At 37.7% G+C, this 144,179-nt stretch overlaps 1 protein-coding gene across 2 annotated transcripts; it reads left to right on the forward strand.

Annotated features, from left to right (window-relative positions):
* Positions 1–4,909: 4,909 nt before the first annotated feature.
* On the forward strand, positions 4,910–88,144 carry pasi2 (Protein). 2 transcript variants are annotated; one of them, XR_014441590.1, is made up of 7 exons: positions 4,910–5,041; positions 54,799–55,003; positions 62,153–62,282; positions 72,810–72,904; positions 80,216–80,452; positions 82,764–82,904; positions 86,118–88,144. XR_014441590.1 is itself a non-coding variant. In XM_083120383.1 (6 exons), the coding sequence occupies exons 2-6, from the start codon at positions 54,806–54,808 to the stop codon at positions 82,851–82,853; spliced, it is 750 nt and encodes a 249-aa protein (XP_082976509.1). In that variant the 5' UTR covers positions 4,910–5,041; positions 54,799–54,805; the 3' UTR covers positions 82,854–86,025. The 2 variants fall into 2 exon arrangements, 1 of the variants encoding a protein (XP_082976509.1); XM_083120383.1 differs by lacking the exon at positions 86,118–88,144 and having other exon boundaries at positions 82,764–86,025.
* The last annotated feature ends 56,035 nt before the right edge of the window (positions 88,145–144,179 follow it).

Below are 144,179 nucleotides of genomic sequence, written 5' to 3' on the forward strand. Positions count from 1 at the left end.
TCCACTTACGATATGCTGCGTAGGATGTTACAAAATAAAGAACCTGTGATATCAACCCTTGCACTGGTAAGCAGCGACTTGGACGTCTTGTCTCCACAAGAGTGGGAGGTAGTTGAGAGTGCAACAGCTGTGCTTGAAATATTCTATGAAGTGACAAGGGAAATCAGTTCAGAGCAGTCTGTTTCACTTTCAAAAATCATCCTGTTTTCCAAGGCAATGGGAATTAAAATGCAGAGGTTTCAAAATGATACAAACTTGCAGGCCCAAGTTGTGAAAATGGTTGAGAAATTGAAAGCTGAATTGTTTAAATGGTTTCGGGATCTAGAAGAGAGTGAGCTAATTGCTCAAGCAACTCTTCTGGATCCCCGATTCAAAACACAGGGATTTGCGGATGAGGGGAAATGCAAGGCTGCAAGCGCAGTGCTAAGTAAGAAAGTTTGCGCTTCCCGCCCAACAAGCGAAAGCTCTGCAATTCAGCGTGTGGTGGATGATTCCACTGAAGATGCAATTCCCTCTTCATCTTTATGGGAAAAGTTCGACACGAAGGTGAAGCAGACAAGGAAAGACACCAATCCCACCGCAGCAGGAATCATTGAATTGGACAAATACATGCAAGAACCACTAATAAATAGACGACAGGACCCCCTATTGTGGTGGAATGAAAGAAAATCACTCTATCCGCGAATATTTGAAGTGGTGAAGAAGAGACTGTGCATTGTCGCTACATCTGTTCCTTGTGAAAGAATATTCTCAAAGGCAGGACAAGTTCTGTGTGACAGAAGAAGTAGGTTAGCGCCTGCTAAAGTATCACAGATTTTGTTTCTCAATTCAAATTTAAAGTAGGTGCTTCAGGACATTATGAGGACATAAAAACAATAATGTAAATATAACTTTTACTACACGAACAGTTGTGTGTATGTGTGTATGCGTGTGTCTATGTATATATCTTAGTGCAGTGCTTGAAAAAACTCGCCGAACTTTTGTACTGTACAGGAACACGTTGAGAAGTTCACACACATTGACATCTTTGGTGAGTAATTTTACATTTTATTATGGTGCTCTTTTCTTTATAAGAAAATAATAATTTTATAAGTCATACGACAATATTCACAAGTGCATAACATCATTGAGTATTCCATTATATTTTATTAATTGGTGAATTTTGCTGCTCACGTTCTGTGGCGAGTGCAAAAACTTAGAATAAAAATAAGCTATCAATTGCAAAGTTTTGTTTTTAATGTTAAGTACGAATTTCTTTGAAAATACAAATTTTGAAAAGCAAAAAATTAAGGTCCCTAAGGTCTAAATCAAAATCCCTGAGACCTTCTGTAAACAAACGGATCACCGATTCGATGTATCACTCCGCGTCAGCTGATCCATGACCGCAATCATCTGCTGTTACACTCATAGTTCGCCGCACCTATTCATTTTATATAAGAGCCTCTGAATGTGAGAACCCGTTCTCAAAACATCAGACGAATATGCAGCCGCATATATTGTTACTCTCCCGGTCATTCTCTCTTTCATAACTCTTAAAACTGCAGACACTGACACACCACTGCACTGGGATACCAACTTAACCACTTCATTTACTGGTTTCTCAGGATACTACTGACAGAACGTTACATAAATATTGAGTAGAATCTGTTTCTCACCCCTTTGCAAAGGCTGTCCTTGCTGGTGTTTTGAAAACAAGCTCGGAGTAAACGGAGACTTTCCCTCACGCATAGAACTCGGCATGTTATTTTTCTAAGGCTAAGTCAGGCAATATTACTAAGTTGCACTACTTCCTTGCTGTTCACATGATTATTTTTAGAAAATAACCAATGTTATAAAATATCATTATGCACACAAATCTCTAAGCTCATTGAAAGTTATATTACTACAAAATGTTCACACTTATCTTGCCTTGCGATGTCACCAAGTCATTTTACGAAGTGCACTATATTTGGCGGAACAAAAATCGTTATTAGGATGCTTGTCAAAGTTTCCAACCGCAATAAATTTACGAACTTTTTGTCTTGTTTTGATCATCATCAATATATTTATTCAGTGGCGTACGCAAGGGGGGGGTTACCGGGTTTTAACCCCCCCCCTCTTGAGCTTTTGAAATATTATGGAAAATGCCGTAGAAAAAAATTAAAAATGGCTAATTTATCACAGTCAAAGATATGCGACAGTTATAATAATAATAATACTAATAATAATAATGATTATTGCCATGCAGAATGAAGAAAAACACAACATTCCAAACACAATCTAAGCGGCCACAAAGTTCAATTTTGCAATTTTTTTTTCCAAAAAGTCGCGCAGTGACTCTCGCGAGACTTAAGAAAATTCCTTCCTTCGTCTCAGTGTGCCGACCTTATTGCAAACGTTCTTCCCGGTACTGATTTCACATCCCCTTGTGAACTCTCAAGTGATGCTGAGTCTACATCCACATCATTAAATAATGTTGAAGAAGTGCTTTGTGAATGACCTAGAAGTGATAAATGTGTTGGAATGCCTATAAACTTACTTTTCAACGAACACATAGACTCAGTGGAATTTAGCAACATGTATTCTCGCGCTTCATCATCATCCTTGGTGAGTTCCATAGCTAAAGGTAATGTAAATTTCCCCGTGCATATAGCACCGTGCCATGAAGGCACACGTAGTGGTGTGGTGAGCCCAACACATTCTCGATCTCGGCCATTTTGCAGGTGAAGTGATCAGCACCATGCTCCGGCAGCCTTTATCCCTCAGGGTTGCTCTCAGGTACCCATTATTATGAGGCTGGGTGCGGAGACAAGGCTGGATAAATTCCAACCAATTCCGGGAATCGAACCCGGATCTCCCACGAAGTTGTCACACTAGACCACCGCGGCTCCTTGAATGAGTTTCATATTTCGATTATTTCAATAAATTTAATATATTTGCTTGTTTTTATGGATTTTCTTCACACTTAAAATGTCTCACTTATCATATACAAATAACCGTTGACTAGACAATTATTTTGTAACAAAGAAACAAAAGAAATGTAATTTTGTTCTATTGCTTTCATAAATATATAAATATATTTATGTAGATCTCTACTACTTAATAATAGTAGTGATATAAGTAGTAACAGCAGCTGCATTAGTAGTAATTATTACTAGTAATTAAACCAATTAATTAATTATAAGTATTATTAATTATGATTATTAATTAATTAATTAAAGTATAATAAAACAATGGTAATGTGAAATTGTAGAAAGTTTTCGAAATAACACCCCCCTTGACGAAATCCTGCGTACGCTACTGTATTTATTGGACTTACAGCAATTCATATGGCTGTTTATGCCCATTATATATTTTAGTTACATAAGATACAATTTATTTAAAATGTACAAACAAATTTCAAATACACTCCTATCTATATCATCCTTAGAAATATACATTACCATGTTATATCATTTTGTCTAAACAAATGCAAGTAAAATATATTCAATTCGCATGCAAGAAAGAAGCCAAATTTATGGGAAATGATTACTGGTGCAAAGAGTTAACCATAAAGGTGAAGCAATAAGTAAAAAAAGAAAGAGCATTGGGTTTAAAGTGAGACGTCATTTGCGGCAGCGTATCCCATACTACAAATTGGCCATTGTTTTACCTTACGTAATGAATCCTGTAACAACGCTGGATTTTCGTGTGGATTATTTTACTTGTATGAGTTTGCAATGCTTTCTGCATGCAGGTGGTTTTGTTTACAGAAGGTGTAAGGGTATGTGATTTGACATATAGTTGTATTTACAGAATTTGGGACAAAATGCAGGAATGTACAAATTGTTATTGCATAACAATCGGCAACAATCAAATTCATATATTGTCTTGAAATGCTGTTCCATCCAGTTTTTAATGTTGTGTCCAGTTAATAATGCTGCTTAAACAGAAAGGAAACTGACGTAAATTAAGTAAAACTTCATTTTGCTCAGATTTAATGTATTCCTGTGATATGTACCTATCAATATTTTCGTTCCAAAATTAGAATTCCAAAGTGAATATATATATTACATATATATATCTGCAGCAAGAATAAAATAAATAAATGTCAGGGGTAGCGTCGTCGCCTTGTAATAAAGGGGTCCCGGGTTCGATACCCGGTGGACGCATATAGTGGTTCGGATCCCACGTTTAACTGTAGGTCCAATCCAGATTTATTTTTATTTCTTTGAAGTCCACTTTATGCACATTGATTAGTCTTAATGTGCATAAAGTGGACTTCAAAGAAACAAAAATAAATCTGTGAGATAGTTGAGGCTAGCCTAGCGGGGCGTCTCCACATAATGCACCGCCACCATCCCAACGCCAGGCAGCCTGTCACTACGTGCTAGTGGTCAACTTCCTTTCCTTTGGCTGCATGCTATTTTGTCCGATTTCTGCATGCCACAAGGAGGGTGGGCGAGCCGTCGCCGAGACCCAAGGATCCGGATCCCAAGATTTTCTCCCGGTCGCTTTGAACGAGTTAGCCGTGAAAGAAAACGGGTCTGCCAGACATCTGGGATCCGTGAACGAAAGATCTGCACTGCGCAGTGAATGAGTTTGGTTGATGCGCGGAATTAAAGACTCGAGAGAGTGGTCTTGTGATATTTAGCTTCTCTTCCCTTTCACCCCCCCCCCCCTTTCCGACCTTCTGCTGGCTTTCAACTTCCCTCCAAAAACGCTCCCGTCTGCTTTCTTTTAATTTCGCCCAAGGCTACTTCGACCAATGTTTAACGCCAGTGTAGTGGAGGCAGGGTTGTGGCTGGCTTTGTGTTTGGAGTGACCCGCTTGGGATCCGTGAACGACTTCGCTTGAAAACACTGAACCGGATCTTTTCGTTCACGCGACTGATTCGTTCATTTCGAACGGGTCGTTCACGAACGACACATCTCTAGTACAGCGCCTTAGCAATGGAAACTATATATTCCGTGGCATATTCTGTGCTCTACCTTCGTTACCACAGGTTGTTACCTACAAACTTACTTGAATGAAAAAAAAATATATAAACAAGCTCATAGAAGGGAAAGTTGTTGTCTTAAAGGTAAGCAAATGTTGAAGATTTTGCTTTATTTTCTAGTTTTAAAGGAAAACACAATGTGATGAACCGGCAGAACGTAAGTCAACACAACTTTTAGCAAACAAAAACCGTCTTTGTATCTGTTTTGGGTGTGGTGAACTGGATACAAATATACCAGCTTTGGTGCTATTTTCCCCGGGTCTCATGATTCGACACTGAGTTGGAACCTTATTCCTTGTACGCAACATACGTGTTCTTATTTAAGAAGGTATTTCTTTTTGCGCTGCTTATTCCATTGTATGTGTGTGTAAAAATTAATCACCATTTAGTCCCCTTCGAGAATTATGGATGATTCTTTTTTAATTGATGCAGGTAAATTTCTCGTATCGGACAAACGGCTGAAATTTGCTAGTTCATTTAATTTGAATATTCGTACTTATGTATTCTGCATTGAGAAACATTGCTGAAGGTGGCATCTATTTGGGACATATCGAGTAAGTGGTAAGAATTTACAATATAGAGAAAGTCTCCAATTTCGTTAATTTTCGGTATACTAACTAATTTTGGCCTCCTAATCACGGATCTGTTGTAAAAAACCGGGGGTCACGTCTGGAAATTGTACATTTTGATGAAAAATTGTTCGTTAGCGCCAAAAACCATCCACGGGTAGCCCCACAAACCATTGACGTTAGTCCCAAAAACCAAAACCATAGGCCTGTTAGGTTAGGTTCCGTTAGCACTCATTTCACCCCTAAATTCATCGAAAAAATAGGGATCGTACTAGAATTGAACATCATATTACATTTTTGTTCGTAAAACTACGCATTTCAAATTTTCATACGTGACCCCCGGTTTTTTTCAACAGATTCGTGATTAGGAAGTCAAAATTAGTTAGTATACCGAAAATTAACAAAATTGGAGACTTTCTCTATATTGTAAATTCGCTCCGAGTAAGTTTTATTCGTTTCTTTTTGCCTTCGTTAAAAACGCAATATGTCGGTCACAGTTTCACTACCGTACTCGGCATGCAGTGTTTCCACCCCACTGCACCCAAAAATACCTATGTAGCCCCACAAACCATTGATGCATAGCCCCACGAACCATTTCCGGCAAGGCAAGGTTAGGTTAGGTAGGGTCACGTATAGGTTACAAGTTAAAAATTGGTTTCGCAAAAAAAAAAGCGTAGCCCCACACACCAATGTCGCATTGCCCCACGAACCATTGACACACAGCCCAACAAACCATTGACTTCCTACCACTACCGTGGTCCCGCCTTTATCTATAGAGTCCCTTTTAAAGGCATGTTAGAAATTGGCCGGAGTCACCTGCCCCCAACACTATTTCTCACTGTTTTCCGCATTGACACATGAAGATACCAAAGATGAAGGCTAAAATTCTATGCTTACCTAACCTAACCTTGCCGGAAATGGTTCTTGGGGCTATCGTGAATGGTTTTTGGGGCTATCCGTCAATGGTTCGTGGGGCTATCGTGAATGGTTTTTGAGGCTATTGTGAATGGTTTTTGGGGCTATCCGTCAATGGTTTATGATGACATAATAAACACGAAAGTAGTTATTTTTCGGTTAAGAAGGTTGGAACCCTGCATCGACAAAACACAAGCACGACTGCATGCCATATTATCTGTTACCCAAGCATAACAAGGAAGACAAATAATGACTTGTAATATGAAAAGTTGACACTGTTTTATGGAAAAAGGCATAACTTCACCTTAAAGAATCTTCCGCAATGCAGAATATGTAAGTATCAATGCTAAACTTAAGGAAATAAACGAGTGAGAGGTGTTCAGGCCTTATCAGACAAGTACCTTTGTAAGTCCAAAAATAAAGTAAATCCTACGTTGAAAGTCCTTGTTGTCCTTTTCCACAGAATACCACCCTCCACTCCCTTCCCATCATATAAATAAGAAGTCGCAAATTATCCCATCCCACAAGTCATTTAGAAAAAACAACCCTCCCCTTTATAGCCTGCAGTTGCCAAAAAGAAATAATTAATTCCAATTTCTGAAGTCTCATAAATGAAATCCAATGTCTGAAAAGTCCAATCCGCCAATATATCATACAAATAACATCGCAAATGTTGCACAAGTCAATCATAAGAAGAAAAAGAAAAAAAATCAGACGTGTGCCTGTGACATGAATCCATCATCCGCCATCATAGAAGTTCTGAAAGACCTTTTTGACGTTACGCAAGGAATTTTAATATTATAAAAAACGTAAGTTTCGTAGCACGTAGATCTAAAAAATTAACTTCTGCACTATTTGCAAACACTGTTTGTTATGAGGAACTAAATATTTTCACAAAAATATTTGAGGGGTGTAGAAAGTGGTACCGGAAGCCAAGGGAATTTTGTGGTTGGTTATTTTGGTACCAGTTTCATAGATCAGAGACACATCAAAATCGGATATGTTGTGTTTTGCATGGTTCGTACTTACAAATTGTGTATTGCGGAACATAGTTCAAGTTGCCATTATGCTTTTTACATGAAAACAAACTCAATTTTTCACATTCTGATTGCTTTTTTTTTTATTCCTTTCTTTGGTTCTGGAACACACAATATGGCTGGCACATCGTGACTCACGTTGTGGGTATGCAGTGTTTCAACCTTCTTCACCGAAAAATACATACTATCGTGTTCGTCAATGGTGGAAAGTATACATTATGCACGGGTAACTGACGGATAGCCCCACGAACCATTTCCGATAAGGTTAGGTTAGGTTTGGTTATGTTAAACAAGCATAGTAAAAAAAAGGGGGGTTTGAAACACTGACAGGGGCTTACGTCATCAAACGTATGCAGCATCCGTTGTCGTAGGGCAAGCAAATGAAAGCAATGGCAATTGTGCGTCGGTGAGATATTTCTCACGTCAAATATATTCCACGATGAAAGAAAATACCTCGACGAACGTTGTAAACCTTGGAGAAACTCATTTCCGTAAGTAGTTTCTTGTGTAAAATTGAAGAAATGTGTCTCCGATGTATGAAACTGTTACCGTAAGTTTTCCATAACAGATGGCAGCACCGTTTGCCATGGCAACCGAGGGCCATGTTGCCAGATCTCCGCATCATCAAGGTAGGTACAGGTTGGTCGATTAGGGTACTCCTTGATGGGATATGAAGTCACGTTGGTTAGAAGATTTTATTGAAAAATCTAAGTAGATGTGAGACTTTAGTTGTATGTTCTTATTGAAAAAAAAATATAACAGTTTATCAGCAATGGAAGATAGTAATAGTCGTATTAGTAATATAAAATCCCTTGTATTGTATTATGTATTTCATTTAATATTTCAAAAGCAGAAGAGAACATACAAAGATAACTGTACTTAATTCAAACACTAAATGCATAAAGTAAGGAGAGTAATTGAAATAATTGAAAACATTTTGCAATTACGTTTGAAAGGAATGCTGCGTTGACTGTAGAATTCACTTTATATGACAGTAATTACTTGAACACATTTATATCTTTTATCGGTGACGTTACCAGATTTTCTTCATAAATTTACAGAATTTCAGTGAACATTTTGTAAATATTTATAAATATTAGCGCTCTCTAATGATCCTCAATCTTTTATCCTTAAAGTGAATAAACATGTAATTCTGCACCCTTATTCTTTACAATTTTGAAAGAAAAATGTCAGAAGAATCCTGGATATACAATAGAAGACATATTTGTTATTTTTATAATAGTTAAATATTAAATACAGTTTTGTAGCGCATCTAATTTATTTGCATGTCTTGTCACCACACAATGTCCTGTTTCATAGTTCTTTACGGATTTGGTCTATTCTGGTTTTCAGTTCTGCAGCTCATGTAGAATCTTTGGAAGTATCAGTAACATTTTCAAGTAACAGTAACTGTAAACTACTTAACGTTATGAAATTAGTAATTGTAAATCAGTTATTTTTCCACCTAACTAGTAAGTTGTACAATTACTTTACTGCATGGAAAGAAATATTAACTTGAACCAAATGTTCTCCTCAAAAAATGGGTAAATTGACGATTATTAAAGCCGGCCGCCTTGGCGGAGTGGTTAGCACATCGCGTTACGATGCCAGGGGTCCCGGGTTCGAATCCTGGCCGGGCATGGATGTTCGTAAGTGTCCATTCATCAATTTTATCATATCATCTCTCATCTCCATCATCGTAAATTAGCCAAAAGTGGCACAAAAAGCGAAGTAAAATAAAGCAAATCAATCAATTGATGATTATTAAAATCTTCAGACCATGAGGACAATTTTGTATTTTTTTCGTCAAGAGCCAGGATTTATCCCAAGTTTATTTGTATTAGAACACTTACCATATAAGACTACATACATAATCTCCAACAATTCTCATGGACACAGTAATTTTTTAGTTCAATAAAAATTCTAAAAAATATTTGGTTTGCTCATCAAAATAAAATGAAATGTTAATCCTCAATGCTTTGTAACAGAAGTTTACTGTAAATTTTATTGCCTCAATGTTTGTACATGAGATGTAAGAAATAAGTTATAATTTCATGACACTTAATACTAAGCATTTGATGGTCATCGGTGGTAAAAAGGACATCACGCTTGCAACTCATGTTGCAAACAACGTCTTACGAGATGAAACAAATCTAGAGTAAAGTAACTGTAATAATAACTATGTTAGGTACTTTCTAAAGAACAGTAATAACAGTAATTATATGCAAATTACTTTCTCAAGTGATTAATTTGGACTTACTTTTAAAGAGTAACTATTCAAACACTGCTGATATATCATCGAGTTCAGCAACATATTGGTATGAATTGCGAGGGAAGTTGAGCCTCCCCCTTGGCAAAGTGGTAACGTAATCGCCTTGTAATACAGGAGTCCCAGGTGTGATCGTCAAATAAAAATGGGACAGCTAGATCCTGAAAGTCTCCCTTCTCTGCAATGCATCTTTTGTGATGAGTGAATTGTAATAGTAAATTTTCAATGGCAAGTTCTGTCACTGCCGTTGAGTTAGGCAACACACATAACGCATTGCAGGGATGCAGGTATTTCAGAATATAGGTGTCCCATTTTTATTGCCGGTGACTGTAGGGTATAGACCCCGAATATGATACCTTTTTGGTAGAATTCGATTTACTTGTTAATTAAAGCATAAACGATTTATGTTGGGTTTTTTTTAAATATATTTTGTAGGGAGTCTAATTTATGATACGAGGTATTGGAATATAAAAAAAAAGTAACGATCATAAATTATAAACAAAAAAAATGGAACACAAGTGCTACTGAGCTATTTTTCTATTTTTATAGGGGGTATCTTCTTTGGGTTATATAAATCATTTGAATCTTTGAACTAAATTATTTTTTAACTAAATGAACTAAATTATTTTCTTACCCAACTATAAGTGAAACGAAATTATTTTTACCATGCTAAAAATACAAAACAAAATGTTCCTTCTATGCTATCCTAGAGCTGTCCTGTTGTCACCAAAATTGGTTAACTTCAAATGAAACTGTGAAAGACCATTGTGTTACACATGAAGTAGCTACCTGGTAGAAACAAAGTTCATAATGCCTTTACTTTTGATTTTTGCACATTGGACACACAAATGTGTCATCTGCACTACAATGAGCATGAGCCCACTTGTAACAACGTGCACTTTACCCTACCCACTCTTCACCACATTGATCTTTGGAATACAATGAACCACAAAATACACATTCTGTATTAAATTCATCTTCATCTAATTCTAAACTGTCAGATGATTCTGCTAATGCGATAGATTCTTCCGACTCATCTGTGGATTCTTCACATTTCTTTGATACAACCTTCCTCTTCTTACGTGAAGTAGAATGCAAGTAATCTGATTTCTGCTTTTTCTGGACCTCAGTAGGCTTCCCTGCTGTGAGTGCCTGTAACACCCCTACCAAACAGGTTCTTCTTCACTTCCTTCTTACATTTCTTCGAATTGTCTGCAAGTCTTTTTTTGTATGGTGTTGTTGTTATAACTACTGGTTGATTCACTACGCTAGATTTCCCGGAGTTGGTAAGAGATGGGCTGTCTAGTGTGGGCAGTGGCTCAATGTCTTCTGGTATTACAATGGCATCGTCATCGGGGCTGGTACTGTTTGAAGCCTGCGTAGCCTGAATGGGACTGCTTTCAGGCTCCTGTACCTATTCAAGTTGGCCTAACCTGCTGCAGCTTGGTTGGGGATCCACGTCACTTTTGGGTAGTTCAACTGACTGACCTGTCACATTCCGCTTTTCTTTTTTAGAACTGACAGAGTGTATTGCAAAATCTTCATCACGAAAAATGTATCTATTACAAGGGAATAAACCAGTCTTTCGAAATGCATTAACGGATGTTTCCATAGTAGCAGCTCTGTTGTATGCACCTGACAATATTCTGGCAATTTTAGTTATTTTTAGTGGTTTTCTTGGATTCTGACGCAACCATGTTTCAACTTCTTGCACGTAAAATGTTTTGAAGGGAAACATGAAACCTTATGTCTAGAGGCTGCATTTTATGTGTCGAGTGTGGCGGTAAACAGATAATAGAAACATTGCATTATTTTCCTTTTTCAATCACTGGTATATTTCTTATGTGGGAGTAGTGACAGTCTAAAACCAGAAGCATGGGTTCTTGGGATGAAGGTCGTTTGAATTCCAAGAAATGATCAAACCACTGAGAAAAAACGTCACTTTGAATCCAACCTGAGGGTTGCATGCTGCAATGGATCCTGCTGGTGCACCATTCATTAGGTCATCGTTCATATTCTTGCACGGCCTAATCACTAGAGGGGGAACATAGTTTCCTACTGCGTTCATGCACAATGCAACTGTGACCAATTTACCTCTTTCGAGCGACACTAATGAAGAGACACTCTTCTTTCCTCGGACACTGATTACTTTACTCACTCTGTGCTGTACCACTGATATTCCTGATTCGTCCACATTAAAAAAGTCTGTGTGGTTTGATTTGAATCTTCTCCAGTTGCCCTTCAGAAATTATCAAAGAAGGCACTCACACTATCGGGATTGAATTCTTTAATACGGGCAAATGACGTTTGTTCTGGACTCCGCATAGACAGTTCGGGGTGACGCTTCAGAAAACCTCACAGCCATTTCTTGCCTGCAGCTTTCTTTTTGCCTGAAAATGGATGAGGGAGAGAATTTCTCAGGGCAAGCTGAAAAGCAATTCTTTTTATATAACTTTTTCTGAGTCCATAAAACCGCGCGTCCATTTCTACACAATATTTCACCAACAATTCTTCAAGGGGTCCTGTGTTCGATACCTGATGGAGGCACATAGTGGTTTTGATCCCAGTTTAAACTGTAGGTCCAGTCCCAATTAGCCTTTCTGTGTATAAAGTAGACTTAAAAAACCTATTTCGAGGGAAGATACAATAAAGTAATAAATACCATTAGAATAGAAGTCCAATAGCTTACAAATAATTGTTTACAGGGACTAACACTAGATTTTCGGGATATATAAAATCATATTTACGTTGTTGTTTCAATGCATATTTATTATTTTTCTTTATCGTACCCTGGAAAACATTATTGTGTTCTCTGAGAGCAGTGTTGGCGATTGGGTTCCAAAACTGGGAGAGGCCAAAGACACTTTAATTTCCCTTGGTAGATAAGGTTTTGTATAGTATTGGGGTAAAAGTGGGGACCATCTTCCCCTCCCCCTAATTGCTGCCACTGTCTGAGAGATATGCTTTTTGCAAATCATCATCACATTCAGGAAGAAATTTATTTTCTTAGGATTTTTGAAAATACCTCTCAAAATTTCAACTTGCAAGAATATCAATAAATGCGTGCCAATGCTTGACAGACAAGACAAGTAAGTCACACCCCTCCCACTGTTTTTTTTTTCTCCTGTTTCCCCTAATATACAATTTACAATTGATGACCACTTGCTATCAGATATTATTAAGGCTTGAAACATAATTTCTTGAGCATATTTTGGACTCTTGATTTCTAGTAAATCATAACCATTCAATCACGTGTCTACTCTATCAAGCAAAAATGTATGCACTCTTCCATGTAAAGTTCAAACAGTCCACTTTGTTGATTTATATTCCATAGAAGCTTATACACCAACTGCCATTGTGGGTCAAACCTATTGTCCTTTTGTACAAATTTCAAGAGTGCTCTTTACTATTGGTAAAAGACACTTCGATTAGTTTCTCAAATGCTCATCTGCAAAAGGAACAAATAAAAATAGTTTTCACATGGTGTATGAGACTATAAACTTACAAAACATGTTTAAAAAGATATTGATATTACATTGTTACATTTATTTTCCTGTAGTTTACGGTTATTACAAGCGTAAGAAAACAGTTTTTCTTTGTGACGTTTCAGAACACATGCTCCTTTCTCAGACATTTATTTTCATTTTGACTAAAGATACAGTTATAACAATGGTTAGTAATTTTTTAAACAAAAAGAATCCCTTATATAATGGATGTTGTCAATGTTACATTGTTGTAATATAGCAACTTAACTGTGAAAAGAAGCAGTCTGTTTTATTTTTATTTCAGATTTTTTTAATAATTATGAATCCCAAATATCATCAGGTAATTCAAATTCATCATTGTTTTCACTAAGTCTCTTGATGTTTTCTGTTACATTAAATTTTCAAGATGGTGGCTTACTCCATTTGTGAAAAAGAAAACTCCATACTGGATCTATGTTACCATTTTCATTATTTAATTTATTCCAGTGTTCTTCTGCAATGAATGAAGCTTCCCAGACATTCAACTCTGTGTTTCCCGTTAATCTTTTTAAAACCCTTCTCTTTTTAATCAAATTCTTCTCTTTGATGATATGAGTTGACAAACCTGTTCTTGGGTTTAGATTTATAATGTCCAAATCGTGTTCATATGAGTTGACAAACCTGTTCTTGGGTTTAGATTTATAATGTCCAAATCGTGTTCGTGCCATCTTATTGCCATTTTCCTTGCTGTTTGTCCCACATAATCCTTTGAACATGAACAACTTATATTATATATTCCTGTGGTTTCCACATCTGGTAGAGAGTTTCTCATTTTGAATTCATTAATGATGAAAGGAGCGTGTGTTCTCCTGAAATGTCACAAAGAAAAACTGTTTTCTTATGCTTGTAATAACCGTAAACTACAGGAAAATAATTCTACAATGCAAGCAATGCGTACATACAAGAAAAACTACATTGTTACAACCTTAGAAAAGTTGAGTTAATAATGGAACTTACAGATGTTGTGTAAATGTATTTGAATATAATGGATCTAATCGGCACTATGATGCTTAACGATATTGTCCTGTTATTAAAGGTCTGTTTGGTTCACGATATGAGCTCACTTCAGTGATCTAACTTTATAATGAATGTTAAATGTGATGAGCCTAAAACAGAAATTTGCAAAATAATTGTTAGAAATATTTTCATAGTAGAGTGATGATTGCAACGCTATATGGAGTGAGGTTCCTCCAGGTTCAAATCCTGGTTTCATGTATGTACTGTATTTATATTATTATCTTGGTTCCTATCATCCATTTTATCAAATCATTATTCATCATCATTGCCCCACGGAGCAGAAGTTGGAGGTAAAATAACAGAAATACATTATGAAATGGAAATTCAGTTCGTACTATATTTTTATTTGAATTATTATAGTAGACAAGCCAAGAAGCAAAAAAGCTTAAAAAAAACTTTTATCTGCATGGAATATTAATAATAGGCATCCATGCTAAATCAATCAGTCATGGGTCTGACAGAAAAACTAGGGTGGATGCCACCAAAAATTTCGACCTTATAGGTTATTTCAAGGTCATATTCTGACCATAAAAGGTCAAATTTCAAACTCATTCAAATATGTTCATGTAATATATCAAATGACAAACTGTTTCGTGATATTTTTAGGTCAGAATATCGATGTCAGAAGTAGTATTGTGGGTTATAGTTAATCAGGCTAAATTTGTATACACGGGAGTCCTACATAGTGGACCATCCAAGAAGCAAAAAAAAGCATTTTTAAAACATTTAACTGTATGGAATGATAATATCAGACATCCATGCAAAATCAATCAGTCATAGGTCTGGGAGAAAAACAAGTCAAGCTTCATACTCACTGGTATTCGAAGTAAACTATTTAGTACAAACGGCTACTGAAATTCAATCTGAGGGCCTCCCCCATGGCGCAGTGGTAGCGTCCTTGCCTTGTAATCAAGGGGTCCCGGGTTCGATACCCGGTGGAGGTACAAGTGGTTCGGATCCCACTTTAAACTGTAGGTCCAGTCCCGATTAGCCTTACTGTGCATAAAGTGGACTTAAAACAGCAACTAATTATAAAAAAAAATTCAATCTGATATTGAACCAAATATACGTATGTAAGTTTTCAGTGAAAAATGCAGGCAATCCGTGCCATTGCTCTACCACTGAGCTACCGAGCCGGCCTGGCTTCCCCTACATTTTCGCTGGCGCTGTTTTACCTGTGTGAAATCGTCTCTGCAAGTGCTACTGCAACGGTATCTGTTGCCTTTGAAACACTATAGACGTCGACGTTGCCTGGTTCCTCCCAATCAGGACAAATTATGATTTCTCTGAAGCTCTGTGTCATCCACAATTAAATTATTGCCCTTGTACTTACAAATATGGGAACTAGTATCTCATTTGGAAATTATCAGTAAACATACAGACTTGTGTTCGATAGACGGTAAGACTTTAGTCTCATAACTGTTAGGGTGTACTTTTACACTTTAAATATATACAGCACCAAGTTATTGGACGAAATGCACTCTCATTATGAGCCATCCTAAATTACGAGGGTGGTTCAAGTCAATCGGGAACTTTTTTTTTAAAAAAAGTAGAACAAATTTCAAAGTTTGGTAACTGTATTTCTTTTTTGACATAACCTCCTGCTACAGTTATACACTTATCCCAGCGTTTAACTAATGCCTGGAATGCTTCGGCATAGAATGATTTATCATTACGGCGGAACCATTGTAGGACAGCATTCTTCACTTCATCATCAGTGTTGAAATGTTTTCCTCCAAGGAATTCCTTCAGGGGTCCAAACAGATGAAAATCACTTGGCGCTAAGTCAGGACTATAGGGGGTGTGTGGTAATATCTCCCAGCCGATTTCCTGGAATGTTTGGAATGTGCGTTGAGTGGTATGCGGTGGTCACCAGTGAGAATGGTTGGAGATTAATACAGTACTGTATACAAAATAAAATGCTTGCAAAAAGTACCCAATTCCCCAGGAAAGACATTCATAAAGGCACCTGGAGAGCTCCCGGCGGAACATACACAAACCTGATAGATCATGTTCTGGTGAACAGCAGATATGCCACATCTGTTATAGACGTTAAAACACGCAGAGGGGCCAATTGTGACAGTGATCACTTCCTAGTCAAATCTATAATGGGGCAACGATTCTAATATAGGCAAAATCAAGGGAAAAAGGAGAACTGGTTGGGATATAGAAAAGTTAAAGATAGACAGCGATAAGAGAGCTTTTCAGGAACAAATACACCAACAATTAAGTGATGAGAATGAAAATAATAGCATTGAGGAAATATAGAATGATATGAAGAACACTCTGACTGAAACATCAGAAGAGATATTAGGGCAAAGGAAGAGATCTAACAGAAAAGATTGGTATGATGAAGAGTGTAGAGTACTAATAGGGAAGAAAAATGAGTTACGGAAAAAGATGATTCAAAGAGAAACAAGAGCATCGATGAATGCATATAAAGATGCCAGGAAGGAAGCGACTAAAATCTGTAGGAGGAAAAAGACATATTGGATGGAGGAGCGGGTAAGGAAAATAGAGGAACATCAGACAGAGGGTAATACAAGACAAATGTATAAAGCTGTTAGAAATCTTAGTACTGGATATCAACCAAGGTTAAACGTATGTAAAGACAAAAATGGGAAGCTTATTACGGATCAAGCCAAATGTCTGGAAAGATGGTCAGAATATTTTCAGGAGCTCTATAAATCTAAATTTAATATAACAGATAATGCAGATGAAGACCAAACCCAAGTTACAGAATGTGAGGTACAAAGACCATCGTTTGAAGAAGTAAAGTGTGCAATATTAAAATTAAATAATAATAAAGCACCTGGAGAAGATTTGATCCCTGCGGAAATATTTAAAAAGGGTGGAGAAACACTTTGGAAGAAAGTCCATGAGCTAGTTTGCATAATATGGGATCAAGAGAAAATACCATGTAGTTGGAAATATGGAGTTATCTTCCCCATCCATAAAAAGGGTGATAAAAGGAATTGTGGCAACTACAGGGGAATAACACTATTAAATATTGGATACAAAATATTTTCCAATATCCTCTATATGAGAGCATCTAAACAGGCAGAAGAAATCCTAGGGGAATATCAATGTGGATTCCGTCCAAATAGATCTACCATAGATCACATCTTCACTATATCTCAAATTATGGAAAAATTCTATGAGCAAAATATAGATTTACACTTTTTATTTATAGACTATCAACGAGCATTTGATAGCTTACACGGAGCAGGGATCATGAAAGTATTCAAGAAAGTAGGATTTCCAGATAAATTAATAAGATTGATAAAGGTAACCTTGGAAAATACAACAGCGGGAGTCATGGTGCAGGGAGAAGACTCACCAACTATTAACATAGAAACAGGAGTGAGACAAGGGGATGCTCTGTCCACCCTAATTTTCATTATTGTACTACATGATATTATCAGTCCATTGCAAAAAAGGGGGAGTATATTCTACAAAACAACACAGATACTTGTTTATGCTGACGATATTGTGATAATATCAAGGACACTTGCAGATCTTAAAAGCACTTTTTTAAAGATAGATAGTAAATCCAGAGAAATAGGACTATTAATTAATTAAACTAAAACAAGATATATGAGAATGTCCAGATCGCCAGCCAGACGAAACTCTCTGGCTTTGAATGTAGGTACATATCACTTTGAAGGAGTACCCACTTTTACTTACCTTGGAGCTCTTCTACATAACAACATAGAAGAAGAAGAGATTGTTAACCAAAGGATACAGGCTGGAAATAGACAGTATTATGCACATATAGAATTATTTAAGTCAAAAAACCTCTCTAGGAACACAAAATTAAGACTGTATAGGACACTTATTAGACCAGTTATAGCATATGGTGCAGAATCTTGGAAACTTACATCTAGAGCAGAAAGCAAGGTAATGTGTTTTGATAGGAAGATATTACGTAAGATATTTGGCCCCGTTAGGAATGAAGATAGGTCCTATAGAATTAGGAATAATATGGAGTTAGAAGGATTGATTCAATATGAACATGTGGTGAGATATATAAAATCTCAACGCTTAAGATGGGCAGGACATCTGATGAGAATGAAAGAGGATAGGCTACCACGCCTGGTATTCAATCAGAAATTGTGGGGAACAAGACCAAAAGGAAGACCGAGGGGAAGATGGATCGATGCGGTTGAGGAAGATTTGAGAAGGATGAATATACGCAATTGGAAAAATGTAGCTCAAGATAGAACAAGGTGGAGGAAGATTGTTTGGGATGCCAGAGCCCACCAAGGACTGTAGAGCAAAAGAAGAAGAAGAAGAAGAAGACAGTTATACACTTATCCCAACGTTTAACTAATGCCTGGAATGCTTCGGCATAGAATGATTTATCATTACGGCGGAACCATTGTAGGACAGCATTCTTCACTTCATCATCAGTGTTGAAATGTTTTCCTCCAAGGAATTCCTTCAGGGGTCCAAATAGGTGAAAATCACTGGGTGCTAAGTCAGGACTATAGGGGATGTGTGGTAATATCTCCCAGCCGATTTCCTGGAATGTGCGTTGAGCGGTAGGCGGTGGTGCATTGTCTTGCAAAAAGAGAACACCCTTTGTGCTGAAACCTGGACGTTTCTTCCGTAAACTCTTATGCACATCACGTAGAACACGGCAGTTATACTCACTGTTGATAGTGACACCATGGGGTAAAATAAATGTGAATAATCTGTTTATTCCAAAAGACACTTGCCATCACTTTACCAGCAGACGCAACTGTTCGAAATTTCTTGGGAGGTGGTGATTCCGTATGCTTCCACTGCATCCATGCTGTTTTGGATTCTGGAGTGAAATGGTGAATCCATGTTTCGTCACATGTCTTGATGCGATTCAGAAAATCCTGGCCTTCCATGTCATAGCGCCCCTTCAGTTCTCTGCAGGCTTCAACTCTTCTGTGTCTGTCAAAAGCGGACAGCTGCTTTGGGACCCAACGTGCACTCACTTTTCGGAACCACAAATGATCATGAATTATTGTGTTCACTGTTCCTAACGACAGATTACACACCCTTTCAATTTTACGACAGGTTATGCGACGATTGTCCAGGATCAGCTGCTCCAAGCGCTGAATGTTCCCAGGAATGACTGGCGTGGGCTGTGATGCACCACGACCGGGATCGTCAGTAATAGAGATACGGCCATCTTTGAAGCGCTTATACCATTCAAATGTCTTACTGCGATTGAGTGTCTCATCACCGTACTGAGCCTGAAGTCTTCTGTAAATTTCAGCAGGTTTTCTGTCCTCGTTCACTAAAAACGTCATCACAACTAGCTGTTCCATGTAGACGTTCACACTGTTGTCCCCATCTTGAATAACGGTCTATGCAGAAGCGTGGGAAATGAGTGCCGCTTACCAGCAACAGCACACAGTTGCCAGTTCCTACTGCATACAAAACCTCCAGCTTAGGCGTCTATTTAAACCTGGAAAAAAAGTCCCCTATTGACTTGAACGTCCCTCCTATAAAAGGACAAGAAAACAGAAGAGCTTCATACAGTTTACAGAACCGGTTTTCTGACGTGTTTCTGTAAAGGAAGATAACAGAACTGTGTCCTAAACGTGCAAACATTCAGGGATATCACATTACATCTATTCAAATCAAACCTAACTTAGCCTGACCTACTTAATACATATGAATATTTGCAAGCTGCTTCAAAAATAAAAAGAGAAAAAAACTTGTAGAAAATAGGTCAGAAAGTACTAGTTTCAACCATGTACAAGGGCAAAGTAAAAACACATTTAAACAAACTATTGATTTGTAATAAACATTCTGATGTTGTACATGTGAATAGCACGAGTTTCCTAGGTTTGGAAATTAACTTACAGGAATGAAAATAGAGCATTTTATGCAATATTGATTTAATGATATCAGATATAATCTATATTAAGCTACGTATATTTTATGCTATAGTAATGATCTCAAAACGGTAGTTATTAGGATTATGCCTAACGTAAAATATAACATTCTATTCTGATTTTACATTTACAAAGAATTATCAACTTCGTTTGGAAGTAAAAAAAAGTCATGCGGTGTTTAAGAAATTGATAGGTTCAAGCGATATTCTCACCGAAATTACATCAGAAGATATTTCTTCAACATGTAAATAAATTATACATTTTGCCTTTATTTCAAACATTTTGCTTTTGATGGATAATATAATAATAAGATAATAACAAGCAATTAAATATTAAGACTTACCTTCGAGCTTGTACAGCTTTTTAATATCCTCCATGGAATATTTGTTCCCTTGTTCCCGTATCTGTACGGGATTCGATATCCTCTGGTAGCTTTGTTTGATTTTTACTCTTTCAAGAACTTGCATTGATCATATCGTTAGACAACATGGAATGAAATATTGGCAACAGTGTATGCTAAAATCTGCATCACGAAGTATATTGCGACGAAACGCCACTTCAAAAATTTTAATGAATTTCTGAAGGAACGAAATGTGTTCATTTTATCACATAGTATTTCAGATACTTGCGGGAAGAGCATATGATCTTTGTTTCACCACAAAATCTTCCATACTAGTCACAAAAGAAAGAAAATGCACCGGTATTAACAAAACTACCACTTCAGCGCCATCTGTACACAGGAGTTTGAACATGACGGAAACCTTATATTTTCTGTTATTTACATAAATCCCTTCAATCATAACAAAATTATAAGGTTCACATGTTCTAGTGAATAAAACAATCTTGTATATCGGATAATTACATCCTTACCGAATCTATATTAGTTGTAGGGTTATCCTTAGAAATTTGGGTCTTTGGTTTAGCATGGCTTTAGAACCCCCTTAAGGGATTTGGTATCGCAAGGAGCAGCTTGCAACAAAACGATCTGCGCATGCGTGAATCCTTCAGTTCAGTCACAGACATCTAATTTCATATTGCAAACTTCAAGCCAAAATTTCCAAATTGGGGGACAGTGGCAATGTTTTTACTTAATTGCAAATTAAACATGATTGTATTCTGACAGGAGTATGCAGAGAGTAGCAATTAAAATTTTACATATTTTAAAAATTTGTACAGGAACCTTTAAAGTTATTTTTAAAATGTAACAACATATTCTTATGTTGTTACGTTTACGGCATAAAGTTGAGAGTGACATTTTAGGAAAATCATGTTCGTCTTTGATGGTTTTTTGAAGTTTTCCCAAAGTTGGTAGCTCATTTTCCCTATATATAACATGCACTGTCCTCCTAATAGCAGCCTGGGTAAAACTATCATATTTTTCAAGACGAATCGCCCCATATCATTCTTCTTCTTACTTGGTGCAGAAAGATTCCCTCTTTGTTTTCATTAAAGTCTTTCTTAATTCTAATAATAGTTGACCTATGTAGCTATCCCCGTTGCTTCAGATGTCATTCGAGTTAGTCTTCATTGTGTCAATGCCACCAATAATTTCTTTGCCCAGAAATAGGCATACACGTTCAACACTGTTCGGCCGAGGACAAACATTTATTTGCCTTTTTTATGCTATTTCTTGTAGCATTCTGGAGAAAAACATACCATTGTTCTCCTTGCTCACTTCATGCACTCCGCACTCTAACACAACAATAAATAATAATAAATGAAATAGAAACAACAATGCAACATGAATAAATCAAGAAACTGACGAAAACCCAGAAGAACACCGCAATAACAAACACGAGCCGATAGATTTCAGAGCACGCTTTTCACCCTCGGAACGTTAGAATCCACAGAACGGAAAATGCATTGCAAGTGGTTGCAACACTGCACCCTGTGTTGAGACTTCTACCATCCAGCAGACGACAGAGAATCAGAGCTTTAGCCCAGCAAGCACGTAAGATGACCGGCGGAGAGAAAATCTGACATCGTTGCTCTCTGCCCCCACCTCACCCCTCTGTTGCACTACCCCCGCTCTAGCCTAGAAACTGATGTGAAGCGCTTCCTATATGTACCGACCTGGGCTGATCAGGACCTTAGGTGTTACATTTTTATAATTTACACATTTCAATAGTTATTGAAAAATTAGGTATTTTTTTGTATTTTTGATAAATCAGCATAAACACGCACTGTGCACGTTATAAAAAAAAAATAATGGTAAGCCTTTACCCAACCAACATAAGATGCTCTCTGGTGGCAAAAAATAAAAACTATATCCAAGCGTGTGCAACGATAATCGCATAAGGTTCGGGCAACTAAATTTAAACACAAAGGAAATGCGGCGATCGTATCCTAGCCAATTGACGACCTGAACGTGTGTGTTACTCTGCTCGCATCACACCAGTTTCCCGACCGGAAAGTGTTAAAGGGAGAATAATGTTTATTGTGTTTTGTATGTCCATAGAGCTAATTTTTTGCTTCGTTGTCGGAAATTGTGCAGTTCAGTGGTGTATTCTAAAAATTTAACCCGGTTTACTGCAACAATTCTTATTTTTTGTGAATATTTATTACATAGAAATAAAACAATAACAGAAGCCTGACAACTTCAGATTATCTGGCAATATATTTATAAAGTTGGTGTACTTAATTTAAACTAGATAACTTGGGAGAATTCACCACTAGTGCAGTTCAATCTGTAAAGGTCATGTTAGTGACGTAAGCAATACATTTAAGGTAATACAAACTGACTCGACTCACAACACACAAAATGATAACATTAATTCTACATATAGCCTACATTGATGCATTGATTCAGCTGTAAACTGCTGTGTAAAGTTAACCAGCTTCCAGATTATAAAAGACAGACCTAGACCTGTTGCGTACATTGACGAAATCTGCTTTCAGATTTTAGCTAACAAAATGACTCATTGTGTCACTTTGTGAATCGCTGTGTTGCTTTGTAACTCATTGTGTTGCATTGCTTCGTGTCGCTTTGTGACTCGTTGCATTGTGTCACATCCTGCTGTATCCGGTGTGTGGTTGACCTTAGAGTGCTAAGTTTAGTCAACATTCTTGTTAGGTCTTCATTGAAACAGTTTTTCCGCTATTTGAGTGTATCCCTGCAAGAAATGAAAAATTTTGCATTATTTATGAACATTATGTTCCATGAAAACAATTTCTGTTGGTTTTAGCTCGCGGAGATGTAATATAGTAGAGTAATGAGAATTTTTGATAGTACTACTTATTACGTCATTTTCATCATACCTGCAGTATGAACTAAATCAGTGGAATTATTTGTTATGCATTACTTTTGTTGCATTTAATTAAAAGGTGTTGATAGTCATGACTCATGACTTGATGGAAGAATTGCAAATGTGACATGTGCTACGTTATATTTGTGGTGTATTTTGGAGATATATTTGAAGTATCGGAGATTGAAGGTTGGGGTCAAATCAACTAGTGCATAAACCTCTGATATCATGGATTTGGCTGAATATTCGTATACATATTTCTTATCATCTGAAATATAGAAAATATTTTTTTATTATTTTTCATGTTGCCGGGTTTTGGGTTATTGAAAATTGATGAAATTGCCCAAAATCTGCTCACTGCTGAAACTTTAAATACAATTGGCAAGAGACCTGTTTCAACTACAGGGCTTGGCATGGTCTAATTTTAAAGCTTATAAAGAGGGCTTTCATTTGATATAAAAAATGCTTGGTTTTTTGCAAAAAACAAATTTTGAAAGTGTTTCCAAAATTTTACTTTGCAATTTCCAAGAAACTAAATTTTCAGAAATTTTACACATATTGGTGATATGTTTATTTGTATTATTATATTATTATTAACTAATTTGTATTTGTTTTTTTATTTGATAATAATACCCAAATAATGCTCAGCGGTGAACGATGATACTAGCTGAAGTACACAGACTCCTCTCAGGTACAGAGGTATTGTCAGGCAATGACAATACTTCACAGTATAGAGTGCAGTAGATAAAATGAAATGTTTTATTCTTTATTTATTGCAATTATAACGCAAAGATACTTGGAACAAGTGTGAGTATTTCGCTTTGACTGTGTCTTAACTCAACTATAACGAGTGCTCGAAAAATTTTCTTCAAAGCTAGGCACCAGCTCTGAAAATCAGGCACCTGGAAACTACCTACTAGCAATTGTGCATACTACAGTGTGTTTCAAAAGTCACACAACCCAAACTTTAAAAATGTATATCATGAAAACCGTAAGAAGTTTTTACACCAGGTTTTCTGCACTAAACTAATCATGTACACTATCACTGGGTGAATAAATTTATGCTAGCATGTATCCAAATAAAAGCAATTATATTATTTTAAAAAATATTGTTAATTTGCTGAAAACATCTGAGAATTGATTTTCAACAATATATACCAACGTAGAAATTTCCAGCAAAAAATGCAGGTACGACCAGGACTCAAACACTGGTCTCTGATATATCGTGTCATTGCTCTAACCACTGAGCTACTGAGCAGGCCTGGCCTCGCCTGATTTTTTGCTGTCGCTGTCTTACCTGCGTAGAATCTTCTGTGCCTGTGCTACCTCAACGGGATCTGTTGCCTTTGAAATACAGTAGACTTCGACATTGCGTAGAGATGTTAATTATTGAAGATCAGGCACACACAGGAAATGTACTACGTATAAATTTTCAGTGAAAAATGCATTAACATTTCTATGCTGGGAGGAACCAGGCAATGTCGAAGTCTACTGTGTTTCAAAGGCAACAGATTCCGACCCGTGGCGCTAGCACTGGCAGAGACTATTCCACACAGGTAAAAAACAGCGACAGCGAGGAATCAGGGGAGGCCAGGCCGGCTCAGTAGCTCAGTGGTTAGATAAATCGTACAGTATGCCAGAGACCCAGGTTCGAGTCCTGGTCAAGCCTGCATTTTTCGCTGAAAATTTCTATGTAGTACATCTCCTGTGTGTGCCTAATCTTCAATAATAATACCTACTCTTAACAATTTGTGGGATCATTTGTTGGTGTTTGATTAGTGGTAAAACATTTGCTTTGTGAGGTACAGCAGAAGCTGGAGATTTTTCTTCGAAAACCTCTTGCACATGAGTGTAAGAATGAGTTTTTTTTCACGTAAATGTATAGCCAATACTTAGGCACATGTGGCGTGCATCTGTGGACAATATTTCGACCTGCTGGCATTGCCATATATGTCCCAAAAATGGCACTTTTTCACCCAACCCATAAAATCGTCAATAAAAAATCCATCAAATGTTGCACTTTACCAATATTGGTCGCAAATGACAGATTGACATGGCATCAGTCATCAGACATCTAATTATGACCCTTCGATAATTTCTTATGTATTTTTCTCACTAAAAAGTGCATTTCTGGAAAACTTTTAACGCTGCCTTCCACCATTTATTAATTTATCTAAATTTTCTGTATAGAGAAAGCTGATAATTTTAAGCATTGAAAAATAATGAAAAATATCTCAATGCATGAGACTTTATAATGCAGAAAACCAGGTTTTTCTTACGGTTTTCATGATATACATTTCCAAAGTTTGGGTTGTGCAACTTTTGAAGCACTCTGTATAAGAAGCTAAACATCACTATATTCAAAACATCGCTAAATCATTCGAGAAAACAGGAAATGGGCTGTTGGGGGACAAGGAGTAAGAAATTATTACTGACACACTGGAATGTTCACAACATTGATTTTTTAAAAAAAAATCATTTGCTAGCTTACGCTGTACTGCAATTTGAACTTAGAATCATGAAAATTTCGTACATATTACAGTATTAGATCACAGTCGCCAGGTTGAAATTTTTAGTCGCCATGCCGACTTGCCGACCGGGATTTTTCGAGCCCTGACAATAACACATAACATCAATGAGCGGCTATTGGCATACCTATGGTCGCATAGGCCTAGCTTACACCCCGAACTACCACAGCAAGAGGTAAGTAAATATAACTGAGCCAATATCTGCTCTTAGCCCTTTATTCCAATTTTTTCTTTGGGCTGACTTTATTAGCCAACGTAGAATGGTTGTAGTATTATACATAGCATCAATGCATTGCTATGATCGCATAGGCCTAGCTTGCACCCCAAACTATGATACCAAGATGTATGCACAACATCGAGCAGTTCTTTTGAGTTAAAAATCTTGTGACGATCTGCATCGAATGTGTTAATTCCTTATGTGAATTTCTCGCTTTTGTACTATTTCAAGATCACAGATCAAATACAGTTGAATCACTTGCTATTTACAAAAATATGCTAAAAACAGAACTGACATCTACACAAGTTTAGATTCCAAATTCACACAATGTATTTTCTCAAATATAAAGATACATTGAATGACTCATAATAGAACATAAAATACAATTAATAATTTATAATGTGTGCGACTTACTCACTTATATAGATTAATTTGTATTTTCAATAAATTAATCAAAAATACAAAACTTTTGTACTTATGTGTAGCGAGTATCTATTATTTCAAATGACCACGATGATCAAAGAAAAACACAAGCATCACCTTGCGAAGAAAGTCGACTTGTCTGCTTTTCTTGGGTCTCTGGGACGAGGGTGTTTCCACTCCTTGCTGTCGTGTTTACTCTTTGGCATATACCAGCTGAGCAAGATCTCATTCATTGCCACAAGGTGCTTCTGCCATCAAAACTGTATCATGGATCGCTGAGCCTCCTTTGTGGCACCTGACACTGTGAATGCCATGACTCACCTCACTGAATGACTGACTGGCACCTTCGAGGCAAATTGCACCTACACAACCTTCCTTCCCTGCCAGTGCTGCCACCTAGCGACGCAGACATGTGGCGTACCCCAGCCTGGCCTACATATCCCATAAGTTTCATCTCTCTGTCACTTTATTTCGTTTTCCACTGCTTTAACTGGTTATTTATTTACCGTACCAAATATTTATTGTATTTTATAGATTAATTCGTATTCTCGGCCGCTCCCTCCAGCAGGGTGAGAAAATGAACGTTGCTCTGTACTCTGACATCTTGCGAAATGAGGCAAGGCCTCCAGTCAGGTGCAAGCGGCACAGCTTTTTGTCATGAGGTGTCATCCTACTGCAAGACAATGCACGTCCCCACTTTGCTGGACACACTATGGACATCATCGAACAAATGGGTTGGTTTGATTTGATTTTGTGTTTTAAGTCCACTTTATGCACAGTAAGTCTAATCTGGACTGGACCTAAAGTTTAGAGTGGGATCCGAACCACTGTGTGCCTCCACCGGGTATCGAACCCGAGACCCCTTGATTACAAGCAACGACGCTACCACTGCGCCATCGGGGAGGGAATGCTTAGATCATCCCCCTACAGCCCCGACCTATCCCCATCTTTAAAAAAAAAACTCTGGTGGGTTTTTCAGTTGTTTTTTTTTTTCAGATAAATCCCTATTAAACCCTGGCAAAACTTGGTTTTATTGGTTTTTCAGGTAATGTTTAAAAATATATATTTTAATTATCAAATACATTTTTCCCCTGCTAGTAGTGTAATGTAACATTCAGTTTGTATTGCTTTATACCCTGTCCCTACTATCTCTTGAGCAAGTGAATGAAAACAAGTCTCTGTGCAAGTAGTGATGCGAGACAGCTCCACCAATGACCACGTGAAGGGAAACTGGATTGCATGGGGGGGGGGGGGGGAACTGTTACCAGCCTTCACAGCAGTGTATACTGCTTTGCTCTGCCCACTCAATTTCCTCCTTGTGTTGACATTTTCTGTTCCAAAATATTGTCCAACAATTTGATTCTACTTTTCCTTGAGGGTGTAATAGGTAATGCTGTATCAGTTTTCAGAGTTACATTCCCTGAGGAGGCACATACTTTGGTGTATCCAACAATCAGGCTACTGGAGAGGATGGGGAGACAGAAAATATGTTATAAATAGGGCTGAGCCGATACCGATGCCAATGTATCCGTTAGAATTCATCTGCCGATATTTTTCTGACTTCTTGGTCTTTCAAGGGGCCCACAAACGTGCTTTCGCAGAGTAATTATCCTGGAAATTATGCAAAATTCAAACTTTCTATTTATTTTGCACGAAAAACTATATTTTGTGATTACACAATATCTAATTTAATATTCTGATGTCATTGTTGAATATTCTAAAGCAAATTTCTTTGTAAATTGATGCATATAATTGGAAAGAATATTTATTTTGTCAGTATTTTGAACACATTTTAATTGTTGCAATTTTCAAGTATCAGTATCGGTGTGAATCAGCAAGAGTATCTACATAGCATCATAGCAAGGGTGTGCATAGCATCAAAGGGGAGGAAATAGTGGGCAGAACAAAGCAGTACACGCTGCTGTGAAGGCTGGTAACTGCAGTCGCTTACCACCTCCAGGCAGTCCATTTCTCTCTCCGGTGTTCATTGGTGAAGCATCTCACGTTACTACTTGCATAGAGACTTGTTTTCGTTCTCTTGCTCCAGAGATAGTTGGCACAGGGTATAGAGCAATATAAATTGAATGTTACGATACATTACTACTAGGGAAAAAATGTATTTGCTTGTTAAAATATTATATTCTATTTTTAAACATAAACCTGAAAAAAAACCAATAAAAACACAGTTTTTCCTGGGTTTTATCTGGAAAAAAACACCTAGGTTCGATTTTTTCGAAGAAAAAAAAAACAGGCAAAATGCCAACCCTGCTCTGGGTATGTGATGGTTAAAGAATAGTTTAACAGGCAAATATCCAGTGGTCTCAGAAACATAATAATTAATCAGCTAAATGACTGCAGACGTGTTTTACCATCAAGCATACCAACAATTAAGGGGTCAAACAAGAAGAGTATAAAGGCACAATAACATCTCATTGTTCCCACTTTTCCAGTTCATCTTCCAGGAGCTTTTTTTAGGGTATTGGTATGGGATATGGAGATTGATACACAGGTTTATAAGTTCAATTTCACACTGGAAGATTTTAATATTATCAGGTCTCTCGGAAAATACAGCTCTATGCTTCAATAAAACCTCTTTCAATTGGCTTCTACTCCTTTCGCATATATTTTCATTAGCATTGACCTTTAACAAGAATGTCGACAGGACCGTCCACTGATGGACATGGGAATCTCCACGGACCTTTCTTACACGCGTCCCTGTCAAAGATTCATTATTCATAAGGTCCTTCTCAACCGGAACTCCATATACGGTGAGGGATAACTTCTCGCGCTGTAGGTCAATTCCTGCTTCACATTTCCTGAGGAATGGGTAGCCCAAAATAAAGTCAGCTTCGAGATCTTTCAAGACAAACATTTCCTCCAATAAACTTCTTCCAGCTATCTTCTGATATACTCGTCTACGTCCCACAACTCTAGTTTTGTTTCTCCCAGTAAAATCAGTGAGCCTAACATCTGCACATGGTTGTAACTGCAATGACAGTAGCTTCTCTTTAATCCTCTTCCAAATGATGTAGCTCATGAGATTACATTCGCTGCCCGTGTCCAGAACACAAATAAAATCAACCCCTGTTACAGTCTCTTTAATTAGGAGCCCTGGGTAATTCTAATTTTCTAACTGCCTGTTTTAGTGCTCTATCTAAACTTTGTTCTCCTTCTTCATTGAGAGTAAGCAGAACAAAAATATGATAATTTTCATTATCTATGGCGCTGTCATCTGCTCCCAGAGAAGTCTGAGATTTTAGCCCAACCATGATCGGGAATTCAAGTTCGACGACTGCTAAATCAGACTGCATTCCACTCGGATTAGTACTTATCGATGGCACCCAACAACAAAAGTCTTGTCATGTTGACACTTTGCCACTGCTCGTTCATCAAACGTGAAGCAGAAGGTTCGAACAGAGGTGCCTTTGGTCTGATGTTACTGGGTTCAAAGGTGTTACGTGAGGGGTCACAGGTATGGTCTTCTGGATCAGATCTGGAAAAATGTGGCCCATGTGCGTGGTTGTTCCTACCTTCCCTTCTCGGATAAGTACGTCGCCTGTTGTAATTGGAATAGCTATTTCTATGGTTCTGCGTAACTTGTCTGACCCTAGGTGGTTGGTTTCCAGTTTTATTTTGCCTAGGAGCATTTCCTTGGCGAGACCCTTCTCTATTCCATGTCGGCTTCCAACTGTCCTGTTCCTCAAGCACCTCGAATCTTTTCAGAAAATCAGCAAGCTGCCGTACAGTTTGAGGAGAATTAGCCAGACTCAGACAGCGGGCTCTATATGGGAGGTGAGAGGTTATTAAATTCACAATTTCAGGCTCAACGTAACAGGCAGATAGATTACGGTAGGCGGAGTAAATAGACCAGGCATATTCCTCCATGCTCATACCAGACAGCTTTGAGTATCGGCGAGATCTCACTGCCATCAGCTGCCTCTCTTTGGCCTCTTTTGAAGCATATTGTTTGCGAAAGCAGTGGCAGAAATCAGAATAAGACTTGAACTCTTAACTGGTTTGCTCGAAACAAATGTTCGGAATAATAATAACCAAAGAATAATTTCCAATCTGTATTCATATGGAATCTGCATTAAATCAAAGTTGATATTCAGTTATTTTAAATACTGCTAAGCATTCTGGGCTTCCAGGTCTCCCTTGAACTTCGACAGGGAATGTAGGTCTGCCATCCATGCAGTTCCAGTATTTGCTGATAGCTGAATCCGTGGTGGCGACTCATCTGACCTGCTTTTCATATTTCCACGTCTTCGTGTTCGCCTCCTGATTTTTTCTCGATACTGAGAATCAGAGTCTGTACTGGAAGAGGAGAACTGAGAACTGAATTTTTTCACTAGCCTGATGGATTTCTTCCGTGAATCGGGCCCTAGTTTACTCGTTCTCATCCTTTTGTTGTTGAATTTCACTGGCAAAGCTTCCATAGATTCATTATGCTGCTTACCGATATCAGCCTTTAATATCGCACATTGTCTGCCGATATCGTCCTTTAATGTTCTAATGATCAGCCTGTAGTGTTTCAGATTGACTACTGATTACAGATATCAGCTTGTAATTTTTCAGATTGTCACATAGACCTAGCTTACACCCCGAACTACCACACCAAGAGGTATGTAAATATAACTGAGCCAATATCTGCTCTTAGCCCTTTATTCCAAACTTGTCTTTGGGCTGATTTTATTAGCTAACGTAGAATTGTAGTATTGTACATAGCATCAATGCATTGCTATTGGCATACCTATAGTTGCATAGGCCTAGCTTGCACCCCGAACTATCATTCCAAGATGTATGCATAACACCGAGCAGTTCTTTTGAGTTAAAAATCTTTCGACGATCTGCAGCGAATGTGTTAATTCCTAATGCGAAATCCTCACTTTGTACTATTTCAAGAGCACAGATCAAATACAAATGAATCACTTGCTATTTACAAAAATATGCTAAAAACAGAACTGACATCTACACAAGTTTAGATTCCAAATTCACACAATGTATTTTCTCAAATATAAAGATACATTGAATGACTCATAATAGAACATAAAATACAATTCATAATTTATGATGTGTGCGACTTACTCACTTTTATGTAGATTAATTTGTATTTTCAATAAATTAATCAAAAATACAAAACTTTTGTACTTACGTGTAGAGAGTATCTATTATTTCAAACGACATTTCGGAAGCAACTGTTACGCTTTCTTTCACAAAAGAATATATCAGTGACATATTTTCAAGTGGTGACGTCACAAAAATATGGATCATATCATTGATACACATCTACTGAAGGTTGTCAAAATTTCAAGGTGGTATCTCTTTGATATCATGAGTGAGAAACAGTTAAATCTCAAGTGTGAGTCATGCCTTTCCTGCATCGACTTGTTTATTCTTGCTCTCTTATGCTTCTTTGTCCAACTGGATTAGTTGTGGTGTAGCTGTCAGAGTGTGTACATCTCAGTTAACTTCTGTGTGCTGTGAATTGTTTGAATTTTGCTGCTGCGACATGTCCATTCCTGCAGTGACTTGATTATTCCTGCTCTCCTATGCTTCTTTGTCCAACTGGATCAGTTGTGGTGTAGCTATAGATTACACTGGGGAACAGTGAAATTGCGGCACAGTGTTTGAGAGCTAATTTAGGGCAATTTCATGCTGCTGAATAATGATATAATAATATATTTCCTGAATTGGCTCTAATTTATGAAATAAATGCACTAAACCAAAATGGCGGAAACATAAGACATACATATAAATGAACTTCCAACAACAATTTAATATTTCTTTTTGTGATTACAATCATTATTATAAAAATAAATTTATATAGGCCTATGATCATAATAATTAAGAAAATATGTACACAATGAAGTAACAAACTATGTGAAACGTTTTCTATACGATTTCCTGCTGTATTGCTTTTTAGGGCAATCCCTCTGTAAGCTCCAACAGTAGTCGGCCATCATGTGGCAATCCCACCGTCCCTGGTACCTTTCTTCCATTATCCTTATATCCTGATGGAACCTTTCTCCCCATTCTTCACTAAAATCACCAAGGTTCTCAGGGAATCTGTCAATGTGGCTATGTAGAAAATGTATCTTCACACTCATATTAGCTCCCAATTTCTCAAAATTTTTCAACATATTTCCAACTATATCGGGGTACTTTTCTGCTCTGTGATTCCCCAAAAAGTTTTTGACGACGGACACAAAGCTCAGCCAGGCCTCAGATTCGATGTAAGACATGTAAGTTGTAAAATTGGCATCATTTATAAGTGTACGAATTTGTGGTCTCTCAAAGATTCCTGCCTTCAATATTTCTATACTTAGTCCTGGAAAAGTGTGGCATATATATTTGAAACAATCAACACTTGTATCTAAGGCCTTGACAAACTGTTTTATCAACCCAAGTTTAATATGCAGTGGCGGAAGGATGATTTTGTCCCTATCTATTAGCGGTTCATGAATGATATTAGCTTTTCCCACTAATATTTTCCCTTGGGGGCCAAACTTTTAGCGTCCAATGCTTTTCTCTAGCACGACTATCCCACAAACATAGGGAACAGGGATACTTTGTGTACCCACTTTGCTGTCCTAGTAAAAATTTCACCATCTTCAAATCCACACACACACGAGCCACTTATGTTCAGCATATTCAATTTTTTTCTAAAACCATTTTTATGTTTTGGTATTCTTCCTTAAGCTTTGTTGAGTGTCCGATATATTGCTTAGCAATGCTTCATAAGTTACCTAGCAACAATTTACAGATAAATAAATAAGTTTCTTAATAGGAATTTCAGCCCATTATCAAATTTTGATATTACCGAGAAAAGCGTAGAGTAATTTTACCTCCTACATTTTCCATGGTGTGTTTATTTTTATAACTGGAGTCAATTCAACTGAACCAATCATACAATTGGCAATCACAGCTGTTTTGTGTGCTGAAACTGTTATTAAACTTTATGCCGCAAAATAAAATCTTTATTTTGTTCCCCAGTGTTATCTATTACAGGATGGGACACAGCATATTCTCCATTGACCTGTGCAAACACTTTTCTAAGGCCTTATAAACCACAGACTATACATACCAAAGAGATACTACCTTCAAATTCTTTGAAAATTTCGTGGTTTGGAAATTGTAAAATAAAATTTTGAAAAACTTTCAAAATTTTTTTTTCGCAAGAAACCAAGCATGTTGTATATCAACTGAAAGCCCTCTTCATAAGCTTTAAAATGAGACCATGCCCAGCCCTGTAGGTGAAACAGGTCTCTTGCAAATTGTATTTAAAGTTTCAGTTATGAGCAGTTTTTGGGCAATTTTGTCAATTTTGAAATATCAATAACTCAATAACCGGCAACATGAAAAATCAAAAAAAATATTTTCTATATATCAGATGATAAGTAACGTGCATACCAGAAATTAGTCAAATCCATGACATCAAATTCCAAAATTTATTTTTTCTTGGTTGATTTGACATGGACCCAAGAATACAATGTTATTATGAAACAACCATAATGTTACATAAGTTTGATGCAAAAGTTTTATAGAGAACAAAATTATGATACTAAAATGTATTTACAATTGTAGTATATCTTCTATGTTTACTACTCCAGCTTTTTTTTAATTGATCAATTTCATCTCTTTATTTCACTTCCACTTCATCACCATCAAGATTTCCATTTGAACATTCCACATATTAAAAAAAAACTATGTGTTCATGGCAGACGTAGAGTGAACAGTGGATGCATTTTCTTTCTTTTTCGGATTTACATTCTTCATCGCCAAAGAGGTGTCATCTTACTCTTCCAAATTGCCTTCCAAGCTCTTTATCACGTTTTCCTCCTTCTCGAAACCTATGCATTCGATCCTCTTCTTCTGGGTTCATAATTATAGGGGAAAATCTAATAAAGATCTATTTCTAAATCTCTAACACGAGGAAGCACTCGCTGTCAAAAGCGCCGCAGATGAAACTGAACTACGCCTTTTAAATGGTAAAAGGCCACTGTTAAAATTGTTGGCTTGCCAGAGCGTTTCCCACATGTCCAGCATAGATAAGAAAGAGACAAACTAACACGTATGCGCAAAAGGGCAAGCAAAGAAAGAAATTTGCTGTCAAATCCCGGCGTGTTCTCGCGGGGTAAATCAGAACATTTTTTTTTGTTTCTCAAAATATACTATCTGTACTTTTTGTTGTTGTTTTCTGTTTGTTTTTTTAATACAATTCAATGTGCCAGTGACCAGACATCCTCTTTTATCTGGAAATGTCCTCATTTTTTTATTTATTTATCTACCGAAAGCTTCAGATACAGTACAGAGTGGCAAAAACAACAATAATAATAATAAAACAAGATGGCACAGAAAAAATGTAAGATTACACATTCATTGTTAACAATTTTCTGAAATTGTGCTCTCGTAAGAATATGTCAACATTTGGAGTATTATTATTATGAAAGCGAGGAAGCCACTCAAAATAGAGTATAGGACTGAGGCACGTATCTAGAAATGTGTTTGGGGGGGGTCTGAACCAAGTGACTCAGGAATAACAAAATAATAATGATAATGTTTATATTAAAATAATTATAGTTCAAATTAATACTAATTACAATACGTAAAGTAATATTATATTCTTATTACACGAATAGGTAAAAAGACTGTATAAGAATAGAGATATAACAGCGCATATTCATTACGTAGCTTACCTGTAGTTAAGATCGGAAGAATTTACATAAAAACAAGTGCCCTGGCAAATGAAATTAATGTCAGATTGATGAATAATTGAATATATATCGAATAACAAAAATGATGTTATATGTAGTTGGAGAGAAGTAAGTTTCTGATTAAAATTTAATGCATGTTTTTTTGAGAGTACATAAATCATCTTTGTAATGTCATTCAAAGCCGTATGATCCCAATATAATCCTTGCTTTGTAGAAAGTTCAGAGGAAATTAATAACCATTGATTATGTAACAACAAATGCTAATATTTTCATTACTTCATTTTAGTACTTGGTGAGTGTTTTTGTGGGGGGACCCATGCCCCCCCCTTTAAATACGTTCTTCCTGTCCTTCAAAGCCATATGATCCCAATATAATCCGTATCTTACAATAAGTTCAGACGAAATTATACAACAAATGCTAAACGAGTATATTTTCATTATTTAATTTTCGTACTTAATAAGTCTTTCAGGTAAGGGGGGAATCTGTACCCCCTAAGTATGTCCTTCCTGTCCTTCAAAGCCGTATGATCTCAATATAATCCTTGTCTTCCAGTAAGTTCAAAGGAAATTATACAACAATGGCTAAATGAATATATTTTTCATTATTTAATTTAAGTACTTGATAAATATTTTGGTGGGGGGTCCGGACTCCCCTAAATATGTCCTCCATCGACCATAGCAAATGTGCTGCATAGAGAATGCTTCCGCAAATGTAACGAACCTTATTTAAGGCATATCACTTGGGGTGTGTTAAGTATTCGACCAATGCTCACCTAGCATCTCTAAGTTGAACACGGATCACTTTCCTGACTGAGACATCAGTACTTGTATGAACAGGATACAGAAAAGTTGGTGCCGGAATCAGTAGATAAATTTCCCATCCCAATCCTAACTTCAGAAAATTATTTCCTGACTTTTTGGGAAATTCCAAATGGTCATTTTAAAAAGTTGTTAGTTCTAGATGTTTTCTGCATTGTAAGTGTTTGACACTTCTTGGAAATTGTTAGTTTTTGTTTCAGAAATGCAAAAGATAATTACTTAAGGAAAAACAACGTGTAAAATTGGAGATTTCCAGCATTGGAAAATTTTAAAATTTTAACATTTTCCATCCTGAAAATTTCCCAGCTTCGTTGGGAAATTGCAAATTTTTTCCATCTGGAACATTGAGATTAAAAAAAAATTCCCATGCTGACCCAAAAAAAATTCTGTCCCGCACACCGTAGTCATTAGTGTTATTCTAACTCGTTGCTTCAGTCTCTGAGACTGCTGGAACACTAGTAGTCTGTGCAGTTCATTTTTGATTGATTGATTTGGTTTATTTTACTTTGCATTCTGCCACTTTTGGCAAATCACGAAGTTGAGAATGTGATGATTTTGATGAAGGAACGCTCACATATAACACTCATGCCCAGGTCAGCATTCGAAGTTGGGACCCATGACATTGTGGGGCTCTGTGCTAACCACTCTGCCACGGAGTTTGGCCAGTTCCTTTTCAAGTCATACATACGTGATACAGAAACGTGTAGTGAGAATTTGTCACATTTACTTTCATGAAATAACAAAAAAAATGAAAATTCATGAATAATCTTGCAAGAAAATATCCAGGTTTCAAAGGATGGAAGAAATGAATATGAGGTAAAGTGTAAGGTGGCTGTCTCTTTTCCTAGAAATGCTTGTGGCATTAAAATCATATTTCTTGTCCAAATATAAACTACCTAAAAATTTTAATTCGGTTTTTGGAAATAAGTTAAAACAAAGCTTATTTGTTACATAGGCATTCACATATATAGGAATATTTCATTCTAATATCAAAGAATAGGAAAAATTCTGTGCTATAGATATTCTTAGTAATGTGTCCTCTTTTTTAAGACTTTGTCCTCAGTTTTTGCCATGCTCTGGCCTCCTTTCTGAATGTGTGTGTCTGGTCACTCTCCCTCCATTTTATTCCTATGGAAGCTTATCAGTGCATTGATTGAGCATAAGAAGTTGCTTACGTATGCAGGATAAAGGTAAATTATAAGTTATAAGTGGACCCATCTTTATCTACCATGAGTTTCTGTTATCTTCCCTTCAGCAAACACAAAAAAAAAACAAAAAAAAAACATGCTTTAGTGTGGGCCAAAAATAGAGAACTTATTCATGTTCATAGTGTGGTTAGAATCAAGTCAGTGTAGAGATTAAACAGAGAGTTACAATTATATAGCATTTTGTTCAATGTATTTTAACACTTTAACAGCCATGTTGGTCATAATGACCGAAATTAGCACATACCAATCACACCATGTTGGTCATGACTGAAATATGTGGCTTGACATGCTTGACTTCATTTTTCCTAGGGCACAGTTGGTCATAAGTATATCAATTATGTGCCTAAGGTCTGACCGACAATGTGGGGTACATTAATGTACACTTGCATGACACATTATTTCCCCAAAAATAGTCCACATTTTTTATTGTGTGTTTGTAATGTGCCAATATCGGCAAAATTAAGGAACAGTAATGAAATTCTATTTTGGAGGTCAAATAAGATCACAAAACTATTCGAAAACCTCCATAATTATTAACCAGAGTTAACTCGTACATACATGGAAAGTACTACAAATGTTTGAAATAGCATATAAATTGTGGAAAATAAAATGTCTTCACATTTTAATGCTGTCCCAGTTTACAGACTATCACACATACTATCTCACATCAAATGATATCCACAGTGTGATAAACCTGAAAGCATGGGCTAACACAGAGTGCAATCTGGGCAATAGTATCTTGACTCGCGATGAATCTTCTTTCCTTTCGCATCCCGAACTCTGCAACACACGGCACACTGTTTTGTTGGGTTTGTTTTGCTTCTTATCTGTTGGGGGAAGGTATTCAGGGAAGTGTCGTCCAGACAGGAGGTGGGGTGTTGGGGTGGTGATAGGTCTGCCACTTGATGGAAGCATACCATCTGTATGGTACTGCTTGATAATATCACTCACAATTTCCATTTGGAACTAAAAATGCAATTTTGTTCCATCTGTCTTGGTTGGAACCACATATGAATTCCAAAGAAACAGATCCAACAGATGAATGAAAATCTTCTTATAATACTTTTTGCCACGCTTCCTTCATGTGGCGTACGAAGCAAGATGTTGATCAACACAATCAACCACCCATTTTGTTGTTGTAATTGACCATCACTCGTGGTTTAATTTTTTCTTTGTGACGTTGTCTTACAATCACCATTTCAACAGAATGGAAGGTTGACAACAATGTCACATCCTTCTTATCCTTCCATTTCATGACTGTCACTTTGCCGCATTGCAACCCTACTTCTTCACCTTTCTTCAATTTGTCTGTTCTGAGAGCCTGTGGTAGATCTTTCCTACTGTGTTTCAGTGTTCCAAATACATCAGTCTTTTTAGAAATCAACAGAGCTGCAAGTTGGGGTGAGTTATAATAATTGTCCATTGTCAAACAGTACCCCTTTCCCAACAAATTATGTACCAAAGCCATCACGGCTTGCGAAGATTTTGGAAAGCGACTCTACACCACCACAACTATCTGTATCTGCCTCGTCAGTACACACACTGTCCACTGTTGTATCACTTCCACTCACGTCCATTTTTTCCTCCTCCTCTATACTGTTGTCTGTAAGCTCATCATCATTCATCTTGTCATTCTTCACATGATGGAAAACACTAAAACATGAACAGAATGTATTCACAACACAAAAACGCTCAGTAGGTTTTGGCACTACACTCACACAATGACCACAAAGGAAAGGCAACAACTATGTAGTGTCATGGGAATCTGGTAGATGGCAGCAGTACCTTGACAAGCTATCTACACCTTCCATGTAGTGGCCAAAATGGGAATTAACACCTTTTAAAGCTCAAACGAGACTGTCCGTGTAGGCAGAAAAGTGAGTGCACTACAGTTGTACGATTTTAACGAGATAACTTGGGTAAATAGTATGTAAAGCAAAAACAAATTCCAAACTCGAGTTAATCAGGCAAGTGGTTAAAAGTTTTTTTGTTTGCTCATTTTTTTAAAGGAAAAAAGCAAATTTTTGAATTTGCGAAATAAAGTCCAGTAATCCCTTGGCACAGGAGGCAAGATTGGTGAAACCACCATGGCAGTTAACGTGTCGATATATTATGTGGAGTTCTTGCTGTTTCTGAGACAGGGCTAGAGAACAGGCGAAGTTCTGAAGCACAGCACACTACCTGACAATTAGTCCATTGATGTTCATAGGTTTCCTGCCATGCAGGCTTTGCATGGAAGACAAGTTTCCATTGAAATGTACAGAATCAGGTTCAAAAGGTGTGCCTACTCTTTGGCCTTATGGGGGAAGAAATTCTCTCCCCCATGGCAAACTTCCTAAATAATAATAGATAATTACTATGATGATCACTGTTTTATGTAACTAATAATTAGTGGCCAGTACTTTATGTCCTATAAAACTGTAATATATGTATGTAATTATGTCATAAAAATTGAAAAATGCAGAAATATTCCCAGTAAAGACAAAAATGTGCACAACAGTACTTTCAAAATTTCTCATTATTTAGGAAGTCAGTACCTTCCAGTGAAGATCTACTAGGAGTGGGGGTGGGGGTATTAAGTGAAGTCAGAATTCCTTCAACCAAAGAATGTTGCAATGTTCTCTGGGTTCCTACTACACCTACACGAGTACATTTGCGGAGATGGAAACCAAAGTAGCTTGTCAACAATCAATCAGTAGCACCAAACGCACTGCAAAGTTTTGCCCATCATGCTAACCTTTTCTCCAGCGGAGGCATGAGACTCTATTTCACTCAGGGTTCGGGAAAAAGTACACAGTCTAAAGTTTAGAGAAAGTTTAATGACTGTAGCTGGATACATTTATGCAATAGCAACTGTAAATGGTGCAAGTTTAGCACACGGCCGTGTAGGATATTACACTCACTTGACCAATATACTGCCACACAATTGGGGGGGGGGGGGCTTCTGTAAACTGGGAACAGCAACACTGTGGCTGCTGCCCTCTGCCGTCGTAACTGTAACTCCAAAACTCGTTAGGAAAGTGCAGTCCTTTACTTGTAGGCTTTTACAGGGAACTGTTGACTTTTGGGGAACAAGTGCATCTATTAAGGTCACCCTCACGATAACAGTCGTAATCTATCTGACCTGTAAGTTTTACAGTCAAAGCTACACCCCGACCCTTGTCGTATACGGCCTAATAAAGCCCAGCAACTTGCGGTGGGGAAATTACCATTCCATTTACGCCAGTGTTAAGGATAACGTGGTACCCAATGGTAAACCTTACGAGCAGTTGTCTAGTAACCCAACGCCTCAATCCCCAGGTGGGGTACCGCTTGTTTATAGTGGCTGAAACCTCTCGCAGTCTTTAGCGGAGACCACACTTCTTTAAGGTGCTTGGCCTCTCGCAAGATCAGAGAGCACCTTTCTCCCAGGTCAGTTTTTAGGAGATATCTTATCGTGAGCAGACCTGAAAGCCAACTGAAGAAAATCTGCTGTGCAGCCGGTTATATAGCCTCGGTTCAGAGTAGTGCCTCTAGCGCCGTTCACGCGAACTATGTGGAACCATATGAGAGCAGGCAAGGCTATCTCTTCGGTAGTAGATTTTGAACTACGTGCTCATGGCCCAAACAATAAATACATATTATAATATTAAACGTGTGCTAAACGTTAATATACAATTTTAAGATTAACATTACATATTCTTTGCGACCACGCAGGGCCTGATTAACATTACAACTCAGCATAATATGCTAACACCTCATTATCAATAGATAATAACACCACTTACAATGAGTGGTTAACTCAAATAACGTTGACAGAATTAGCAATTAACATGGAATAATAACACTTAGAAACTAAATAATTGTAATGACCTCGCAGGATCATTACAATGTAATGGAAAGATATTGAAAATATCGTAAGGTTCACTGCAAATATTCAAAGTTTCATTTACTCTTATATCAAATTCACGCCTTTGTGGAAACTAAAACATAATTGTCAGCTAGTTACAACCTCTGGTAAATCTAGGCAAAAAATACACAAACACAACTTTTTAGGCAGATTTTGATGTTTTGCCATGTCTATATACTGCAATACTGAAGACCTATCCCTTTGAATATTCTACTCCGGTGTCACACAACTTGCAAAACAGAATCTTGATGTCTACGTACAACACATCACTCCCAAATTCTGTAACATACCCCTCAGTCTCACCGCAACAGATTTCTTTATAGGAGGCATTCTATTCACTCCCACTGCTACACACTCATATGTGCCTGGCTCAAACAACAAATGATCTTGAAACTCCCATACTCGTTTGCCGAAAGATTGATTGATTGAGTTGGTGTTTTAAGTCCACTATGTGCCTCCACCTGGAATCGACCCTGCGACCTCTGATTGCCGATAGAGTAGGAGCTGTAATGTCATCATTATCATCATCATCATCCTTTGGCATTTCCTGCATCTGGCTGGGTCAAGCCTCTCCATTTTTTCCTGGTCCTCCACCACTCCTCTCTTTCCCTAACACTCTCTGCTATCTGTTCTTTTCACCGACATCTTGGCCTTATTCACACTCCTTATACATTGTAAGCTCTTACTGACAGATTCACACTCCTTATACATTGTAAGCTCTTACTGACAGAATTTCTGTATCCATCCTCTTCATGTGACTGAACCATCTCATGTGTGCTTGGTCTATCCTGTCCTGAAGATTCACCACCCCCACTGTCTGTCAGATCTCCTCATTCCTTATTCTATCCATCCTGGTCTTCCCCAATGTACTCCTTAAAAAAACCATCTCCACTGCCTGCATTTTCTTTTGTCTCTCTCTGTCGTTGTCCAAGTCTCTGCTCCATACATAATTATTGGCACATAGTACAGTGTTGTATATTACATTCTTGCATTTCATAGGTACATCCCTGTTCCATATTAATCTTCAAATGCTTTGATATAGTCCACCCATTTGTCTTCTGTTTGCTTTCTCATCTATTTTTCCCTGGACTTCTTTCTATGGGGAGAGATGAAACGCTTCGTACACGAAACACCTTTCGTGTCAGTCGAGGATCTTGTTTGCACGCATTAATGTCGCCTCAGCAACGATAGCAGACTCCGCGAGGTTGTTTGCTCACACTAGACAATCGTTGATTCGTCATTGTCATCTCTGCGTGGAAGTTAATGGCAGACAGTTTGAACATCGTCTGTGATGTGGTTCCCTTGGCACCTCCACTCTGCACACAGTGAACATGTCGACACATATGCAACCTAGTGCAGCACCACCACCATCTTCGTTTTTCTACATAATGGTGATGTCCACTAGGGATATTCGCTTTCTTCTCCACATATCACTTTCCGTGGATAACACATCTCGCCAGGCACGTATCCAGAGAGGGTGGCTTAGGGGGCTGGAGCCCCCCCCCCCCAAAGTTTTAGGTTTACACTTGATAAAATGAGGTTTTTGGTTTCTTGTGGAGTGAAATAAAATAATGTGACAATAATTTAAGGAGAGAAATAATTATTGAGGCAAGACGGAGAATGTTTTATACCACTGTTATTGTTAATAGCACGTATCCAAGGTGGGGATGAGGTGGCTCGACCCCCCCCCCCCACTTTGGAAATTTTTCAATTTACACTAGATAATATTAGATTTATGGCGTCTTGAATAATGTGAAGATAATAAATTTATAAATCTGAGTGAAATAATTATTGAGACAAGACGGACAGTGTTCTATAACCCTATTATTGTCAATAGCATGTATCCAAGGCGGGAATCAGGAGGCTTGAGCCTCCCTTCAGGAAATGTTTCTGCTTACACATTTTGGCTTCTTGAATAATGTGATGATAATTTGGGAGAAATAATTATCGAGACAAGGTGGAGAATGTTCTATAACCCTATTATAGTTAATAGCACGTATCCAAGGTGGGGTTGAGGTGGTTCGAGGCCCCCCCAGGAAATTTTTTATTTTTCACTAAATGCAATTAGGTTTTTGGCTATTGGAATAATGTGACGATGATTTAAGGAGATAGACAATTATCGAGGCAAGTCGGAGAATGTTCTATAACCCTGTTGTTGATAATATTGCACGTAAACTTTTCTTACGCTATCTGTGTTGTCGCAGCGCACTTGAGCACTATGTAGAGACTTGTCAGCATTTTGAAGCTGCACAACAAAGGTAGCGCCACACGTAAGGCGATTCGTTGTAATTTCTAATCTCTGGAAGGTGGGAGAGGATACGTTCTTGAATGAGAGAAGAAGTCAACTACTGACAATATTAACGAATCGTTTTATCTGTGGAATGTTCTAGAATATAATGAGGATATAAATACGCAGATTCAATTTTTTGGTTCATCTCTACAAAGAATCGGTTAATGAGATTTCAGAGGTAAGTGTGAAATTTAATACAGTCGATTAGTGATCAGTCAGCATCCTCTGGTTGATTTATAAGATATAGTGATTCGAAAATGAAGACATTGACGACAGTAGAACTTCCGGGGCCTCAATATAGTGTTAGTTCGGGTCGAGGGCCGGAGAGATCAAGCCCCCCCCCCTTCTCTCTCTCTCTCTCTCTCTCTCTAAAGTGAATATTTCAGCAGTACTAGAAATAAGCTGCATAGATCAACTGAAAATCAAAGTTTTGAGTGATGATTTAGTTTTGCCAGAACTAAATTTCATATATGCAGTCCGAGAATTTCATGGTATAAAAAAATAATTTTGTTTAAGCCTACTGGGTTCAAAATACATTCAAACACTTAACTACCATAAAGAGACGGCCGAAAAATTTTATGAATGTCGAGAAGAGAAAGCAAGAAGATGTTGCATATGTAGACATTTTAGGCGGAAATTGCAGGCTCTACCAGGACCTGAATCAGGGCTCTACCAACTGAGCCACCTAACCATCCTTGACTTAAACAGATTTTTCATTAAAATGTCTACATAGTACATGTCGTGTGTGTATCAAATCGTAAGGTGTTGCCTGTATAGTGACAAGCACAGAAAATGTATAAGAGACAAGAAAACTGAGGAGCATTTCCACCGGTTGAGGAGAATTTTTTTCTTCTGTGGTCAACAAGAGCTACTACTTCGAGGTGACAATGACAGTGGCCTAATAAGGGAGATTTCACACCGTGTCGCCTGAGGATTTCACAAGTCGAAATTAGGTTTGTGCGGCCTTTTGTGTCGCTACGGTGTGAAACGTTGCTGTTGATTGGCCCATTGCAATCGACACTACTACTACAGGGTGGCGACAGACCTGGAAAACCGGGAAAAGTCAGGGAATTTGAGGTGTCTAAAAAAGTCAGGGAATTTCGTCTCATTTTTTTATTATTTATTTATGTAAAGATATCGTTATGGAACTCTGCACGGAACAGGAAATCTCGTTTGTAAGTTTCGGCCTCAACTTTTAGGCCCCTTTTATCCGTAACACAACCACGGTGAAACCAGTGATGGCAGGAGGAGAGAGAGAGAGAGAGAGGGAGAGAAATTTCTCTCGCCCCGGCATCTCGGCGGGAATCTTAAATTCGAACACACTTTGGAGGAAAATTGTTATAACTCGGGCACTATGGGAGCAATCTACTTCGGATAACTTTTGTTTTGCAGCTAAAACATCAGAGCATGCAACCGTGTAAAATTCAGAACGCCGAACCGAGGAAGGGGTGTTTGGGGGCGTGACCCCTAATTTCAATGAAAAAACATAAAAATCTGGAGTTTGCCCCCTCTTCTCCCACTATTTTGGGGAGAAGGTGCAAACCTTAGTATTCTCTTCAAAGAATGGATATTTCTAAAGAGATTGAAACATGTTTCATGTTCCTGGGTGCCATACAAGTTGAATAATGAGCCAAAATGTGAAACTCTGTTCGGAAATGTGGCATGGATATGTTGCGAAGAGGGGGGAGGTTGGTCATCAATATGAATTTCACAGGCTTGCTCCAGAGTCTCCACCCAAACATAAGAGTATGAAGGTCCAAAATGCACATTCATTTCGTAATCAGCATCATGATACCATATTGTATCATCGGGCAAGTACGACCTTTCTCTGATGATACCATATGGTAAAGGTTAAGTCTCTAAATATTACGTGAAAAATGCATTGAATTATCATTTTATTCTTGTTCGTATGGGAGTAGTAAGGGGACTTGTCAAGAGATGGAGGGGATATGAGCGGGTGGCGCTGTCCGATAGTTATCGGACGTCGTACTAAGGCATTTTGTTGGGCAAACTGAAGGATCATGGAAACAAATAGGTTCCATTGATACATACGATTTTTGTCGAATATTGCCACTCGACAAAGTATCTCACTACAACATGCGACAGAAATTGCATGGACTGCAACATCCAACAAAAATCGCATGCATAAACTAGAAGTGCTTTATGCTGCAAATATGCTGTTGGAATTTTATTACTCTTCTGGCTCACTTCACCTTATTTAATGTAGCAGTGCTTACGAAGGTTTTCATCATCCTGACATATTACTGGTTTCGCAGAAGTTAACATAACATTTTACAATGACATTGCACTATTCTTAGGTATCAAGAAGAATCCAACCAAACGGGATATATATTGAATACTATCACGACAAAGTGAAACATAAATCTGCATTGGTGAACGTTATAAAAATTGGCAAGTGCATGCTCCCAACCTCAAATTTACTGCAACAACAACACTATTGCAATGAAATTAACGCCACTCTCTGTCGTGTCTGTTTAAACTCATGAGAGATGGTCATTAATCTCTCACTGAGTAAGGTTAATGTCTGATATGAAATAAAATACTAATAATAAATACATACATATTTTAATATCATATTTGCTCGAATCATTCAATCATAAAAGCAAATCACTTTCTTCCAGAATTAACTTTTATCTGCCAGTCCTGCTAAATTTTCACTTTCAATCTACTGATTTATATGAGGTGTGGCCAGAAAGTAATTTCCAATTAGTAGGAACATTGATTTTTCGCAAACACCAAAACCGTGAAAAATGGTAATTGCTGCGAAGTTATGTTTAGGAATGTGCAGTGATGTCTGGACACATTTTTCGCCCGTTCGAAATATCGAAATAATGCGAATTTGGCATAAAATGCGAATTGTTGGCATTTTTAGCGATTTTTTTTTTTAAAAATTTCCTAAAACAACGAAAAATTCCATGAAATCCAACATTCTTGTCTTTTCTAGGCCATGTTTGTGTGCATAGAACATATGAGTTTTGCAAACTTTTTATTCAAGAGTAAACTATAGAGTTATACGTACATGGAATAATTCCGACAGTCACATTAAATCATGTATTTTATACGATTTTTTCAACTTCTATCAAAACCATTTGCATCACAGAGCAAAGTGGCAGGGTTCTAACAGGAGATCAAGTGCGTATCTACCGTCACACGGTAGTCACATCTTCGTATTTGTAGCACGAGATATGTTTTGAATTACCAAGCTAAGTGCGCACCATCGGCATTTGTCGAGCGATTAATAATGGAGCTCAGTTGTTAGGGCCTCTGACTACTATGTGAGAAACCCGGGGGCGATCACCTGCGGGGGAGAACCGGGATGTTTTCCACCTATTCAAACTTCTCCGGCACCCACCCAGTTTCATATGAAGCTGGTACCTTGAGGAAACTTTGAGGGATCAAGACAGCCAGGAGCGTGGTGCTGATCACATCCCCCCTACCTTCAACCGTGATCAAGAAAGTGGGGTGCCCTAACTCCACACCCCTACTATACACCTTCATGGAAAAGTGCAGGGAAGCACTTTACTTTTAATTCCTCAAAAATCTGTTCCAACATATCAAACTGTCACGAAAATATGTAGATCATGTGACCTACAATTTAAAATAATAGTTTAAAAGCACAATGGAGTATTACGTTTCAGCATATTTGGCAGATAAATGTTCTGAAACAAAAACGCAATTTTTGTAAACCGTAACACTAACAAGTCAAAAAAAGATAATTCCAATTTTTGGTGCCATAATATATCGCTATTTGTCACGTGAGATTGATTGATTTTAATTTTTTGGGTGCGTTGCCACTTATGGTCATTATGCACCCTTCAGTATATACAGCATGTTTATAAATGAATGGTGCGGTTATAAAAATTAATAATAAATCTATTTATTACCTTACACGGGTAAAACCTACACCGTAAGCAGTGGCAACTGTCCAAGTTTTTGATGCGCTACCTGCTGTTTGCTTGTCATGCTTGCTGCGGGGCCGCATCGTCAATTCCGAGTCAGTCAGTTTCCGCAGTGAGCGTTAGTTCCGAGATGGCGTCGCAACAGGAAAAGGCTTTCTGTGTGCTCCGTTTTGAGGTGTCCAGATCTGTGGCAACAGTGCAACGTGAGTTTCGTGCACGGTTTAGGAAAGACCCACCACCCAAGAATAACATAAATTGGTGGTACCGACAGTTCGTGGAAACTGGATGCTTGTGTAAAGGGAAGAGTTTTGGTCGGCCTCGTGTGTCCGATGAAAACGTTGGTGAAGAACACAATTTAGAACCTCTCTCACATTCCTGTGAAAAATCCAGGCATTTCAGCGAAGTCCTCGGAAGTCACTTAATAAAGCAAGCAGGGAATTGGACTTGCCAAAGAATACGGTGTGGAAGGTGTTGCATAAGCGATATGTTTTTAAACCGTACAAACTGTGAATAGTGCAGGCCCTTAAACCAACAGACAAAGTTAAAAGGCGTGAATTCTGTGAAGAGATGCAGTTGAAAATGGAAGAAGAAGATGGTTTTGTAGAAAGACTCATCTTCAGTGATGAGGCCACTTTCCATGTAAGTGGCAAGGTGAACAAACACAATGTCCGTATCTGGGGAAGAGAGAAACCACATACCCAGATAGAGCATCAGCGTGACTCTCCAAAAGTGAACGTTTTCTGTGCGGTTTCCCGGGAGCAAGTGCACGGCCTATTTTTCTTCGAAGAAGCAACAGTCACCGGTGAATCATTTCTAGACATGTTGGAAACGTGATTGTTACCCCAGCTTAACACCAATTATGATGATTACATTTTGCAACTTGACGGTGCTCCGCCCCATTTTCACAGGAATGTGAGAGAGGTTCTTAATCGTGTTCTTCACCATCGCTGGATTGGACGTGCTGCAAAAGAAGACACCAAACTTCTACCCTGGAAACCTTCCTAAGTCTTGAAAATCCAAGTCACAAGGAGGGGAAATTAGCGCCTTGTTAAGGTTAGGTGTGAAGGCAGGCAGACGACAGCACCCTAAAGAATCATATCCAAACCTGCAGGAAGAACGCATCTTACTTCAATCTCCAATACGGAATAATAAAAACTTCTGGGGAGTTGATTTTAAAAAATGTGTCCGGGATAAAGAGTGGTGTGCCCAGGATTTTCGGAAGGGAGAGGGGTTACGCATACTATTTTTGGTGGTCAGTCCTGATTTTGCCATTTTCTTCCTGTCTTTGACGTTCTTTTTTTTAAAAAAAAATAATAATAATAATAATAATAATACTGGGTCAAATGGGGTTATGACCTCACCAACCCTCCCTTGGGCACATCACTGGAGATAAATGAATAAGCATTTGATCATACTGGGAGATGAAACATTAGATGTGTTGTGCATTAATTGTTTCGTGATCCAGCTGTATTCGAGAAGACTTCTTAATATATTCTTATGGCTATTAATATCCTATGGTTGAACCTGGCACGACTGTGTCAATAATTTGGCACCCAACGTGGAGCCACGAATACATTGTGCATTAGCTATGTTAATCTTTGGTAACTTGTTTTAGATTTGCAGTTGACGCAGAACTTCTGAGGTTCAACAATGGAAAAGAAAATATTAAGAAGTGGAAGCAAAGCTTCATATGTTGATGAAATCACAGTTCATGTATTTTGCTGTGAGACTACATCAAGGCTTGATGATACATTTGTTTGCACTGAGTGTCACAATACTTTTCATTTGAATTGTGCAAAGCTAAAGTTACCAAAGGCAAGTAATTCTCCTGGTGAAGTAACATGTCTCGCATGCAAAGAAAAACTTGCAGTTCCTGTTGTTCCTGTTACTGCTAATTTGCTCGCGTCATTGCAGCAAATACTGGAGGCAAATTCCAGTAACTGGAAACTAGAATCCAGAAAATGCTAGCAGTATAGAAGCTAAAATGGCAGAAAATTCTAGTCTTCTAGAACTTAAAATCCAGGAAAGGATTATGGAAAATGCTAACAATGTAGAACTTAAGAATCCAGGATAGGATTATGGAAAATGCTAATAATCTAGAATCTAGAATGCAGGAACATTCTGATAGCTTGGAGGCTAAGTTACATGAGAACTGCAGCAGGTTAGAGGCTAAACTCCAGGAAAATATGAATATCTTGGAGCACAGTTTACAACTAAAACTGGAAGAAAGTAGTATAACTCTTTGAGTGCCGGCTAGAAGCAAGGATGGAGGAGAGACTGTCCCAGAGTTTTTCACAACTTACTGCGTCCAATTCAGAGATTGGACGGTGGATCGAACAACTGACTCTGCAAATGTCTGAGGGACAGCAGAAATTGAACGAAAGCCTTGAAATTGAGATGATGAGCTTACGTCAAGCATGTCAGTCAAATTCTCAGCAGCTGGAATCTAAACTCCATGAAACAGTTGTTCTGTTGAGGGAAGAAGCTGAGCAGACCAAGGAGGACTTCCGAAAGGAAATCACTGAAATGCAGAGCTGTTTCAGGAAAGAAATGTCCAGAGAGTTGGACAACCAGGTGACCAGTATGGCATATCAGCTGAGAGAAAACCTGAATTTGCAAGTTTAAGAGACGATGGCGTAAAAACTTAAAGGCTCAGAGGGTCCTAGAGAGAATGCTGAAGAGTGGAAAAATGATATGGAATCCAAACAAGGGAAGCTTTCTTCAGATATGCATAATCTTTGTGACGAATTGGCTCAAATTTCAACCACTTTAAGTAAGTTGCCACTCTCCGGTGAACCAGAGTTACCGCACATGGACCAGCTGGGCGTGCATTTTCGAAGGTTGCTGTCTCCTAGTCATTCTGAGGTCTCTTCGGGGCAACGAAACCGTACACATGTAAAAAAAAGGATGCCATAGAGAGATCGTTTCCAGTTCTTCAGACAGCGAGTTGACTTTATCTGAAAAGAGAAAAGAAAGAAAATCTCGAACCATTGCTACGCGTGGTGGGATGACTCCCCAGATGGCTGATCTGAATTCCATGCGGAAATTTGATGGAAATATTATAGCCACTCCGCTGAGATTTATCTGAAAGAATTAGATACCAACCTTGAGATCTTTCAGATCCCGCAAAGATACAGGCTGGAGATTATTCCTCGTTTGCTAACGGGCATGGCTTATCATTGGTTCTACTCTCATAATAATGGTTTCCACACATATTCAGATTTCTGTAGGGCATTTAAGTGTCGTTTTGCTTCTTCAGAGACAAAACAAAGGGAGTTGGCATCTGTTAGGGCCAAACGGTATAACAAAAACAATGACAATAGTTTGGAAGAATATGTTTGGTCTGTATACTTACCAACCAACCAACCAACTCTCTAGCCTTCTTAAACCCGAAGGTTCATGGCTGCAGCAACACAGGCCTTCCATCTGTCCCTATCTTGAGCAAGATCTATATACTCTTTTCCATCCCTACCGATTTCCCTTAGGTCCATCTCAACGTTGTCCCTCCATCTTCGTCTTGGCCTTCCTACAGGTCTCTTACCATCAGGCTTCCCAACAAGAATCCTGTAAACTCCTCTTTCCTCTCCCATTCGTGCCACATGGCCTGCCCACCTAAGTCTTCTTGATTTAATTATTCTAATAATATCTGGACATGAATACAAATTATGTAGTTCTAAATTATGTAACCTTCTCCACTCACCTGTCTCCTCATCCCTTTTAGGTCCAAAGATTTTCCTAAGGATTTTATTTTCAAATACTCGTAATTTATGTTCCTCTTTCAATGTAAGGGACCAAGTTTCACACCCATATAATACTACAGACAAAATTACTGTTTTGTATATTTTAACTTTTAGTTTCTTAGATATTAAACGAGAAGACAAAAGTTTATGAAGAGAGAAGTAACATGCATTTCCTGAATTAAGCCTACTTTTTATTTCCTCTTTAATATAATTTTCATTTGTTAATATTACTCCTAAGTATTTGAATTTGGAAACTGGTTCAAACGAGTTGTTATCAATAATTAGATTTTGATTATTACCTAACACTTGGTTTCGGCCTGTAAGCATATATTTAGTTTTCTCTTTGTTAACTTCCAAACCTATCTCTTTAGCAGTTTTGAAAAATATTTGAGCGTTATTCTTAATTGTATTCACATTATCCCCCAGTAAGTCTACATCATTTGCATATGCTAACAACTGAGTCACACCTTTTAATTTTAGTCCTTCTTTAGTTTCCTTTACCTTCCTAACAGCATATTCTAAGTCAAAATTAAAGAGCAATGGAGATAATGCATCTCCTTGTTTTAACCCATCATGAATTGTAAATTTGTCAGACATATTAATACCCACACGAATTTTACTTTCTGTTTCACTGGTGCATATTTTTATCATACTAACAAGCTTCTTAGGTATTCCAAACTCTACTAATATATTATATAATTTATCTCTTTTGACCGAATCATATGCTTTTTTGAAATCAATGAATAGCTGATGGACATTTTGATTATATTCCCACTTTTTTTCAACTGTTTGTCTGATGTGAAAAATTTGATCGGTAGTTGATCTGTTGCGTTTAAATCCACATTGATAATCACCTATAATTTCATTAGCATATGGGGTTAGTCTTGTTAAAAGAATGTTAGATAATATTTTATATGTTGTTGAGAGTAGAGAAATTCCACAGTAATTATTGCAGTTCATTTTATCACCTTTTTTAAACACAGGAACAATTATGGATTCTTTCCACTGTTGAGGGATTTCTTCTTTATTCCATATTAAACAAATTAATTTATGAATTTGACATATTAATGAATTTCCACCATATTTAATTAACTCAGCTGGTATTAAATCAATGCCAGGTGCTTTGTTATTCTTTAGCCTTTTAATAGCATCTTTAACTTCAGTCAAGTTAGGTTCTGGAACTAAAGGTTCTGCTGTGTGGACTTCATTCACTTCTGATTTATCTCCTACATGGACATTTAAAAGGTCATTAAAGTAGTTCTTCCATCTATTTAGAATATCGCTTGGGTCAGCAAGAAAATCACCGTCTTTATCTTTTATCAAGTTTACTTTAGGTTGCCACCCCTTTCTAAATTCATTTACACCTTTATATAAATCTCTGATATTTTTATTTTTGCTGTTTGTTTCAATTTCATTAATTTTGCTTTTCAAGTAATCTCTTTTTTTACTTCCAAACGTGCGGTTAACTTCTCGCTTTATTCTATTATAATTGTTTAGATTTGTATCATCAGAGTTATTTAACCACCTAAGTCTAGCCTGATTTCTTATTTCTATTAGATTATGACATTCATTATCAAACCATGGCTTACTTTTTCTCGGTTTATGGTATCCTATACTTTCTTTAGCTGCTGATTCTATTGCATTACGTATGTGCTCCCAATTCTTATTTACGTCTGTTTCATTTATATTTTCATCATCATTTAAATCCTGCAAAACATCAAATCTATTTGACAGTTTAATTTGGTAATCTTTCTTAATTCTTTCATCAGTAAACTTTCCTGTATCAAATTTTAGAACTTTTAGATTTTGTTGCTTATGATTTATCACTGAGAGTCTTTCTCTTAATTTAGCAATTACTAAATAATGGTCACTGGCACAGTCAGCACCTCTATGTGTACGAACGTCAATTATACTAGTATGCCTTCTCTTATCAATGAGAATATGATCTATCTGATTATGAGTTTTACCATCGAGAAGACCAAGTATATTTATGGATTTCTTTATGTTTAAAAGTGGTACTTTTCACAATTAAATTCTTTGAGGTTGCAAAAGTAATCAATCTTATACCATTATCATTACTTAATTCATGAAGACTTTCTTTACCAATCGTGGGTTTAAATGTATTTTCTTTGCCAATCTGTGCATTACAGTCACCTAACAGAATTTTCATATCATACTGAGAAAATTTATCAAAGACCTGTTCTAACTCTGCATAAAAATCATCTTTAGTATTATCATCTTTATCTTCCGTTGGTGCATGTATGTTTATTAAAATAGTTTTACACCACCTACCCTGTAAAACTGCATATGATATCCTATCATTAATAAATTCTACTGTTTTAAGAGCCGAGATAATTCTATTATTTATGAAAAAGCCTGTTCCAAAATTATGATTTTCAGTACCACCATTGGTCTGTATACTTTGCTTACAGAATCCTGAGTAGCCACTACACAGAGCAGGAGGTGGTAATCCTCATAATTGGCCAATTGCCTTATAGAGTGAAGCAATTGTGTATGGCCCACGCTCCCGTAACTGTTGATTTGCTTGCAGATTTTGTTAAAAGATACGAGCAAGCGGAAGAGCAGGGTGCTAGGCGAACTGCGTGGAGGAAGGAGAATCCTACTCACCAGAACAACCGAGATATTTCACGCAACTCGGTAAACAGAAACCCGAGGGTTCGTGTGGTCCAGAGGCAGAATAATTACCATGAAAATGGCTCTGCAGGTCCATATAGAAACGGCAATCGTTATCCTCAACAAAGCCAAAATAGGCAGAGACGTGAGTATGCTGCTGCCAGATACAAACCTTGTGAGAGACCACGAACTGAGAACCGTTTATCTTCACCGGAGCACAGTGAACCTTTGAGGGAAGGTCGTAGCTCTCCACAATTGCAAGTGGCGAGCAGTGGCTTACAAACAGATGCTGCAGTGTCGTACCCTAGACTGCAGCTGCTTTTATTTCTTTGTTCGTAATTTCCTTATCCTGCCATCGATAATATGGGCTAAAGGTATGAATAAATTATATAAAAAAGACTATTATATACAAGACAATTACGAAATTATACAGAAATATGTCATATTACAAGAAAATTGAAGAAACATGTAGAATCGCAAAATTCGTAAAATATGTAAAAATGTGAAGTTTGTCTGTTTCAGCTGATTTTCATCAGATATGTAAAGATCTCACACCAGTATTCTATCCAATGCTAAATTTAAAAAAATGTTATGAGGTCCCAGGCTCTGCTAATAATATAACAAATTAAAAATATATAGGTATTTACAAGTAGTTTTGGCTTTGGTGTCAGGAATATATTTGCAGGTGGAATGCAGATATGTTGCAAAATACTGTGCAATCTGCAGAACTTCATATTTGTCCCCAGTGTGGAACAAAAATGTTATTAGAACATCAGCAAAGTGTTCGCTTACACAGTATCTCAGTCATCTTGTGTTTGACACAGTACCAAAATTCATGAATATATGGAGTTTTCAATTTTCATTTATTTATATGTGCTTACATATTTAAATGGATTTTGTGTACCAAGTAGAGAAACCTTTATTTCATGTGATTTCCCAATATTCTGTTTGTAACATTGTGCAATTTATCTACTTCTACTTCATAATACATTTTAATTTTGCAGACACAAGATGTATGAAAAGCGGACTCCAAGTATTGGCACTCCTTCTGTGTACTCTCACGCCACCACTTCAAGGTCATCGGCGAACTTAAGAGCCTCACGCTCCATCAAATCATTGAAGATTCCTTGGTACAGGAGACCAATACTTCAGGATGCCATTGTGACTGATATTCAGCGAGGGTCGATGGTGGTTGGATTTTATTCCCTGGTATAAATATATTTTATCCTGTTTGATAATTGTAATGCTTCTGAATCCTCGATACATTAGCTTGAATTAATAGTATGTGGTAATATATGCACAAGGTAATTCACAAGTCCCTTAACACCCCCTATAAAATGTAAAGAAGTTAGGCGGGGTACATTTGATCATGATAGAAACATGTTAGGCCTAGGAGGAACCGTGTGTGTGTTCAAAGCAGATGTCCTCCATATTGGCTGCTATATTGAATTCAACTCAAAATTTTTAAATGGGAAGGGAGTGATGTAATACATTAAATCAGGCTAGAACTTCACAAGAAATACAATGGTGAAGATTTTTTCCAATCTATCTTTAATCAGTAAAAAGTTATGACTGCATGATTGTAACAAATGTCTAATTTTCCAGGTGTGAGAAAACAGTGCCAGAATGTTCTTATCACATGAAATGTACCGTGATCATACTTCTGTCTGGGGGGGGGGGGAGAAGTTCATGTGCCATTGCAAATGATTTTAATGAAAGACACATTAACGAGATCCAGTGTCACATGTAACATTTGCACAATTACTCCAAAAGTTCTGGGAGACAGGATCATTCAACAACAGGTGATGATCAGAATTTCCTAAATGAGATGAACACTGGCTAGGATAAGACCAAACAGTGCACAATACTTGGGAGAATAACTCATTTTCCCCCTTTTTTATGTTTCAAGATTACATTACCGAGTGTTGTCATTTCTCGCAAGCCTGTGCCTTTTTTTCTCAATCATGAAAATCACAAGACGACATGTAATATTTTAGCAACAATCACTTACATGTGGCCAACTCAAACATTAGATTGCACCCCCTGCTGGAAGAGAACTTTACATTAGTACACATAGTGTCACCTTTGAGTGAAATTGTAATGTGTCGGTAACTTTTAAAATGTATGTAGGTTTATTCTAAGTACTAAAATAATAATAATAATAATAACTTCTCAGTCATACAGAAAATATCTGGTTATTTTTGTTCCATACTTATTAATAAAAATTATATGTATTTGACAAACAGCTTTTGTAACCAATATTTTTACCACCAGCATATCATGCTTAAAGTTTTATTTTACGTAATGTAAATACTTAGTCTCTCTAGCACGGCCATTTAAGTGTACTGACTATTACAAAAAAATGTGCACAGAGGTTTCATTACAACAATTTTTTCGTTTCATTAATCATAACTACCATACACCTGATATGTGGACCCCTCAACCCCAAAAGAAAAGAAAAGTGGGTGGCTTTCAAGTTTCAAATTTCCACCAATTTGTTTTCAAAAGACTTGTTTGCATTGCATTAGCATACCATAAGTGGGAGAACACCAAATAACATACACATATGCATTGTAGTCATTTTTTTATGTCATGTAACTCAAACTTAAATCACCTTATTTCTTACTTTTTAAGTGATTGTACAATCCTTTGTATCATTTAACAAGACCAATATAGCGATAATAGCTTGCCACACATTGAATTTTAGTACATATCCAACCTTTCTGCAATTTGGCATCACGCTTCCAGTTGTTTCAATCACGTTGCCTGACAAGTTTAAATCACAACCTTTCCTTCTTGTCACGCAATATGTATAAGGTAGCTTTGATCGAAGAACTGTTAACAGTAGTACTACTAAGATATCACAACAAATTACATCTTGAGAGCACTTACATAATAAAACGTTTCATACTTATAATCTTGTAGACGGTAAACAACAAGGACATGCCAATCAGGGATCTCACTTTCCTCCTCTCTCCAGTGTTATACCTCCATCAAAATTATGTTGAAATAGATTCTACGGAAACTCTTGTCCATTCTGGAGTGGAAATTAAAACTAGTACAAACATGTAGGATCCAAGAGTGGAAAATTTTCTGCCCTTTAATTTTGTGCATCCTTAACCTTCCTTCTCTCTTTCGTTTGTCCTCCAGCAGCAACCAAGGGACTCAATATACTGACCACCACTGCATCAACAAATTAAAAAGCTGCTCTGGCAGATCTGTTGTGCCATGGAGTTTAGTTTAATACTTAGTAGTTATAAATAATAGTTATAGTCATAATAGTTATAAATGCTCGTAGTTATACATAACTACATGCATGTGTGCAAAGCAAGCACCTTCATTGCCTGTAACATGAATTCTGGTAAATGTTATCAATGTGGGTTACTTGCTCACTATCAATGTTTTAATTCATTATGAATGTACATCATACACTTGGCTTCTTTTAATTAACACTAGAAGCACCGTTGGGGTCATTTTGACCCTATTATCCAATTTCCATGCTTTATCTCAACATGCAATGGAATGTCGAAGCTGATATTTTCTGACATTTCCTAAAATGCTTCCAAATATACTGTGACAAATTTTTATATTTCTATGTTAATTATTAAAATAAATAATCATAGAAATACCTAGACCAGCCAATGAGGGTCATTTTGATCCTCATAAGAAAAATGTCCGAATTCCAAGTGGATGTCTGTTTTTGTATTCCCAACGACTCATGTTTGTGTATTCCCGACAACTCATTGTTGTTTCCTCGGCAAGGGGAAACACGCACCTCATACCGTGATGACTCGGAGAGAAAAAAATAAAACGTGGCCTTGTGTTGATGAGTCATAGTGACAGGACTTTCCACAGCAGTGTTCATGCAGCTTTCGACCAGTGTGCAAGCATCTTTCCGTGTAAACGATGAAGAGAGGAGTGAGTGTACAGGAGTGTCTTGTCCTCCTGGAACAGTTAGATTCAGGTAACAGTGGTGATGACAGCAACGATGAAGATTTTCGTGTTGCTTATGTGAACTTAACAGAATGTGTCATCCTCTGATAGTAGTGACAGTGATACCGAGGGAAATTCTGGCAATGTGACTTCCCTTGGTATGGGCGAACAAGGACTTTCACGTGGAAGTGGGTGTGGGCAAAGATGAGGCAACAACATGCCCACTCATTCTGCTGGCCGCAGTGACAATAAGTACACATCATCCAGTGGTATTGTTTGGACTCCGATGAACCTTAGCAGCACTGCTTCCACCACAGGTTGCACACCAGTTCGCAATATTGTGACATTTGGAAGTGGACCAATGCCTTATGCTCGTCGTAATGTAACGGCAGGTTTGATGGTGAATGAATCAATGGTGAAACACATTCAAACATGTACGGTTGCCGAAGCATGACGTCATCTTGGAGATAACAGTAACTGGAATGCTACTCTGGAGGATGCATTTTTCACCCTCCTGTATGCCCGTGGTGCAGTAGGTCATTCAACACTTTGTGCAGTTGATTTGTGGAACAAGAATTGAGACCACCTGTGTTCAAAGAAACAATGTCACACAATTGGTTCCGTGAAATCATGCAGTATCTCAGATTTGACGTCCGAAGCAGCAGAGCTGAGCACCTGGCCACTAACAAATTTGCTCTCGCTTCTGACACTTGGTACAAGCTGAAGGGAAACTATTATTTGTGCTATAGTCCTGGACCAGAAATAACAGTTGATGAATAGTTGTTGCCATGTAAATCAAGATGCAGATTTATCCAATACATGGCGAATACGCCAAGATGTGTGACTTGACACCTTGTCTTGATGCACCCACATACGATTCTGGTCCCTCCCATAGAGATGGGGAATGTCATGGTGATAAACTGGTGTCAGGTCGTTAGCCTGATAATAATCGGAATTAATCTTCGTATTTTTGGCAACACGATGCATGGTCAGCTTGCCATTGTACGAGTATCCAGCAATGATCATGAAACCTGTGCCAAAACTTTCCTTACATTCAGTGAACCATCTTTGAAAGTCCCTCACACCTGTCAATTGATAAAAAATTGCACGTGGCTTGTGACAGTCATTGATAAACTCATCAATCAACTCAAAACAGAAAGATGAATTTTCCGATGAGCCTATTCACGGAAATGCATTAACAGAACTCATTACGTATTTACAGAGTGTTCTAGATAGAGATGACGTAACTCCTGTATTTTCTCTGAGTGAGTTGAAGAAACTCTACTGTTCCAGAATTCAACAGCTCGGTGGAGACTCATCAAAAGTACATTCAAGTAGACTTAAGCAACAAATCTTGAGCTATTTTCCTGAATTAGACGTAACAGTTGGGCTGAAAAGTTCGTAGGCTAACATAGTAAAAAATATTTTTTTGACAAAATTCGATTTTATTATTCAATATAGTTGCCTTCGAGGGCGATACAACGATTATAGCGGTCATACAATTTTTCGATTCCATTTTTATAGTACGATTTCTCTTTAGCCTCAAAATAGACCTCAGTTTCGGCGATTACCTCTTCATCAGTGCTAAATTTCTTTCCAGCGAGCATTCTTTTAAGGTCTGCAAACAGGAAAAAGTCACTGGGGGCCAGATCTGGAGAATATGGTGGATGGGGAAGCAATTCGTAGTCTAATTCATATAATTTTGCCATCGTTTTCATTGATTTGTGACACGGTGCATTGTCTTGATGAAACAGCACTTTTTTCTTCTTCAAATGGGGCCGTTTTTTCGTGATTTCATCCTTTAAACGCTCCAACAACGCTATGTAATAATCGCTGTTGATGGTCTGGCCCTTTTTGAGGTAATCGATGAATATAATACCATGCGCATCCCAGAATACTGATGCCATAACCTTGCCAGCCGACTGTTGCGTCTTTCCACGCTTTGGATTCGGTTCATCACGTGCAGTCCACTCGGCTGTCTGTCGATTGGACTCTGGAGTGTAGTTATGGAGCCATGTTTCATCCATTGTAATATATCGACGGAAAAATTCGTGTTTATTACGGTTGAATATCGCTAAACATTGCTCCGAATCATCAAAACGTTGTTGCTTTTGATCGATTGTGAGCACGCGCGGCACCCATTTTGCACACAGCTTTCGCATGTTCAAATATTCATGCACAATATGTCCAACACGTTCCTTTGATATTTTTAAAGTCTCAGCTATCTCGATCAACTTCACTTTACGATCATTTAAAATTATTTTGTGGACTTTTTTGATGTTTTCGTCGGTAACAGCCTCTTTGGATCGTCCACTGCGTGCATCGTCTTCGATGCTCATTTCGCCTCGTTGAAATTGAGCAAACCACTTCTCAACGGTTGATTTTCCTGATGCAGAGTCCAAATAATGTTTATCAAGCCAAGCCTTGGCTTCAACAGTATTTTTTTTCGCCAAAAAGCAATGCTTTATTAACACACGAAATTCTTTTTTATCCATTTTTTCACAATAACAAAAGCTGCTTCACTCACAATGCTATATCTCACGAACTAATTATCCGGCAGCTGTGAAATTTATACACGTATCTTTTGAAGGTTAGTACTAAGTAAAAATCACATGGATTTAATTCTAGTAACGCCATCTATGAGTCAGCCTACGAACTTTTCAGCCCAACTGTTATGCCTCGTCCAATGTAACAATGAACTTCCACTTTGCACTTGACAGGTGCTGCTCATAAAGCTTTCAACAGTTGGTGCGACGTTCCTTGATGTGTTTTGGCAAGAGCTTATGAACACGCCCCTTGTGTCGCTTTTCCAAACCCAAATTGCAGTGAATGATGGTGTGCACTCTTCAGTGATGTTTGTAGCCGGTTTGCGATACTTCTCTGTGTTGCTGGATTCTCCCTGGTGACCAGCACCCTGACATCCCGAATTGTAGCTGGTGTGCGGCTAGTGGCAGGCCGGGAGTTGGCCTGTTTCTACCCCCACAGGAATCATCCCACGCCTCGTCTTACCTGCCCCTTTCAACACCTGTGATATGCCATTTTTGGACACAGTGAATCCACGCTACTTGCACAGTTTTATAATGGCACTATAACTAGTTTACATCAGAAAGTGCACTTATGTAACCCTCCCAATATGCACTGATTTTCGGCGGCATTCTTCCCAATACACAATGACCACACCTGTCATGCACAGTCAACGGTCTAACGTGCCCACAATACTGGCAGCTTTGTTCTCTTCACGCTTGCTGGTGCTGCAAAAGGTGTGCAATTTCGTCACCGTAGATCGGAAACAACCTCTCCACAACTTGGGGAGAGTGTTGTGTTCAAATTACTGCAACCACATCTAAATTCTGGACACCACGTCACTACTGACAACTTTTTTACTTCTGTGAAACTTGCAGATCAACTTTCTGCGAAGAAAACCACAATTGTTAATACAAGTGAGAATTGCCTCCTATTGCATGTGACACTTCAACTCCACGATATTTATCTGCTGCACTGAGAAATGGAAACAACACACTCACGATATATAGGTGCAAGAGCAAAAATAATGTCGTGATTCTTAGCACCATGCAAGTGGATGTGTGTGTAGATGAAAGTGCAAAGAAGTAGCCGAACAGTGTCACTTACTACAATGGCACTAAATGTGGCGTAGATGTAGCAGACCAGATGCTGAGGAAATACAGTAGAGGATGTGGAACTCACGGGTGGCCTGTTCATGTATTTTACAATGTCCTTGATATTGCCGCACTCAATGCTTGGATACGTTTCAAGGAATCCTCAGACTCCACAATTTCACACCCGAGGATTTATTCTTGCACTGGTGGAAGAACTACGCGCTGGTGCTTTACGCAACAGATGCCCTCAAATTGTTCCAGTACACACCACAAATTGAAAGAAGTGTGCCTTTCAACTGTGCAAGGGACTGAATAAAACTTCTGTCAGCTGTGAGGGATGCCAGAAACCAATTTGTGGAAATTGTGTTGCTATCACTGTCAAGCATGTATACTGTTCAACTTGTTCTGATGTCTAACGAACTTTGGAACATATTGTGTTCATTCATAGTTTATGTTCATATGTAACCTCACTTGGAAACATGTTGTGTGCTAATTTGTAATATGTGTTGTCATATCGCACTTTTTTTTGCTCTCTTATAACTTGTACTCGTGCAAAAGCACATTGTGAAACAGGTTAAATCTTATATATTGTCATTTCAACATCATTCATCATTAAAAAAATAATTTACTCTTAAGAGGGCTTGAATTTCTTATGAGGGTCAAGTTGACCCCCAACGGCGGTTTTAGGTTAGTCTAAAATGTGGCTGTTCTAGTGTTAAATTCACTATAGTTTGATGTTCATTAGGGTAGAAATGTCCAACTTATCTTATTTCAGAAGGCTTATTGTATTACCATATTTTTTTTTCAGATATTGAGCATTTTCACCATCATCACTTCAGTCTTTGACATTTATTGTTTAGCACAAGCTGCACCTGGCTCAACACATTATGGGTATTACATTATCAGCTTTGAATTTGTGTATGTTGGAAGTGTTCATGGTAAGTTTATTAAACTTCTGCATTACAGATTAAATTTATCAACTTTCCTTTCATTCTCTCTCCTTATGTATGTGTGTTTGGAGGTGCATGCAATAAATGGGTAGAATGAAGGAAATCCTGATAATAAACTTTAACTAGAATTCAGTAGAAACACTGACATTTTCATAATTGTCACATATTCAGAAATAAGGACAACCAATTTTTTTTTGTTTCCTCCTTCAGGGATTTCTGTGGTGGGTGTCTGAATTTGACATCATCAGCCTGTGGATATGCCTGATTTTCAGAACTGGTTGCGTTACTCTGCGACGAGTTCCAATGTATATGGTGACAGTGGTCACCAAAATTAATCTCATGTGTATTAATTAACCTTTTTGGTGTCCTCATTCCTGGCAATTCCTAAGTAGGAAACCAGAAATGCTTCAAAAACATTGAAAAGATGTGGAATTCAATTCATGCTTGTAGACATATTTTACTATTTGCTATATGTTTATAATTTTATAAAGGTAATGCTTCACAAACATCTCATTTGCATCATCAGATCCCAGTGGCATAGTGGTAAGTTATAAGTAGACCTCGGATTTTTTTATTCTAAAAAATGTGCTTTTAGGTTCCTAAAATAGGCTCTAAAAACCCTAAAATAGGTTCAAAAAACCCTAAAATAAGTTAAAAAAACCCTAAAATAGGTTCAAAAAATCACAAAATAGGTCCTAAAAATCATAAGTTAGGCTCCAAAAATCCTGAAGTAGGTTCAAAAAACTTAAAATAGTTCAAAATTCCTGGAAAATGCTTATTAGGTATAATCACCAGCAATGAAAATGGGACACCTATATCCTAAAATATGCACTATCTTGCATAATGTTATGTGTGTTGCCTAACCCTACGACGATGGCAGAACTTACCATTGGAAATGTGCTATTAAAATCCACTCTTCGCCGTATAGTTAGGCAAGAATCTTTTTTCATGTTATCCACATTCAAACTTCGCAATTTAGTCTGTGGGGATCATCGTATATCCTGAAAATAATCTTTCAACAAAAACATAGTCAGTGGTGCAAACTTCAATGCTGAAATGTTAGTTTGCAAGACGTATGTGCAAGTGACGTGCAAGTGAGCAAGACAACACAGATCAGATCACTTTGGGTTGTACAGGTAACAGTGGCACCAGACATTTTAGAGCTTTGAAAAATTACCATGGACTTGCAGGAAGGGAAATCAACAGGGAGCACATTTCAAACACGTTCGCCATTGAATTTTTTCGTCACCAAACAAAGCAAATGCCTCTGTGTGACATACAAATCCTGTAAAACCTTTAAAAATGTATAAAAACCTTAAAAAAGGCTTGATTTAGGTGCATAAACCTAAAATAGGTTCTAACAAGCAAGATATTTTTAGGCACTATAAAACTACATCAGTTGTTGGGTTTTTTAACAAAACACTGACATAACTTATTATTTCTTATATACCTGAAAAGGAAAAAAATAGGTTAAAAACCTAAAATCCGAGGTCTAGTTATAAGCAAGGGGCACAGGCTCGATAGCTGGTAAAGTGGTTAAGACCCAACTTTAAACTGTCCAGTCCTGATTAGTCTTTCTGTGCAATAAGGTTGACTTATAAGCACACTTAACCTTTAAGAGACCAAGACCATTTCACCAGGTAAACCCCTTGGGAGCGGGCCAATTTTTAGCAAAATGCAGAGGTTCATTTAGATGACTGTAGATCGGAGGCAATTTGCCCTACAGAGATGAATAATAATATACCGTTGTACGTGGAATGAACCATAGAATCGGACTATATAAAATTTATGCACATTGAGCATATCCATGGAGGGGAGGGTGGCAAAACCTAGAATATTCGAAAATTTCTGAAAAAGAAAGGGGGTTTGCTCTCTTCCCCTGGTACAACAAAGTACCGGACATTGTCAAAATCCCTCCCCTCCTACCAGGAAAATTTTTTCAAAACTTCCAGCAACGACACTCCCCAACTCGAGGTTCAAGCTGATTATTGTTGTAGGAAAAAAAACTATGTTCGTACCAACACTATTTCATTACAAAAGAAGCCACCATTTTCCTGCTTTTTTTTAAAGAACACTAAGATCTGCAAGAGTCCTTACAGTGCAATATGTATGTTAACAATAATATACAAGAACAAAATCGCAATTCCAGTAAATATTAGCGACATTATGACTTCATAACTACGAACACGACCAAGAATCTTTATAAAGATACTTGGGCAGTTGGGGCTTACAACTTTTTTAAAAGATAGTTGGTCTCTTAAAGGTTAAACAAACCCAGTGGAATATGAAGAATAATTATTGTATTGTACAAGCATAGTTTGTAGAGTTGATTCCAAGATGTCCAATTGTAATTTTTGCATCATATTTTTTATCACTAAGTGTTACTGTCTCTATTGTATAGGGTCATTCCATGCCAAATCATCACAGCTCTCAACCCGACAATCTCAGATTTGGATGAATTTTGGAGGGGTAGTAGAAGAGATAAAGTAACTTACATGTATAAAATTTTTACCCTCAATGGGTGGGCACCTTCAGGATTGCTCAGCATGGTATAAAGTGTTGACCTGCTACCTCACACAGTTTTATGGCTTTTCCTGGAAGTAGAGTTGAGAAGTAGCAACATTACAGCTGATAACAATTGAAAATCATATTGCATTTGCCCTGGCATCTGCAGCAAAAATGTCAAGGTGTGATGTTCTGTTGAATATGGTGCCACTGTTCATGGATTATGAATAGGGTTACCAGACATCCGGTTTTTCCCGGACATGTTCTACATTTTAGCCTTATGTCCGGTGTCCGGGAGGAATTTGAAAAATATCATAAATGTCCTACATTTTGAGCGTCACATAATATTAATTTGGAAAATATGTAACAGAAACAAATCATGACAGTTACAAGTCTATGGAGTGTGCTTCTTCCAAACTCAATAGTGAAATTTATTTTGATTCAGTCATTGCCCAAAGAGAAAAAAAGTTTGTCCTGCTATTAAGCAAACGGGAAACCGAAAGCACTTAATGAACAAAGTTTTGGGACCACTTTCTGATTACGAATTTGATTGTAAAGCAGGGGTGTAGAGAACAAAGTTATTTAGGATGTCTGCCAGTCAAAAAAGTCATGGTAGTCGAGAGAAAGTAAAGAAATCAACAAGTAGATCATAAGTCAATAAAAAGGCAATAAATTATTCTTGTGGTCAAGAATTTTTGCTATCATAATGACTGATTGGTTAATTTAGTTTATTTTACTTCACTTTTTTCTGTCCCTTTGGCTAATCGCGAAGCTAAGGATGAATGGTGGTAAGATAAGATGGATGAAGGGACAGTGACAAACATAGGGACAACCGACACAAGCCCCACATAAGAATATGCTGGCTGTAAGTCCAGACGCCAAAGCCTCACTTGTCTGCCAAACACAGTTCAGGATGCATTAATACGAGAAAGCAAATCTAATTCTCTTCTTAAATTCAGCTTCAGTTTTCATATTAACTAGCCCATTGGTAGGGGTTTTCGTTAAATAAATTAAATTATTTCTTAATTACTAATTTCTCACTTTACCTATGTAAGTTGGGGTCGAGTAAATAAACATTAAGAAAAACGAAAAGAAAGGTCTAGAAAAGTCCAGAAAAAGTCAAGAATTCTGGACGTGTTATTTTGTAGGCACCCTGTTATTGAACTAAAAACTACCCAAGATGAAACTTCTGGAACCATTTTAAATTACGGTAATTGTTGAATATTTGTTTGCCATTAAAGGTCATAATTCAAAGGTTGAGGGAGTACTTTCATTACCATCAGCAGAACAGACTCACGATAGAAATTATTTTTTCATAAAGTCTGTAAATGTTTGGTACTGGTCTCTATAATTTCAAAGAGTTTGACTGTTCACTCTAACATAAATACAGGGCTATTGTAAATGATCTTCCCGATTTCAAAGTTTAATAACTCACATTTATTTATTCACAATGACATGCAACTTATGTTAAACGAAAGAAAAACTCAAAAAGTTTTAGTGTCTGTCAAAGTTGATGTTTAGTTACACATTCCACCACTAGGGCGACAGTAAATCAAGATGGCTGGAAACGAAGACAGGAGAGCATTTTGTGCCCTGGAATTTCATGTACAACAGTCAGTAATTTGTGTCCAATGAAGTTCGGGTTAGATCCACCAAGCCGGCACTCAATTCGGAAGTGGTACAGACAATTTAAAGAAAGTGGGTGTATCTGCAAGAGGAAATCATCAGGCCAGCCAGGAGTTAGTAATGAAACAGTTGAGCATGTGTGTGTGACTTTCGTCAGAAGCCCCAAAAAATCAAGCAAGCAGAGAATTGAACTTGAAGCAGACAACAGTGTGGAAGATTCTGCGAAAATGTTTGAAATTTCAACCTTGCCGATTGAAATTGTAGGTGCTTAAACCTACAGACAAGGATAATAGACTTAGTTCCACGTTGCTATGCAAACCTTATGGAAAGAGATGGTTTCATTGAGTTGGTTGTCTTCAGTGATGAAGCTACCTTCCACCTTTCGGGGAAAGTAAACAAACAAATTGTGAGGATCTGGGCTTTGGAAAATCCCCATGTTTACGAAGAACACGTCCGTGATTCCCCCAAGATGAACATGTTTTGTGCAGTTACCTGTAACAAGGTGTATGGCCCTATGTTCTTCGAGGAGGACACTGTAAACGGACTTTCCTACCTTAACGTGCATACATGGCTTTTCCCGCAGCTGGAAGAGGACATGGAAAAATTTTATTTTCCAGCAGGATGGGACACCCCCACATTGGCACCAGGATGTCGGGAGGGAACTCAACAGAAGGTTACCAAATCAATGGATAGGACGAGCTAGTCGTGAGGATCAGGTTCTGCTTACTTGGCCCTCCCGTTTACCAGATATCACCCCGTGCGACTTTTTTTGGGGGGTTATGTTAAAAACCAAGTGCATGAGCCACCCCTACCTAACAACATACCTGAATTTCGAGTACGCATCCAAGAAGCATCCATTCACTCTGAGATGTTGGGAAGAGTGTGTCAACAATTTGACTATCAGATTGATGTGTGCCCAATTACAAAAGGCAATCATATTGAGCATCTTTGACGTGGAACATAACACGTATGTATGTAAAAAAAAACTTTTTTAGTTTTTCTTTCATTTAACATAAGTTGCATGTCATTGTGAATAAATAAACGTGAGGTATTAAACTTTGAAATCGGGAAGATCATTTACAATAGCCCTGTATAGTTTGACTAAACCTGAAATGTTGATAAAAATTCTCTCCTCTGAGAAGTACCACTTAAATCATGTAGTAAGAGGTGCATTGATTAGTATGATTGCAACTTTTGAAATTTTGCATTTAAAAATCCATTAAGTATTATTTTTTTTAAAACTGAAAAGTGTCATTTTTCAACTATTTTGTAACATGTTCTATAGAAATATGTATTATTTATTGAGAATGTTTTGTGTCCTACATTTTGACTTAATGTCCTACATTTTGGGACAGCATGTCCTATATTTCCCTTACAGCGATCTGGTAACCCTGATTATGATTCAGTGATGATATTGATATGGATACCATTTTCCAAATAAATGTATGTGGTAAAGATCAATGTAATACATGCGTAGATCTACTGATACAATTGGAGGGTATTATATTCCTAATTTTAGAGCTTTAGTTAAATTTTCGTTGGGTACAATTTTCTCTCTCCAAAATAATAATAACCGTGCAGGAGTGACGTTGAGTCTAGAAAGGTTGTGGCCAATTTATTTGAGGACCAATGTTTTAATTTAAAATTATATTCATGTAGGAGTGCAAGCTTTTGTGTGTGCATATGACCTTCATGTGTTTTAAACCTTTGTTGTAATACAGAGGTTGATATTCAACCGATATGTAAAGTTTACTTACCCTATGAAAAAGCTGTGGTGCCACTACTGGTCATCTTCTGTGGGACCACCAGCATTATGGACCATCGCCCGACATCGCAATTTCGACTGCAACAAACTATGTTGGAGCACATGCATAGGAATTCCATCCCATTCCTCCTTACAGGCTTTCCATAGGTCAGGTGCATGGGCGGCGATGTTGTGGACATCTTTTTTAACAGTCCAAATGCACAGAAATCCATTGGACTGGCATCAGGGCTTTTGACAGGAATGTCCTGAAAGGGAATAACATGGATTCCTGTTTCGTGCTCCATGTCCTGAGGGATGATCTAGTAGTGTGGCTCGATGCTTTGTCCATGTGTATCCGCACCTGGTTCTTGTTGGCTCTGTGCAAACGGGGGATGTTTATCCGATAGATTGGGGCCATAATAGATTCTTCGAAGTAGGCAGCATTCACCTTTATGTTTTTCTCTACCTTACGTATCTCCAACCTCCCCTCGTAACCTTATCTGGTGACAATCATGATTCCCTGCGGGAAACTTTCTTGGTACGTGTGGTGTCACGGTATGTAATTGCCCTGTGAGATAAATTACACGTGAGATAAATGTAGGCTTCTTCCAATGTGACAACTGTCTTCCATTTTGACCCTGCCAAGTGTCTTTCATACAGTTTGCGGCAGTTGGTCTTGCATTCTACAATATGGCACTGGAGGAGGTTGTGAACCCGGCCCATATATACGCACCACAGACCAAGATGGTGATGAATGACATTGCTGACAATGGAGTGTGCCACATTGAACCTCTGGACCATGTCACGTTGGTGTGGTGGATTCTCCTGGACTGCAATTCACTGAATTCCACGAAGCACCTCGGGCAACACTTTTGCTGGCAACCTCGAACGGGCCTGTTTTCGTGGCAAATGTTTCTGCGTGAGCTCCATTTTCGGCGACATTTCACTATCACAAACACAATGCTCTGGCAACTGCGAGCTCAGACACAATGCTGGTTGCAAGATTCTGGCGCAACTACACACTTGGCAGCAGCGTTGCCAAATCGGTCGGTTATAGCCCGATCAGCCTTCTGTATACGCTACTCAAAAAGTGAAAGAAAGTTGAATTTCGAAAATCTTCTTTGGAATGGGATCATTATTCCTAAATAGTTTCATGACATTTGTTAGTAAGAAAATAATAAATAAGATTTAAGAACAGAAATTTGATTTCAGCCTCCCTGATGGCATAGTGGTTATGTCATCACCTTGTAATAAGGGGTCTGGTTTGATACGCTGTGGAGGCTCATAGCAGCTCGAATCCCACTTTAAATTGTAGGTCCAGTCCTGATTAGTCTTACTATGCATAAAGTGGACTTAAAATCAATCAAGAAATTTGATTTTTTTTTTTTTTTTTACTTTTGTTATTTAGTGTCTCTTTTCTGCCACTTATGGCTAATCGTGACAATGAGGATAAGTGATAACATAATGAAATTGATGAAGGAATACTCAGAAAGAACACCCATGCCCAGACCAGGATTCAAACCTGAATGTATAATGCAGGAAAATGTAAAGTGTGGAAACGTATTTCAAATACTAGATTGGTGTGTACTATTCTCCATCCACTTCCAAGAACAAAGTAAAAAGAATGTTACTTGTGAAGTTTTGACTTGATTCCCTAATTCTGACGTTGGCTCATGTTTAGATAAGGTGCATGAAATAAGCTCCTCCCACCCTGGTTCAGTATAGAAGTTTAGGTAAATGGCATTACTTTGTCAAACATTCTTACGCTTTGGAACAGCTGGCACCGGAAATAATCAACCGAATTTCTCTGTTTACATCCACTCCATGCTTGCTGTGGATGGACAATAGTTTCAAATTTCTGATACCGAAGGATTGAAGAGAAGATTGCTTCAACAGTGAATAGAGGTGAGTATATGGTTACTGCTTAAAGGACGGGCCGTGTCACGGGTGTCACAACAGGTATTTCCCTTAATGACAGCTTGTGACACCCGTGTCACAAGCAGCTTTTTCTCGTAGTATGTTACTTTTTTAACATACTGTCACTTGGATAATGATCGGAGATACATGTTTTGAGTTCCGCATGAGTCTAGAGGTATGTAATTAACAATTAGTAAAGTTTAATTTCATTGTTACTATTTGGAGGAGGAGGAGGGCGATGTCCAAAAATTGTTTTTTTTTTTTTTTTAGGTTTATTTTCATTGCTTCTTTCTCAATTTTGGGGTTTCAAAACACACTTTTGGCAGTACAAGTACGATCTTCCGATATTCCTGGTGCCAATAGCATGGCTGGGGGCGATGGGAGGGGGAGGGAGGAGACAGCAGGGAAAGAAAGTCCAGCCACCAACAAAGGGTTTGGGAAACAGCCTGTTTCACAAAACTGTTAGATAAAATAGTTATTTTCCCTTTTTTCTTCTTCTTCTAACTGATTACAGATTTTTTTTTCATCAGGATTATAGCCCAAAGTATAGTGAACAAAATGAGGTACATTTGTACTTCTTACTTTTTTAGTCCCGGAAATATAAAATTTAATTTAGAAGCATGTAGGATTTCAAATTCCCTGCTGAAAACACACTTGACATTAGTGCAAATACCTGGAAAATCAGCCTCGGCATCTAAGGGTAATGTCAAGTCTCCTTGGAGCATTTATGTATTAAATTTAATATCCTAGATATCCAGAATAATTTCTTGTGGTTCACATGAAAATTTACATGCATTATTATTGTCACACACGTCAACTTCTCACTGTCCATCATGGGCATGATTACGCTGTGAACAGCATGACAAGGACTAAGTACAGTGTTTCCAGTCCTTTTCTGTCGCATCGAGTTGCTATCATAATTCATTCTTCAAATTTCCGGAATTTTTTGGGGAATTCAGAATATAACTATTTATCCACAGTAGCATCCAATGTCAACATTGAAAAAATAGGCTTCTTTTTGGTTTTTTTTTATTATCACTTTTTTGTCCATGTCTTTCCTATGCATAAGAATATTACATTAGGAAATTGGTGCATTGGGTTTGGGCCAGAATTTCAGGGCTTTGTAAACCTGTGCAACAGTTTAGTTCAACCATAATTTTTGGGACTGTTTAAAGGGGGGTATTTTTACTGTTGTTTAGCTGTAACAACTAGTGCATGATGATCCTGTTATTTTGGACAATAAATAGTCCCAAGATCTAGTAATCATTTTCTGCTTTGTAAACAGTTTTTAGTCGTAAAAAAATACAGATGACAGAAACGCAATATGTGATCATTATCCGTGTTGAGCGATTACAAGGGTCATCCAGAAAGTAAGTTCCGTTGACCAATTAAAAATACACAAAATATAATGTAACAAGACACTTTATTGTACACTGAAGTACAGGCATTGGACTATGTTTCAATGCAAATAGCCATCCCTGTTGAGACACTTATCATAACGAGACACCCTATTTTGAATCCCCATACTGAAGAACGATTCCACCTTTGTTTATATCCAAGTGGCAACAGCTTGTTTGACAGCATCTTCTTCCTTGAAGCTCTTTCCAGCAAGGAAAGCTTTCAGGTGCAAAAAAGATATGAAAATCAGATGGGGCAAGGTCTGGGCTATACTTGTGATGAGGTTGAATCGTCTGTTCTCTTTAATCTTCTCTTCCACAGCATGGTCTAATTCGTCTGTCACCAGAGATGGTCGATCGCCCACTGAATTCCTCATCATGCACATTGTTCCATCTGTTATACTGTCGTACCCATCTCCATACAATTGAGGCACTCATGATCTGTTCACCATACACTTCACCAGTTTGATGGTGAATTTCAGCTACTGACACATTCCATGCATTCAAAAACCATATGACTGAGTGCACTTCACACGTGGTAGGTGTTTCAATTTTCTTGAACATTATCACAACCCACTACAAAGATTTTGCACTTCTGTCTTCTCTAACACTGACTTCTCTGCCTTGCCAATGAGTACAACTACTCGGCGTGCATGCGCACTCTTGTGATTGTATTGCAGCTGCAGCATAAATTGCAAAAGGAACTTACTTTCTGGACGTGCCTTGCATATTAGTTAACTATGCTGGAAATATGGGTCTATTGGGAATTTCTTCAAATTGAAATTGTGTAGACAGTGGCATGCATAGGAGGGTATTGGTGAAATCATAAGTAACATATTTATCATAATACCCAATTTTTAGGACATCTTTTTGAAATTTATAGTGCATATTTTGCCTGTGGTTAATGCATAGTTCAGCCTTTTAGTCCATATAAATCCGCCTCCTAGTTATGATCCAAGAACTCAAAATTTTTGTTTGGATAGTAGTTTGTATCTTTCATGCTGCTTTTCACTTACTAATAGTACGAAATTATTCTAGCCATATACTTGGATTAAAAATAACAATGATAAATCTCCAGTTAACATAAGAGCAAATGATGCTCCCCTACATGCACATCTTTGCATTGAAATCGAAAAATAAGCAATCCACCTTCTTGTCTCAAAATAACAAAAAACTGTTAAGAACAGAGATGGTGACTACAAGAAAGAAGACTATGTGCAACCAACCTCCTTTGTGAGAAGACCATTAATGTAATGAAATATTAAATAATGTGCATGTCATTTTTATAGTTAATTAAGTAATAAATGTTTTTATCATTCTTTGCAGTTCGAAATGCTTTGGTGATGTTCGCATTATTTTCCCTCATTGCAGCAATAGCTTTGTTTGTTGCAAGCATCGTGCTCATAATTGCCTTGAGGAAGGTGAGTAGTTGTAAAATAATATCATTAAATTATATATGAGGCATGTCAGGAAAGTAAAGATACAACAGATATATATCTTAGGGAAAATATGTAAGGCAAGAGTTGACAACACTGACAGTAACCTTGAACCTTACTCTTTCTAGTAGCGTTCATTCAGCGTCCATAGGACCTGATTTTCCTCAGTTTTTTCCATAAGCTGGCAACACTGCGTACTCAATACTGACATCTTATTATAGGTGAGGATAAAACTAGTAACATTTTATTTTAAATGGAGACATTCATAAGTGTGTGTGTGTATACACTTGGATCGTTTATGAACATAACAATTTAGTTTTTATGACAAACAAATCAACTTGAATAGTGCTGGAACCTTTCTTCCCAGTAAAAAAAGAAAAGCAATAACTGTAACTTTTCCAGTGAGACTTTTAATTTTATCAAATCAGTGATGATGTGCAATGCAAACACATGCATTATGAAGATAAACTGCATTTATTAAGAAAACTCACAAACAACATAACACTTTACATTATAATGAAACTACGTTCCACATTCCATCTTGTTTGAACATCAACATGATTCAACTTGCATCTGAAACATCCTCAGATAACAATGCAGTATGAAATGAACAGCTTTCAGCCAAGTGAACTAGCAACATGGGTAGAATGTTTTTTTTGTATATTATTATTATTTAGTTATATTGTTTCCATCCTTCATAATATGTTCACTGTACATCTACACCAAGTCTAACTTAATCTGTTTCCTTTCTTAAAATGTCTCTCTTGCATGCAGTAAGCTTTCATCGTCAAAGACAAAGGTGGGAAAGACATGAAAAGATCCAGAAATGATGGAGAGAAGCTAGTAAATAAGATGCTTTTCAATTTATAAATGAATGAAACAGTTCATAATAATGAAAGAGAGTTGGTATGGCATCTTGACTGCCGTGCAGGAGACCCAGGTTAAATTTCCAGGCTGGGTGATCTGAGGTCAAATTTCTTCCAGCCTTGTCTCCAGGGCTCAGCCAGGCTCAAATCAATAGGTACCTGGGGTCAACCTTGGGGGAGTAAAGGCAGCCAAAGCATGGTGCTGATCAGTCACATCATCTCCAAACTGTCCGAGATTGAGAATGTGTGGGGTCCTATCCCCACATCCCCTAAATGTGCCTTCATGGCATGGTGCTATATGAACTTTACCTTACCTTACCTAATAATGAAAGCAGCTTGTAAGCAAGTACCTCATATTTCCTGGGAAGATGTAATAAAAATTTCAAATAGTGATGTCATTATATTGTGTTCTGCTTAATATACGTTTTTGCGAAGAGGTCGTTTCCAAATACGTGTCATGTTAATTTGTTTTTATGGCTCGTTTCAATACTTCTTCATCTCGATAAGAACTGCCATGTATTACACTATTCTCTGAAAGTTAGAGAAACTTGTAGAGATCCTTTTAAAATATGCCTGATAATGAGTCATTTCCAATAATGTAGTTGAAACAAAATATTATCTTGCTTGTCTGCCTTGCAGAAATACAGTCCAACTGGAAATAAAACAATTAAGAATTATCTTTAATATTAATGCTTCAACTTCACTAATAAAGTTTGTCAAACTAATTATTCCAAAGAAACTTCATGAACAAGACTGTTAAATATAATTTTCACTGTCTCATTTCCAATAAAATAAAATACTTCATCTCCTGAAGAAAGTGACCTTGGACTTACTTGCTGGCAACCATGATGCATAAATCCATTAAATGAATGATTAAAAGCATTATCTTACCATATGTAGATGCACATCTGTACTGCAATCGTATAAAATGACTGGAATGAATATGTCTTTCTCCTATTTTAATACCTTAAGTTACAAGTATGTTCCAAAAAAGTGTCTGCGTAAAATTTGCAATTCAGTCATTTTGAGAAAATAAATTATAAATATGGTGTATGTTCTAAATTATAGCAAAGGTTCATTTAGTATTTCATAGAGTATGTCCCTATTTAACATAGATGTCTGTTTTCACTTTTAGTTAACTCTTTTGAATGCAGTTTCATTAAAACTGGAAATTTTACACGCTAACAAAACATTGTGAGGACAATCACATATCTACTTGAAAAGAAAAAGCAGTGTAATTCCAAATTTAGGTTCAAATCGTGAGAAAGATATAAATGTTAATTATCTTTCATCCCCATTTTATACCAGTTCGCATATTATCGTCATTGTGGAACAACATATCAATTTGGTTTTTATTGTATTTTACAAAATTAGGTTAGAGTATCTTAAAATTCAACATATTGAAACCAATCATTTACACTCAAATGCAACTCTTGATTGATGCTCAAAAGAATCCATGTAAAAATTTCATCTCAATATCTTTCAATTTACACTATTTAGTACCTAAAATGATTATTTAGTACCAGTCCTACTACCAATAGTTATAAATATACAGCAGTTATCATGGTCACAGTGTTGTTGAGTAACCTTCTTTTCAGACCTTCCCTCTCCTAAGTACTAAAAAAACACTACTAACTGCACTAAAATATTTGTACGAAATTGTAGCTCAAGTGTTGCCCTAATTCATCATTCATACCAATAGCCTAACACCACCTTTAATGGCTGCTGCTGAGCAGTGATCATCCATAGTGGTGTTTTAACAAGGTTACCCAATAACTTTTCAGTTTGCCCCCAGTCCAATACAACCAACCTGTTTATCACCCTCTGTTCCACTATACTTTCCAACTGCAATACCTCTGGTTGTATGACTGACCATGTAGTTGGGGATCAACTTTCATCTACTATTTCAGATGTAGAAATGAAATGTGAGACCTATTTTTAATGCCTTATGACCATGGCCAGCTTTATTAAAGGCCAGAATCCTTAAATTTGGTAACTGTGTCGCTGGCTTAAACATGAAGCTACATAGCATGGGCGTGAATAGCAAAATTAATGCTGACTCTTAAAGAAATAAGGGAATCTGTGTAAAATGTTTATCTTTTTCCAAATCTGGACAAGATTGACACTACAATGTAAGTGGAAAACAAACATTAACAATATAAATATAAATTTGCTGTTAAATAACTGGAAATAAGCAGAAAATAGAAGGCCAACTTTGCATTTCATACGCAGTATGGAACTTTACAATAATCTGTAGTTTGCCCTTATTTTATTTGGTAGCATTTTGGAATGACATTCGAATCTCTTTAACAACTACATATTTAAATGCTGGAAGATCTAGCACACTCGCCTTAAAGTTCTAAAAGTAAGACGTACAAAGTAGTTGTGGATGTGATAAACCAGCATGAACGAGTGATACATTCAGAGTTTAAATAAATTTTATCTACATATTTCTGTACGTCGTCTTCATTTTAGCAGTCTATAACATAATTGCCAAGATTTTGTTCAACAGACAGTACAATGTAATTACGATGTGCATATGTACAAATATTTGTTTTGTTTTTCATATAGTCCATGTATGTACAGTCAGAGAAAGTAGTTCTTGGGCCATGAGACCTATGATATCGTAACATCTTAAAACCTATTGTCTATGCAACCCAAGTAACAAAATTGCCATTTAGGTTTGCCTGGTGAACCTGATTTCTCAAGAACGATTGAGTATTGACAGCAGCGTGAGTCATACCCCCAGGCCCAGCCATAACAAACAACAGTTGGGTGCCGTGAGACCCCCAGAAAAAGTTTCAGGAATTGATTTCTTAACAACAACTACTCGTAAGTAAATGTTCTCTTTACTGACATTAGAGTCATTGAAGTGGTGGTTTCCGTCGAATCATCATCGCACAACACACATGCTGTCGTTGAAAAAGATTGGAGTTAAAAACAACTACTTGACAAATGATAAGACGAATCGATATTCATTAGTCTTTACTTAGAATTTTGTGTAACATCATGTCCTATCATCCATTTCATAGCTTCATTAATCATCCTCATTGCCTTTGTGTACACAAGTTCTAGAAATCAATATAAAATAAGCAAAATTAAGAAATTAATAAATGCCATTTTCAGCAATTTCAAGCAGCGACTCAGTTGCATGTAGACAAAGTTTCATTAATCGGGAACCAAGGGACTCCTCGTTCTGCTTCATTGTCATTTTCCCTCCACTGTGCCTGCCGCGATTAACCTGATGTTGATTAATGCAACATTAATTAACACAACCAAACCAACGAAACAATCCACAAAGTGCACCAAAGCGGCACAGATTATGAATAGGTAAACTATGTGATATTATGCTAATTTAGAATTTAGTAATAAAATGGGAATTTTTGGGGGTTTAGTTAAGTGGCTGCACATCCATTATGTAACCGCGATATCATCAAATTGTACGAAGCGTGTCTACACCTACGTAAAGTGTCAGTCCCCATGATGGAATGTGTAGCGCAAAGCCAGAGCTTTAAGGTCAAATTTGTTTTGTTATTGATTTTATTAGTAATTATCTCAGTTTTCTTCCTATGAAGTTAAATTATTCATGACGAGGATTTATGATTACATTAAAGACATGAATGAACATACACAATGAACCCATTTTGGTCGAACTCGGAACCTTGTTCGGCAGGAAATACAAATATCCAGAAGGCATGAGTGTTTGTTTCATTGGAGATGTTCCTCTACTTCCATCATTCTGTCACTAATATATTTCATTACCTAAAGAAAAATATTCTTTTGCATTTTCACAGGCATATGTTTTTTTAAGGTTAGAGTGTTTAGATTGTTCTTTATGGTTCGTGTGTAGTTAAAGATAGAAAACATGCTTGTGGAACGATTAGGGCTATAAGAATTCCGTGCGTGACGGAGTGGTTAGCACAGTGTGCTACGATGTCTGATGTCCTGGGTTCGAATCCCATTGTGCGTATGGGTGTAATTTGTGAGTGGGACTCCTTGATTACAAGGCCACTCTGCAACTACTGCACCATCAGGAATGCTATATAATTTTTCTCTTGCCACACATTACTTTGCTACTAGATATTTGCATGCTTAGATGTAGAAAGTGCTACATTTTCAGTGTGTGGAATTGAGATTTATTTCTGAGAATGGAGTAGTGCGAAAAGGATCACCTCACATGTTTGGATTATAACCCCCCCCCCCCTCACACACACACACACACACACACACACACACACGCACCAAAGGATATCGGCTGTTGTTCGTATAAGGAAATATAACATGTATAAATTGTGTCAAGAAAAATTGGAGCTTATTCACGTCCCTACAGAATTCGGAAGAAAGCCCACGTAGAGATTGGGAAGTTCTGTTCTTACAAAATCGGGATGTATAGTAAATTAAAAAGCAAAGTGCTACCTTGTGGAGTTAGGGCACCAAGCTTCCTTCATCAGGCCGAAGGTGAGGATGATGTGATCAGCACCAAGACCCTTGCTGCCTTACCCCCCCCCTTTCCCCCAGATTTTCCTCCAGGTACCCACTTTATACGATGCTGGGTGGGCACCGGAGCAGCTTGAATAGGTGGAAAAAATCTCGATTCTCCCCCGTTGGTGATCGAACCCAGATCTCTTGCATGGTAATAAAACACCCTAACGACTGAGCTACTGTGGCAAATATAGTATAGTAGCCTATGTAATTAAGGCAAGAATTGTTTGTGTTTCGTTCAACATTTTAGGCAAATCATTTTCGGAGATATAACGTGTAGCTCTTGTTGGTTCTGCGACCTGGCTTGAGAAAAGCCGATTTTCTGATGAACAAAATTCCACCTGACAAGTCACGTGACTTTCCTACATTTCCTGTGTCTGTTGGCTATTGCATGAAAGACGAGTTGCTCTTGAGAGAGACAGAATCACCTGATCACCTAAAGGTGCAATGTGTGTTGCCTACCCTTCCGGCATTATTTACTGCCATTAAAGTCTTATGGGGAAAAACTTTTTTCCACCACTGTACAAGGCTAAAATAATGCCGAGTGCTGGTGACTATCTACTCCCTGCGAGAAAGTAGATAATTTTGCATGGTTTAGAAACAACAGAGTTTTTATCTTGCGGAGATATGTTACAGTGAAGGGATTAGTGATTTTCTGTTCTACAGTTTTTATTAGGTTAAGCACTTTTATGCTCTTAAGAGGTTTGTTTGAGTTTGTATTGTTTCTTGAATTTTTGTTTGAGTGTTGTAATTTAACCTTTGTACTTAATACAAGTAAAAACTTAGCGTGTGGTGTCCGGTGCCTCATGGACACAACTTTTCTCAGCGTGAGCGTGGAATTTCCTTTTTGCGTACACATGTTTTAAGCCTCTATGTCATGGTTATAGCTCTTAAATGTCACTAATTTATTTTGCACATGGTAATTAAGAATATTAGTGACATCAATATTGGATATTTATTATATTTAATGATTCGCCACATGTGAAAAGTATGGAATGCTCCGTGAAATGCTGGTATGCAGCACAAACAATGTAATGTATCTTTCTAACAGCTTAATTACATACTGCTTTACTTATGAATACACTAGCGAATACAATTTAAGCAAATGAAGTGATTACGAGATGAATAGGCTACATAAAATTATTACTTTTTTATGTCTGTAAGTTCATTCTCTAATGTTTCTTCCGAGTAAAATTGGCCTGCTGATTTCACTGTTTACAGGGTTGCCAAATTGAAGGCTCCGGCCTCCAATAAAGTTGGCCGTGGTATGGTTCATGTTTTCTTTGATCATGGATGATGAATTTATTTTGTATTCAACTGCATTTTATAGGCAGAGAAGAACTGAATTTGTCCTGGTCTTAGGAATCATATTTCCCTTCTTCCATAAATCTCTTAGGTCTTTATTGAATTGTGTGTCAGCTTTAGTACAATAGTCTTTTAATCATAAATAATGGATCAAACGTAAAAAAAATATTGAATACATTACTCATATTAATACTCTAAAAGTCAATTGTACATACATTGTCAGGTTTCACTTTTCAACATTTGTCCCTCAGGGTAGGGATTGAGTTTTACTTACTGTCATGATGTTTTAATCTTTTCAGAAGGATATGATTCCTTTCTTTGGGAAGAAATATTTTAGTGTTTGAATTATGAAAATGTTAATTCATATGTTGGTCAGAAAAAACTTTCTATAAGCTAATAAAATAAATTGTGCCAAGCAGCTTCCCATTGGTTGAAATCCCATTGCTGCTGTTATCAGACTTTTTACACTAGAGCCTACCTCTTCTTTTCAAGTAGGTTCCCAGTTGTCTTTCCAAACAAATTCTGCTGAATTGTGAAACTACATGAGATTTGTAATAGCTGATTGAAAATTTAGTAAAAATGTCTCTTGAGTTACTGATAAACTATACTTACATTTAAAACAAAAAAATTGCTTCAATTTCAGGAATATGAGAAGAAAGTTATTCCTTGGCTGTATTGTATGGCAATATTTACAGGATGGCGATTATTTTCCTTTGTTTTTGCCTCGATTGTGAATGATATGATATTTGGATACAATGTTACTATGTGCCTCCTGTGGATCCTGTTTACAGCCATAAATTGTTTTGGTCTTGTGTTGGTGTATTCATTGTTCTTAGAACTGAGTGACCTCACAAAACTTGAAGATCTGGCTCATCTGAGGGTAAGAAATTCTTTTCTGTTTGCACATCTTATTTAACATTGTTGATGATGTAAGGTGGTGTTTTTGCATATACAGGGTGACTGGTAATTAGATGTATTCCCTGAAAGGGGTTAAAGTAGAGACAATTTGCAATAAATTTGACCATATGATACCCCATCCGAAAATTAGTAGTTCTCGAGATAATCGAATTTCTATTGTTTTTTTAAAAAAATGACAATTTTCCACATAAAAAGATGAATTGAGAAAAAACTGCTCATTGTATGGCACTTATTTCAGCGTTTTCTGATAGCTAACAAATAAGTGGTTCGCTGAAAAAAAAAGTTTTTGCCAAATAACAATCACATGTAAGTAACGGGTGGGTCTAAACTTACAGGTGATGATAAAAAAAAATGCACTCTTAGTTTATTTGGCAACGTATTAATAACAAAAATGGTGACACGAAGCGTACAAATTACTTAAATTACTTCCTTGTGTCATCAGCTAAACTAAGAGTGCATTGTTTTATCACCACTTGTAAGTTTATGTATGTGTGCGTTATGCCTCCCAATTGCATAATATCCATACTCATTGTGTTGGTAATTGATGCCCCATGGTGGTGAAGTAACAGCTATACTATACTGCTTGTCCTTATCAGAATGCACATGCTGGTAAGCATGCCTTACCATGAACGTAATGTAGGATAATTGCCAACTGCTGGGTTTAATGAATAAATTACATATGTTTCAATTCAATTTACAAACTGACAACAGGGTGTCTACCCGTCAAGAAATCAACAGGTAAGTCACGAGAGTCAATAAATTATGCTTGTGGTCAAGAATTTTTTATATTTTTTTACAGTATAGCAAATTTACATTGTTATATACCTGTATTGGGATTTGATGAAATTGAATATTTGGAAATCTGAAATTAATAATATAAAAAAAAAAAAATCTCATGTTAAAGCACAGCTTCAGTTTTCATCTTAACCGGCCTTGTGGTAGGATTTTTTTTTATTGAATAAAAATATATATTTTCTTATTTATATAATGTTGATTATGAACGTTTTCTGTTGTTTTTAGATCACTTTGTTATGGTGAAATAATGACTTCTGTTACCTTAACCTGAAGGCTAGACACAAATGATTATAGCACCCAACATGTTTGATGCAGATTGTTCTCCGAATTTTCACCTGTTTTTGTGTGTAGAATGAAGTTGTAGTAAAATTGAATATTTATAATAATTAACGGGCCTGTATATTTAATTGTAAAATACAAGGTTCAAAACAAAAATCATATAATAAACAGTTCTGGAAGAGAATCATTTTTGGACTGGAAAACGTGGAAATGTCAGGGAATTTCATAATCAAAAAATCGTAGCAACCCTGTAATAACATGTTCATTTTCAACACACATCAGTTTATCATTTATCACAGCAAATTACAAAGAAGCAAATATAAATCTTTCTTCAACATGACTTTCTTCACTTGTATGAAAGCTAATAATGGCATTCACTACATTTCATCACCATTCATCTGTTCTTGGTAACATGTTGTTGATCAGAGTTAGCACTATACTGGAGTTTTTCACAGTTTGCTTGCTAAAGTGAAACCTCAGCTTAGAAAGCTAGAAAATGACCTTTAAGTGAGGTCATATGTGCATTTGATGTCGACGGCAAGCAGCATGCTTCCACCCACTACATGGGCCACATTTGAGCAGCACTACGACCAAATGAATGGTATGTAAACCATATATCTTCTTGTTTGGAGGGTTCAGTACAGTTATATTCACCATAATATTTCTGATTATTAAGGTCTTTTTCAAATTGTGTTGAAACTTCGTGTTTGCTTTTCATTATATGCATGAAGGAAACTCATAATTGAAAACCATGGAAAAATCGAGTAAGAGGAGTTTGTTCACAATATTCACTTACTATGGTGGAATAAAGGCACAAAGTTAACAATAGTGGCTAAGATTTGCATAAGTCATCAGAGTTACAAGACATTGCACATGTGTTTGGAAGAATCTTGCTGTTTTAAAAATGCATTTTGCACTTGCATATATATTTGGTCAGGAATGTGCAATGTTTCCCTGGTCGTCATAATTTAGTAATGTAATATGTAAAATTGTGAAACTGTTCTTTTGTCTTTATTTTTTAACAAATTTCCACTGATGGAAACATTTGTAAGTTGTTTCCCTCCCTAGAAAAATGCTTCTATTGACACAATTTTACATCAATTAATTTTTATTGCATGAACATATACAACTAATTGGTCTTTCATACATTATGTTTCATTGCCACTGGATATTAACCATGTTCCTTTTATCTTCTTCAGATGGGAACAATGACTTCACTCAATGCTTCACTGGCAGGTTCACGACCTACAACGCCACACAGTACAGTATCTACTGCACCAGTTATGTGATGGCAAGATATTTGAAGCTGTGATGTTGGCTTCAAAATATGTAAAAATGAAGTAATTTTCTAGCTGTAATGTTTCATTTTTCTTTTTATTTTATAGTTTTAGTACATTCATATTTTTTTAGAAGTGTTCATTTTTTTAGTACATATTTTTAGAATGATTTAATTTTGAGGATAAAATATATGACACTATGGATTTAGAAACTTCATCTCAACTGTGTGCATTTTTGTCTTTGATATGTTCGAGAGTTCATATCAAATTTTAAAAATTATTTCATAACTTGTTATTACCAATGAACTCAAGTTTTGTCATTTTTTCACTTTATGTACTGATTTTGAAGTGTAGATTTTACCAATATTACATATGCACAGAGGAGTTTTCATTCACTGCCAAATTGTCAGAATTGTAATGGTCAGTTATTTCTCTAATAAGGCTCTGATCTTGTATAGGGATTAATGTACATTGTACACTGCAAAGGAGACAATCACACATCAATGTGCACCAATGAAATTGCATGTTCTTAATCTACTCTTGTTTACAGTTTATGTACTTGTTGGAATTTGTGGATAATATGACATTTGTAAATTTACCTCAGGATTATATCATACAGAATCTGTCTAAATCAAGCTTGAATGAAAAGGTTTATCAGAATTTCCACATTTTAATATCTAAAATATCATAAGGGAGCTTCAAGAAATTTCATTCACTGTAAATGAATGAAATAATGTACATGATCATGTGATTTAATGTAACCAACATAATGATAATTCAAAATGATGTTGACTGTTGTTATTAATTGCTATGTCCAGTCTCATATGCAAGGGACGAAAAGGGTTTTCATTTGTTGTGAATCTGTTTGCAAGTTGTGCACAATTCAGCAAACTTCTATTCATTGGATATCTGCTCTCTCCCTTCCTTCATGCATGTAAACTTTTTTCAAATTAATGATTTTTCTCCATTTAATGTTATTATTATTATTTTATAATGAGAGCACTAATTCCATACTGATCTATTGTGTCTACATGTGATATAGTAAATATATAAATGTCATGCAGTTGGTAGTTGTTCTTGAGGGTTCACATTCATGTTAACACAACAGTGTACTAAAATTATAACAGTCAGTTATAAATGGTAATGAGTTATAAATCAGTAATGAGATGTGCACAAATGTAGCAATATTAATAGTAAAAATGAAAATCTCTGATTGCAGGTGTTACAAGATCTGATTGTCCACTTTGTACTTCTTTCTTATAATGCCACATTAAGAAATTTGTTAACTTCTGAAGTTAATGAATGAAGCACTGCATGCCCCTTACGGCTGTGCAGTCCCATAGATCTGTTACCAGTATATTTGAAGTGCATGAAAATGCTATACTATTATTACCTTTATATGTGGAGAAAGTAAGCTCTGTGTATGTGTCCTATACCGTAAAATTTTACAGTAATTAATATTTGTTTCACCTGTTACAAATTTTGAATTATTTTTATATATTGTTTCTTATGCGTACTGTAGGATTACGTGAAAAGCTATAATGATTTTTCTGATGCCAACTATAGTAATTAAACAACTTACCGTATTTGCTCATGTATAATAAGCACTTTTTTTCCAAAATTTTTGCCCCCAAAAACTGTGGGTGTGTATTATGCATGGAATCATTTGAACAGCCAACATGAAACCATACAGGGTCATTCCGTGATTTTGTCACACTTGCATTGATTTTTCATGTTCACAGAACCCTATCATGTTATATATCGTTGTAAAGCTTAAATCCTGCAGTTCCTGAATATGGCAACAGTATTACATTCAAGATATTGATACTAATGTGAAATACGGTTGAAATAATTTCATCACAAAATGAAGGAACGTTCTGATTTTTATGGTACTTCAGATGAAAGAAAAGATAAGGAAAAAGAAATTAATAATTAAAATGTATTACTGGCCAAATAATATTATATATATGCAGTGTATAAATGCCTCAATTGAAGAAATCTGGTTCTGCTAACTGCTACTTTAAGGGTCCTGAATGTGCCTCGAATAAATGTTAGTTAGTCAAGTTAGTTAGTTAGTTAGTCAAGTTAGTCACGGAAAAAGTAAATTTTTTGAAGTTTTTCTTAGAAAAAGTAAAGAAGGAATGAGGAAAACCACATAAAAGTTTGAAGGCTATTTCCCACGATTTTCACTTTATAATGTAATGTTCTGTAACACCAAGAATAGCAGTGCCATTCTGGCGGAATTCAAGAATGCACCTCCCGTCACATGGGATATGTATTAGTAGTATTTGTTGGGCAAGAAATAATAGAAAATAACTTCCTGAGCACTGCAAATCCATAATGTAATTTTGATCTCGCTGTCTACTATTATAGAATAAATAAGGTGGTTAAAGAGTGAAAGCTTTGGGATGGTAAACACAGTGGAGGGAAAGGGTGGAGTTGCTGTGGGTTGGTGTCTCTTGGCATACACAAGTGATATTCTTCTCTTGGTCCACATAGCAAACAGGTGATTCATTGAATAGGTATGATGTCATTCACTCTTGATCAGCATAGCATTAGCTTTACGACCTACAACTAAGTAAGCTATTTCTTGAAAGTGGATTATACTGCGCATTATATACTGCTGGACAAAAAAAACCGGACACTTGCATTTTTTGTGATAACGCATACATTCTGATTCGAAGGCTAACTAAATTATTGGAAATATATTCAACAGAAAACAAACTTTGAGGATGTTCTACATACATTAATAAGTTAAATTAGAACAAAAACGAAAGTTACAGAAAACTACCAAACTGAGAGCGTAATTCATAAGTAATTGCAATTCAGATGTCAAATATTAAAGTGTCCGGTTTTCTTTGTCCAGCATATAAGAGATATAATGGTTGTCACTTTTCCCCATAAGAAACCAGGGTGTGCATTATACATGCACGTGCATCATACATGTGTAAATACAGTATTTATGTTTACGTTATGTATGCTAAGAAAACAGAGTACTGCCACTATTTGTCCATTGTTGGAAGAATGTAACACTGAAACTCTAAATGTTTGCAATATGAAAAGTATGCCACATTGGAGTGAATGTGGATGATAAGTTTCCACAGAGATTCAGTACTTAGTTGCAGTCCTGCAAAATCTATTCTAGCCAGTATATATATATGTAATAATAATAATAATAATAATAATAAAAAGAAGAAAAGAAGAACTTGTGAGTGACAGTAGGTAGTATAGTAATTGGTGTAAGGTTCTTATTTGTCTCTTTCAAATCAATTTCAGTGTGGTAATGAACTGATAAAGAAGAGAAATGAAGAGAATATTCTGCTGCCATCCATCATATTACCAAGTGAGAAACATAGGTTTCATATTTCATATTGTTTCATGTGACTTTTTCTTGGTCATAGTCCACACAGTTTTCCTGAGACAAGTCTGCACATGCTGGCAGTTTTCTCCACTTTCCTTGGGCATAGCAACATCTGGAAGCAAATTCTTAAATACCTGTTTTCAGTATGAAGGCTGTACAAGGAAACATAATGCTCTTACACATTATTTACACATACATAAAGGCAATATATATATGACTCTCAAAGATGTTTAAGTAAGAAGAGCATGCTCAATTCATAATATTTACAATCAAGCGTGAACAATTAGTATGCTTCTGCACATAACTGTTGGTAAGTTGTGTAAACATAAAGCAAAATTGAATGTTTATATTTGAATGTATTCTTTACCATTACATTCCAAATTTTATTATATACGTCGTCATGGCTCAGAATAATCATTCAGGACAATTTAATTCTCTTACTTGAAGTGCTTAAGTGCTGACTAATAAGTAACCATTAAATTTCTGCACTATTCTTTACTGAATAATGTTATGTTGATGTAGTTTAACATAGTTAAATATCTCATAATAAAAGGGAAAGTAAGTTATCAAAATATAATTTTGAAAAATATTCACAACTGTAACAAGTTCTAATTGGCATAAAACATTTATGTATTTTATTTATGTAATAATATTTCATTCCGTAAATGATGATTTTTGTGTATTGCATCATTGCTGCAAAAATTGTATTTTTGAAATATGACAATAGTATTACTCCAGATTACTTGAGAAATGATTAATGTTTCTGAATATATGTACGTAGATAGGAATTTGCAGTTATAGATCTCAGTCTATTTAATAGTTTCCTACTTGGTATTTTAATTCGATTGTATTTTTGAAATATGACAATAGTATTACTCCAGATTACTTGAGAAATGATTAATGTTTCTGAATATATGTACGTAGATGGGAATTTGCAGTTATAGATCTCAGTCTATTTAATAGTTTCCTACTTGGTATTTTAATTCGATTTTCTTCAACTTGTGTTTGTAGCTCTTGTTTTATCTCCGTAATAAAAAAGCTTCTACCTGAAACTTCTTGCACCAATGAAGAGTTGGCAGTAATTGTAAATCCTTTTGATACATGTGCAATTTCAATAACACATCGATTTTCTGTCGTCAAATTTTGATATTTTTGGTTTTTTGAAAGTCAATAACTCAAATAGTAAGAGCCGAGAAAATCTGAAATTCGGCAGTTTTCGTCAACTTTACTGGTACCAAAAATTATCAATATCCGAGATGTCATGGTTGATTTAACATGGAATGACCCAGTGACTACAAGTCAAGACTGTGTGTCTGTGTAGATACAATTTGGTTTACAAGTTTAAAATGGCGTAAGTTGAAATAAGGTCAGGTGTAGAATCCTATTCTTGGCTAAATGAAATACACCATCCAATTCCTATGTCATTGATACAAACTACCATTAAGTGGCATTTGAAATTATTTCTCTCTCAATCTTTACATCCATATTAATGTCTTAGAATTTTTTTGTGGATATATCTGAAACTTAATTGTGAAGTAGAAAAATTTCTGTACACAGTACATAGGAAGTGTTTGTGTAAACGGAAACAAGATTGATATATAGATATTGTCAGTGCCAGCCAATTTTGAGACAGCTTACACATTTTTATGGATATTGTACATTGCAAGACATGGAAATCCACTTCTTGGAGGTTTGTTATTCTAAAATATCAAGAGCACAAATTAATGTTTGCTTTATTAGTGTTGGAAAATATACCAAGACAAATGTGAATGAATACTTGTGTAGATTTTTGTAAGAGCTGTAATATTTCAAATTCCGTCCATCGACTGTTACATTAGTAAACTTTTGTATTTTTGTATGATGTGTAATTTACAACCAAAGTATTAATATTGTTGAGAAACACATGTATTTTGTATAATTATAATTAAAATATTAAATTACATTGAGTAACATTCAATTGAACCTTTAGTGGTAGGGAGCCTCTCCTGCCTGTTAGTCTTTGTGCAGTAGCAGCAATTGGCTGCCAGAACTGAGGGGGGGGGGGGATGGGCAAGAACAGTTTAATTTTTCTTGGTAGACTAGGCTTATCATCAAGAACCCACAGTGCAGGGGCAACTGCCCCCTAATCGCTGCCACTCGCCTCATGGGATGGGAACTTCTTGGACACTTACTTTTCAAACTTGCTGTGATGTACGGAAAACATCATAGCTTAAGGACTAATTGTCATAGATTTTTTTTTTTTACCAGGATAAGAGGGCTTCTTAGAGAGGTAAAATTCATATGTTGTACCTCCCAATAATCAAAGTGAAAGAAGTAAGAGAAGAAGAAAGTGAAAATTTGACCAAGAAAATTTGTGTTTGGCATGTCCCTTTGGCCACCACAATAGACCAAAGGAATGAAAAAATGTATTATGCAACCATGCAAAGTTATGTTGAAAGTAGGCTGATACTTCTTGGAAATATAACAACAATGTATAAACAAAGCAGTTGCCAGCTTATATAAGAAATTTCGGAAATCTCGCATCAAACCTTGTTCGCTGGATGGACCAAATTTGCACGGAAACAAAACAAAAGAACACTCTTTGAGGACATATAATGCCCATCCCAGAATTTAAAAAAATGGAAAATATGAAAAATTGAACAAAACTAAAATTTAGGGACACTGAAAAAACGTGTTAATTGCTACCACGTGGAGGTGGTAATGGTGGTCCTGAGATGGTAAATCTTTTGAGGATGGCTGGAACAGCAGTAATCCCAGCCATTGTAAACTTCTTAAGGGTAGTTGGGATACACCTGTCCCAGTACTACGAGGCAGAATTTATCACGTCATTCCTTCAAAATTGCAGATGGTATTTTAATTTGATTAATTTGCTTTATTTTACTTCGCTTTTTGTGCCACTTTTGGCTAATTTGCAAAGATGTGAATGAGTGATGATATGATGAAATTGATGAAAAGACACCACAAATATCCATGCCCTGGCCAGGATTCGAACCTGGCACCCCTGGTGTCATAGCTCGATGTGCTAATGGCGGCCGGCAGATGGTATTTTAGTTCTTTTTGTTCCCTTACGCACATGTGAAAGAATGATGACATATTGGAATGGTAGAACAGTGCAGTTATTCATCATTATTACTTATTATTTATTATTTTTAGATCTTTTTTTTAAAAAAGGTTGATTTTTTTAATAGGTATGCACTGAGAAATTGGGTGGTTGCATCAGCCCTGTGAATGCTAATTATTCTATTAATGAAATCTATACTTAACATATGGAAAGGCTAAGCATTCTTATTTTATGAACATAAAAGTTTTGAATTTGTTCTAAGTTTCACGAACAAAATTCGTCACACACACATTTTTCTTTCTTTTTTTTAAATATAATTACAATGTGACAAAATATTCTCTCAATTAACTATTTTGGATAAATCTGTTTGATTTTAAATCTGATATTTTCTTCGAACACAAAAAAATCATTAAACATTCAAACCAGGGGTCTTGGGGAAAAAGTGCTTGATAGACAGTTTTGATTTTCAGTCCATTTATAACATTGTTGTTACTTAAACTATCACAGATCTAAATGTTACTCACAACGCACAGTACAGTCATGGCAAGCACTAATGGGAGATTTCACACCAAAGTGATGAACAACACATGTCACTTGGAAGTGAATCAATCAATAGCAACCTTTCCACCATAGCGGCATGACAGGCTACACAAACTTGCATTTGATTGGTGAAATTTTGAAATGACATGCATTGTTTGTGGCTTTGGTTTGAAATCTTGAGCTTCTCTTTCTTGTAATTTTTACACTTTCTGCATCTTTGTAACACAAAAGCCACGAACTACTTAAGTAGTATGAACTTTTAAAACAAAGAGTTGCAACACTTAAGCATTCTTGAAGGCCAATACTTACATAATGTATGTAACGGTGTGCAATAATAGACATTTTGAATATTGTTACTGTTATTTCTTAATTCCAAACATTGATATTTTATTTCTTAGCCTTTCTGTTTTTTGTAAGTTATAAATTGGCCCTGGAGTATAGTTTTTCAGTGCCCATGTTCGTTATTGTGAATGTCTGTCCATTATTTAGAAAAGTTGGTTAGGAGAAGTTTCACTGTGTACATATTAAATGTCAGTAATAGAATGTTTGCTTTTCTGAAAATGAAAAATTATTATTATTTTTTTTTTTGCTTTGCTCATAATACAAATACATGTGGATAAATATGTAGATATTTGGCGGCTTGAGGATTAATGTTTCTTTGCCCATTTATTTTCTTCTTCAGTCTGTTCTGGGAATCTCTGGGGGGAGTGAACGTAAACAAGTTTCTGCTGAAGAAGTGACTCAAGAGGGCTTGACCAATGAACTCGTGAAAGGGGAAGTGACCAGCCATTTGCAGCAGCACACAGTGCTTTGCTCCACCAACTCAATTTCTCCCTTTCGCTTCCATTATGTGCAGCCTTGCTCCACAGATTCCAGAGATAGAGTATATCTAATAAATAATTTATAAAATGTTTGCATAACCACAGTTGCTAACATTGAAGATAAAATACAGATTGTTTTTACTTGTGGCTCATAAAATTCTTTCTGCAGATGACATTTCAGGTCCATTGCCGGATCCTTCTTCACGGTTATCCAATGAAGTCACATTAAAAAGATATAAAAAGATTTAAAAATGGAATGAAAAATGACTAAAAGGATAAAAGACACTTTGTCATCTAACAAGTGTACTAACCTAGGTACATATGAATATCTCTGTATTAAAATTATTGTCATTAGGTAATTTTTGAAATGCATTAAATGTCTGATATTTTATTCATTCAGCATCAAAATTTCCTGAACTAAAAATTGATAAAAATGTAATGAAAAAGATGGATTTGTGAAAAAATAACAGATAATCTGTGACTATATATGTGGTACACTTACTGTTGGATTACACTGTGCAACAAATTTTTACTCTCGTATTTTTCTGTTTCCTACATTAAAGAGGATTATAGATTTTGACCTCCAGAGTTCGAATCTGCAACTAGTTTTGCTGTATCGTATCAAGCCGCAGGCGTGAGTCGAACCTAGGACCTGGGCATCATAAATAAATAAGCTAATCATGTTATAAAAAGGGTCCCGCTGAAGCATTGAAAAAGAGCTTCTTAAAATCTAATTACAACAGCAGCCTTCAGCGAAGTTGGAAAACAATCGCTGACATTGTATTAGGCCGACACAGTTTGAAAATCAGGAAATCAGCATTTTTCCTCTGATTCACCGTTGCCAAAGGACGGGATCGAGTCAACCGTCTTAACGGCCTATAGTTCGAATTTCGTTTAAATAGGTCACGAGAAAAAATCTCATTCTTACTTGTCTTCCGTTTTCCGTCAGATGAAGTAGTTACAAAAGGACTCCGTTTCTATCGACTTTCAGTTTACATTGAATCCAGTTATCGTGAGAGAGCTCCACAATTGTCATAAGTTTAGAAAAAGGAGCGAACAAATGATTGGGAAGTTAAAGTTTATCGTTTAGAATATCAGTCTACGAAAGTACAGAGTTTGGAGCTCGGAGTTGCTCCCTCATCCGTTTTATTACAGAGTAGGGCCACATCGGAACAAGGACCAGCAGAGTAGAGATTGCAGCAGAACTACAGGTAAACGAACATTCCTTATGTCTATCCTCACCCTACCTCTCCAGTCGATAGAAGTGTTTTTATAAGAAATTGTGTTTAGTGCTTCATTTACCCTTTATGTTCCTCTCGCTTAGCAAGCGAGTGGCCAAAGGCTGTCATAGCCTATCAACGATCCCCCAAATATTTGGTCTTTAGATGTGGTGGAGGTGCGTGGCATACACAATAAACGAGGGAAAATATAAGGTGATGCCCCTTTACAAAAAACTATGAGGGAATATAGCCCTATAACGTTGGTCTAAAACTCGAGAATTTAGTGTCGCTAAATTGAAGGCATATGTTAAATATATAAATTACAGATATTAAATTTAATTTGCTGAGAATCAAAATAGATAAAATAAGCGACCGCTTTTCAAAGGAGAGGCAGATAATAAACTTGTATAAAAAAATGAACCAAAGAATCGGAAAATTCTGGCAATAAATTGCACAAGGCTAGGCATCTCGATTACCCACTGCAAAAAGTGCTATTTGTACATCAGACTTTGGTTATATGCGTTCTTATCACATTGAAGACTCGGCGGTACCTATTCTGGTTTCCTTGGTAAACTGGGAAGATTTAAATTGGGATCTCTGATACTCGCCGTGCATTTGATAACTACATTCAGAGATGGCGTAAAAATTAGACATGTTACTGGGGAAATAGAAAAACAATGAAAAATTATGTCATTCGAAGTTAGAGAGGAGTTATCCGTCTCGACCATCCTTGGGGGCCTATTTCGTAGTACATGCGTTTTGTTTAATTCTAATTGCTTTGAAAAAGGAGAAGAACAATTTACGTGCTCGTTGGGTTTCGTAAATTCATTACTTTATGTTAGATAAAGATAGGTCTTGTGTATGGAGTAAGTGAAATACCATATAGGCCAACACGGCGGCGTAAAATATTATTATTATTAAGATACGTCGCGGTTAAGTCAAGGGGTACCTTTTCAAGCGACGTTATAATTAGAGATGTAGACAACTATTTCGATTTCCAGGAAGTGCTTGCTAGCTCACAACATAGACGAAGGAAAATATGATGTTAAGATGTAACGCCGACGGTTGGGAGATTCGTTGGGGTTAACCAAAAAGTACCTTTGGATGGGATGGTGAAAAGAAACCAAACGACATTGGCCTGGGCGAAAAAAAAATAACTTGACGGACTGATGTCCTTTCCTACCACGGAAAGCTTCTGGGGAAGGTGGGAGGGATATGTGTGGACTTTTGTACTCTCAATCTCGATGCGCGGAAAAATGTGAGCCACGAACGACGAACCTATGTAGGAATGTCGTTCAGAGCACCTGGTCGGGGTCCACTTGCAAAAGACGTGTGAATGTAAGAGGTGTGTGAATGCTGAATTTGCAATTTCGTGAAGCTAGAGGCTTGGCCAACGCTGTTTCGAACAAGAAATGAATAATCCTAACTCCGACTGACCCAACCAAGAACAGTATCGCGAATCCGGCGTTTCAACGGTGCACTGGCAACACTGTGCAGGCATCCGCGGCCGAAGTCCAGCTACATGATCTGGCCAAAGTGCAGTTGTCTGGAGCCAAGCTGCCGTGAAACGAGGCGGCAGAATAGTTCGGGCTATGTGCACGGAGGAGCGAGGGTGGCTTCTCGTATCGCAGGGGAGGAACCATGATACTAAGAGACATGGTAGGCTCATGCGCATCCCCGGGGCCGCTGTGACGTCAACTGGTGAGCAACTCGAGATTTCGCCCGCTACATCTGGCAGTGAATCTTTGTCTCTCGTTAACAAAAAGACGTTTCTTTCTTTACTGAGAGTTTTCTTCAAAATGGCTGGTGCTGTGTTCGGATGCAATAACTACAACCGTAAGACTAAAGGAGGAACTGTTAGGTATTTTAGATTTCCGAGAGATGAAAATGTACGAAAACAGTGGATTTGGCTTCGTAGAAGCGTGTGTACTTCACACATATATGTATACCTAGGTAAAATGTGGAGCATGGGGAATTCCATTTTAGACGCGAATATAGCTTTTTTTTAATGCAAAATTTGTCTAAATAATTTTTATTTATTTATTTATTATTATTTAGCTTTTACAATTTATGACTATTTCAAAACAGGTTTCAAGACCAGATAACAATTCCAAAACATATAAAGTTCTGGAGCTTATTCTGAGCTCATTTTGAATTTAATGGGATGGAAAATCAGTAGTTTGTAATATGAAAATTGCGAGCAAAGTTACATGTATTCATTTTAATGCAGGTTGCTATATAAAAGGGGTGAGGAGCATTCCCCCTCCTCTAACTTGATTCATCCCAAATCAGGAATAATCATTTCCCACCCACAGAATATGAAAATCATATTTTTAAATATCAAGAAAGTGTGGGGCGTTACCCCCACACACCCTATACGTCTTCATGGCGTGGTGCTATGCACAGGGGAACACTTTACCTTTACCTTTTTAAATATATCGTACTTTTAGAACCCCATAGCTATATATAAAATATCATTAAACTAATTTATGACAGATATGTACCGTATGCAGTGCCCTTTAGAAGCTATGTATTCGGTATTTTCTCAGACTTCTAGAAGGTGTTTTACAAGTATTTTTCTATCAAATACGAAAACTTTGACGTATGTTAACAACACTTTTCGAACGCTTGTTGACAGCTATAGCGTTGTCTTGCCTTTTTTTAAAAAAATACTGAATCGAGATGATTCCCGATCAACTCGCAACAGATCTAACTTTGAAGTATTTGTAAAACATTTGACATAATAATTATTTGTAATGTAATTAGCTGTACCTTATGTTGTTCTTCAAACGCTGAAAGTACTATCATTGCATATGCTAAACCGAAATCCTTCATATCTCAAAGCAAGCAAACTTGGAGGAAAACCATACGCTCGAAATATTTTTTTCAATGGTTAGTGGACAATATGAAGAGCCGGTTTAAAAAGCTAGGTTTATTTTCGGGTGTAGTCGTATTAAATGCAGATACATATGTGTGTTTTATGGTGACATGTTAATTCCTCCTTTATATCAAAAACTGAACTTTATTTTAAGCGAAAGCATGTACGCGTCACCAGTCGAATATTTTCGCATCTACAAAGAAAATTCAATATACATTCCCTCCTCACTCAAAGACTTTGTGAATCCAATCCAAATTGTACCAATATCTACAGCTGAGTGTGAAAGCGGGGTCACTGCCATGAACCTTAACTTTACTGATTAGAGAAATCATTTAGAAGTCATAAACCTGCTTTTTCTTTCAATACTTGTAGACTCCCATGCATTGCTTTAACGCAGAAAAATTTGCAACAAGATGGATCAAGTAGCAAGCATTACAGTGTCCTTGACAAGCCAACTGGCAAATCATCGAACCTGCAGTGTCTTATTAATTTCGTGCATTCAACTGAATAATGTAATTTTCTTACAGTTTGACTTTAGAATTTAACTTGAAATGGTGTTGTGTTTGTGTTGCATTCAATATCAAAATTAGATTTTAAGCAATTTATGTCCAATTCTAAGCATATCTAATTCATAGGTAATGTCTCCTTCTGATAAAATCACAAATCGCACTCTGTTTTAATGTCTAGGAAATATCGCTGATCCATTTCAACTAGGAATGATATCGAGATGAGACAAAAATCTCTTAATATATAGGTTTAAGTACAGTTTTCCAAACACCCTCTGACGAAGTTATAAAAATAATCGGTGAGGTATATTGTACCCCCGAAATTGGTCTGTCGTGTCGCGTCTCGAAAACAAGACGAGGCAGGAATTGTGGAAGTATTTCGTTTCTGAAAATTCCATTTGAAAAATTCAAAATTCGTCTGCAGCGTGATTTTCTGAAAGTAAACTTTAGCTCATTCCATCGTTCCACACACATTTTAAATAATTTTCATCTCCTTAAAAAGATTTCCAAACACACAGATCAATGAACTAACTGTAGTAGCAAGAACAATGTAGTACATGTAGAATAAGTTTACAACGGTTTGAATTCCTGTGGTAAGGAAAATAATGCTTACAATTTACACTTTTTATATTGAGCAATTAGAAAATACTAGGTTCTTTTAACAGTAGCATCTTGTATCTGAGGGGGTACAAGGGGGTACAACTAGAATCTATTTAGGGGGTACAGTACTCCTTCAAAAATTTAGGGGGGTAAAATGTACTCCTGTAACCCCCCCCCGTTCCTGCGCCACTGTTCTTACGGGTTCGATTCTATGTTAAGAAGGATTACGTCAGCCCTTGTGCTTGTACGTGTGGTACTGTAATGTTGTTTGTGTACTTCATAAAATGTGTGTTGAACTAAAAAAAATTGCAGTACAAACTTACATTATAATAATGTAACTAAACATTTGGCGTTTTGGAAATATCATTTACAAAAAAGAAAAAAACACTATATAAAATTTTATATTTATATTCTTCATTCTTCCATTAAAAAAAATATTCAATCTAGATTTTTGTTGTTTCTTTGATACTATTTCTACCCGACGAACTGCATCTTGGATGACTACCGTGACTACCTCCCTATGTACTATATTTAACCTATTTTTTACTACTTTTCACAAACACTGGTATGGGTATATTAAACTAACTGAAATTATTACAATGACACTGAAGGATCTTAGAATGTGTTTAACATCTTACATTTTAGGAATTTAAATATGTAGGCTTCATTTTAAATTTACGTATCATCAGACAATATATCATTTAGTAAACGCAAGTAGTGTGTAGTGAGTTACAAAAGTTCAAATACCGGGTAAAGCATTTGTGTTACTTGGCTTTGCGAAATATAGAAGAAAAAAGCAACAGCCATGGTGAAAATGCGAAAATATTAACACTATGTCCAAACACTTACAAGGATCAATGCAACATGTGTTAACTTGATGTACAGAGGAAAAAGCTACTAAATTAGCTACAGGTTTTCTTCCGTATGTGCCTCCCCTACGCTCTATTCATTCCTACTTTTACTGACTTTGTGCACAAAGAAATACCAGTCCTTTTAAGCAGTAAATAAGGTTTTAAACCTTCCCCGGAAAACTTCATTCAATGAAAAAGAACCCCTGCTATGTGTTTTCTACCCGCTGGCTGCGACATTTGCTCACCAGATGACGTAATGCGCTGGAAGGGACGAAAGTCGTCCGCCGGATGAGCCAACCTAGGAACCAACGTGATTGTAAAAGAGAGCGAGGTGGTATGGTGCCGCTCGCTGCCAGTCGCGTAGATTCGAATCGAGGGATCACCAGGGACGTCGGAACTTATTTTGAAGTGGGGAGGCAGATTTTCAAATCAACCAACCGGTTTTTAGATTATCTTCCCCCATATATATATCAGTGGCGTCTCCTGGCCTCAAATTTGGCCGGGGCTTATTTTTTAAAGAATTTAAAATATAATGACAATTCACATGAATTACAAAAAATAGGTATTTTTTTCTTCTAGACTACAAAACTGGACTTACTTTTTTTAAAGAATTTAAAATGTAATGACAAATTACATGAATTACAAAAAAACGGGTATTTATCTTCTTCTAAACTACAAAACTGGACTTATTTTTTTTAAAGAATTTAAAATATAATGACAATTCACATGATTACAAAAGAAACAGGTATTGTTGTGAAACATACCTTTCTACGAACGTTGACTCCGCCTTCTTCTGCTCAGCAAATTTTGTTATTACTTTTTCGTTGAAGCCCTCTATGTTCTCTATTGTAAGCAAGTGCCAAGGCATTTGGTCTGTCTTGTCCCATTGCATTTCTTAAGGAGGTTTTAATACGCTTCAATGTGCTGAAACATCGTTCAGATTCAGCTGTTGCCACTGGAGTTATTAAAACTATGTTTGTCATTTTTACTGTTTCTGAAAAGGTACCCTCTAAATAATTTTAAATAAAAAATGAATGCAATCTACTGATAGACAGTGGCGGATTAAGCTTTCTCGCCGCCCCTAGGCACAAACTTAATGTGCGCCCTTCTCAAAAGAAAAGTAGTAACTTATTTGCAGTATTTTACAGGCTAATATAAAAATTAGTGAACATACTGAAATAAAAAACAAAGGATAAAAATCAATAACAAACAATTAATTTTCTGTATGTGCTATACCTAAATTTATGTAATGTATTGACAAATTAAATTCACCAGTCATAAATGAAGCCGCTTCCGCCTCACTTTGGTTGCTGCAAACTCGTGTATAAGTTCTTCAAAGTTGATGTGTCCATATAGGATATTTGAAATGTTTTTCCAGTCTGAAATGCCGTGAGTTGCGATGTTTGTCTTGCCCTTGAACAACCTGCATGATGCACAATAAACGGCACCAGTGCTGCACGAATATACCAAATAATTCCGCAAAATTGATTCGCCATTTACAAGTTTACGAAAAAAAAACACTATTATTTAAAAATCTTGTCTTACCTGCTATGAGTCTTTGTGATTTAGAAAAATCGTTTTCATCATTCTGATTAATTCCACGTCTTAGAAGAAAGTCAATTCTAGACTCACTCATTCAGACACCACTCGGCAGGATCGTCACTAACGAAATTTGCACTCTCACTGTCACAATCAGGAACTCCTACGAACTGAGGAGACACTATCTCAGGTGCACTTTCTTCCTCCACTAAACCCACAGTATTTTCGACATTTTGCGTTTCACAGAGTTCACTCGATGTAACCGCTTCCTCTTCAATTTTTGAACTGCTATCGGAAATCACTTGTTCTTTTCGCCTTAAAAACGTGTCCACTGTACCAAGCTTTTTCTGTAAGGTTGCTTCTCTTTCACGCTTTTCGTTTGCAAGTTTACGATAAGCCGCCCCACTTAACTTTGTTCGCTTCATGCTGCCTGCTGCATAAAAAAAAAAAACGCCAAATCGCAAACGCACTAACAACAAACTGAATGCACCAGCCAGAGAATACAGTAAGACAAAAACTAGTTGCGGTCCACGCGAAAGCTGCACTCATTAACTCACTTATCAGCAGTGTTAATGTGTTTATTATTATTTTTTTTAAGACTGGCATTGTTACAGATGCGAGTTTCAAACAATCAGTCTTCTTTCCTGCCTGGCCATTGACAAACGCTTAGTGGAATATCGAGGGGTATGTATTTTCAAAAACAAACAAAAAAGGCTGGGCGGATTGCATTGTCATTGTAAGCGATAAAAGCCACAGCATGGGTTAAAAACTAATTGATTGGCGCCTGAAGGAGGCAGAGCAGACGAAACATTTCTTGATAACACATAAATCCGATACATCAAGGTTTCTTTCGTATGAAGCGAAAGTGTTGCAAACAGTTGATTTGAAACATTGGTTTCATAGGTCTAAATTGTCACTGTGTACGTAAGACACTTTTTATTATTCTTGATATTCTGGAAAAAAGATTTGCCGCCCCCAAGAGTTGCCGCCCCTAGGCACGTGCCTAGTGGGCCTATTTGGTAATCCGCCACTGCTGATAGAGTTTATGTTTTTCAACTCTTCACAACAATAAAGAACACGAAGTTCCCTCTTTAGTTTTTCCCTCTTCTATGAAGGGATAATAAATCTGGGAAGATGCTTCTGTTTAAAGATTGTTCTCTTTCATTATGTCCTCGTAGAGCAAGTTCATGTCGACCACAGAATTTTAAGCAATCGATAATTCTATTTAATATATGCCTATTTTTCCGGACAAATTCATTGTGTCTTGTAATTGACAGCCTATGTCCTTCATCAATTTGTGTTCGAACATCAACCCTGCCAAACTCACTCAAACATAGCGAATGAAAGCCACCACAACACCACAATACAACACGCGAGATCGAAGGAAGTAGCTCCGAATCAGCACTCAAATCCATTGGACTCTCCCCTTCTCTCTCTGCTAGCACGTGACCTTCACTGTAGCGTAGGTGGGTGTAGGCCACGCCTTCCTTTTCGACGTGCCCCGGAAAACGATAATTGACATCAATGCCGCTAGGAGCGCTGTCGTATCCATTGCCTACTTCTGCCCTAATTGATTCTAAAGTTTCTTTGTAGGAATGTAGAAAATATCGCTTTCGAAGGGTTGACTCGTCAGGAAGTTTACGGCCACAATATTTTTCCAGAAAATCCCGGAACTTCGGTACTTGAATATTATACCAAGGGATGTTCGCTGCAATCATTGCTTCGCACATTTCCTTGTAAAACACACTGAATGAAGAATCCTCTTGCATCTGGGTTAGTAAAACTTGCTTCTTTTCACTCCGTAGTTGTTTGTTTTTCACATGAAGTGAAGTGCGAACATGTTGATCTAATTGAGACTTCATAGTGCACTCAACTTTTTTATCGCACACTCGACAAAAAATAACTTTACCATCCGTAGTAAATGCATCATCGACTGCTATCGAAGATCGCAACTTTTGAGATAACGAGGAGGTAGGCGGAGCCATTCCAGCTTTCTACAGCTAAAACACTGTTTAAATACTGAGGCAAGCTCTTCTTAAAACTCCAATGGTTAAAATGAAAAGGCGACGAAATATATATACGACATTCTACGGTTGAGTTAACAATACTTCATTCAAGATTTGTCGCCGCCGGCTGCAAAAATCAAAACGATCACAACAATGTACGGATGAAAGGTAAGTGCCTCTCAGCGTTGTACTTGCCGCCTTCCATTGTTGCTTCTCTTCGTTCGCTGTGTGTTGCTTGCCGCTCCATGTTACAAACTGGAAACTGAAACACTGTCGAATCTTGATGTAATTGTTACGATGCGGCGAATCAACGAACTGCTATGTACGTACAACGAAGGCAAATCGCACTTTTAAGTTACTATATTTTTTTAGACCTGGAAATGGGGAGGGGAAGTGAGAAGATACTTTTTTAACTAGTAAGCCAAAAGTTCATTGGATTTTCCTCTTAAGGACTGTTTTATGTAAAAAATATTTCATATCTTAGGAATATGTAACATTTAGTAAAATATGTAATATAAAACTTCACTGTGACATCTCTACTGACGTAATTCGTCAATATATTTTAATTCCACGCTTGTACAGTGTCTCTCAAAAGTTTTAGGACAACGACATTTTAAACTAGGCAACCCAATTTACACAAGGCGTTGGTGGGTTGCATGTAGAGTTAGGCTCAATTTCAGGGTTGCCACATGCACATTAGGTATTTATAAAATACGCGAAAGAAAGATATCCAAATATTATTGCATAAAACTAGAAAAAAAAATCAGTATTACATTTGTTGCAATACTCTCAGAAAGAAACAACGTCGATTTTCTAGTATTTCATTGTTGATGAGTCTACACAAAGGAAAAGTGGAGAGAGGAAACGAGAGGGAACAAAGGAGAGGAGAAAAGAGAAAGCAATAGGAGAAAAGGAAAAGTAAAGAAGGGAAGAAAATAGAGGACGGAGGAAGTGGATAGGAGAAGTAATAAGGAGAAAGGAAAAAGATGCGAGGAGAGATGAGGAAAATGGAGCATAGAGGAGAGAAGAGAGGAAGGAAAGCGAGGTGATGGAAGAGGAGGAAAGGAGTTTGGAGAGGAGAGGAGGAGACGAGAAGAGGGGAGTGGAGAGTAGAGTAAAAGAGAGAAAGAGAGAAGAACGAAAAGATGAGGAGAACAGTGCCGTGGATAATGAAATATAAGACAGGAGAGGAGATAAGAGGAGTGGAGAAGAGTGGGATGGAGACAAGAGGCGAGAAAAGTAGGGAAGGCGGTATGAGATAAAAATAGAGGAGAAGGACGGGAGAGAAGAAGGAGAAGTTAAGAACAGAAGGGACTGGAGACGAGAGGAGAGAAGGGGTAGTTGCAGAAAATACGTCTCGGCGTCAAGAACTGATGCATTGATGAAATTATGGACATGAAACATTCATTAACATTTTATGATGTATTGGAGAATGTATTAGATCGGTGCGAAATTCTTTTTGGCCGAGTTCAGAGCAAGATAAAATTTTCCACGTAAGATCTTTGATTTTACCTGCGATTATACCACTAAAAACATGAATGTAATTTTCATATTTATAAGAATTATGCAATTTTTCTCCTCTTCTCGGTTCGTTGAAATTGAGATTTTGTTATTTAACATTTCCCCTCCCCCCATCGTTAATTCCAAACTGAATCATTCCGTTTCATACGGCGTGGACAATGAACGCAATGGGATATGTCTAAAACGTACGAAAAGTTTCTGCCACCGGAGGGGTTTGAACCTACGACCAACAAATTATCAATCCTTAACGGTAACCACTACCCCACAAGCTTTCGCTCCTGAACACAACTAGAAGGAGCTGACTAATGTGAAATGCAGATGCAACCCTCCTCCTACATGTCATGTGCAAAGAATACTTGTTTGTAACAAAGAAAACGAAGGCAATACGACTCGGCGAAAACATTTAATGGAGAATTGCACATGATGGTAACTTTTCAGTCGATGTTTGTGAAGGTATCTTTGCATTGAACTCGAGTGGAAAAATGGGTAATATTAGTGTGTCCTGAATTGCCACAAATATAAATGGTTATTTCATTAATATTTGTCAATGTCTTTGAAGCAGAACACAATTATCGTTAGAGTATCATAAGTCAAGATCTGATACGTGAAAATATCCCTTTGATCGTGTGTCAATTCATTTATTTGTTTATTTTTTTTTTTTAGTAAATTCTAGTTTTAGAAAAATCTAGGTTAAGAACCCGGTCCTGTTCTTTGTGATTCCTGGCAAACAAAAATGCTTATTGAATGAATATTCGGATAGTAATATAGTATGCTTTATCGTGTAACATGTAAGATACCTATTGGGATTACCGCGTAGTAGGGCAACCGATCCATGAAAAACAAAATATAATTGAATGGTTGTTTTAATAAAGATAAATATTTTTTTATTAATTTTTCCTAATTCCCTTGTTTTTCTTATTTTAATAATAACAATAACGCATGGCTCAACAGCTCTCGAAGGGCTCTGGCCTATCTCCCGACTGCCAGTCTCCCTCCCACAATCCTTCCAGTGATCTTCAATCAGATGAGGTGACGTGGGATCAGCACGTCGAACCCTAAACCATTATGGTGGTTATTCACCTGATGTTTACATTTCCTGTTCGGCACGGTCGGGACCCTACTTCTGGTTTTGAAAGAGTAACATGGATTATAAAGATGTAAGGGTAATATCTTGCAGAAAAGACGACAATCATTGCGTGGCTGTTGGTTGCAATATGAGGTCCAGAACGAATAATTTTTCTCAAGTATCAATCTTTTTTCGACAGACCAGATACGAAAACTCAGTGGATTCAGGCAGTAATGCAAAAAGGCTGTGAACCACGACATGAGAAAGTAGGCCTTAGACACGTCACTTCATCGCCGTTAAATAAACCCAATGAAATATTTAAGTGTTTTTAAATTATAATTTTCTAACGCACATATGTTGGCATAACAAATTTAAAAGATGTAAATTTTTACAACCATGCATGTTATTATCTGTGGAAGAAAGAACAGTTAAGAGAGTTGTTTTCTAGTAGATACACAATGTCGAAAAATTATCCATTCTGATATAATCAGAGTCCTCCTCCGTAGTCGAGCGGGTTAAGGCGTTCACTCGTCTTGAGATCGTTCGCTGCGGGACGGCGTAGGTTCGAATCCGGCTCTGGTCGGAATTTATTCGGCCTACGTATAGGGCCGGTGGCAACCCACCATCGTGAGGAAATTGGGAAGCTCCGAATGAGTGAGCGTAACCCGATCGAGAAGACCTGCAACGGCTGGGGGCTCGTCGGGCTGATCCCCCGACACTCCAATACTGGTCTAAGATCTCCACGCTACAACAGGTGACGGAGGAACAGTGTGGGAGGGAGACCAGCAGTCGGTAGGTAAGCCAAGGCCCTCATCGGGCTGTAGAGCTATGGGTTATTATTATTATATGATATAATCAGAATAAATTTCAGTTTTTTTTTTGTTTTAAGTACACTTTATGAACAGTAAGGCTATTCGGGACTCAACCTAGAGTTTAATCCACATTGTGCCTCCACCAGATATCGAATCCTGGGACACCTTGATTACACGGCAGCGACGTTACAGCTACGTCATCGGGAAGCTTCGAAGTATTTGAATGTTTGTAAATAATGTAAGCTTTATTTCAACCTGCCGAATCATCCAACTTCCTGCATATTCGTATCATGTGTGGAATTGCCTGTTTTTTTTTTCGTTTTCGTGGAATTAACAATCAACTGGCATAGCTATATATGTTAATGATTAATTAGAATGATAATTATAAAGAATGAGAAGTGGCCAAACATAAATTAGAACCAACTTAAAATACACGTTTATGTAAAAATTGATCTGTGGTTTTATTAATGAGAAATAAAATGTGCACTTTATAACTATTAGGCTAAGTAGAATATCTTTGTTTTTCATCGGTGTATTTAATCTTCCTTTTACCTTTAAGAATTTATTATTATTTACTTCTTTTTTAATATATAAAATCTGTAGCTTAATTTATAAGCGAATGAACTTTCTTGTTTAATGTAGGCTATATACCAACGAAACCATTGGGTTCGATACCCGGTGGAGGCACATAGTGGTTCGGATTCCACTTTAAACTGTAGATCCAGTCCCGATTAGCCTTACTGTGCACAAAGTGAACTTGAAACATAAAAAAAAAAAAAAAAAAAAAAAAAACGAAACCATTGGTAGAGGATCAACATTGTCTCAGTAAAGATTTCTATTGTTCCATAAATCTTCATCCAATGTCTCCGGGAACTGGTCAATTTCTTCGAGGTATATTTAATTCTCTGACACTTAAAAATTTCAAGTGATCCATTTTGTATCCGCTCCTTTTTAACAAAGTAAGCTCGAAGACAATCTGTATTCCACTAGCTTATATTGGAAACTTGGTCAAACCGGAAGTTCTTTTATCGCCTTCGATAATCGAATTGTCTGATCGACTATTTTTTTGTTTACCCAGGAACATCCCCCTTAAGAGATTTACCAGACCGGATTACGCTACTCACTCGTAGCTCCCCAATTTCCTCACGATGCACAGTGGGATAAAATTCGAAAAAGGTGGTCATCATCAAATAACTCGAGACAGAATTGAAAAATCGTGACAATAATCGTTACTCGGGGGTTTTTGGGGTCGCTGATTACGAATCTGACAATATTTTTCCCAAAAACAAAATGGCGGATCCAATATGGCGGTCGAAAATTCACAAATGTTGATAAATATTAATGAATATCGTTACCCGGGGGTTTTCGGGACCGCTGATTACGAATCTGACAATATTTTTCCCAAAAAATAATGGCGGATCCAATATGGCGGTCGAAAATTCACAAATGTTGATAAATATTAATGAAAATCGTTACCCGGGGGTTTTCGGGACCGCTGATTACGAATCTGACAATATTTTTCCCAAAAAATAATGGCGGATCCAATATGGCGGTCGAAAATTCATAAATATTGATAAATATTAACGAAAATCGTTACTCGTGGGTTGTAAAAGTGTATAAATTTAAAAATAATTTTTTAAAAACAATTTTTATTGCAGTATACAGTTTCTACCGTGAAAATTTATTTAAGCGAAAGGTTTTATTACATATATATATAATTTTAAAATGACAAAGGAATGTTTTTTTTAATTTTTATTATTAAATGATTTAAAGTAAAGAAATTATTAATACATTTAATCGCTTTCAATTTCGTAATTGCTGCCATCTCCAACATCTGATGACTCTACTTCACTTTCGGTGTCGGTATCGGTATCATTAATTATCATTTGACGTGCTTCTAGTGACAGTGATCTTTTATTTTTTGGGAGGATTTTCCGAACACTTGAAACATATGGATCGGAGCTAAGTAATAATCGATGAAATAAATCGCTCATTGTCGCTTCTCGGCTATGTTTTCTGGAGAAATCTTGTCTATATTTTTTTATTAGCTTGTTACTCGCTTCTTGCGCTTCCTCAGACATCTGACCAATTGTCACCAATTAACTTAACAAAATTGTATTTAAGTTATTCACTTAATTTAATCGTCATAAACGATATCAGCATTAATATTTATTTTTAAATAATGTAATTAGTCCAAACGTTCCCTTCAGTAAATTTGAATATAATTATTTCAATTTATTATTTGATTATAAATAATTATAATCAAAATTAATATTTATCAATATTTGTGAATTTTTGGCCGCCATATTGGATCCGCCATTTTGTTTTTGGGAAAAATATTGTCAGATTCGTAATCAGCGGTCCCGAAAACCCCCGGGTAACAATTTTCGTTAATATTTATCAACATTTGTGAATTTTTGGCCGCCATATTGGATCTGCCATTTTGTTTTTGGGAAAAATATTGTCAGATTCGTAATCAGCGACCTCAAAAACCCCCGAGTATCCATTTTCAACAACATTCATTAATATCTAACCGATTTTCCACCCACGTACGTTCTCTTTATATTTTGTTTATGACTGCACATTGTTTAAACAATTAGTCTTAATACTAGGGTTGCAGGTTGTAGCAGCCAATTCTTTGAAATATCGAAAGTTAAGGGTTCAACAAACATTTTCCAGTGAGAATCATCGATCGAGTGAAGTCGAGTGGTTAACTTTTTGCTCAATGTTTATGAACGTGTTCTCAATAAAATGAAAAAAAACATGAGTGTCTTTAATTATTAATAACTAATTTACAGTTAATTATGAATAAACTTGGATTTAATTATCGTACTACACATACCTTGCAGAAAAGAATCCGAAACAATTTACACTAATATCATATATTATGCCGATAATAGCGCACTATTTCTCCGGCACTTTATATACACGCTGTATTTTTGTTAGACGCGTCCGCTTGCACGTTGAACTTTGAAATGACCTGACTCACTGCTGAGTGGCATCACACACTTGAAAATCGGTTTTCCTTGTGTTTTGGGGTTCCAACTAACGGTCGGTACACAAGGCAACGTTAAACTGGGACTTTCGATTTTTCCCCAATGGCCAGCTTTTTTCGATTCTATCCCACTGTGCGATGGTGGGTTGCCACCTGTCCTATATACAGGCCGAGAACCCAGAGACTGAACCCAGGCGGACTCGAACACATGCCGTTCCGCAGTCGGAGTCCAAAGCACAGCGCCTTAGACCGCACGATCACGGAGGAGGACTTTTCTTATTTTACTTTTGGCTAATCGCGAGGATGAGGATGAATAATGAATAGATAAATAAAAAGAAGGTCACGCACAAAGAACAGGACCGGGTCTTCAACTATGAGGATTTCAACTATAGACCTCAATTTTTTTTTTAAAAAAATATAAACAAAATTACTATTTACACTAAACTTCTTATCAAGGCCAAAATAGTTTGTAACTGTGAAACTACCCCCTGAATGCAAATTGACAACATTTTTTTTCATGTGAGAAAGAATTAAATGTGTGGCACACATAGATACTTCTTGCGAAAACAATTAACTGTGCCCTGTCCCAGCATGTCTGGAGCAAAGCCGCGCATAGCGGAAGAGAAGGGGAAAGAGGGGAAGGGGGATTGAGTGGACAGAGCGAGGCAGTACACGCTGCTGGAAAGGCTGGTAACTGCACTGGATCTCCTCCCTCCATGCAATTCCGTTCCTCTCATATGTTCATCGCTGCTCAGATACTTGTTTCGTTCACCTGCTCCAGAGATAAGTGGGACAGAGTGTAGTTCGCATACATGTAGCAAGTAAGGCAACTTATCTCAGAATGAAAATTCCACAGAGTTTTCAAACGTTTGTTTCAGCATTGATGACTGGACACGCATCACACATAATCCCTTGCCAAAATCTAGTGGTCTAAAATAATTTGAAAACTTGAATGTATCTCTTTACAGATACCAAGTTATAAGGAACTATTTCGTAGATGTTCATGTAACCGTTATAAAATTACAAATAAAATATACTGCTGGACAAAGAAAACCGGACACTTTAATATTTGACATCTGAATTGCAATTACTTATGAATTACGCTCTCAGTTTGGTAGTTTTCTGTAACTTTCGTTTTTGTTCTAATTTAACTTATTAATGTATGTAGAACATCCTCAAAGTTTGTTTTCTGTTGAATATATTTCCAATAATTTAGTTAGCCTTCGAATCAGAATGTATGCGTTATCACAAAAAATGCAAGTGTCCGTTTTTTTTTGTCCAGCAGTATATATTCACAACCTTAGATATACTAATACGAAGAAAGAAATTCAGAGTAAGATTTCAAATGCATGTGTATAAAGTAATTATACAAGTACAGAGCAATATGAGAGTATTGAACTTTTTTTTTTGCAGGATAACATTTACAATATTGAGGCGACAGAATAATTAAGAAAGTAGTGTATTGGTTAAAGTTCTTGAGAGCATTGTAAGCGGTCCTAGGTTCGATCCTCCATACGAGGTGTTCTTTCTTTTTCTTTTTAAAAATATTTCTCCTTCTATTAAACAAGAGCATGGCAACATTGCTTGTAATAATAGTGTATAGTGGCTAGATTGTTCTAAAACTGGAATTTACTAAAAGAAAATAAACAAATAAATGAATTGACACACGATCAAAGGGATATTTTCACGTATCAGATCTTGACTTATGATACTCTAACGATAATTGTGTTCTGCTTCAAAGACATTGACAAATATTAATGAAATAACCATTTATATTTGTGGCAATTCAGGACACACTAATATTACCCATTTTTCCACTCGAGTTCAATGCAAAGATACCTTCACAAACATCGACTGAAAAGTTACCATCATGTGCAATTCTCCATTAAATGTTTTCGCCGAGTCGTATTGCCTTCGTTTTCTTTGTTACAAACAAGTATTCTTTGCACATGACATGTAGGAGGAGGGTTGCATCTGCATTTCACATTAGTCAGCTCCTTCTAGTTGTGTTCAGGAGCGAAAGCTTGTGGGGTAGTGGTTACCGTTAAGGATTGATAATTTGTTGGTCGTAGGTTCAAACCCCTCCGGTGGCAGAAACTTTTCGTACGTTTTAGACATATCCCATTGCGTTCATTGTCCACGCCGTATGAAACGGAATGATTCAGTTTGGAATTAACGATGGGGGGAGGGGAAATGTTAAATAACAAAATCTCAATTTCAACGAACCGAGAAGAGGAGAAAAATTGCATAATTCTTATAAATATGAAAATTACATTCATGTTTTTAGTGGTATAATCGCAGGTAAAATCAAAGATCTTACGTGGAAAATTTTATCTTGCTCTGAACTCGGCCAAAAAGAATTTCGCACCGATCTAATACATTCTCCAATACATCATAAAATGTTAATGAATGTTTCATGTCCATAATTTCATCAATGCATCAGTTCTTGACGCCGAGACGTATTTTCTGCAACTACCCCTTCTCTCCTCTCGTCTCCAGTCCCTTCTGTTCTTAACTTCTCCTTCTTCTCTCCCGTCCTTCTCCTCTATTTTTATCTCATACCGCCTTCCCTACTTTTCTCGCCTCTTGTCTCCATCCCACTCTTCTCCACTCCTCTTATCTCCTCTCCTGTCTTATATTTCATTATCCACGGCACTGTTCTCCTCATCTTTTCGTTCTTCTCTCTTTCTCTCTTTTACTCTACTCTCCACTCCCCTCTTCTCGTCTCCTCCTCTCCTCTCCAAACTCCTTTCCTCCTCTTCCATCACCTCGCTTTCCTTCCTCTCTTCTCTCCTCTATGCTCCATTTTCCTCATCTCTCCTCGCATCTTTTTCCTTTCTCCTTATTACTTCTCCTATCCACTTCCTCCGTCCTCTATTTTCTTCCCTTCTTTACTTTTCCTTTTCTCCTATTGCTTTCTCTTTTCTCCTCTCCTTTGTTCCCTCTCGTTTCCTCTCTCCACTTTTCCTTTGTGTAGATTCATCAACAATGAAATACTAGAAAATCGACGTTGTTTCTTTCTGAGAGTATTGCAACAAATGTAATACTGATTTTTTTTCTAGTTTTATGCAATAATATTTGGATATCTTTCTTTCGCGTATTTTATAAATACCTAATGTGCATGTGGCAACCCTGAAATTGAGCCTAACTCTACATGCAACCCACCAACGCCTTGTGTAAATTGGGTTGCCTAGTTTAAAATGTTGTTGTCCTAAAACTTTTGAGAGACACTGTACATATAAAGGAAAAAATATGTAATTACATAGAAATCCGGGCTTTAGTCATCACTTAGAAATGCGTGTAGGCGGGGCTTCTGCTCGTCCCTTTAACTTAGCATGAGCCGCGGAAGCGACAGCAAGTCACTTGTTACTGTGTAAAACAAGTATCTTGTAACTTCCAGTGCAAAAATCTGTGCTCCATTTCTTGGAGATGAATTATGCCCTAGCAGTATAGCAGTATTTACTATAATTCAGCCACTCGGTAGAGGGTTTTCCCATTAGGGTGACAAAGCAAAACTTGTAACAGTCAATGGCCGAACACGTGAACAGCCTTGTTCATTGCGAATACATAGGTTGGTTCTGACTAGCAAGAACTTAATGTTATAGGAATGCCTTTTCTGGAATTACAATTATTTTCGTCATAATATTTTCTTCGCAAATTTTAAGATAATACGTTTAAAACACTCTGGTTTACACGGCAATTTCTGCAATATAAGAAATGAACAGTATAAAAAGGTATGGGGAGTTTTTAAATTTCCTTAAGTAAATGACAGTTTTCTTCAGTTAATATATACAAAGGCTGTCGCAGAGAAGGTGAGACAGATTTTTTCCTGGTTTGGCAACACTGCCTATGGTTTCGGCACTAGTCGCGTCGTGTAGGATGACTCATTCTGTTTCCGTAGCAAGTTGTCACATGTTGCGAAACTACGTTAGTGAGCAGCTGTGTTGATTTACGTGGAACGTGTTTCGTTTACCCCTCCAGGTTTTTGTGTATAACATTGCTTTTCGCGATGAGTATTCAAGATGAACAGCGACATGCCATAAAATTTTGTTGGCGTTTAGGGAAAAGTGCTGCGGAAACATATGCAATGTTTCAACAGGCATATGTCGATCAAGGCAGACTGAGTAGAGCCACAGTATTACCATTGAGACTCTACGCCAGCACGTAGCAAAAAAGAGGCCGCATTTGAAGAAGTCCTTCATATTGCACCACGATAACGCACGCCCGCATAGCGCGCGGGCTTTTCAGGATTACGCGACGAAGAGAAAAATAGAAATTATCCAGCATACAGCCCGGACCTTGCACCCTGCTAGTTTTGGCTATTTCCACTTTTAAAAACCGCTTTACGTAGTCGTCATTTCATGACGAACAAAGAAGTGATAACCGCAGCGCAAGTTCTCTTCAGTTCGCTACCTGACGACGAATTTCCAAAGACATTCACAAATTGGCAGGAGCGTATGGGCGTTTGCTTAGCTGTCAATGGTGCCTATTTTGAAAAAGATGCACGTCTACTCGATATGGCTGATTCTGAATAAAAATTTTGTGGTTTGTAATTTTTTTGTTTCATTTTCAAGATTCTTGGAGGGGTCCATGTACATGCTTGTCTTTTAACTGCTACGCAGTCACGACTTTTTGACCTATTGCGCTCATTTTGGTATCAATCGGCAGCTAATGAACTAAATTTTCACCCTAGTACATTTGCTTGCCAAAGGAGGTCGCTGTTTTCCTATACAGGAATTAGTCTCACCTTCTCTGCGACAGCCTTTGTATATATTGCAAATTTTTGTATTTAGCCTACTTTTATTTCACTTTTCCGTCACTTTGTTTAACCACAACGATGAGAACGCATGCTTAATTTAGTATGTATCTTCTCTAACATCACATTTCTTCCCACTTTTGGCTAATCGCTACAATGAAGATGAATGACTACAAGCAGTATTCGAAGTCGGGGTGCAGGAGGACACCCCTCCACACACACACACTACCACCACCACAAACAAGCACAATCTAAGTATCACCCAACCTGCCACGATACGAGACGAACTTTTTCTTCTGTCCCATCTCATTTCGAAAACATTCACTTGTCCCATCTCCTTTTATGAGACGAGACGGAAAATGTCTCGTCTCGTGAGCAACACTAACATTAACAATAGAAGCATCCACCTAGCTGTCCCCAAAGTCTCGAGCAAACATCCTCCCATGTAACAATTTCCAGTTCAATGCAATGTCACTCACAAGGAAACAGTCATGCCCAGGTCGAGAGTCAAACCTGGAACATGCGACTTCCTCAGATAAATCATGAATTTTGTGTATAATAATTACAACGCCAGTTCTTTCCTGGTAATTCTGAATCTGCAGTTTGGTTTGCATATATAAGCAGCATAATATTCAGTTTTCGAGAGCTCGTACCGTCGAAACGAGGAGTCATATATATATATATATATATATATATATATATATATATATATATATATATATATATATATATATATATATATATATATATACACAGGGTGTCGCAAAACTCTTTCAACAACGCTTGGGTGCTGGTAGATATCATAAAAACAAGTAACTTTTCCCTATAAAGTTTACCTCGAAAGCGCTTAGTTTCTGCGCTATAAGTGCTTAAAATCTATCCTGTACGTATGCAACCCAACACAGCAAACACTTGCTCTGACATAACTACCAGGGGCGCGTGGCAGGTTTGCCACTAGCGTTCCTCGTTAAGAGAGACGACTTGAAAACAACAACTTGGGAGTATCTCCATAATTGATTGATTGATTTCGTTTATTTTAATTCGCTTTTCTGCCACCTTTGGATAATCGCGAAGATGAGGATGATATGATCAAATAACAAACGACACCAATGTCTATGCCAGGATTTAAACCCGAGACACATGGCGCCGTAGCGAGCTGTGCTAACCACATCATCACGGAGTGTTTCGTGTATCATGCAATATCAACAATTAGAAGGAACACGTGAGATAGTGGAAATCCACGAACGAACAAATGTAAACATGATGTGTTTGCTGCCTCGTTTCGAACACGCAGTCTGTAATGTTAACTTATTACAATTTATTTATTAGAATATTGTGAACTAGCGCTATTGCTAATCGAGTTCGTTATAAAAAGCAGGAAACCTCTATACTGAAAAGAAACAAATATGTCCGGCAGATGAATATTCTTGAGCCACATCGGTGACGGAGTACGTTTAGGGATCAACACATGATCTATCTACCGAATGTTCCGGACACGAGTTCCGACCTGGACAAAGGTGTCACTGGATCTTTCGTCCTCGTTTTTACTATTTGGCTGAAAGTGCAGAAAAATGACGTACAATGAGAAGAATAGAAATTCACAAGAATTATCCCGGAAATTTATCTAGATGTCAGAATATCGCTCGTTTGCTACAAAACGTTGTTTCCAGGTTGAACTAAAATTTGACATTTTGGTGCCTTCCAAAAGTGTTACTCTTACATTTCAATGTTGATATCAAGTTGCTGCAATGAATGAAAAATATGTACAATTTATGACGTGTACTCAATGGTTTCCTTTTGATTATTTTTCTTTCACGTTCGATGATAAGAATGCGAAGCAAAGACACAAAATGAGAAAACTAATTCCCACACATGAAAAGAGAGTAAATTACGAGGATTTCTCTTGATGTACCAATATCAAACGATATCGTGAAGTGCGGACAACTAGTACAGACATCGAACTCAATGTAATTCCTTTCAATGAAATAACAATTTCTTCCTACAAATTCTTTAATAGAGCGTTCAAGATGAACCAGTTTGAGTGGAGAGAAAGAGAGAGACGGAGAGGGAGAGTTTTTAATTCGCATGTTCCTAGTATTTTGAAATAATCGTTGGAATTTTCTTGAAACCAACTATTAAAACACGTAATTTTTCTTATATGCATATCCGTTCTCGGTAAAATTTATAGGTTGCCACTGTTTTATAAAATAAGCCAGGGGTCTTGGGTTCGAATCCCGGCTTGGGCATGGATGTTTGTGAGTGTCCATTCATCAATTTCATCATATCATCACTCATCCCCATCTTCGCAAATTAGCCAAAAGTGGTATAAAAAAGAGAAGTTAAATAAAGCAAATCAATAAAGCAATGAATCAATCAATCATTAAATTAAAAGAGCCTTGCAATTAATTCCTTATGAGAAGAGATTAGCAATAACTCTAGCACAGATAGGAATAATTTTCAAATAAATTGTAATAACATTACAGTCTGCGTGTTCGAAACGAGGCAGCAAACACATCATGTTTACATTGGTTCGATCGTGGATTTCCCCTATCTCACGTGTTCCTTCCAATTGTTGATAATGCATGATAGACGAAACACTCCGTGGTGATGTGGTTAGCACAGCTCGCTACGGCGCCAGGTGGCTCGGGTTTAAATCCTGGCCTAGACATTGGTGTCGTTTGTTATTTCATCATATCATCCTCATCTTCGCGATTATCCAAAGGTGGCAGAAAAGCGAATTAAAATAAAACAAATCAATCAATCAATTATGGAGATATTTTAGAATGAGTAGCTAATCTTGAATTTCAGTCTGCCCATTACTTGGCTTGGTCAGTTTATAAATACTGTGAATGCTTCTTATAACATCGCAAGTATCATTAATGTTTTGGATTTTGCTCAGGCAAGACTCCCAAGTTGTTGTTTTCAAGTCGTCTCTCTTAACGAGGAACGCTAGTGGCAACCCTGCCACGCGCCCCTGGTAGTTATGTCAGAGCAAGCGTTTGCTATGTTGGGTTGCATACGTACAGGATAGATTTTAAGCGCTTATAGCGCAGAAACTAAGCGCCTTAGAGGTAAACTTTATATTGAAAAGTTACTTGTTTTTATGATATCTACCAGCACCCAAGCGTTGTTGAAAGAGTTTTGCGACACCCTGTATATATATTAAGAAAGTTTTTTTTGTATTTATAATGACCTTTGCATACGTTGTTAATTCTATATTTTTCGAGACTTGAGACGAGAACGAGAATTGCCCTCCCAAACCGAGACGGATGTTTATAAATCGAGACGAGACTGTCAATGAGACATTTACAAATAAACAGCAGACAGACATTTACAACTCAACTCAACGGGACCAAGGCTGCCATGTCTCGTCTCGATAGGATCCTTAGTGTTGAAGTTGTGAACCAACAAATTAATGCGTTCGGGGTAAGGAGATGAGGCGGCTATTTTCGCAGTACAAAATTCAAAATATATCGTACCATTTCAGAATGGAATATTGTTATACACATGGGCGTATATATAGTTCACGTGGGGGGGGGGGGGATGGATCAACTTTTGGTATGATTAGGGTGTGCTCGACCCGACAAAGTTGTGTGTATGTAGTCACAAAGTCACGCTAGTATTGATACTTTCCTGTTCATCTTGTGTCACTGCGTTTTTAAAAACCAAATATCTTTAAGATGACTCGAGAGGGGGGATAACTGATTTGACAGTCTCAATGCAGTTTCTTATCGCAGAAATTCTGAAACTATCAGGAAATTGCAGACATTTGGTCTGCAGTCCCATCTGGTGTGTGGAATGACGTAATTCCCTATCCTACGTCTCTAATTTAAGAGAATAAAATAAGTCCGAAGAAATTTTTATGAACAAGCGGATGAACAGGTAACTCTGGTAATTTTACTGAACCAAAGATGGGTGGACCCGTTGAACTCCCCTTAAATACGCCCTTGGTTATACACATTATTTCCTTGTAATAATTATACATAAACTAAGTATTAATATGTACTGTGCAACTGATGTAATCATCTCAGTGTATTTTCTCTTAATTGCCCAAAAATATTTGATCATAACTTGCACAACGGAAATGAAACACAAACTGAAATTGCTTTATGGAAAATAAAGTAAAATAGGCTTTATAAATAAAGTGAAGAATGTGAAAATTCTTATTTTGCACTACATAGGTTACGGTAAATTTCGATAAATATAAGTTTAAAATATATATATTTTTGAAAGTTTGGTCAGCAACCAATTTTACAAGCAATATTTTTTCGCATGACCTGAGAACAAGCACGCAGCAGAACCCTTTCATTTCTCTTGCACGTAAGCAGCAGGGATATTTCATGGAAGAATGATCATTACAAAGCATGGCTTTCCTTTCCACTATCGCTCCTTCTTCCATTATTTAAATCTGTACAGATTTGTAAAACTGCTGCACATGTTCGCTCACCGCGGGCTACCCGCAGTAAACTGGATTCAGACGCAGACGACAAACGAGCTCTCTCTAAGGCGTGACGTATTAACATGGCGGCGGCGTGTTTTGAGCGCAACGCTAGCCTCGCAACTTTGGAAGTCTCGTTTTTGCCTTAAACTGGACGCAGAGAAACGCGAGAACTTGCAGGGGTCATTTTTCCAGGGTGTAGTTTTTAAATTTGTTGTAAAAAAAATTTAGTGGAAATGTCCATTTACGTGGGTAAAAATCGCCTTTTAAAAGACTGTGTGATAGGTATGCGTTATGGTGATTGATAATTACGTCAATACGTTCGTTTTTCTTTAAGGACTAAGCCCCGGAAGCCCCAAGGGACGAGACACCACTGATATATATATATTAGCTTATATTTTTATTGTTATATTTATATAAGGTGGGTGTGCGCAATTTCGCCATGTTTTCAATTCTGCCAGGTACCTGTATTTCCCAACCAGAGTACTGCAAAGTCACGCTTTTGCCTACCCATGCTTCTTCCCCCTCGAGAACAGGTTTTCCTGCTCGCCTGCCCACGGCAACGAGTCGACTTGCGTCTTTACCCGGGTTCATCTTCTTCAAGGCGCTCTGCGCTTACAAGGTACCTGGGCATTGAACAAGACCCGGGCGCCTGCAAAACCTGCTGGAAGGAAACAGCCCTCCGGCAGCGTGTCGCTCCAGGCGTTTCTTCACCACGTGGACAGCTGCAGCCAGTGTACGTAGCTCCAAAATCCTACGAAGTCCTAGGAGGAGCTCTCTGCTTTAAGGAGAATTTACAGTATATACTTAGCGATTTCAGTTCATTGTAAGCAGTTTTTATCTTATTGCCAGGAAATGCACGCAATATTACAGCTTCATTTATTTAAATGAATGATCGGGCAAACAAAAAACTCCTCATCGAAAACTAATTGTTTTTCATTACATGGTGTCTTAACCAGGCACGCAGTGGCGCAACCACAGGGGGCAGGGGACATTGCTCATTAACTTTAGACGAAAATGAAGTCTAGCGGGGTTGGGCAAGGGGGGCAAACATTAAAGTGCAAGAAAAACTAGGTAAAGATAAAATGTTCCCTGTGCATAGCACCACGCCATGAAGGCGTATAGGGGGTGTGGGGGTAACACTTTCTTGATCCGTGAGTGGGGGTGATGTGACCGCCTTTACCCCCCAGGGTTTCCCCCAGGTATCCATGTTATTCGACGCTGGGTGGGCGCCGGGGCCGCTTCCATCGTTAGAAAAGTTCCCGGATTTGAATCGGGCGGGGATCGAACCCGGGACCTTTGGCGTGGTAGTCAGACGCGTTACCGACTGAGCCACCGCGGCCACTTAACTAAGAAAAACTAGGCTAAAGGATACTCAAGATGGAATTAGTTTTCATATTTTTCTTGTATTATTCCTTCCAGACGGCAAAGGGCACCTGCAGAGGGGAACGGTGAGCCTATTGCAAGCCCTTGATTTCAAATTTTATGAAAGTAGAAATATATTAAAGTATATTATGCAGTCTCATCAAGTCCAATGCCGTAGCTAGGGGGTAGCTGAGGTCGGCCATGGGAGCCGAACGATCTAAATGAAAAACGTTTTAAAACAGAGAATGCCATGGCGGCCCAATGCCAACATTGCTATCAATGTTGGTTTGTTATGAGATTGATTAATTGATTATGTAATGTACGTATTTAAATATGCATTAAAGAAACTTTGAATACTTACACAATTTAGTGTTAACATGTTGCATATGTATTTTCTTATTTTACGTCGCTCCATGTTTCATATGTCTTCCACGTAGTACACCCTGGACTGCAGACTAACGAGGCTCTGGCGACTGGCCCCATGCCCAGTATAATTTTGTTTGTGTTGTCCTGTGTTTTGTCCTTATTTGTGCTGAGTGCTCCTTTACAGTCTCAGCTTTTAACGAAAGTCAGAAGATTTTAATATTTTATGATTTTAGTTCTGCAACGTTAGAGTTGTTATGTGTAACGATAAGGGGCTGGACCCCGTATAATGTGACGGGTGCAAAATAGCCTTAGTGCTGACGCACCCAAAATTTTAAATTCAAATTCAAATTCATGTTTCATATGTAAAAATACATGAAAATTTTACATGCCATATGAACATTCGGAATGCATTTATCATGCACTTTCTTTCTTTCAAAAACAGTTTGTGTGCTTGTTTTCCATTATTAGCTAATGTGAAATTAAGGTGTTGGAAAAAAATATTTCAAATCCTTTGTTTCAACACAAATGCGTTAGAACCGACTTCTACCCACCCCCTTTTTGCATGATTTATGAGAATAATAATGCCTTTGATGTTGATGTTTTTGCCCCTCCAAAAGAAAATTCGTGGTTGCGCCTCTGCAGGCCCGTAGCCAGAATTGATTGGCCGGGGGGGGGGGTTCATGGGTTATCAGGGAGGGCTTCATAAACCAAGTCCATTTTCAAAGGTTTAATAGTATTATATGAAAGTAAATTATATGTGTGTGTTGTGTGTGTAGCCTAATCATTAAGTTAATATAGGACACAAATAATCTAGAAATATTGTTCAAATACTTACAATATATTTTCAATATCTTCCCATTCATAGCTGAAGGCGAGAGAAAATATTCTAATTACTACCTGCTACTTTGACTTCGGCTCGTAAATCAAATGAAATCATTTTACGACTATCTGTTCTTTGTATTAGCTTATTTTGAGTAAAATAATATCTGCAGTCTACATTTTCACTCGTCACTGCAAACAAATTTTACAAAGTAGTTTACCAAACTTCAGAAGGGTGGGGGGAGGATAACGGCAATGACCCTGGACCCTGTCTGGCTACGGCTCTGGTGTTCGCAGTAGAACAGTGTGTTGCTTTACTGGCGACCTCGGCGTCGAACGTGACATGTTCCAGTAGTGCCCTGGATTATTGGTTGTTTACGACATATTCGTATGGAGCCTATACCACGGAAAACCTATTTCAATGTGTGTGGGGGCAAAAGTAGCAACATTCTTAAATCTCACTTCATTGGCGATGTGGCTTTGAGTTGCCTACGGGACGAGACGGGACAGGCTTTTAAAAATTCGAGACGAGACGAGATTGATCATGTGTCCCGAGACAAACGAATATTTTCGAGATGAGACAGCATTTCCACGAGACGAGACATGCCAAAGTCTCGTCTCGTGGGCAACAGTACTTTGAGTTCCCTTTCTAAGTAGTGGAAATCTATTGCAGTTGGCAACACTGCAGACAGGTGTGCGATCGGTGGAGTTCCTACTCGAAGCAACTACGTCATGCAGAGGGAGGGTCCTGCAGTTGATGGGAAGAACGAACTGAGACCTACTAGGTATCGTAAGACTGCGGGTACCCACCCGGTGGGTCTACAATGCCTGCCAGGAACGATCTGGGCAGGTGGGCATACAAGCTGCTCAAGCGAGGGTGTTGCGCAGGTTGCATGGCATTTTAGGAGCGATGTTTCGCGAACGGGTCTGCTCCAGGTCTTGTGCAGGTCTCTGTTCCCAACACGTCGGCCTAAGTCGGTAGATGGTGCTAGTGTATGGGTAGGTAGCGCACGCTGATCGTGTTTTGTCTAATTTCGATGGGGAGGAGCTAGATAGGAAAGACAGGCAGCCATTGTGTGTGCGAGACGTAGCGTTGCTATAAGATCGAGAGCAACAAAGTGCGGTCCTTTTGTCCAAGAAGGAGGGTTCGAAGCTATGTAGTAAGTATTGCATTGTGAAGACGAACGCTTTCTGCCTACAATGATATGTGTGACGTTGTGTCGTATACATTGAGAGTCATATTTTCACCCCATTTGTGTAGTCATTGGAAGAACAAAGGGTGGCGAAATTGTAAACTATGCTAATGTGCATGACGTAATGGTGCAAAGGCAGTGATATCTCCTTTCCTTGGGTTTCGTTGCAGATGATGGCAGACAGGCGGAATCAAGGAAAGTACTGCAAGTGGTCAGCGAATGATTTAAGCAGAGCTGTGACCAGCGTTACCCAGCAGCAACTGTCTGTCAACGCTGCAAGTAAACAGTTCAACATACCACGCTGAACATTAGGTGCCTATGTACAAGCACGAAAAACACAACGGACACGCGCTGGTAGAAAACCTGTGTTAAATGTAGCAGAGGAAGATTTCCTAGTCCAGAGGATTGTGCGGCTAGCGGACGTAGGATTTCCTCTCACACCGCGACTGTTGAAAAGTGTGTCTACACGTTTTGTACACAAAACAAACAGCCACACCCTTTGAACAATATGCAAGGTGCAGCAGGTCGAACATGGCTTCGTGGGTTTTTTGCACGACATCCTGAAGTGGCTAAAAGAAAAGCTCAACATTTAAATGAAGCAAAGGCCCAGAAGTTAAATAGGTTCATTGTCCACGATTTTTTTTTTCAGAAAATACACAAAGTGCTCGTCGATCTGGATCTTGTGTAGAAACCCGAGCGGGTATTTAATGTTGATGAGAAGGGATGTCGCTTAAGTTTACATCATCAACCTGTTGTTTTGGCCAAGACTGGGTCCAGACGTGTGCACTACAGAGGAAAAGAGCATGGAGAAAATGTGTCAATTGTGTGCTGTGCAAATGCAGTAGGAACTGTCATTCCGACAATGATTCTGTTCAAAGGGCAACGCCTGAAAAGAGAATGGGACAATAATCTGCCTAATTGGAGTGTCGTGCAGGTAACTCCAAAAGGTTCAATAACTACTGAAGTGTTTGTTCAATGGCTGGAGAATTTTGCTCGGTTCAAACCAAATGGACAGTGCTTACTAGTGTTGGATGGAGCCAAGTGCCACTTGGATCACACTAATCTTGATGCTGCTGACAGACATGATGTTACCCTTTTCTGCCTACCGAGCAACACTACACACGAACTTCAACCGTTGAACAAATCTGTCTTTCGATTCTTTGAGTCATATTGGGATGACGAACTTATTAACTACAGGGCACGAACGGAAAGCAGGAATTTGCCAAAACACCGCTTTGGTGCGATTTTCACGTCTGCTTGGGAAAAGGCCACAGTTCCGAGAAATGTTGTGTCCGGATTTGAAGCATGTGGTTTGTTTCCATGGAATCCTAATATTATCCCTGATGAAGCTTTCGCGCCCAGTGATACTACAGCAATACCTGTTGTACCCGAGGAACACACAGACGTCGCAATCCCTGGACCAAGCAATGTCGTACACCAGACACCTACAAGTACGGCGACGCAGCATGTTGATACGAATGAGACGTCTGATTCTCATCACGATTCAGCTGCACAGAGCAATCCGATGAATAGGATACGCGCCTTTCTCCTGTCTACCCCAAGGAGAAAAGCCCCTCCGACGAAAACGCACAAAGCCATCAACAGTCGGGCTACTGTTATTACCAGATCCTTATTTCCAGAAAAATCACCGGGAACATCAAGAAAGTCAAGGTCTACACAGGGTGGGGTTGGGAGTACACCTACTCGTCCAAGTTGGTTTTGTTTTCTGTGTGCACAGGATATTGTTAAAGACATGAGACTTTGTGAAAGTTGTGCCCGTTATGTTCATGAAGAGTGTGTTGGTTTGACGAAAGCGGATAAAGAATTGTTTTTCTGTCCTGAATGCTCTCGGTGACATCAACAAAGGTTCAATGTTGTGTGACACGTGTTTCTTAAACTTAGATAATGTTCATATTCCTGTCCAAATAATAATCACACTCATAATTTAATATATATTTCATAATGATTATATATTATGTTTGTCATTACTATCTATACTTTTTTTCATTATATTCATGGGGTGAAAATATGTGTCTTTGTATTATTTGTTTTGTAGCGCGGTTTGTCCTGTCCCCTCTGTTTACAGTGGGTGGCAAAATTGTGTACAGGGTGTATGCAATTTCACCAGTTGCAAGGTTTTTTCTTTTGTCTTTTGAAGTACCTGATTAATAGCGTATGAACGTGTTTTTTTCCACACATACCTTAACCTATATACTATCAATTTCCAGTACAGATGTTATCACCATACTTATCAGGAATTTGAAACGGTTGTTCAAAGCTTAACGTGGCGAAATTGCGCACACCTACCTTACATTATATATTTATTGTATTTAAATACACTATCTGGCCATTCGTCACCGGACACCTGGAACGAGTACTTTAATCCGGTTTCAGGCATCCGTCAGTATCGTGTGGGGCCACCTTTCGCAGCAAGTACAGCCGCAACCCTCTGAGGAAGACTGTCCACCAAATTGCGATAGGTTTCGATGGGAATCCTGCTCCATTCCTCTTGCAAAGCGGCGAACAACTCTTTAGTGTTTTTTGGGCGGTGTGGCCTGGCTCTCAACCGGCGCTCCAACTCGTCCCAAAGATGCTCAATCGGGTTGAGATCAGGACTTTGGGCCGACCAATCAAGTTTTTGCACACCCATATCCTCGAACCACGTGTTGATCACACCTGCCGTATGACATGGGGCATTGTCGTGCTGAAACAGATAAGGACCACTACCGAATTGTGCCCACAATGTTTGTAGCGCAGAATTGTCCAGGATCGTTAGGTATGCATCTGCATTCATGTTTCCACGCACTAACACAAGAGGACCAAGACCATACCAGGAGAAGCACGACCACACCATAATGCCACCTCCGCCAAATTTCACCGTGGGTACGAGACACTCTGGTAGCAATCTTTCTCCGGGCATACGCCACACCCACACGCGTCCATCGGACCGCCACAGCTGGTAGCGCGATTCATCACTCCATAGGACGGATTTCCATTGCTCAGGGGTCCAATTTCGGCGTTCGTTGCACCACTTGACACGCCGGCTTGCATTGCGGGATGTGATAAACGGCTTGTGAACAGCTGCACGACCATGGAAACCAAGTGCACTGATTTCCCGGCGGACAGTACGATCACTTGCTACACTACTGGTAGCCGCACGAAACTCTTGTGCCACCGTCTGGAGCGAGGCCATCCGATTTGACTTCACCACACGTTTCAAGCTTCGACGGTCCCGATCTGTTAATATTTTCAGTTTAGGTGGTCTGGGTGGGCTTTTGACAACCCCCTCCTGCTTCCACTTCCCGATAACATCACTCACAGTCGATCGGGGTATCGCAAATTTGTTGGCAATCTCACGTGTTGAATGCCCAAACCTGTGGGCTCCGATAATCATTCCTCGTTCCGCCTCGCCAAGTTTGCGTCGTCTGTCCATAGTGGCTGCTCTACCTATTGTGCGGCTATTCTCCACCTGCCACGCCTTTTATAGCTCGTGGTCACGTGCCACGTGAGCTATTATTAAAAACAAGAAACAAATTCACAAAATTACATAAATTGAAAGAATAATTCTTAATGAACTTACTTTTCTCTCACATGTCACTCCAGGGGGTTAATTCCTTCCATTGCAGAATCATCACCAGAATCATTTTCTTCTGTCAGATCATAACTCTCGCTGGAATCTTCACCCAAGTGGATTATTATCTGATCAACGTCATCCTGAAATTCATCTGCATTCCACATTTCCCTCTCTATGTCCACGTTTTACGTAATTTTGTCAGTTTTCAACTGTTACTGTCTTAAATGATTCAGTGATTAAATTTTCAATGTCTTTAGTTTTGAATGTAGTGTTGTTACACCGCACATAATGCTTAACCTGTGACCACACAAGTTCAATCGGGTTCAGTTCGCAATGATATGGGGGCAAACGAAGCACCGTATGCCCCATCTGTGCTGAACGCACTAGCTGTTCCCTCAGAGAGATATTGCGGATTCGCTTTTCTGCCAGTTTTTGCTATGTGCTGAAGTTTAATCGCGTCATAAGTGATACTTTTGAGTGTAGAAAGTCTATAACTTCCTAATCTCGTTGAGAACTTGCGTCTGACATTCATAACGAAATGGAAAAATCTTTTACAATCTAAGCGTCTAACAGAACTGAACAGCCACCTGTTCCACCAACCCCAAGACCAAAGTTTCAAGGCACGCAGGGGAAGGACAAGAAAGTAAATGTTGGGAGTGTTGTATGATCGGCCGGCTGAGGACGAAAGCTTTTTAAGTTCATTGAACTTTGCAGAAAATACAACAAACCAACACACATCCTAACAATTAAAAACTAAAACGAAATCCTACACAAGGCATTTTCAACGAGTTACTACAACTCTGTAAAATTATTAACTGGATATTCTTCCAGTGGCAAATAATATTGTTGTCCTTGTTTAATCCTGAGAAGGGAGTCTGGAACAGTTCAGGCTTTGTCACATTAACAACTTCTACTAATTTAGCTAACGTCATGAAAAAACTCCGCCATCTGTGTGCCATTATTTGCATTGAGGACGTTTGAATTACAAGAATACTCAACTCTATGAAAAAAAAAAACGTCAACTTAATCTACGAATAAAGAGATGAAACAGGTTCCGACGAAACATTATTTTTTTTTCTCTGATCACTCATAAATTTATATTATCATTTTTTTCTTTGTTGCGCATCAACAATTTTATTTTTAATGGTTTCTTTATATTATATCACATTAGGTTAGGTGTCAGAACAGCCTCAGGCTGAACCTCGCCCACGCAAATAAAGAATTTGAATTTGAATTTGCTTTAAAATTATTATTGTCATATAATTTTAACGTGCCTCATGTTTGTCACTTCTGACAATTTGTAATACAATATACGTATGCTATATTTATTTGGTTCATTTCAATAAGGGTTGAATTTTACTTGATCTATTTTAAAACACCCATGCGGAGGGGGCCAAGTGCAGGTGACCTGTTCCCCTCCATGATTTATCATCGCACGCCACTGCTTTTGATTCTAAATCAGGCGACCTTGTAGTCGGTGTACTTCCTGCAAATGATTTACACGTACACATGCACAGTTATATCGCTTGGCGCGGAAGGAAATCCAAACTCATCACGGCACTAAAACACACTTCTTGCAGTTATTCTACTCTAACAATAACTGTGTCGTCTGATCAATTGTAAATTTGGAAAAGGAAGGTGAGATTAACCTAGACTTGAGTTTCCAAGAACTTTCAATGTGCACCGCACCTTTTCTCATGGCCGATGATCTTTTTAACAGCAAGGAGCCCTTAAACAAAACTCGTGTACGGAAAGTCCTCCTCCGCCAGTGTATTGTTATATTCGAGAGCACTTGCAGGTACGAAACCTGTCAGACTTCAAAGCAAAATTGGAAACAGAAGCAGCGACGTCCTACTGAGATACTACCTGACTGCGATTCTTATCTGCTTTTAGGATTCATATGTCACGTACTTCTTGCTGTTAACGGAAATGCTCGTTCACATATCTAGTGGATTTTTTTTCAAATATTCTTCAAAACCAAGATGAGTTGAAATAGATATAGTCTCATTTTTTAGGGAATGACGGAGGGAGGAGGAGACAGAATCACAAATACCATCTTGCCCCTCCTCTGTGGTTTCTTCACATCAAGCAATACTGAAAGCACTTGTGTTGTGGGTAGAGGCTGAACAGCCAAGGGAGGAACTTTTGTTTCTTGACCATTTAGATTTATTAAAAGTTTATTTTTTTTGTTTTAAACGTCATGTTCAGGGCCGATGTCTCAGTTTTAGACCTCAGAGAAAGGTAGCACCATTTATTCTTATGTTCACGTAAAGTAAAAAAGTAAAGTTGTATCCTGTGCTTTGCACCACGCCATGAAGGCGTACAGGGGGTGTGGAGTTAGGGCCCCCACACCTTCTTGATCACGGCCGAAGGTGAGGTGGGGGTGATGTGATCAGCACCACACTCCTGACCGCCTTTAACCCCCCGGGTATCTTCCAGGTACCCACTTTGTAGGACACTGGGTGGGCCCGGGATCTGCTTGAACAGGTGGAAAAAATCCCGTTTTTTTTCCCGCCGGCGTCAAATTCCGGTCTCTCGCATGGTAGTTAGAAGCCTAACGACTGAGCTACCACGGCTTTTCGTATGTTCACGTGTGATTTTGTTTTTAAGTTTCTTTACCCGTGCCTATAGCATCATGCCATGAAGAGACATTAGGTGATGTGTGGGGTAGGGCCACACACATTCTCGATCTCGGCCATTTTGGAGGTGATTGATCAGCACATCCCTCCGGCCGAACCCCCCCTCCTCCCCAGGGTTGCTCCCAGGTACCAATTAATTTGAGGCTCTGTGAGCCCCGGAGCCGTTTTATGCGGGGTGCGGGGTATTCACTGTTGGCTGGCCCTTGAGTGGAAAGTGGCCACGGCATACAGTCAGGACCTTCACAAATGAGATTTGGATTGAATAAATTTTGTTGATTACAGTGGCTGCTATAATTATGTGGAATTTCTCTAAGTGCGGTTGTGATTATAAATTGAGAGTAAAGAAGGAGGTAGAGATTATCAGTTGAAAGTAACGATGAATCAAGTAAGAATAATTAATTGAAAGTATGCTGTGGCTGTGTAGTCTTGCTAATGGACCGTGGTAAAAATGTAAACATAAACATTGGTGAGGTCTTGCCCGGTCCCCCCGGAACTTCCGGTTTAAGCCAGTTCCCGTTCTTTCCAGCATAGATTCACCGGCATACGAAGTAATAATGAGCGCTTGTTTTCATCAATTCTGCGACGATAGTCAAGAAAGGTATTTGTTAAAGTTCTACTATGGACGTAGATACATATGTACAAATGAACTATCATGAGTGAATATATTTTACAGTATTTTTCAATAGCCGTTAACTCGACATAAATCTTCTTTACTGATTTGAGTTGATTTTTGTTATTTAGCGTCGCTTTCCCGTCACTTTTGGCTAATCGCGACGAGTTTAAAATCATTTTTACACCACAGAAAACTATCTTATGAACATGGACGTCCGCAGGATTTTTTCCAGGGAAGGGGAGGGGGGCAAAGACGGCAGATTCTCTCCATGATAATGATGCCCAATCAAAAAAAACATTATTTCAGTCTGAAACTATCACGCTCTTTAAACGCAATTATAATGAGTAACATAAATTACTGTGATGGATATTAAATTATCTGTGAAATATATATATACGTATAATTATTATGTTATATTATTCATTCTCACTTCCGGACGCCCATGCTTATGAAGGTACATGAACTTTTTTCCGAGAGAAAATAAACTGAATAAATAACAAGCAATAGCTCTGTTGTTGACAGCTAGCACAAAGTTCCTCTGCTTCAATCAGAAATGGATATTTCGTGCATGCTTTGGTGTATTAAATTTTATATGTATGTAAAGCAGAGGAAATATACCATGTTGCAAGAACAATATATTGTTAATTTCATACAGTGTTTATCCTCTGCATATGTTTTTAATTATACATTTTGGTGGTTGAAAATTACACGTTTGACACGTCTGTATTTATATTTTCTTTTCTGCTTCTGCCACATTTGGCTAATAGCGACGAGGAGGATGAATGAAGACACGCACGCACGCACTCTCTCTCTCTCTCACTCACTCACTCACTCACTCTTTTACACTCTCACACTCTATGTCCAGGCTGATGCCACGACTGGAACGTGGAACCTTCCATGGTCAGACCATCGGTCAACTGCTGAGCGCGCTCGGCCACATTTTCCTTTCTTATAATCTTCAAGTCCCTTTGTGCAGTTCTCATCGTTAAGTTCACACCAGATACAATGGGCCAAGGTTGATCTGTTTGGTCTATTTTACTTCGCCTTTCTGCCACTTCTTACTATTCGCGAAGATCGTAGGGAATGAGTGATGATATGAAATTGATGAAAGGACACCCCATGCCCAGGCCGGGATTCGATTGATTGGTTTCAATCTGAAATTTCAGTCCAACCAGCGATAGTATGATCTTTGAGATGAGCACTATACGTGTTACAAAGTACCCTTAAAAAATCCCCAGTGAATTGGTCAAAATAAATTGACAGAATTTCGAAGAGAGAGGTCGAGCCGCTGTGGGCCCACACCTTACGCCAATATACGTAAGTAAACCCGTCGCGCAACAGCCCGTCAAGGCAAGGGCCTACTCACTCACTCACAAGGGCCGGTCTCACTCACACTCCAACCAGTTACAGGGTGACGTGTGGTCAGCACGACGAACTCCCCAGTCGTTGTTGAAGGTTTCCGTGACCGTTTTCCTCATTCGCAGCTCCTCAATCTCTTCAACAGGTTCAATTCGTGAGTAGGGCAACATAACGATAATGTCAAAACTATCCGGGCCACACATCTAGAAGTCCAGAACTAAATGGTTCGACCCAACGGGGCCAGGGGGGGATTCCAGTAATTATTATTGCAGCATCGATAAGTACATTATATATAGACCTCCCCCCATATATTTTCATGGATATAGCATGTTAGTTTCGAGTATAAATTGGTTACAATTGTGCAAACATTTTTGCAAGAAACTGTTTGTGAGCAGGTTTTTTTTTTAACAAACATATCAAAAGTCTGCAATACGTTTTTGTGAGCATGAAACTCGTAATGCAGACAGCAAATGTTTTTTTCAGTCATTCTTGATCATTCGGCTGTTTCATTAATCTTCATTATGGAAAACAACTTTTCACCAAGGCAAGTGCAACCAAAATTAATAAAATTTCTACAGCAAAATAGCTTATTCGAGGATACTGATATGGGAGATATGAGAAAAATCAAGGATAGCCCACCTCGCGATATTTATTTTACTACGAGTTGCACTGCAATTCAATAAGTTCCATTAGAAGGCAGGACTTGCACACGCATCATCAAAAGGAAAGGGAGCAGAGCAGAACAAGAATATTGCCCTTCGCACTCTCTGAAGTCTTGAAACCTGTTTTCAAATTCATCACGTAGTATTTTTACAGTGGACAAATATTCCTGCCATTCCTGAGAAGTTGGAAAGGACAAATTATAACTTTATTGAAAAATTTTAATATAACGGAAGACTGTAACTTTGCAAAATGGCCTCCGCTTCCTTCAAAATATCAGCTCTTGTGTCACGGGGAGGAATCATTCAAGTAGTTTTACTGTCATATTGAGATGAGAATAGCATCCACGAATGAAGGGAGCTATCCGAGCTAGCTCACACGTCCGTAACTTCACATATTGTGAGCGAAAAGGCAACACAACACGAACAATTTTCGCCTTCAATTGTTCGTTGACTAAGTCATCAATCCTCTCCTCAACTGTATTTCTGATTTTTTAATACTTTTTTTTTTATTAGCGTTGCTTTTCTGCCACATTTGGCTAAGGGCGACGATGAGGATGAGTAACAATATGATGAAATTGATGAAGGGACACATACAAAGAACACCCATGCTCAGGCCAGAATTCGAACCCGCAACCTCTGGTGTCGTAACGGGCTGTGCTAACCACTCCGCCACAGAGGTTGGCAAATTTATTTCGTGATAAAGAAATACTCCTGAATGAATTAACTTTATCAAGGTAAAAAAATTCTACTATTTTCACTATTCACTTCACAACGAAAGTAAGCATTTCCCTTGAAAAATCTACATACCTCTTCTATAGTCCTTTTCTTACTCCCATGAAGGGCGAAAAAGTGGGGAACACCTGAAGATGAGTTTTTGTTTCCTAATTTTGATTTGGCAAAGGGGGCTCTCTCACTGCACCAAGCGCCGTCAACCCTATGCCGGTGTGTCGGAAAAAGGGTTTCCAAGTTCTCTCATAGTCGACACGAGGGATTTAACGTGCTTCAAGAAAGATGCTTGTTTGCTGGGCTGATCTTCGTGGTGAACATTCTTCTCGGTTTCATCAGGTGTTCCTGATGCAGCGAGGAATTCTTCGACAACTCGCACCATTTCTGGTCCGGCAACCAACCACCTAAGTAATTGCATTGGGTTCTCTGTCAATCCGATCGCTCCTCCAGTCCCCTTAACCAATGCATTGATCTGTTCGTGAGCCTCGTCAATTGGAATTTTCGAAAAAAGGCCTCTGGGTTTTTTTTAATGTAAATTTTCCTTTAAGAAATTCATCAAATACCGATGGAATTTGTTCTTTCAAACTCATCATATCTCGCGTGTACCGCAACAGCACGGGCATAATTATGGTGGTCACGGGCAAAAAAAAATCCACTTTAAATTAGCCAAAGATTCCACGTAGAGAATAAAGCTGCCTTCGTGGACAGTTCGATCCCACGTAAGGACATCTAACTCTAATTGCAGGATCATCTCGCAAAAAGCAAAGTGGGTACTCTCCTCCCTTCTCTTTTTGTTCCAGGCTTCTAAGGTCTGAGGATCTTGATCTATTTCCTTTTAACTTAAATTTTAGACTTCCTGCCGAAGTTTGAAAAGAGCGCAAGCTGTGGCTTGGTGTGCACGAAGTGTTCTCTTCACATGTGTCACTTTAATGATCGAGTCGGACGTTCCGCTGCTAGCCACCTGAGCTAGAGTCAAGACTGATGTCCACCACCCGCTACCATCCAACAAATCACCTAATGACTTTAGAAGAGCTATTTTGATGTGGAGGCCTCCAAGCAGTACAAGAAATGATCCTTCACCGCATAATTCTAGCCACATCCATTGGATTCTCTTGAGGATCTTAAAAAGTGGTTCATCACAAGTAACCACTGGTGTTTGACCGGGATTTAGTACTGCAGCGGCCTTTTGAATCACGTCCAATCCATTTCGCATCATGGTGATAGATTTTCAGTAATCTGAAGATAGGGGAAGAAGAGCAGTAGTTCGAGCAGGTTCGTTGTTTAGTTGTGTTTTGTTTGCATGATATGCTGCCCAGGATTCATGCATTTCTTTGTCCAGGTCCGCGACTTCTTCCATCATATCAGTAACTACCCGGTACCAAGTCAAGTACTCTTGCACTTCGTCAGGTGGTGTATACAGACTACTTGGTTGTGTCAAGCCTGGTATTGAAGGCACAGATGCTTCCACTTTAGGATTAGGGACTGCGGGAACATGTGTGTAACTTTCAGGCAGTGTATTCACCTTTCTTCCACTTCCAGTGCATGATGTGGCTGTTTTTGTTTTAATTTCGCCTTCGTTCTCACGTTCAGGGTGATGGAATAGGGAAATCCCGGTACCGTGAAAGGAACCCTGAGCGCTAGTCGTAATCGGATTGTGATCGAAATTGTCTCTTGCCGAGGTAGTAAAAAAAAACAGTTTTCAGTTGAAGGGGACAAACTGTTCCAACACTTTCAAGAAAAGTAATTGCTGTGTTGCCGAGATCAGCAGATAAACTCAATACACGGCCATACGACACTGACATTCCAAGCATAAAGAAAGTATTGACTAGCTCTTTAGATCGAGTCTTGCAATGAATGAAGGATCCTACAAAAAGTGGCAGAGAAGATTCACGTTGCATGTTGTATTTTGAATTTCTTGCAGAGTCTGGGCGGCGTCTTACGTATGTGTTAAACGTGACAAGTTGAGCGATCGTCAAACATGGCTGTGAGTGTAATTGGTCTCATATTTTATATTAGACCCTTGTAAAATCATTGCAACGAGAGTCAAAAGCGATGGAGCGTTTAAAGGATGAAATCACGAAAAAACGGCCCCATTTGAAGAAGAAAAAAGTGCTGTTTCATCAAGACAATGCACCGTGTCACAAATCAATGAAAACGATGGCAAAATTATATGAATTAGACTACGAATTGCTTCCCCATCCACCATATTCTCCAGATCTGGCCCCCAGTGACTTTTCCTGTTTGCAGACCTTAAAAGAATGCTCGCTGGAAAGAAATTTAGCACTGATGAAGAGGTATTCGCCGAAACTGAGGCCTATTTTGAGGCTAAAGAGAAATCGTACTATAAAAATGGCATCGAAAAATTGTATGACCGCTATAATCGTTGTATCGCCCTCGAAGGCAACTATATTGAACAATAAAATCGAATTTTGTCAAAAAAATATTTTTTACAATGTTAGCCTACGAACTTTTCAGCCCAACTGTTATGTCTAATTCAGGAAAATAGCTCAAGATTTGTTGCTTAAGTCTACTTGAATGTACTTTTGATGAGTCTCCACCGAGCTGTTGAATTCTGGAACAGTAGAGTTTCTTCAACTCACTCAGAGAAAATACAGGAGTTACGTCATCTCTATCTAGAACACTCTGTAAATACGTAATGAGTTCTGTTAATGCATTTCCGTGAATAGGCTCATCGGAAAATTCGTCTTTCTGTTTTGAGTTGATTCTCTGTCTTTCCCTGTTGTACAAGGAGGCCAAGCAATTAATATGATACCTGGCCTCTATCGCTACCATATCCCCAACACTAACTTACGCTATCAGGGCTTGATCCTGTAAATTAACAGCACACTGATTGACTCTAGCATTCAGCTCTAGCGTCGATACCTCATGAAGAGGATTTCCTTTGGTGGCAGGCTCATCGCAGAAGAAACAAGCATCCGTTTCCGTTTCCTTGGTGGATCGTAATTTGCTTCGTCTCGTGAATTTCTTCTGTGGACTCTCAGCTTCACAGCTATCTGGCACTAAATCTTTTGACACCATACCATCTTCGTAACAGCGTTCCCTCTTGGCAGCAGTTCGTTGGAACTGAGCTTTATTATATTTTAGGCGACACTTTTTGTGAAATTTCACCGATCTGCTTGAAAATCCTCTTTCCAGGCCACTCTCATCGAATCCAAAAAAAAACGATTGTTTAGTGCGTCCGGCAAGCAATTAATTGCTTTAAAAGCTGAAATATCCTCCGCGAGTGACTTGTATCCAGCCCCTTTGATTCTTTCAGGAAAATCCAACAGGTGAGCTTTTCGGACGTTTCCTCCTGGCAAATAATACACTTCTCCCAATCTGTGTCTCTTCCGTCCTGCAACAATCTGAATCCCTTCTTCATCTTCTTAAACCGTTTCATATGATAAAAAAGCCTTGAAGAAAGTACAGTGACTGCTGTAGCTTTTCGTTTTATTTACCTTTCTTGATATGTGTGTAACTATTCCAAATTAAAAAGTTATTCTAACTCTCCACGTAAGCACTACTTTAAAAAAATGCCATTAACTTCAATTCTAACCGCCTTTTGTCCATAAATACAAGTTTATCATTATCAAATCCAAATCTAATAATATGTTGTCTGTGCAAACCCAGTAGATTCACTTATTAGGGTTTACACTCTGCATCAAACTCATCGCTCTGCTTCCTAGAATTGCGCTACTTTCCTTCAAGGCGCTACTTCTTATACCGTACATGTTTGTTTTTTGGATAAACAAGTGGATAAAATTCGTCTTCCCCTTAGACATCAAACCTGGAAAATGGGAAAAACATATTAGATATGTGTAGAGTGTAAGTAGAATAGGAATTAGATAAGACCAAACAATAATTGACAATTAATGGGTTTTTAATTCATTATCGAAGGGTGACGCTATTGTTAATTAATCAAGCGGAAAGTGTAGGGGGAGGGGGAGGTAGATAAGTCATGGATGACTCATGAACACGTGGGAGTTTGGAATTAATGGTTTTCCATTAGTGCACAAAATATACTATTATGTATACCGTTTTTACCCTAATCTAACCCTATTGTTGTACTTTATATATGCGTTACAGCCGGATATGAGTCATGGATGCCTCATGCACACGTGGGAGCTTGGAATTACTGGTTTTCCATTAGTGTACAAAATATACTATTATGTATTCCGTTTTACGGTCTTTTATAACCCAATTTTTGTACTTTATATACGCGTTACAGCCGGATATGAGTCACGGATGATTCATACAGACGTGGAGCTTGGTCTTAATGGTTTTCTATTAATGCACAATAGCTACTATTATGGAGTCCGTTTTCGGCCTATTCTAAGGCAGTTTATGCTTTTCTTATACGCGAGGATGAGTCAAGGCTGATTCATGCAGTCGGGGAACTTCTTGAAGTTATTGCGTTTTATTCACTAACGAGGAGACGGTTCCGGCCTATTCTAAGCCAATTCATGGCGTCAGGAGAGGTTTGCAGACGCCGATGACGTCATGACCGGCCATTTTGGGTAGCTGGCGACTCATATTTAGTATAATTAAGGATCTGGATTTATAACGATTCAACCGGGATCTGGGGCAGAAGATATTATAACACAATATATGGCGTTAGCCTGTGTGTGCTTTAAAGGCGAAGAAATTGAACGATGTAGCATATATGAAAACGAAGTATACGGGCAGAATGCATGGTATTAATAATAATTGGTCTTAAAAAGACAAGAACATGTCGAGTGCAGAGTCCCCTAGCGGACGAAATTCGCACCAGAAAAGAAGAATATTTCCTCTGTCACCCCTGCCAAGCAAGGGATCATTGCCGGCCGAAAGGAGAAAAGAGTTCATTGTTAGGTTCCCCCTCGGTTTTCTTCCGGAACTGATTGGATAATAATTCGTAATGGATGTCGCGCGCCGCCAATATTTTAACACGTTTGTATTGACTTTTGAGGTTCCAATTTTGTTTTGTGGAAGTAACTTAGGCGGGTTTTCTTCCTCTTTTCGTAGCATTGTAAAGACTATTTGACCTAAAGCGTAAAGAATTTGGCTGAACATGGAAGAATCCGGCCCAGTACCTACAGGTTAAAGTGGATGCGATCCACTATTTGCCCTTATTTCTAGGTTTCGAACCACGGACCCTCTGATTATTGATTTATAAGCTACAGGATGGTTGTTCATGCGTATTTTTTACGTAAGATTGACCAGATTTTGACTCTTAGGGCCAATATTTCATATTTTGCGCGTATTTTTACTCAGAAAACGCTATTTGAACGATTCAAGCAAGAGTTTGTATTGGAATTTAGACACAGAACTTTATTATTATTACTTCAACTTTAGCTGAAGTTTAGGCTTATTTTTACCAAAATAACACTATTTATACGATTCAGGAAACATTTTTTATTAAATTTTGAACTCACAGACATTTTTTTCAACTTTTAACTTATTATTTTAAAAGTTTATTTCCATTTTTTACTCAAATAACACAAATTAAGCTATTCCGGCAGAAGTGTTTATTACATTTTGCACTTACAAAGAGATTTTTTCAACTTTTAACTTATTATTTACAAGTTTAGGCTTATCTTTTACTCTAATAACACAATTTCATATATTCAGCCAACATTTTTATTGCATTGTGAAGTCACAAAGATATTTTTTCAACATCTTTTATTAATTTTTCTATTTATTGCCTTTTGTATCTTATATTTACTAATTTTTAACATTGAGTTTTAATTTTTTAAAATAATTTCTCTAATCAGTAAGAAAGAAGTAATTTTAACTGCAACTTTAGCCACAAACTTTATTATTATTACTATTATTATTATTGTTTTTGATGTAGTTGTTGAATGTGTTGCTGTTGTTAGGGTTTATTCACTTGCACTATGCTACTTTTTTGTTTTGTATTTCTATATTTATTTAAGTCAGGTTACGCATGATACGTACGAAAGGTTGTTTATTTTAGAGTTTCATCGGTACATTCTTACTGTTAGGGTTGGTAAAGTTTCCTAAATATATGAGTAGGGTTCCATATATTCTTGTTCTTGCATGTTTTGAGATGATGCAATCAGCACAACTCTCCAAGTGCCTTTGCTGCATGTTTCCATTCTATTGAGGCTTAGTGATTCCTAGAGCCACTTTATGCATGAGAGAAAGCTTGAAGATTTCGATCTCAGATAACACACATCCTTATGTCAGAGTATTTTAAACTATATTTCAGACTTATGATGTGCTACAAGAATATCACTGCTTGCTTAATTTTTAAGTATGTTACGCTGTTATTGTATTTTTAGCCATTGCTTACTTACTAGCTATACTGTACGAAATGTTTAATATTTGTACTTTTGCACTTATAAGAGGCCAAACTTTTACTGTAACTAAAATTATTATGTGTCTATGATGACTGAAATCCCTAATTAATATTGTTTCTTTCTTCCTAGAGGCCTGCACAAGACCTGGAGCAGACCCGTTCGCGAGACATCGCTCCTAAAATACCATGCAACCTGCGCAACACCCTCGCTTGAGCAGCTTGTATGCCCACCTGCCCAGATCGTTCCTGGCAGGCATTGTAGACCCGCCGGGTACCCGCAGTCTTACGATACCTAGTAGGTCTCAGTTCGTTCTTTCCATCAACTGCAGACTCCTCCCTCTGCATGACGTAGTTGCTTCGAGTAGAAACGGCACCGGACCCCACACCGTTCTGCAGTGTTGCCAACTGCACTAGATTTTCACTACTTAAAAAAGGAACTCAAAGCTTCGTAAGCCACATCACCAATGAAATGAGATTTACGACTGTTGCTACCCCCCCCCCCCACACACACATTGAAATAGGTTTTCCGTGGCACAGGATCCATAAGTATATGTCGTAAACAACCAATATACGTATATATAGTGATATAGGGCAGGACTGTAACATGTCACGTTCGACGCTGAAGTCGCGAGTCGAACAACACACTGTTCTACTGTGAACACCAGGGCCGTAGCCAGCCAGGGGCATTGCCGTTACCCTCGTTTGGGGTGGGGGTGGGGCAAGTACTTGGATAAACGTGCCAACAACAACAATCACAATAATAGTAATAAAGTAGCATGAAAGGCATTATTATCCTCATAAATCATGCAAAAAGGGGGTAGAAGTCGGTTCTCACGCATTTGTGTTGAAACAAGATTGGAAATATTTTTTTTCAACACGTCAATTTCACATTAGTTAATAATGGAAAACAAGCACACAAACTGTTTTTGAAAGAAAGAAAGTGCATGATAAATGCATTCCGAATGTACATACATATGGCATGTAAAATTTCCATCTACAATATTTTCTTTTCACATGGAGCGACGTATTACATAATCAATTCATCCAACTCGTAACAAACCAACATTAATAGCAAATAATATCACCGGCCGCCATAGCATTCTCTGTTTTAAAACTTTTCTCACTTAGAACGTTCGGCGCTCAGGACCGTCTCCCGCTACCCCTTTGCTACGGCATTGAACTTGATGAGACTGTATAATATTTTATAATATATTTCTACTTTCATAAAATTTGAAATCAAGGGGTTGCAATTACCCCTCCATTCCCCCTCTGCAGGTGCCCTTGGCCGTCTGGAAGGAAAATGCAAGAAAAATATGAAATTTAATTCCATCTTGAGTACCCTTTAGCCCTGCTATTCTTTAATTCTGCTAGCCTGTTTTTTCTTGTGCTTTAATGTTTGACCCCCACCCTGACCCCTCCGCTAGACTTAATTTCCGTCCAAGGTTGTGAGCAATGCCCCCTGCCCCCCCTCTGGTTGCGCCACTGTGTGCCTGGTTAAGGCACCATGCAATGAAAAACAATTAGTTTTCAGTGAGGAGATTTTTGTTTACTCGATCATTCATTTAGATAAATTAAGCTGTAATACTGCGTGCATTTCCTGGCAATAAGATAAAAACTGCTTACAATGAACTGAAATCACTAAGTATATACTGTAAATTCTCCTTAAAGCAGAGAGCTCCTCCTAGGACTTCGTAGGATTTAGGAGCTACGTAAGTAGGCAACACTGGCTGCAGCCGTCCACGTGGTGATGAAACACCTGGAGCGACACGTTGCCGGAGATCTGTTTCCTTCCAGCAGGTTTTGCAGGCGCCCGGGTCTTGTTGAATGCCCAGGTACCTTGTAAGCGCAGAGCGCCTTGAAGAGCAAGAACCCGGGTAAAGACGCAAGTCGACTCGTTGCCGTGGGTAGGCGAGCAGGTATACCTGTCCTCGCGTGCAAGCGGGCAGCAGGTAGGTAAAAGGCAGACTACGCTGGCCTCTGTTCTTCCCTTAAATATAACAATGTAACAATATAATGACAAATCACAGGACAAGACGAATCTAACACTCGACTATATGAGCCTTAGGTTTAGTTGACAAACTTTTCTTACCATGCTAAAAGAAATATAATAGCTCTTTATTCAGGGTACTTTTCAAGAACTACTGACTTTTTTGAGTGTTTGATTAATACCAGGGTTTATTTGTATCTGTTATACTGTATCATGCGAGTCTTATTTTTACTACAATCAGGACTAAATTCCACTGACTGAAGCTTAAAGCTTAGGCTCTAAAGGGGTCATTTAACACGTATAGTGATAATTCATAGGACAATATGAACCTTACAGAGGCTTGTAGGAGGCATAGGAACACATGCCAGAGACTTATTAGACTGCAAGAAGCACTTACAGGGAGTACTACGAGGAAACGAAGTTCATTTTTTGAGTGCTTTACTATAAGGTTGCCAGTTACACAGCCAATATTTGCTATTTCAAGTAAATACATGTACCAGAACATCTTACAGCCCAACACTAACTAGACTTCAATTTATACTATATTAAGTGCTAAATGTAGCAAGAACGCTGATTGTACATACTTTTGAGAATCCAACTACAGCAGGATTTTTTTATGTAAGTATATTTTTATTGATTACTAAGTTTAACAGACCAAACAGGAAGACGGCAAAATTCACTAGCTTTCAAATTTGAGGTTATACTGTACTGTTTCTTAAATATTTTGTGTTTGGCACGCTTAACAAGTTACACTTATATCCAAATAGCAGAAGAATTGTACTCTTAAATTATTAACTTTGAAACAATTGTATTTTTAAAACTTTAACTTTGAAAGCATGTATAACAGACACAAATAAACCCTGGTATTAATCAAACACTCAAAAAAGTCAGTAGTTCTTGAAAAGTACCCTGAATAAAGGGCTATAAGGATAAATATTTCTTTTAGCATGGTAAGAAAAGTTTGTCAACTAAACCTAAGGCTCATATAGTCGAGTGTTAGATTCGTCTTGTCCTGTGATTTGTCATTATATTGTTACATTGTTATATTTAAGGGAAGAAAGAAACAATATTAATTAGGGATTTCAGTCCTCATAGACACATAATAATTTTAGTTACAGTAAAAGTTTGGCCTCTTATAAACAAATATTAAACATTTCGTACAGTATAGCTAGTAGGTAAGCAATGGCTAAAAATACAATAACAGCGTAACATACTTAAAAATTAAGCAAGCAGTGATATTCTTGTAGCACATCATGAGTCTGAAATGTAGTTTAAAATACTCTGACATAAGGATGTGTGTTATCTGAGATCGAAATCTTCAAGCTTTCTCTCATGCATAAAGTGGCTCTAGGAATCACTAAGCCTCAATAGAATGGAAACATGCAGCAAAGGCACTTGGAGAGTTGTGCTGATTGCATCATCTCAAAACATGCAAGAACAAGAATATATGGAACCCTACTCATATATTTAGGAAACTTTACCAACCCTAACAGTAAGAATGTACCGATGAAACTCTAAAATAAACAACCTTTCGTACGTATCATGCGTAACCTGACTTAAATAAATATAGAAATACAAAACAAAAAAGTAGCATAGTGCAAGTGAATAAACCCTAACAACAGCAACACATTCAACAACTACATCAAAAACAATAATAATAATAGTAATAATAATAAAGTTTGTGGCTAAAGTTGCAGTTAAAATTACTTCTTTCTTACTGATTAGAGAAATTATTTTAAAAAATTAAAACTCAATGTTAAAAATTAGTAAATATAAGATACAAAAGGCAATAAATAGAAAAATTAATAAAAGATGTTGAAAAAATATCTTTGTGACTTCACAATGCAATAAAAATGTTGGCTGAATATATGAAATTGTGTTATTAGAGTAAAAGATAAGCCTAAACTTGTAAATAATAAGTTAAAAGTTGAAAAAATCTCTTTGTAAGTGCAAAATGTAATAAACACTTCTGCCGGAATAGCTTAATTTGTGTTATTTGAGTAAAAAATGGAAATAAACTTTTAAAATAATAAGTTAAAAGTTGAAAAAAATGTCTGTGAGTTCAAAATTTAATAAAAAATGTTTCCTGAATCGTATAAATAGTGTTATTTTGGTAAAAATAAGCCTAAACTTCAGCTAAAGTTGAAGTAATAATAATAAAGTTCTGTGTCTAAATTCCAATACAAACTCTTGCTTGAATCGTTCAAATAGCGTTTTCTGAGTAAAAATACGCGCAAAATATGAAATATTGGCCCTAAGAGTCAAAATCTGGTCAATCTTACGTAAAAAATACGCATGAACAACCATCCTGTAGCTTATAAATCAATAATCAGAGGGTCCGTGGTTCGAAACCTAGAAATAAGGGCAAATAGTGGATCGCATCCACTTTAACCTGTAGGTACTGGGCCGGATTGTTACATGTTCAGCCAGGCCCGTAGCTAGAGGGTGGCAGGGGGGCAACTGCTCCCCCTGAGAACCTGCTTTGCCCCCCCCCCTTGTGAAATGTACAGAACACAATCCTACCTGGTATTCTCCCTAATCTTTACGATTATATCCTGTATTACTGTAGCAACTTAACAAAGACACTTATTGATTTTGTGATTTAATGAGGTGTGTGGGATTCCTAATCATGTCGTACTAGGATTTTGGGGGGGGGCAATCCCTTCCTGATTCAGACTTCGAGAAATTATTTTGTAATTTTCAGTATCTAGAACTGTTATGACATTTTGAGAAGTCTTATATTAAAGGTGCCTAATGTGTTTGGATGTTTTTCTTGGATATGTTGCTATGAAGTTTGAACTACTTAATTTTTTGTTTCCCAAGTCTACCATTTGATAATAGCGATTCATGCAGTAGAGAGAGGGAATGGATATTTAATTTTTTTACTTAGCTTTGCTTTCCTGCCACTTCTGGCTAATCGCGACAATGAGTGATGACGTGAAATTGATGAAGATACACTCACAAACAGTGCCGCAACCACAGGGAGGCAGGGGGCATTATCCCCACAATCTTGAACGGAAGTCCATTCTAGGGGGGGCAAACATATAAGTAAAAAAACAAGACTAGCAGAATCTAAGAATAGTAGGACAAAGGGATACTCAAGATGGAATTAGTTTTTTCTTCCAGACGGCCAAGGGAACTTGCAGGGGGGGACACAGAGGGTCAATTGCCCCATTGATTTCAAATTTTCGTAAAATTTTCTTGCTCGCTTCGCTTGCAATTTCTGCTATTGTTATGGTCCAAGTTCAGAGCCATAGCTATGGGGCCAAAACGGTCTAAATAAAATAAAAAATGTGTTAAAGAAAATGCCATGGCGACCTGTGAAATTATTTGCACCCTAATAAGTCAATATGTTTTCAGTTTGAAAAATTTGGATCTAAAAATTTTCTTGCTCGCATCGATCCCAATATGATTGTTTTCTGTAATGCATTATAAATTACCCGAGAGAGAAGACCAAATATGTAGCTACTTCAGACTGTTGCTGCTAAAAAAATCTGTTTCAAATGCACGAATAATTCTTTTGAGGAAAAGGAGACAAAATTTGTATTATTTTTACTGTTGATTTATTATGAGGAGGATGAATTGATTATGTAATGTAATAATGTTATCTCATAAATTATATATGTATTAAAAAAAAACTTTGAATGCATGCAGAATTTAGCGTTAACATGCTGCATACTTATGTATTTTCTTATTTTACGTCGTACCATGTTGCATAAATAAAATATATGTTGTACATGAAAGTAATACATGTCATATGTACAAATTGAATTATGTTCATCATGCATTTTGTGTCTTTCAAAATACAGTTGTGTGCTTGTTTTCCAGTATTAGCTAATGTGAAATTGAACGTGTTGGAAGAATATTTTCAAGCCATTTGTTAAATCACAAATGCTTTAGCACCGACTTCTAACCCCTTCTTGCGAGATTTTTAATAACGTCTTTGATGCTACTATTTTTACTACCACTACCACCACTATTATAACAATTATTATTATTTGCATGTTTGTCCTGGTACTGGCTCCCTCCAGACAAAAATTCGTGATTGCGCCCACTGGCGTACGCAGGATTTTTCTTCTGGAGGGGCTGGAATTGTATAGGTATACTTTCAGTGACGCAAACGTATAGGGTTCCGTGGGTACATAGCGCACCTAAGAATTTGTCGTGTTATTATTATTATATTTGTTATTGTTATATATTTTCGTATTAAAATCAATAAATAATATTTTTAAAATAGCGAGTATGGTGCGTATTAATATCATAATACATGGAAGGGAGAATTTGAGATTTTTTAAACTTATAAGAACCCAATGTTTTTCAAAATTTGGCATCCCTGACTGCTTTCTAGTGGGCGGCATACACAATAAGATATATCATATATTTACAACTTTCCACTCTCAAAAATGTCACCTGGGGATATTTTTTTAGGGCTTGAATTTACCACTCTGGTTTTTCCAGAGTGTATGGTGCTTTTACTTGAAAATGTCGATTTTTTTTCCAAATTTATGAGGGGGCTGTAGCGTACACCAGTGGTTGCGCCTCTGTTCACAAAGAACACTCATGCCCAGGCTCGAAACTGGGACCCTTGGCTTCGTAGTGTGTTGTGTAACCATCCCACCCTAGAGGTCGGCTGGTGAAAGATGTAGGACATCTTAGTTGGTCAAATTATTATCAAACATGATGAAAATGTGATAGTGTTTCACATTTATTATTTTGGTTAAAAAACGACAAAATTTGTAGTTGGATTCTCATTAGATTCATTTGTGCGTAAAAATCTTGCATACTGGAAACTAGAGGGAAACATTATGGAGCACGATTTGTAAAGGGCTCCCTTAATCAACTCTGCAGAGAGGCTCAAAGCTGTTGGTACATATTAATCGTCTATTAACATTATCGACCTGTAAATATCAAGTAGATACAGTCCCGACTAGACTTTATCTTCGTATTCATTGGCAGCCCGGAAAGGTCATTACTCATTATCGAAATACTGTTATTTGATGTTGCTCGAACTTTTTTGTTCATTGGAGTTTCAAGATATCATCCCTTTCCTGTTACTTATAGCTTTTGGGCGAGGGGGGCAAGGACACCCTGCCATATCTGCCAATGCGACACAATATATTAAAAATTTGCCCCCTTTGGGATTGACTTTGCCCCCCCTACTAAGAATTTCTGGCTACGGGCCTGTGTTCAGCCAAATTCCTTACGCTTTAAGTCAAATAGTCTTTACAATGCTACGAAAAGAGAAAGAAAACCCGCCTAAGTTACTTCCACAAAACAAAATTGGAACCTCAAAAGTCAATACAAACGTGTTAAAATATTGGCGGCGCGCGACATCCATTCCGGAAGAAGACCGAGGGGGAACCTAACAATGGACTCTTTTTTCCTTTCGGCCGGTAATGATCCCTTGCTTGGCAGGGGTGACAGAGGAAATATTCTTCTTTTCTGGTGCGAATTTCGTCCGCTAGGGGACTCTGCACTCGACCTGTTCTTGTCTTTTTAAGACCAATTATTATTAATACCATGCATTCTGCCCGTATACTTCGTTTTCATATATGCTACATCGTTCAATTTCTTCGCCTTTAAAGCACACACAGGCTAACGCCATATATTGTGTTATAATATCTTCTGCCCCAGATCCCATCGGGGCCGGTTGAATCGTTATAAATCCAGATCCTTAATTATACCAAATATGAGTCGCCAGCTACCCAAAATGGCCGGTCATGACGTCATCGGCGTCTGCAAACCTCTCCTGACGCCATGAATTGGCTTAGAATAGGCCGGAACCGTCTCCTCGTTAGTGAATAAAACGCAATAACTTCAAGAAGTTCCCCGACTGCCTGAATCAGCCTTGACTCATCCTCGCGTATAAGAAAAGCATAAACTGCCTTAGAATAGGCCGAAAACGGACTCCATAATAGTAGCTATTGTGCACTAATAGAAAACCATTAAGACCAAGTTCCACGTCTGTATGAATCATCCGTGACTCATATCCGGCTGTAACGCGTATATAAAGTACAAAAATTGGGTTATAAAAGACCGTAAAACGGGATACATAATAGTATATTTTGTACACTAATGGAAAACCAGTAATTCCAAGCTCCCACGTGTGCATGAGGCATCCATGACTCATATCCGGCTGTAACGCATATATAAAGTACAACAATAGGGTTAGATTAGGGTAAAAACGGTATACATAATAGTATATTTTGTGCACTAATGGAAAACCATTAATTCCAAACTCCAACGTGTTCATGAGTCATCCATGACTCATCTACCTCCCCTTCCCCCTACACTTTCCGCTTGATTAATTAACAATAGCGTCACCCCTCGATAATGAATTAAAAACCCATTAATTGTCAATTATTGTTTGGGCTTATCTAATTCGTATTCTACTACTAGTGTATGTTGTACACTACATGTTAGTTCTGTCAGTGTTATGGTCATTTATCGCTGGATAGGTTCTATTGTATAAGTGAAACGTGAAACTAAGAACTATTCCGATTTCAACCTGATTCAAAGTAGGTGTAACCATTGCTAACACTAGAGACCTCACTACTCATTCCATTTGGTGCTGCTACCAATTAAATTAATCTCATTTATGTAACATCAGGCGTTACAAGTTGTTGATGGTATCAATACAAAAATGTGGATGTCTCTCAAATTGGTACTATGATTATAAGGTTAACATTTTCTATAGACTCATTCGCTGAAGTAACCTCATTGAAAGTAACATGAAAGCCCATTAAATTTATTATTTAACTTT

The sequence above is a fragment of the Lepisma saccharinum genome, chromosome 4, assembly GCF_977018435.1.
Source record: "Lepisma saccharinum chromosome 4, izLepSacc3.1, whole genome shotgun sequence".
Lineage (NCBI taxonomy): Eukaryota > Metazoa > Arthropoda > Insecta > Zygentoma > Lepismatidae > Lepisma > Lepisma saccharinum.

Bases quoted from the DNA above. Each gene is read 5' to 3' on its own strand.
- pasi2 (XM_083120383.1), top strand. From the start codon at position 54,806: ATGTATGAAAAGCGGACTCCAAGTATTGGCACTCCTTCTGTGTACTCT. The intron at 62,283-72,809 runs GTAAGTTTATTA...CATTCTTTGCAG, and splicing joins GTATGTTGGAAGTGTTCATG to TTCGAAATGCTTTGGTGATG. The intron at 80,453-82,763 runs GTAAGAAATTCT...TATCTTCTTCAG, and splicing joins AAGATCTGGCTCATCTGAGG to ATGGGAACAATGACTTCACT.